The 144179-nt window shown below is 42.8% G+C and overlaps 2 protein-coding genes across 2 annotated transcripts; both read right to left on the bottom strand.

Annotated features, from left to right (window-relative positions):
- Positions 1-32087: 32087 nt before the first annotated feature.
- Positions 32088-39688, bottom strand: LOC134586116 (astacin-like metalloendopeptidase). The gene is made up of 12 exons (XM_063441625.1): positions 39620-39688; positions 39490-39511; positions 39224-39289; positions 35238-35372; positions 35040-35157; positions 34630-34808; positions 34351-34432; positions 34128-34255; positions 33857-33969; positions 33468-33693; positions 32738-32856; positions 32088-32360 (listed from the first exon to the last, which is right to left on the bottom strand). The coding sequence occupies exons 1-12, from the start codon at positions 39686-39688 to the stop codon at positions 32088-32090; spliced, it is 1530 nt and encodes a 509-aa protein (XP_063297695.1).
- A 19046-nt stretch (positions 39689-58734) lies between these two features.
- On the bottom strand, positions 58735-138832 carry LOC134586114 (astacin-like metalloendopeptidase). The gene is made up of 14 exons (XM_063441624.1): positions 138421-138832; positions 131270-131376; positions 131141-131162; positions 130875-130940; positions 124924-125058; positions 124726-124843; positions 124316-124494; positions 124037-124118; positions 123814-123941; positions 123543-123655; positions 123154-123379; positions 122426-122544; positions 121835-122057; positions 58735-58796 (listed from the first exon to the last, which is right to left on the bottom strand). Exons 1-14 carry the CDS (start codon positions 138830-138832, stop codon positions 58735-58737), a joined length of 1992 nt encoding a protein of 663 aa, XP_063297694.1.
- Positions 138833-144179: the final 5347 nt, after the last annotated feature.

The raw sequence follows: 144179 nt of genomic DNA, 5'->3' as shown, positions 1-144179 counted from the left end.
CCAATCGACAGAATTATAGCAGATATCATGACTAATGTAAATAAACAATATCAAGGGTAAGGAGGTCTGCTAATGCAGAATCTCCTACTCTAAAGATATCAAACCAAAGATACACTCCAGTAGTGTCTCGTGGCTTAAACCCTATTCATCTATAAAGTTGATTGGTAACTCCTATTTCCAGAGAGAAAAATAAAAATAAAATAAATATACTCTTAATAAGAATGCTACACCCAAAATGTAGTTGTGGTCAGATTTAAATTGTGGTCAGATTCTCCAATCATTCACTGTACAGGTCTTGGTATTAATGTAATACCTAACACTATAGGCTTTATGGTCTATCTGTGGGAAAACAAATGGACATTAATGTATTCTGTGTAGGGACAAGAGAACAGTATGAAATTTCTAAAATTACTAAAGTCTTTCTACTTCCACATACGTAAACACACCTGCACAGGTAAACCTAGGTCAATTATACAAGAAACTTCAAAAGAAACTGAATTGGAGTGCACAATAACTCTGTGCAGGAAGGAAAAATGAAATAATAAAAGGGCTGCGTCACATACAAAGGAGCGACTAAACAACTAAATAAAATATAAACCAACAATGGTATGTGAGCGCTCCAAATCAAAATATGACCACTAGAAATTATACTCCAAAGCAGCAGCTGTTGAATAAAAAATTTAAATATACACAAAGTATTTATTTATACATATATAAACAATAAAATGAATCAAACATGAATACAATGAAAAAGATTTAATGTTGCCACAAAAATATATGTCCAGGCCAAAGTTCAAAGATACACAGTGTGGGGCCCCCAACACTAATATTGATAGTGTATCAAAAATAAAAATAAAAACCAAAGGACTGTGCACATCAAAATTAAAAATTTAAAAATGTAGAACATCAAAGAATGAATATCAGACCCCAAACACATATATCGTTCCTGGGGGAGGGAGCTCTTAAACCCGCCAAACAACTAGGTAAAGGTAGAGGGTGCCGCTGTGAATAATCTCCCAAAGTTGCAAACCTAGGGAGCAAGTCAGAGCAACTTACCCTATTCACCCGACCTTCGTGTAAGGTAAGAGGAGCACGCCAACTCCCTACCACGAGATAGGATGTGTAGGTCCGAATTCAACAGCTGCCGAAAATCCCTCCCGGACCGTAAATAAAGCCGGGTGGAAAACAGAGGAGACGGAAAACAGATCGTCTACGCGTTTCGTCCCCTTTGGAGAACTTTCTCAAGACAAAGATCTGCTGTCCACAAACTGGGTTTATATACCCTGCATCTAAAGGAGTGGTCATTCAATTAAGAAATAATGATTAAAAGTTAATTGATAGAGGGCGGATCACCTAAGGTGTGCATTTTAAAAAGTAAAATAAACACAAACTGCAATATAAACATCAAAATAATATTAATAATTGTAAATCATAAACAATGCAAAATATGGTATATTGTATTGTATTATATTGTAATGCAAAATATGGTATTAATAATCATCAGCTAATAAGTGATATCACTCTCTCTATTTAATGATAATATTGACAGGTAAAACATGTGGAATCAAGGCTGCATGCAACAAAGCCACTTTTTACATGTGTCTCTTATCTTTTTCATATTTTAAGAATACTTATATGCTATGGTTCTCTATGTTTCTATATGTATACACACATGTATATACATAAATACATACATGTATATATCCTTTCACATCAACCAAAACACATAGGATTTTTGTGTGTGAATAAAGAACTTCATTACTTATACTTTATTGATTAGAACCTCTCAAAAACTTCTAAAGTAATATATAAAACAGATATAAGTGCAGAAAATAAAAATAATATAAAAATTAATAATAATGATCCCAATCACTAAAAATTGCATAAATAAAGAAACACAAGGAAACACATACATCTTGTATATGATCAATATGTAACATATGAAAAAACTTTTTTAGGGAAATTTCATATCGTACAATCATATAAATTGAACAATGTTTGAATTGTCCAAATGAACAGGTTATAATTAAACAGAGCCGAGAGGGATAGGGTCATATGGCTGGAAATATATGAATTAACCCTCATATCCCTTATGATACACTCCCCACTACTAAAACAAAACCATGAATGAATAAAGCCATGAAATAAACAAAGCAAGGGGGGAAAATTTAGGTAATATGCTCCAATTCCTCATTCAACCCATAAGGGTTAAGTGTATTTAGTTGGAAAATCCACCTAGTCTCAGCTACAATAAGGGCTGCTTTTCTATTGAAAGTCTTCTCTGGGATGTGTTCAATACCCATAACTGATATGGGTTACTCTCATGGGCTATCTGGAAATGTCTAGCTACCGGGGATTTCCTATCCTGGTTGATAATCGCTAGTCTGTGTTCTCTAAACCTGGTTTTCAATGAGCTAGAGGTCTGGCCAACATAAAGTAGTCCACATGAACACTTCAGTAAATAGACGACGTATGGGGTGTTACAGGTAATCCTTGAAGCTACTTGGAAGATCTCATTATTCCAGGAGGACAAAAAATCAGAACTTCCATGGCATATGTACTGGCATGTCAAACATCGTGTCGAGCCACATTTGAAGTTCCCTACACCAGAGAGTACCAATGTGTTATGGGATTCTACTAAGGCAAGTTTAGATGGAGCCAACAGATTCTTCAAATTTCTATTTTTCCTGAAGGTTATTCTGGGTGACCCAGCAATACTGAATTTCAACCAAGGATCCAATAATAAAATGGACCAATGTTTGCATAAAATAGAGATAATCTGGTCATATGCCCTATTAAAAGTAGTGGTGAATAAGGGACCTTTATTGAGAGAAACATCCCTGGTGCTGATATTGAATTTGTTCCGGGAATTAGGTCTTCTTTTAGGAGTTGAATTTTCCAAAAGGAATAACACTTCCCTATGTTTGACCGATAACAGAGATGGTGTAACTGAAGACTCTTGATCAATATAGGGATCTATGAGTGAGCTTCTAGGGATGTTTCTAGCCTTTTGGTATGCCTGGTAGATGATGCTCGGATCGTAATCTTTATCCAAGAAGCGTTGACATAGTTCCAAAGACTCTTCCTCAAAGTCCTCTAGAAGAGAACAATTGCGACGTAATCTAATGAACTGGCCAAACGGGATGTTACTGATCCATGTTGGATGATGACCACTCGTTGAATGTAGAAAGCCATTGACGTCCACCGGTTTCTTAAAGGTTTTAGTAAGAACATGTCCAGGTTTCCCCCATAAAACCAAATCCAGGAACTCAATAGTTGTCTTATTTTTATTACTTGTAAAAGATAGTCCCCATTCGTTGTTGTTGAGATATTGGACAAAGTTGTCAGTATCATCAAGATCACCTTTCCAAATAATCAAGATGTATCTGATGAATCTTTTATAAAATATAAGATGTTCTCTCCATACAGGATGGTTTAGTACCTGAGTGGATTCCCAAAGGCCCATAAAGATATTTGCATATGCTGGGGCAAAACTGGCCCCCATTGCTGTACCTTTTATTTGTAGGTAAAATTGCCCATTGAAACAAAAATAATTATGGGTTAAAATAAAAGATATGCTTTCCAGAATTGCTTCCACTTGGCAAGGAGGGAGGAGGGGATCTTCCAAGAGAAAGTGTTGAATGGCTTTCAAGCCCAAATTGTGGTCAATGATTGAATAAAGGGCTGCCATATCCACAGTCAACCAACAATAATTATCCTGCCAAGTAATCTCTTGCATCAATGATAGTACGTGTCCCGTGTCCTTGATATATGAGGGAAGGTTAATCATAATTTTCTGAAGATGAATGTCTACCCATTTCGACAAGGGTGCTGCAAGAGAACCAATCGATGAAATGGTAGGTCTACCGGGTGGGTGAGTAAGGGACTTATGGATCTTCGGGAGGAAGTAAAATATGGGTGTATTGCCTCCACTGGAAAGAAGAAAACCTTTTTCTGATTTGTCAATAACCCCTATATCAAACATCTTGTTCACCCAGGTTTTAAGATCCCTGGTGAATTGAGTTGTGGGATTAAATGTGAGAGTTTTATAATAGTTCACATCTTCCAGGATCCGATGTGCTTCCTTGAGGAATCCTCCCTATCCAGTAGGACAATCCATCCTCCCTTATCCGCCTTTAACGACTGATACCCTCTCACTATCAGGGTAGCCGTTACATCTTTCTACTTCCACATACGTAAACACACCTGCACAGGTAAACCTAGGTCAATTGCCAATTCAGCTAAAATAAACAGTAGTATCTTGGGGAGCTCCATGGTAACTATATAAAGGATCCCCTAGCTGTTAGTCTTTGGAATATTACATATGGACTGTATATATACATATATCAAAGGAAAAGAGGCTGACACCTTCATAACCCTAAGGGTGCAACTCTTACTTCCGTAAACATGCCTTCCATTCTATCCTTTTGCTCCCAGGAGCTGGTGATGTCTCTCCAAACAATGGTCCCTCCTCCACTAACCTACCTTGTGCTAACACCAGAAACCACACAAAGCATATACCCATCCCATGTGAATCTCTCTTCAAGTTCTCCTCTCACCCTGCCCTCTGCAATTCACACTCTGTGCAACATCACTAAATCAACTGCTACCCATGACATACTTATCTTATATACCCTAAACTTACTTGCTTTAACTGAAACATGGCTCTCTCCCTCTGACACTGTTACCCCTTTTTCATTATCCTTTGGTGGTCTTCACTTTGCTTTCAACCCAAGACCTTCTGACAGTAAAAGTGGCAGTGTAGCGTTTCTGCTTTCATTCCACTGATCCTTAAACCATTTACCCACCCCCTTTTTCCTCTCTTTCACCTCATTTAAAATTCCTGCCTGTTCAAACCCTTCTCTGCAAACATTGGTGCTTATTTACCACCCCCTTGGTTCCCCCTTCTCTTCCTTAACCATTTAACACACCCTTGTCTACAGTAGTAGCCTCAAAACGTCTTTCAAATGCTTCATTCGCCTAATACAGTGGGGTAATTCACCCATGCATGTAGCTGGCAATACCCTAGATCTTTTTTTTCAGATACATGAACAGTTTATAATCACAGTAAAACTCATTTTTTTTCTCCCAGGTTACCATCTCTTGTCATTTTGTTCTTAAGAGCCGCATCACTCAACATGCTCAACCTTACCCTCCTAAACTCAGAAGGGGTATCCTCAGCAATCCTCAGCTTATGTTGATCCTCAACTCTCATCCATCCCTACATTTCCCTTTCCCTCTCTGGCTATCTCCTCATATAACAAAAATAGAAAATATGAGAAATCTGAGAATGGACAAAAGCTTAGAGAAACTCAGTAGCTTGCCATTTAGTAAATTCCTGCTCAGGTCTTAAAATATTTTTTTGCCGCTAAAGAGCTTGTTCTTGCTCTCATATTCTCTCACATTGATTACTGTAATACTCTCCTAATTGATCTTCCCAGAAACCATACTGTCTCACCACAGTTTGTAATGAATGCTGCTGCTAGGCTGATTTCCTCTCACACCTTACCCCTCTGTCAATCCTATATTATAGGAGCCAATCAAAATAATATCCCTTACATATCAAGTTGTAAACAATTCTAACTCCTGTTATATTTTTTTCACTAATTCATAGGTATGCCCCTTCTCAGTCTCTCTGCTCTGCAGGTGACCTTCTCCTGTCCATTGCTGCACCCGTATTACTAACTCGTCCTTGCAGGACTTCTCATGGGTGACTCCTTTACTTTGGAACAGCCTGCCTACCCCCATCACACTCTTCAATAGTTTTAAATCACTTAAGAAGTCTCTCAAACCCCATCTCTTCAGAAAAGCTTATGGCCTCCAAAACTAACCTCTATCTCACAAACCTGTCTCTTGCCCTTTCCTAAAGGATGCTACTCTTACATCCAGTTCTGCTACTTTCCTACCTTTTTGGTTGCTATACCCCTTGATGCCCTTCCTATTAAATTTTTTACTCCACCCCCTCTAGAATGTAAGCAGGGTCCTCATCAACCTACTGTTCCTGTAATAATAGTCATGCAATGCAATATAAAATAAAAATAAACCACAAAAACCTGTGCCAATAAAACTGCTTCCTTCCCCCAGGACTAATTAGGTAATGTGTCATTATATATGGAATGTTAAATGAACTGTATTATCAGTTACACCATATAATACAATTTAACAGGTAAAAAGTTAAATGCCACCTTGTACAACATGACTTTATAATTAGTTTAGGTACACCTTTAACAAGGGGATTTAGAGTTCAATAAATGAACAAATTATATGCCAATCACTGTTGATTTTATCAGGGATGCTTAGAGGTTATGAATGTGGAAGCACAGATGTAAAATCTGGTTGGAATAGATCGTCACTGTTAAATCTTCTTAATTTCTTCTTGTCTTCAGTTGATTGATATATATACGTCTTTTGTATACATAGTCTTGGGCCAAATGCTCGCCAAAATAATATATGTCTATATTATTGAAAAGTACTAATACGCAATTTGACTTACGGTTTCTTCAGGTTTATTCTTAGTTATGGATACATAATAAAACAACAAATTATGTTACAGGATAATGGATATTCAACAGCAGATGGTAATTGCTGTACTTCTTTACATCCTTACATCTTTACATCGAGAGAGAGCCAGAGAGAGCCAAGAGACAGAGCCAAGAGAGAGAGCCCAGAGAGAGAGAGAGACCTTGTGTCCCCTCTTACTATATTTATGTGCCCATACTGACATCAGACTATAACTCTAGCCATATAAGGACAAGACCCCAAATCCACATTCCAGAGCTCTTGGACAAAGAAAGCCTTGTGACTGTTACTTATGTCAATCCACACATCCATATATATATAATCAATAGAAACATAAAATATGCTGTGGTGGAATCTCGGTAAAAATAAATTTAGTAGGCCGAGATTACCACGTGGCATGCGTACGTGCATATGCTGACGTATCGGTCGGTTGGTTGCACGTGGCAAAGATACGATCAGTAGTGTACGGAGCATGTGCAAGAATACCGGATGTAGTATTCCCCTCCTCCATTATGCTGGACAAGCCATACAGTCAAGCAAGAAGTTAATTCTTATTTGTTTTGATTGGTTAAGAGAATGTGCGGGTGGAGCTTAATATGGGAGGAGTTATGTGCCTATATATGGAGCCTGCACTATTGTCCGGGGCTCAGAACTTGTTGTATTTTGGTGACATTAGTCCCTCTGAGTCCCGATCGGTGAACCGAATAAAGAATCTCTTCCTTCCTGAAGAAACCTGTGTCCATCTCTCTGTGCTTGGCTTCCGTCAGTTTCTCCGGTATCATTTGGTGCATTGACCGGGAAGCTCATCGTTCAAAGGTAGCTGAGAAGCAGAGGCGTGAGACGGTCTATCTTTGCCCACGTTCTCTACGGCTGCACCCCTGAACTTCTGCGTGGACCTCCCTTCGTCTCGGCGCCACTGGTCTGTTGTCCAGGAGATCATCGCCCTCTACGTAGTAAGTGCTGGGGTCTCCCCGTCGATGAGTGTGAACTCAGGTTCAGGAACGAGGAGGTAAGACGACCGCTGTTTTAGACGGCGGATCCTCTAGAGGTATACCGATTGTGCGGTAGGCCCAAAAGGGGTTAATCTGTGTATGGAATCTGCCCCCTCTGTCGGAGGGAAGGAGCTCAATTGAACGCTCTTTAGTAAGACCGTTTAATTTGGTTTGGAGTCAGGCGGGGTTCTGTGTAAATAGCCCTAGCCTGACACCGGTGTCTTGTCTAGACTAGCGTTCTAGGGTGTACAATTTGTTCGCTAGGTCGGAGGGACCGGGAGACTAAGCGGCGTCTGTGTAAATTCGGTTCGCTAGATCTCAACCTATCTTGGCTAAGTGGGAAGGCGTGTAAATTTGGAACCCACTAGACTTTTGATAGAGTAGATAGACTAAAAGGGTTCTGTTGTAAATTCCGCCCTCTAGTTCGCTATATGTGGTGCTTGGGCAGTGTGGCTAACCAAAACAGATGTAGATAGTTTTAGGTAGTCCATCAAGGTACTGGCCAATAGATTAGTTGGGAATTTTATATGTGATAAAGATTGTTTAGTAACGTGTATATCTTGTTAGATAGCGTGAGCTCTGCCGTCTAGCGAGAATGTTAATAGTGTGTTGCTGTATTATAGTGCACGGTACCATAACCCTGTATATTTACTGACACTGTATATAAGTACTAATAATTGTCGTCTATTGCATGTCTAACACCATAACCACTGATAATTGTATTGTGACATGAAATTGTACTTTGACCTATGCTAACCGTACTGTAACTGCTGTTTGTAAAGACGATGTTACTGGGGTGTGTTATAGACGGGTAATTCATATATAGAGAATTATAGCGTGGGTGACGGTATAGTTTCGCCAAAGGGCATAATATCGATTACTTAGTGACTGGTGTAACAGCTGTGTGTGTACGGGAATTCCCTGAGTGTTTTTATTGTGTTATTGTGTACGTTTCACTTGGTAACTGTACCACGTGGTGCTGTTGCCGAAGGAACGGGTGTGACTGTTGAATAGAGTGTGTGTATAGCATTCGTTGTCAACGTCGCTCCATTGATAAGTATGGGCGCGTCGGAGTCGACGATTTTGGATCCCTTAGGTTGTATGATAAAGAATTTTAAAAAAGGTATTCACAGTATGTGATTTTGGGGTTAAAATGTCTCCTGCACGTTTGATCACTTTGTGCACTAGGGAATGGCCTACCTTGGTTGTCGCATGGCCGCCACGTGGCAGTTTAGATCCAAATCTGGTACAGCGTGTACACGTGGCTGTATCAGGTAGGCCTGAACTTTACGGACAGTTTCCATACATTGATTGTTGGAGGCAGGCCGTAAACGACTCGCCAAGATGGATCCGAATATGCCACAAGGAGCAATGTCGCCTCATGGTGGCCAGGACTCGTTTGTCCACTAGGGCCATGGTTACGCCCATTTTGGATACGCCCCCTGATTCCGAGATCCCTATGCCGCCCCCTTACTTCTCTGCAAGGGGAAGTGATACAAGTACAGGAAGTTCCACACCCCCTCCCCCGTTGTCCCCATCTACTTCCTCCTCCAGCTCAGAATCCACCACACGCTATACTAAACCTCCCCTTCCGGTACCAGCCCCCGTTAAGCCCACCTATCCGATTTGGCGCCACTTCAAGCTTCCGGTCAGGCTTCCTCTAGCCCGGCTCGGAATATTTTATTTACCGGCCTTCCCAACAATAAAGCTTCTACATCCCCACGTCTTATTACCCCCCGACCGGAACCCCTAACCGACGCCCCTCAACGAAGCCCTATACTAAACCGACAACTGACCGGAACCCAAAAACCTAAACATTACCAGATGCCTCTTCGTTTGAATCCCGGGTCAGCTTACCTTAATGATGTAGGTCATGCTGACCCAGTCTTCGTATATGTCCCATTCACGACTACCGATCTCTTGAATTGGAAGACCCACAATTCCTCGTATACTGAAAAGCCACAAGCCATGACCGACCTGTTCACCTCGATAGTCCAGATGCATAATCCAACTTGGGCTGATTGCCAGCAATTATTAATGACATTGTTTAACAACGAGGAGAGGACTAGGATAAACCAAGCGGCCATTAAAGCGCTGGAGGAAGAAGCCCGTACTTTAAACCAAGCAAATCCAGCAGCATGGGCCGCAACTCATTATCCTAATGCTGATCCCGACTGGGATGTTAATGGCGCAGATATGCTTCATCTAAAAGCCTATAGAGACGCTATAATTGCTGGCATGAAAGCCGGAGGGAAGAAAGCCATAAATATGTCGAAGACGGTTGAGGGGATTCAGAAAAGTGATGAAGCGCCCAGTGTCTTTTATGACTGATTATTGGAGGCATACCGTCTGTATACCCCCTTTAATCCGGAAGACACTGAGAATTCCCGAATGGTAAACTCTGCCTTTGTCAGCCAAGCTTACGGAGATATTAAGCGCAAGCTACAGAAGTTAGAAGGGTTCGCAGGAATGTCCATCACCCAACTAATGGAGGTAGCAAATAAGGTGTATATGAATAGGGAATCAGAAAGTAAGAAAGAGGAAGAGCGCAAGATGCGTAAAAAGGCGGATATGCTAGCGGTAGCGATCGCAGGCATAGATAAACGGGGCCCAGATAGAGGCGATAGTAGGTGGAATAGGGAACCCCTGAGTAGGAATCAGTGCGCGTATTGTAGAGAAGAAGGGCATTGGAGAAGCGAGTGTCCAAAAAGAGAGCAGTACGAGAGAGACCCACCCAGGGCAGGTTATGGAAACTTTAGAGGCAGAGCGAGAGGTAGAGGAGGTCCCGGAGGGAGTAATAGTAATAACAGAGGAAGTGTAAGAGAAGACAGATACTATCCCGCAGCGCAAAGGTCCCGCGATAGAGAAGATAGGGACTTTGTAGGATTGGCTGACACGGTTATGGAGAACTATTGATACCGACCGGGCTCCATCCCCCTTGGTCAAGCGGAGCCTATGGTCGATGTGTCAATAGGGGGAAAAAGGAGTGCATTCATGATTGACACTGGTGCTGAACATTCGGTGGTGACTGACCTAGTTGCTCCTCCATCCGGAAGAACTATTACCGTAATAGGAGCAACTGGAAGAAGTGCTGCAAAACCGGTTCTTAAAAGTCGACAATGTGCATTGGGAGGCCACATAGTAAAACATCAATTCCTTTATATGCCTGAATGTCCAGTCCAATTGTTGGGACATGATTTGCTATCAAAATTACAAGCGCAGATAACGTTCCTACCAAATGGAACAACATCCTTAAAGTTTAATGGACCTTCAGGTACTATGACATTATCTGTACCAAAGGAAGAAGAGTGGCGACTTTATACAGCGTTGACTAGTCAAAACCCTAAAAGTGATGAATCCTTATTCAACATACCAGGAGTTTGGGCAGAGAACAACCCACCAGGACTGGCCCGCAATATTCCACCCATTCGAAATGAACTAAAACTTGGGGATTATCCAGTGAGCCTACGGCAATATCATATCCCGCAGAAGGCTAAGAAGAATATTCAATCTTATCTGGATAAGTTCATACGGTATGGTATCCTAAAATTCTGTACTTCCCCCTGGAACACCCCATTGCTGCCTGTTCAAAAGCCCGGTACAGATGAGTATCGCCCTGTGCAGGACTTGAGAGCAGTCAATGATGCGGTAGTCAGTATACATCCAGTTGTGCCCAATCCGTATAACCTGCTTGCTTTAATTCTGGGCGAGGCTACCTATTTTACAGTCTTAGACCTCAAAGATGCCTTCTTTTGCCTCCGAATTGCCGCAGAAAACCAATGTATTTTCGCTTTCCAATGGGAAAATGCTGTAACGGGCTCGAAACGCCAGATGACTTGGACAAGACTGCCCCAAGGGTTTAAAAATTCACCTACCCTATTTGGTTCAGCTCTAAGTCAAGATTTACTGGATTTCAAGTCAATCCCAGGAGAGTGTGTATTATTACAATATGTAGATGACTTGTTGATAGCCGCAGTCACAAGAGAAATATGTCAGCAAGCAACACACGATCTACTACACATTCTCTGGAAGGCAGGATACAAGGTGTCTAGGAAGAAGGCTTAGTTGTGTCTGCCAACTGTCAAATATCTGGGATTCCATATCTCTGAAGGTCAAAGAATAATGGGGCCAGAGAGAAAAGAAGCTGTGTGCCAAATACCAATACCCAAGAATAGAAGACAAGTGCAAGAATTCTTGGGGGCAGCAGGCTTCTGTAGGATATGGATTCCCAGTTACGCGATATTGGCAAAACCTCTGTATGCAGCTATCAAGGGTACAGAACACGACCCCTTCCTATGGACTCAAGAACAGCAAACGGCATTTGAAGATGTGAAGAAGGCTTTGATGAGTGCCCCAGCATTAGGTCTACCTGATCACACACGACCATTCTACCTGTATGTACACGAGCAAAGAAGAATGGCTGTGGGAGTATTGACACAGTACTTGGGATCATGGCAAAGACCTGTTGCCTATATGTCTATACTCACTCAAAGGCAAGTTATTATTTGCTGACTCTTTGGAGTTGGGTTCATACACTGCATGTTGGGGTTAGAAAGCATGACATTGGCCATGGACCCTAGTTAGCCACTTTGAGGCTCGTTTTGAGCACCAGGACCACACAACAGAGCAGTTCTCTCATGCTCTGCATACACTATTTAACTTGTTTGCCGCCTATGAGGAAAAGCACTTTAGCAGCCCCTTTCTTATGACTAGTGATGTACCGAACTGTTCGCTGGCGAATAGTTCCGGACCAACATAGCGTGTTCGCGTTCGCCACGGCAGGCGAACACATGCGCGGTTCGATCCGCCCCCTATTTGTCATCATTGAGTAAACTTTGACCCTGTGCCTCACAGTCAGCAGACACATTCCACCCTTCCAGACCCTCCCACCTCCTGTACAGCATCCATTTTAGATTCATGCTGAAGCTGAATTCTTAGATAGAGGAGGGAAAGTGTAGCTGCTGCTCATTTGATAGGGAAATGTATAGCTAGGCTAGTGTATTCAGTGCCCATTACAGTCCTGAAGGACTCATCTGCTGTAAGGACAGCACCCCAAAAAGCCCATTTTAGGGCTAGAACATCAGTCTGCTTTTTTTTTTCCTGTGTAATCTAATTGCAGTTGCCTGCCTGCCAGCTTCTGTGTCAGGCTCACAGTGGATACTGTGCCCACTTGCCCAGTGACACCACTCATATCTGGTGTCACAATAGCTTGCATTTAAAACCAAAAAACTTTTTTCACTGTTATAGATTGAATAGCAGTTAGTTGTCTTCAAGCGGGTGTCAGGCCTACAGCGTGTACTCTGCCAACCTCTGCCAGTGCACATTGCCACTCATATCTGGTGTCACAATAGCGTGCATTTAAAACCAAAAAACTTTTATCACTGTTATAGATTGAATAGCAGTTAGTTGTCTTCAAGCGGGTGTGTCAGGCCTACAGCGTGTACTATGCCAACCTCTGCCAGTGCACATTGCCCCTAATATCTGGCGTCACAATAGCATGCATGTAAAAGCATAACACTTTTTTCACTGTTATAGATTGAATAGCAGTTAGTTGTCTTCAAGCGGGTGTCAGGCCTACAGCGTGTACTCTGCCAACCTCTGCCAGTGCACATTGCCACTCATATCTGGTGTCACAATAGCGTGCATTTAAAAACAAAAAACGTTTTTCACTGTTATAGATTGAATAGCAGTTAGTTGTCTTCAAGCGGGTGTGTCAGGCCTACAGCGTGTACTCTGCCAACCTCTGCCAGTGCACATTGCCACTCATATCTGGTGTCACAATAGCGTGCATTTAAAAACAAATTATTTTTTTCACTGTAATAGATTGAATAGCAGTTAGTTGTCTTCAAGCGGGTGTGTCAGACCTACAGCATGTACTCTGCCAACCTCTGCCAGTGCACAGTGCCACTCATATCTGATGTAACAATAGCGTGCATTTAAAAACAACAATTTTATTTTCACTGTAATAGATTGAATAGCAGTTAGTTGTCTGCAAGCGTCTGTGTGTCAGGCCAACAGCATGTACTCTGCCAACCTCTGCCAGTGCACAGTGCCACTCTTATCTGGTGTCGCAATAGATTGCATTTAAAAACCAAAAAACGCTTTCACTGTTATAGATTGAATAGCAGTTAGTTGTCTGCAAGCGGGTGTCAGGCCTACAGCATGTACTCTGCCAACCTCTGACAGTGCACATTGCCACTCATATCTGGTGTCACAATAGCGTGCATTTAAAACCCAAAAACTTTTTTCACTGTTATAGATTGAATAGCAGTTAGTTGTCTTCAAGTGGGTGTCAGGCCTACAGCGTGTACTCTGCCAACCTCTGACAGTGCACATTGCCACTCATATCTGGTGTCACAATAGCGTGCATTTAAAACCCAAAAACTTTTTTCACTGTTATAGATTGAATAGCAGTTAGTTGTCTTCAAGTGGATGTCAGGCCTACAGCGTGTACTCTGCCAACCTCTGCCAGTGCACAGTGCCACTCTTTTCTGGTGTCACAATAGCGTGCATTTAAAACCCAAAAACTTTTAACACTGTTATAGATTGAATAGCAGTTAGTTGTCTTCAAGCGGGTGTCACTCATATCTGGTCTCACAGTAGCTTGCACGCATAGTACCACTAATCCAAAAAAAAACTGACAGGCAGAGGCAGGCCACCCCGCAGGGGCCATTGTGGTCGTGGTGCTGTGATTCCCTTTTGCCCTAGAATAATGCCCAGTTTTCAGAGGCCACGTACACTGAACTTGAAAAGTTCTGAGGACATAGTTGACTGGCTAACACAGGACACCCAATCTTCTACAGCTTCTGCTCAGAACCTTGCCGCACCATCCTCCTCCAGCTTAGCTTCGGGCACCTCTCTAGATACCAGTCACCCGCCTGCCGCCACCACCAACACTAGCACCACAGCCGCTTCAATTTATCTGTCAGAGGAGTTACTTACACATCCGTTTGAAGAAATGAGTGATGCACAACCATTATTGCCAGAGGATGTAGATAACAGGGGTATGTCTCAGTCAGGCAGCATTACACACATGGACATACGGTGTGATGATGATGATGTTGTATCCGCTGCTGCTTCCTTTGCTGAGTTGTCAGATACAAGTGAAGCGGTTGATGATGACGATGCGTCCATGGATGTCACGTGGGTGCCTGCTCGGCAAGAAGAAGAACAGGGCGAAAGTTCAGATGGGGAGACAGAGAGGAGGAGGAGACGAGTTGCTAGTGGCACAGTCAGACAGCATGCATCGGCACCCGGGGTCAGCCCGACAGCACGCCAATCAACGCATGCTGTGTCCACCACCAGAATGCCGTCATTGCAGAGCTAAGCAGTGTGGCATTTTTTTTGTGTGTCTGCCTCTGACAACAGCGATGCCATTTGCAACCTGTGCCAAAAGAAACTGAGTCGTGGGAAGTCCAACACCCACCTAGGTACAACTGCTTTGCGTAGGCACATGATCGCACATCACAAATGCCTATGGGATCAACACATGAGTACAAGCAGCACACAAACTCAAAGCCGCCATCCTGCTCCTGGTCCAGCATCTTCAGCCACGTCACCCACTGCTGTCCTCCTTGCCCCCTCTCAACCATCCGCCACTCCGTCTCTCGCCTTAAGCAGTTACCGCTCATCTGCCCACAGTCAGGTGTCTGTCAAGGACATGTTTGAGCGTAAGAAGCCAATGTCAGAAAGTCACCCCATTGCCCAGCGTCTGACAGCTGGCTTGTCTGAACTATTAGCCCGCCAGCTTTTACCATAGCTGGTGGAGTCTAAGGCGTTCAAAAAATTTGTAGCTATTGGGACACCGCAGTGGAAGGTACCCGGACGAAATTTATTTTCACAAAAGGCAATCCCCAACCTGTACTCGATTGTGCAAAAGGAAGTAATGGCATGTCTGGCACACAGTGTTGGGGCAATGGTCCATCTGACCACTGATACCTGGTCTGCAAAGCATGGTCAGGGCAGGTATATCACCTACACTGTGCATTGGGTAAAGCTGCTGACGGCTGCAAAGCATGGTATGCGTGGCTCTGCAGAGGAGTTGGTGACACCGCCACGACATGCAGGCAGGCCTGCTGCCACCTCCTCTACTCCTCCTACTCTATCCTCTTCCATAACCTCCTCGGCTGAGTCCTCTTCTGCTGCTGCATCTTGCTCCCCATCAACGGCACCCCCCCAGCTCCCCAGGTACTATTCCACATCCCGGATACGGCAGTGTCATGCCGTCTTGGGTTTGACTTGCTTGAAAGCTGAGAGTCACACCGGACAAGCACTCCTGTCCGCCCTGAATGCACAGGTGGAAAAGTGTCTGACTCCGCAGCAACTGGATATCGGCAAAGTGGTTTGTGACAACGGAACAAATTTGTTGGCGGCATTGAAGTTGGGAAAGTTGACACATGTGCCGTGCATGGGACATGTGTGTAATCTGATCGTACAACGCTTTGTGCATAAGTACACAGGCTTACAGGACGTCCTGAAGCAGGCCAGGAAGGTGTGTGGCCATTTCAGGCATTTCTTCATGGCCATGGCGCACTTTGCAGATATCCAGTGAAACAACATGCCAGTGAGACACTTGATTTGCGACAGCCCGACACGTTGGAATTCAACACTCCTAATGTTCGACCGCCTGCTCCAACAAGAAAATGCCGTTAATGAATATTTGTATGACCGGGGTGCTAGGACAGCCTCTGGGGAGCTGGGATTTTTTTTGCCACGTTACTGGACGCTCATGCGCAATGCCTGTAGGCTCATGCGTCCTTTTGAGGAGGTGACAAACCTAGTCAGTCGCACCGAAGGCACCATCAGCGACATCATACCATTTGTTTTCTTCCTGGAGCGTGCCCTGCGAAGAGTGCTGGATCAGGCCGTAGATGAGCGTGAAGAGGAAGAGTTGTGGTCACCATAACCACCAGAAACAGCCTTATCAGCATCGCTTGCTGGACCTGCGGCAACGCTGGAAGAGGATTGGGAGGAAGAGGAGTCAGGGGAGGAATGTGGCTTTGAGGAGGAGGAGGAAGACCAACCACAACAGGCATCCCAGGGTGCTCGTTGTCACCTATCTGGTACCTGTGGTGTTGTACGTGGCTGGGGGGAAGAACATACCTTCATTGAGATCACAGAGGAGGAGGAACGGGAAATGAGTAGCTCGGCATCCAACCTTGTGCAAATGGGGTCTTTCATGCTGTCGTGCCTGTTGAGGGACTCGTATAAAAAGGCTGAAGGAGAACGACCTGTACTGGGTATCCACGCTACTAGACCCCCGGTATTAGCAGAAAGTGGCTGAAATATTACCAAATTACAACAAAGGAAAGGAAAGGATGCAGCATTTGCAAAATAAATCAAAAAGTATGCTTTACACAGCGTATAAGGGTGATGTCACAGCACAACGGGAATCTAACAGGGGAAGAGGTGAAAGTAATCCTCCTCCTCCCACGACCACGCTGGCAAGGACAGGACGCTTTAAAGATGTGTTGTTGATGGAGGACATGGGGAGCTTTTTAAGTCCTATGCATCGCCACAGCCCTTCGAGATCCACCCTCAGTGAACGACTCGACCGACAGGTAGCAGACTCCCTCGCCTTAACTGCAGATATCAACACTCTGAGGAGCGATGAACCCCTTGACTACTGGTTGTGCAGGCTTGTCCTGTGGCCTGAGCTATCCCAATTTGCGATAGAACTTCTGGCCTGCCCCGCTTCAAGTGTCCTGTCAGAAAGGACCTTCAGTGCAGCAGGAGGTAATGTCACTGAGAAGAGAAGTCGCATAGGTCAAAAAAGTCTAGATTACCTCACCTTTATTAAGATGAATGAGGGATGGATCCCGAAGGGACTGACAGTGGGCGATACATTCGACTCAAAAAGGCCTGATGAGATGAGATGCCTTGGGCTAAAAATGGTGACCCTATGTAGGAGGAACAGTCCCTATTCTGCTCTGTGTCAGTGTGTATCAGGGTCTCTGAGGACGGGTGTCAATCCATATCTGCCAAGTGACCCTATGTAGGGAGAACAGTCCCTATTCTGCTCTGTGTCAGTGTGTATCAGGGTTTCTGAGGACAGGTGTCAATCCAGATCTGCCAAATTACCCTATGTAGGAGGAACAGTCCCTATTCTGCTCTGTGTCAGTGTGTATTATTATTATTATTTTTTTATTATTTATATAGCGCCAACAAATTCCATAGCGCTGTACAATGGGGAGTATCAGGGTCCCTGAAGACAGGTGTCAATCCATATCTGCCAAGTGACCCTATGTAGGGGGAACAGTCCCTATTCTGCTCTGTGTCAGTGTGTATCAGGGTCTCTGAGGACAGGTGTCAATCCATACCTGCCAAGTGACCATATGTAGGGGGAACAGTCCCTATTCTGCTCTGTGTCAGTTTTTATCAGGGTCTCTGAGGACAGGTGTCAATCCATATCTGCCAAGTTATTCTATGTAGGGGGAACAGTCCCTATTCTGCTCTGTGTCAGTGTGTATCAGGGTCCCTGAGGACAGGTGTCAATCCATATCTGCCAAGTGACCCTATGTAGGGGGAACAGTCCCTATTCTGCTCTGTGTCAGTGTGTATCAGGGATCCTTAGGATAGGTGTCAATCCATATCTGCCAAGTGACCCTATGTAGGGGGAACAGTCCCTATTCTGCTCTGTGTCAGTGTGTATCAGGGTCCCTGAGGTCCGGTGTCAATCCATATCTGCCAAGTGACCCTATGTAGGGGGAACGGTCCCTATTCTGCTCTGTGTCAGTGTGTATCAGGGTCCCTGAGGACAGGTGTCAATCCATATCTGCCAAGTGACCCTATGTAGGGGGAACAGTCCCTATTCTGCTTTGTGTCAGTGTGTATCAGGGATCCTTAGGATAGATGTCAATCCATATCTGCCAAGTGACCCTATGTAGGGGGAACAGTCCCTATTCTGCTCTGTGTCAGTGTGTATCAGGGTCCCTGAGGTCCGGTGTCAATTCATATCTGCCAAGTGACCCTATGTAGGGGGAACGGTCCCTTTTCTGCTCTGTGTCAGTGTGTATCAGGTCCCTGAGGGCAGGTGTCAATCCATATCTGCCAAGTGACCCTATGTAGGGGGAACAGTGCCTATTCTGCTCTGTGTCAGTGTGTATCAGGGTCCCTGAGGACAGGTGTCAATCCATATCTGCCAAGTGACCCTATGTAGGGGGAACAGTCCCTATTCTGCTCTGTGTCAGTGTTTATCAGGGATCCTTAGGATAGGTGTCAATCCATATCTGCCAAGTGACCCTATGTAGGGGGAACAGTCCCTATTCTGCTCTGTGTCAGTGTGTATCGGGGTCCCTGAGGACAGGTGTCAATCCATATCTGCCAAGTGACCCTATGTAGGGGGAACAGTCCCTATTCTGCTCTGTGTCAGTGTGTATCAGGGATCCTTAGGATAGGTGTCAATCCATATCTGCCAAGTGACCCTATGTAGGGGGAACAGTCCCTATTCTGCTCTGTGTCAGTGTGTATCGGGGTCCCTGAGGACAGGTGTCAATCCATATCTGCCAAGTGACCCTATGCAGGGGGAACAGTCCCTATTCTGCTCTGTGTCAGTGTGTATCAGGGTCTCTGAGGACAGGTGTTAATCCATATGTCAAGGTGTCAATATGTCATATGTCAGGTGTCAATCCATATCCATTGTGATTTAGGAATGTTAGGTGATTTATGCCCTTTATCGATTAAAACCAGACTCTGCATCAACTGTGTAATTTTCCATGGTAATTTTGCCATGGATCACCCTCTGGCATGCCACAGTCCAGGTGTTAGTCCCCTTGAAACAACTTTTCCTTCACTATTGTGGCCAGAAAGATTACCTGTGGGTGTTAAAATTCGCCTGCCGATTGAAGTCTATAGCGGTTTGCCCGGTTCGCCGGTTCGAGAACGTTTGCGGAAGTTCACGTTCGCCATTCGCAAACCAAAAATTTTATGTTCGCGACATCACTACTTATGACATAATCTTTATGAAATACTAATTTTGACTGTGCTGGAATTCCCTTGAAATTCCAACCAGTCAAGAGATATACAGATATTCTAAGAGAAAGTAGGGACTACTTTGTCTCTCTATATTTCCTGCACCTGACACTTCTAGACAATGGGCAGAGCTATAATGTCTAGAAGTGAGAGTCCACACAAACATCATCAGTGAAGGTTGCAGGGTATTGACTCTGTCTATGGAGGGTCCAGTGATCTTGCGGCATCCTTCATAGTCCTGAAGGATGTGTTCTTGCGCATGCTGGAGAGTATAGCAGTGATTCCAGCTCCTGGCTCTAAAGCACCTGGAGCTGAAGAGGACCTGAGAAAGGTATGTTCAGTTAAGTAGTACTCACCTTTAACTGCCCCCCCCCCCCCCCCCCCCCCCAGAAGTGATGTTACCATTCTGCAAAGTCCCCAGACAGTGACAATGCCGCTTTAATGTTTGTATTAAATGGCTTTAAGATACCGGGAATCTTGTTACTTTTTTCATGCATTGATGAATGGATCAGGCACAGGGAAAACACTGATGGTAAACCTAAGAAATCCCTATAAAATTGGCACCGATTTACAGTACAACAAAGAAACCTTTTTTTTTTTTGAGCCTTTGTAACAAGGTCTTACTGGTCAGAAGGTGAGGTTCTATACCGGAGGTCTCTGTCCCTTCATTTTGGGACATATGGGAATAACATAATTAGTTTAATTACTCAAATTACAGTTCACTCGGCCTAAAAATAAGTGTTAAAGGACTTCAAAGGAATAAATTAACTCAAAAATAAAAACTTTATTGAAGTAATGTCAAAATGCACATGTGAAAAAAGTGACAGCGTTACTACAAAGACTAGGGGACACAGTAGCTGTCTGCAAACTAACTAAGTAACAAGACTATATAATTCAGTGTGCCAGATTTGTAAAACTCTCGCTTTGTATTGAAAAGGCAAGAAGATATACAAATTACAGGGTGCCTGTAGCATTATTGCCAACAAACTTACAAGGCAACACAAAGTAAGTAAAAAAAATATCATTTTTATATGTTCCACTGTTGCTATTATAGTGGCCTCTGGTGGTAACTTGAGTATTAGACAGATATCCAGCAGGCCTGTGCTTAGTGCTCAATACAGCCTCAAAGCCACCAAGGTCTTATCGTACTTCCCAACTCTCCCATTTTTGGTGGGGCAACTCAAATTTCAGGGTTCTGTCCAGTCATCACACAGTAGATCCCAGAAGGCATGCTTGACACTAGGCTCTCATGCTCTTTCAGTGTGTGGACATGCTACTCTACGTGTTGGCCCACTAATTTAGGGGTGCCACCAATTACTTAATTTGTGTTCTTGATGATGCCCCCTCAGAAGGTCTGCCAATTCATGCTGAGCAAAGTTGTAATTGTAATGTGCATGTGAAAATAACATACTATTTTCCTTAAAAGAAAATTATGCTAAAGTCTGTACAAGAAGATACCACATGGTATACCCAGTATTCAGAGGCATAACTAGAAACCACAGGGACTCGGCGCAAAAATTGCCCTGGGGCCCCCCTCCGTACACACAGACTTACATACACACAGACAGACATACACACACATACATATGGACATACAGACAGACATACATACACAAACACACATACAGAGATTCATACAGACACATACCTTTCCCTTGGGTCCAGTAGCTCAACCTGATGGGAGTTAGAGTTCCCACTCTGACTACCTCCTTTCCTTCCCCCCACGTGGCTCCTGGTGGTTGCTGGGAGGAAGTGACTGGGGCAGTCACTTCCTCCCAGTGGCTGACACAATGTTCTGAATCGGTCAACTGGAAATGCATAACATCGGGTGGCCCTAAATGTCACCTGATGGGCCCTTTCAATGCAGCCCCATGGGTTACACCGTATGGGCCGGGGCCACATTACTCAGCCAGCGGGACCCACAGTCGCAGGGGTCTGCAGGGTGGCCGCCCCCCTGGAGTGACGGATCCAGTCGCAGCAACCGCAGTAGATCCGCCACTGCCTGTAGTGTCTCATTTCACAAATCTAGAATAATTTGAGTGACCTGCTTTGATGTATACTTGGTAACAGACTTTTGGGCAGAGGGGGGATCTCAACTAGTGGATAGGTATCACAACATAATTCTAGTATTTTGAACCTATTATTGAAACTCCTCCACCGTATGACATCATTAATTATCAGTAAGAAAAATGACCTTTAATGGATAAGATGGAGATTGCATTAATTTTACCAGGATGACCCCTAGTGGTCTATATGGGAATAAATATATAAACGGGGATCATAAAGCTCTAAGCGCTATCTAAGAGCTGATTGGAGCCTCTCCTTTTGTGAGTTTATTTTTATCACCATAGAAAGTAGATCTTTAAATATACTGGGTTATGCTATTGTTGTTCTTTTCTATGTTTCTATTTCATATGAGACATCAACAACAGAAACAGAACATATAACGGAGCTTCCTCTACCCCTGGCTGGGTACCTCCGACAATGACCACTGCCTAGCTGGATCAGGGGACAAAACCGCAGCACTTCTGCCCACAGTCGCCGTGGCTTGACTGGGGCCCTGGAACCACTCTTTCCTGGAGCCAAATGGGGAATTCGCTCTAGACACCCTCAGGCACTGTACGACACTCGGTCCTGGGAGCTCTAGTCCTTACAAGGACTTTCCCCATTGAATCCCCTGGGGAAGCAGCCCTGGAAAAAAATCTATGCCAGCCCCATAAGTCATTGTGCTATGTAGGGTGTATATACAGGGAGTGCAGAATTATTAGGCAAATGAGTATTTTGACCACATCATCCTCTTTATGCATGTTGTCTTACTCCAAGCTGTATAGGCTCGAAAGCCTACTACCAATTAAGCATATTAGGTGATGTGCATCTCTGTAATGAGAAGGGGTGTGCTCTAATGACATCAACACCCTATATCAGGTGTGCATAATTATTAGGCAACGTCCTTTCCTTTGGCAAAATGGGTCAAAAGAAGGACTTGTCAGGCTCAGAAAAGTCAAAAATAGTGAGATATCTTGCAGAGGGATGCAGCACTCTTAAAATTGCAAAGCTTCTGAAGCGTGATCATCGAACAATCAAGCGTTTCATTCAAAATAGTCAACAGGGTCGCAAGAAGCGTGTGGAAAAACCAAGGCGCAAAATAACTGCCCATGAACTGAGAAAAGTCAAGCGTGCAGCTGCCAAGATGCCACTTGCCACCAGTTTGGCCATATTTCAGAGCTGCAACATCACTGGAGTGCCCAAAAGCACAAGGTGTGCAATACTCAGAGACATGGCCAAGGTAAGAAAGGCTGAAAGACGACCACGACTGAACAAGACACACAAGCTGAAACGTCAAGACTGGGCCAAGAAATATCTCAAGACTGATTTTTCTAAGGTTTTATGGACTGATGAAATGAGAGTGAGTCTTGATGGGCCAGATGGATGGGCCCGTGGCTGGATTGGTAAAGGGCAGAGAGCTCCAGTCCGACTCAGACGCTAGCAGGGTGGAGGTGGAGTACTGGTTTGGGCTGGTATCATTAACCCCTTAAGGACACATGACGTGCCTGACACGTCATGATTCCCTTTTATTCCAGAAGTTTGGTCCTTTAGGGGTTAAAGATGAGCTTGTGGGGCCTTTTTGGGTTGAGGATGGAGTCAAGCTCAACTCCCAGTCCTACTGCCAGTTTCTGGAAGACACCTTCTTCAAGCAGTGGTACAGGAAGAAGTCTGCATCCTTCAAGAAAAACACGATTTTAATGCAGGACAATGCTCCATCACACGCGTCCAAGTACTCCACAGCGTGGCTGGCAAGAAAGGGTATAAAAGAAGAAAATCTAATGACATGGCCTCCTTGTTCACCTGATCTGAACCCCATTGAGAACCTGTGGTCCATCATCAAATGTGAGATTTACAAGGAGGGAAAACAGTACACCTCTCTGAACAGTGTCTGGGAGGCTGTGGTTGCTTCTGCACGCAATGTTGATGGTGAACAGATCAAAACACTGACAGAATCCATGGATGGCAGGCTTTTGAGTGTCCTTGCAAAGAAAGGTGGCTATATTGGTCACTGATTTGTTTTTGTTATGTTTTTGAATGTCAGAAATGTATATTTGTGAATGTTGAGATGTTATATTGGTTTCACTGGTAAAAATAAATAATTGAAATGGGTATATATTTGTTTTTTGCTAAGTTGCCTAATAATTATGCACAGTAATAGTCACCTGCACACACAGATATCCCCATAAAATAGCTATAACTAAAAACAAACTAAAAACGACTTCCAAAAATATTCAGATTTGATATTACCGTATATACTCGAGTATAAGCCGACCCGAATATAAGCCGAGGCCCCTAATTTTACCCCAAAAAACTGGGAAAACTTATTGACTCGAGTATAAGACTAGGGTGGAAAATGCAGCAGCTACTGGTAAATTTCTAAATAAAATTAGATCCTAAAAAAATTATATTAATTTAATATTTATTTACAGTGTGTGTATATAATGAATGCAGTGTGTGTGTGTATGAATGCAGTGTGTATATGAATGCTGTGTGTGTATGCAGTGTGTATATAATGAATGGAGTGCAGTGCGAGTATATGAGTGCAGTGTGTGTATGAGTGCAGTGTGTGTATAATGAATGCAGTGCAGTGTGTGTGCAGTGTGTATATAATGAATGCAGTGCAGTGTGTGTATATGAGTGCAGTGTGTGAGTGCAGTGTGTATATAATGAATGCAGTGTGTATGTATGAGTGCAGTGTGTGTATGAATGCAGTGTGTATATAATGAATGGAGTGCCGTGTGTGTATATGAGTGCAGTGTGTATATGAGTGCAGTGTGTGTGTATCAGTGCAGTGTGTATGCAGTGTGTATATAATGAATGCAGTGCAGTGTGTGTATATGAGTGCAGTGTGTATATAATGAATGCAGTGCGTGTATGAGTGCAGTGTGAATGCAGTGTGTGTATGAATGCAGTGTGTATGCAGTGTGTGTATATAATGAATGCAGTGCAGTGTGTGTGTATGAGTGCAGTGTGAATGCAGTGTGTGTATGTGTGTATGTATGAGTGTGTGTATGAATGCAGTGTGTGTATATAATGAATGCAGTGCAGTGTGTGTATGAGTGTGTGTGAGTGCAGTGTGTGTGTGTGTGAGTGCAGAGCATTGGTGGGGTGGGCATTTTATTAATTATTATTATTTTATTATTATTGTGATATATATTTTTTTTTTAATGTTATTATTTTTTGTATTATTATTTTTTTATTTTTTATTTTTTATTATTATTTTTTTTATTTTTTTTTTCGTCCCCCCTCCCTGCTTGTTAGCTGGCCAGGGAGGGGGGCTCTCACTCCCTGGTGGTCCAGTGGATGGGCTGTAGGAGGGGGGCTGTCAGGAAGCTGTAACTTACCTTCACCGCAGCTCCTGTCAGCTCCCTTCTCTCTCCTCCGTCCGTGCAGCTCCCAGGTCAGCTCCCTCTGCAACTCTCGCGGCCGCGCGGAGCGTTGCCACGGTAACCCGTGGCAACGCTCTGACCCCGCGGCTCTCGCGAGAGTTGCAGAGGGAGCTGACCTGGGAGCTGCACGGACGGAGGAGAGAGAAGGGAGCTGACAGGAGCTGCGGTGAAGGTAAGTTACAGCTTCCTGACAGCCCCCGGTCCATGTCTGTATTATGGCAATGAAAATTGCCATAATACAGACAACTGACTCGAGTATAAGACGAGTGAGTGTTTTTCAGCACAAAAAATGTGCTGAAAAACTCGTCTTATACTCGAGTATATACGGTAATTAGTTTTTTGGGTTCATTGAGAACATGGTTGTTGTTCAATAATAAAATTAATCCTCAAAAATACAACTTGCCTAATAATTCTGCACTCCCTGTATATATATATATATATATATATATATATATATATATATATATATACACCCTACATAGCACAATGACTTATGGGGCTGGCATAGATTTTTTTCCAGGGCTGCTTCGTATCCCCAGGGGATTCAATGCATGTTTTGATATATATATATATATATATATATATGCAATTGAAATAGTTGGCTGCACTCTCAGATTTCCTTAAAACGTAACTTTTATTGAAATATTTAAGAGAAGATCAACGTTTCAGTCCCTCTTGTGGACCTTCATCAGGATCATGATGAAAGTCCACAAGAGGGACTGAAACGTTGATCTTCTCTTAAATATTTCAATAAAAGTAAAGTTTTAAGGAAATCTGAGAGTGCAGCCAACTGTTTCAATTGCTGGGATACTGGAGCCCTGGTGATGCACCCGGTCACACAACTTTGAAGCCTGAGTGCAAGGTACAACAGCATATATATATACACACAGGGCTGCCATCAGAAATTTTGGGGCCCCTGACACAGCTCAAGGTCTGGGCCCCCAGGTGCCTGCACCCGAGTCCGCCCAAAGTGCTGCTGCTCCCCCCCCCACCCACTGAGTCAGCCCACAGGGATGCAGTGTGTATTGATTCTGGTGTGTGTATAGTGGATGGAGAATGTGTGTAGTGGATGCAGAGTTCGTGTGTTAAGTGGATGCAGTGTGTGTTTAACGGATGCAGTTTGTATGTGGATGCAGATTGTACATTTGTGTAATGTATGAGGTGTATATTATATGCAGAGTGTGTGTTTGTGTAGTCGATGTAGTGTGTGTTTATAGTGAATGCAGAGTGTGTATGTGTGTTTGTGTAGTGGATGTAGTGTTTGTGCATATTAAATTCGATGTGTATAGTGAATGCAGAGTGTGTGTTTGTGTAAGGATGTAGTGTGTGTAAATGTTAGTGTATAGTGTGTGTAAATGTTAGTGTATAGTGTGTGTAAATGTATGGGGCTGCAAAATGTGGGGGGAAAAGCCTACAGTTTTTTTTTTCCATCCATTAATAGTAATTTTTTTTCCCCTTCTCCCTGTATCTCACCTGTGGCCATGGAGGGGGGAGATCACATTGGCTGGAGCCCTGGAGCCAGAGGTCATGAGGCATGGTGCAGCCCCCCACTACCTGTATTCTGCAGGGGGCCCAGCACACTTGAAATATACTGCCCAGCTACTCTGATACGTAATAGGGACTATATTGAATGGATCTATAGAAGGTGAGGAGGCTCCCTATTGAGGTGTATGGTGGTGGTGACATGAAAAGTGCTGCTACACAATTGGAAATATTTTGCTCTCTATTCCAGAACCTGGTTTATATTTAACTATATCAGTGTTGAAACACTGGGAAGAGGTCCTTGGGTGTTTTATTCCTGTAACATTGGACATTTAATATTGGACTTTACCCAGTGAGTAGCTTGAACGGACATTCTTCCTATGTTTGGCAGTATTTGGCTCCAGATTTTTGCGCCTGGACATTATAATCGCCATCTGAGAATACATAGGTAGTCGCGGTAGTATGTTGGAAGGTGTCTTCATAGTAGTGGAGGGCTCCTTTTTCAGTGTTACCACAGTGTAGCAGTCAGATGTCATTGGTATATGAAATAGCAAATAAAAACAAAATCTAGTGCTCTCTGTATAAAAAAGGATAAAAGGAAAACAAGGTATACTCACAAGAGGAGAGCAATGTTAGGTATTGTTCAATCCTAATAGGCGTAGGTGATAAGATATAAAAGAAATGTGTTTGGCCTGCTCACTCATGTTTTCTTTAAAAATGGTGCATATATTACCAATTCTCCAAAGGTATGAAACTTTAAGCACAACTGGACAGATTAGCATGATTTTATAAACTAGAATTTTACTCTGTTTTGATAATGCATGATTGAGTTATAATCTTATGACATATTCAGATTGTCGTTAATCCCAAACTTGAAATTGTGCCAATCATGTTAAAGAAATAAAAATACAAAATATTATTAGGTATTATCTGGTAGTATTGCTCTCTATCATTGTTTAGTCTATTGACTAGAAGAATTGATAGAATAGCTAACCTGATATCAATGCTCATTATTCTATGAATATGCTATAGTTGTATTGCCCCAAAGCACTGAGTTTTCATTTGTGTCCATATTGCTTAACTTCATTGATGTACTGCCACATGATATCAACATATCTATCTATGTTGCTCCTGCTTTGTTCATGGTAGAATTCTAGGGAGTGCATCACCTTAAGTTGGACTACTCCAAAAGCAAAGGTAGCTGGATTTCTCCAGACTTACAACAGTAAAAATAATATTGCATTGATTCAGTGATAAAATGGGCCACAAAGCTTTAGTCTTGAAAAGAAGATTCCTAACTTTACAGAGTTACTACAAAATCATAACTACAGCAGACCACTTTAATGGCTATGATGTCAGGAGTATCCAGACATCAAGCCTCCTCTAAAGGCACAGAAGCTGTATGCTAATACTGCCAGTTATTTATTGGCTGAGTGCATCAGCGTTATCGTAGTACTTTATTATCCAGCTTCTGCCAATGCAGACACTACTGACCATATTTCCATCAATGAGCCTTCTTCTATTAAAAGTTAAGTGGATGCTAGCCATTTGAGCTAACCTGGAGTGATGGGGTGCCTAGTGATGGGGCTTGCCTGCTGAATTGGAACTCCTCAGATCACAGAGCTGGACAACATGCGTCTTAGGGACCTGATTGCACAGGACTGAGATGTAAGTATGTAATTGTCACTGTATGTATGGCTACATGTGTCTGTATATCTGTGTCTCTATGTCTGTGTATGCATGTCTCTGAATGTCTGTGGCTGTAGGTCTCTGAATGTCTGAGTCTGTATGTCTCTGTATGACACATACATGTCTTTTTTTATGACTATGTCGTTTGACTGTATATGTATGTTTCTGTATGTCTCTTTAAGTCTTTGTATGTCTTTGTGTGTCTCTGTATGCCTGTCTATATATGTCTATTCATGTTTGTATGTTTATTTATAAATGTGTCAGTATGTTTCTTTATGACTCTATGGATGTTTATGTATATATCGGTATGCCTATCTGTGTGTCTCTGCATGACTGTTAGTTTGCTTATGACTGTGGCTGCATATTTTTGTGACTTTGTGCCTGAATAACTATGTCTGTGCCTCTTTATGGCTGTATGGCTGTATGTTTGTGTCTTTGTGCATGTATGTATTTTTGCCTGTACATATATGTGGGTATGGCTAGGGAGAAAAGAGACACACAAAGGGACTGAGGGAGTAAGACACAAAACAGGCTGGGGGAGAAAGCCATAAATAGGACCGGAGGAAGAGACAAAATCCTTGCATCGGCCCTGCCAAGATAGATAATACTCAAGGAGTTAAAAGAAAGGCTAATAACTAAATTAACACTGGAAGACTGTGGAAGAATCAAACATTTCCAAGACATCAACTTCAGATGAACTTATGGTCTAGTAAAGAATAACTAAGATTTTGAAAAAGTTCTACAGTTGCAAGAAAAATTATGTGAACCCTTTGGAATGATATGGATTTCTGCACAAATTGGTCATAAAATGTGATCTGATCATCATTTAAGTCACAACAATAGACAATCACAGTCTGCTTAAACTAATAAAACACAAAGAATGAAATGTTGCCATGTTTTTATTGAACACACCATGTAAACATTCACAGTGCAGGTGGAAAAAGTATGTGAACCCTTGGATTTAATAACTGGTTGAACCTCCTTTGGCAGCAATAACTTCAACCAAACATTTCCTGTAGTTGCAGATCAGACGTGCACAACGGTCAGGAGTAATTCTTGACCATTCCTCTTTACAGAACTGTTTCAGTTCAGCAATATTCTTGGGATGTCTGGTGTGAATCGCTTTCTTGAGGTCATGCCACAGCATCTCAATCGGGTTGAGATCAGGACTCTTACTGGGCCACTTCAGAAGGCGTATTTTCTTCTGTTTAAGCCTTTCTGTGTTGATTTACTTCTATGCTTTGGGTCATTGTCCTGTTGCAATACCCATATTCTGTTGAGCTTCAGCTGGTAGACAGATGGCCTTAAGTTCTCCTGCAAAATGTCTTGATAAACTTGGGAATTAATTTTTCCTTCGATGATAACAATACGTCCAGGCCCTGACGCAGCAAAACAGCCCCAAACCATGATGCCCCCACCACCATACTTCACAGTTGGGATGAGGTTTTGATGTTTGTGTGCTGTGCCTCTTTTTTCCACACATAGTGATGTGTGTTTCTTCCAAACAACTCAACTTTGGTTTCATCTGTCCACAGAATATGTTGCCAGTACTGCTGTGGAACATCCAGGTGCTCTTGTGCAAACTGTACACGTGCAGCAATGTTTTGTTTGGACAGCAGTGGCTTCATCTGTGGTATCCTCCCATGAAATCCATTCTTTTTTAGTGTTTTACGTATTATAGATTCGCTAACAGGGATGTTAGCATTTGCCAGTGACTTTTGTAAGTCTAGCTGACACTCTAGGATTATTCTTCACCTCATTGAGCAGTCTGCGCTGTGCTCTTGCAGTCATCTTTACAGGATGGCCACTCCTAGGGAGAGTAGCAGCAGTGCTGAACTTTCTCCATTTATTGACAATATGTCTTACCGTGGACTGATGAACAGCAAGGCTTTTGGAGATACTTTTATAACCCTTTCCAGCTTTATGCAAGTCAACAATTCTTAATCGTATGTCTTCTGAGAGCACTTTTGTGCAAGGCATCATTCACATCAGGCAATGCTTCTTGTGAAAAGCAAACCCAGAACTGGTGTGTGTTTTTTATTGGGCAGGGCAGCTATAACCAACAACTCCAATCTCATCTCATTGATTGGACTCCAGTTGGCTGACATCTCACTCCAATTAGCTCTTGGAGATGTCATTAGTCTAGGGGTTCACATACTTTTTCCACCTGCACTGTGAATGTTTACATGGTGTGTTCTATAAAAACATGGCGACATTTCATTATTTGTGTGTTATTAGTTTAAGCAGACTGTGATTGTCTATTGTTGTGACTTAGATGATTATCAGATCACATTCTATGACCAATTTGTGCAGAAATCCATATCATTCCAAAGGGTTCACATACTTTTTCTTGCAACTGTATAAAACAGATTGTAAACCCAGATCAACACCATGTAAACAAAGGCTAGATTATTATAGATAAATACAATGTGGGTGCTAAATTTACCAAAAATTGCTTCCCACTCTGGTGTAACCCCAAACTCCACCAAAAAGAGAAAATTATGTGTGATAGTGAGTGGAGCAATTTCACCATATATGAGACAAAAAATAGAAGTATATATATACAAACTGTTGTCGGTGTGTGGTATATCTTCCAATAATAGCGATGTATATAAAAGGAAAAAAAGAAAACAGTAGTAGTGCAGATTGTCTACATTAAATATATAAACATATGCATGTTGAAAAGTATTGTTTTGGGAATACTAAGATGGAGTTCCAATAGGAAAAAAGGATCATAAATGTATTATCTGCCACATGCAGAAAAAATTGTACACATATACATAAACTAGAATAAAAGGAAATAAAAGATAGGGTGACAAGCCCCTTACTGGATTTGTTGGTGAGTATGACACATATGTGACAACTCACTATGAGAGCTTAATATGTCAGGGTAGCAGGCTGCTGTGTCCAGTGTTCTCCTTATTCGGCTGCAAAAGATTCTCCACGTGTGTTGCCGTGTACCGGAAAAACGCTTCAGGACTCCATGGTCTGCAAGCTGCAAGCTCCTCCCCCTTCTCTGACGTCAAAGCGTTTCGCCAATCAGCTTCCTCAGCACGAGCACGTCTAATGAGTCTAATCCAAATGTAACAAATCTATCTAATGATACAGATAGAGAGTAGTTTCTTCCAGAAATGCAGAACTCCTCCTTTAGCTAAGGCTATAATCTGCCTATATGAGTATGGTCTGCACTGGTTAAAGCTTCCTTTGCAAGATCACCGTCCAGATCATACTATGTACAAGTGCAATAATAAGTACCCCTACATAGAAGTATGCTGGCTATCATTGATTTTGACATTTATATTGGTTGCCACAATATCTGTATCACTTTTAAAATAAAAGAAAAATGTAAAAGTGACACTGTGAGAAAAATAAGCAAAACAGAAATATACTTTGTATAATGTGTTTGAATTTGTATTTATTGCATGGATAACACTTTAAACATTTACATACAGATACATCATTTTGCATTTATTTGCCTTTTTATTATGAAGATTTTGTCTCTCATCTCTAAATATCTTCTCTCTCCATGTTCTTTATCAGCTGCCGGTCACTGCAAGGCAGAGAAGGAAGTTAGAGTGGCCATGAGGAATTAGAAAGGACATGATGTAGATACACTCTGTGTTTTGCTAGAGTCCTATTATTATACTGTTTGTGTTCCTGCAAGAACTGTGTTATTTATGTGATTGACAACATTGCTGATTCCTGGAAGAATTATGTATGCACACAACACATAAAAGGTCTGTCACGTTATACATGTATCCATGCAGCATGTATTCATAGTAAACACTTTTACTTTTTTAAAGTGTATAGGATAGGAAGTTTAAACGAAAAATTCTTATTAGCAAAAGTGATTTTGGCATTTGGGAGAAAAATAAGAGTAATCTGACTTTAACCAGAAAATATTGCAAAAGGCTAAACACACCTATATCTAAATATCTAGAAATGTCTATTCAAGAGATAAACAAACTGCAAGAAATAATTTAAAGGCTCATTTTAAACATCACTGCTGGGGTGAACGCTGGTGATTGATGCTCCACTTTTGAGTCTTACCAAAGAAATATGATAAAAAGAAACCAAAAGAACTTGTCTGGTTATCGCTGTGAAACCTCAATATCATCACATTTCCAGAAGATGTCAAAGAATCGGGCACATCAGTGTTGCAGTATTTGCCCAGGACTGGGGAAGTTGATCTGGCACCATCAATTATAGTCAGAGAGTCACAGGAACAACCTGAGCAATCTTGCAGGTCAAAATCAATGAATTCCAGAAACACCTAGAAGAAAAGGCTCATCCTATATTAAAGAGCACATTGTAAGGATTGTGTTTGTAGTTCTTTAGAACTCAGCAAGTGCCTTCATTGACATAACAGAAAAGCATAGTATATTTTCTATTATTCATGCACTTTGTTTCTTACTATCGATTAATTTTTTCTCTTAAACTATATATGATTCAAAATTGCATTAACCCCTTAAGACCAAAGACCAAACTTCTGGAATAAAAGGGAATCATGTCATGTCACACATGTCATGTGTCCTTAAGGGGTTAAAGAACACACAATAAAACTTACTTAACATGTTTGCTATGTTTTTGTTTTCCAGAGAACACGTTCTATCTTTTTATAATCTGTATTGATACCCTGGTTGACCTTACTTTAGACTGTGGTGGAGCTATAATGGACCATTCAGCATCTATATTGTTGGGATATGCCTTGCCATAGGATGGAGAGATGATTCTTCCAGAAGGGCTGGTTAAAGTTCCTCCATAAGAAACTGTATGTAAATAAATGTTATTTAATAAAGCACAAGATTCCATTTAACAGTTACAAAGCAATTGTCCCATTTGCACAGGTGCAATCTTTTTACCTGAAAGATTGAATTAACTAAACACACAACAGAAGAATTATGTATTAAGGGAGAACATCAATACACCTAATATTGTGCTGTAGTGACCAAAACACATTAAGTACTTCAAGTATTACATATTCTGCTTCAATATCTTTCTATTAGTAACTGAATTATCCTTTAATTTGTAATGTGTATGTTTTTAGATGGCAAAATAGATGTTTATATGACATAGTTTGTCTTCAAAATCAGGATATGGAAACTGAACCTTCATTCACAAAATGTCCAATAAACTATAACCCATACTATCTGTTTGATTATAAAGGTAATGTTTACAAAACAAGATATATGGTAGTATCGAAAAAAAGGAGGATAAAGCCCTTAGTTGATTTAAACACCTAGTAATGTTAAAAAGCTATCAAACATTTTTAGAAAAGAGTTCCATACATGTTAAATAACATTACAATTTATATATTAATGCAAAAAGAAATTTTCAAGCCATTGTGAGTGCTGCATTTGTGTTAACAGGGGGTATGTACCTGTCTCATAGAAAGCATTAAATCTGCTAAGATATGGTGTCTGATTGCTCATGAATTCTATTAGCATGCTATTCCCAAAAGAGATAAGTGGTGGGATTATTCCAGCTCCACAAGTCTTGTCCAAGATAACACTAGAAGATTTGCTGTTCCCATCATAAACCTTTATATAGCTGTCAGAGCATCCAGCGGAAGCAGGGATATTAATGTCACTGAGCTGAAGATGAACCTGGGTAAAGAAGATCACAATGTGAGGGTTGAGATTAGATCAAAGGAAATGTCAGTACAGAACACGATAAATAGGTTTAAATGTCCAATTAATTATAGAACTGTGTAATAAGAATCCAAAAACAAGAAGAAATTATATTTAATCATGTTAGCTTTATACCAACCAGTTTGAAAGAGTCAGTTTGAATTAACCAGAGGCAACTACGATCTTGTCCGAATGAGACATTGTCAGTTGAGAAAGACCCTGATTGATCCATTAGTTTCACTCGGCAGACATCTAAGGAAACAAAAAGGTTATGTTTTTTAAAATATTGCTGAAAAATTCTGGGCAGTTATAGGACATGCAACTAAAGGATCAGGGAAACCAAAATAATGTATTCGTTAAGAGAACAAATGTGTTGACATTATAAATATTAATATCAGAGAAATTCTTACTGCAGTTATAGAGTTTGTTAAGTTTGATCACATCCAGGTGGCTCATTCCTATACTCTGTCCAAGTGGTAAAGAAGCATTGCCTTTTGCAGCTATGGTAGCGTGACCAGGGGTGTTAGTGAAAGCCGTACTGTAGAGAGAGGCATGAGGTTTTTATACCCAAGAAGAAGGACAATATCATTTTTAGATAAGACAACATTGTGGATGTTCATAAAATGTACTCACTTTTGATAATGCATGACTGATGTATAATCATACGGAAGGTTCATATTGTTGCTGTCCACGATGTTAAAGTTGAACTTGTTTGCTAAAATGAAATATATTTGCAAACAATATAAAGGTTATTATTCATCTTACACGGATAGTGTTGACTAATTGTTTACAGGCTATTAACTAGGTGAATAGATTTATCAGTCAATTTCTCCTCACTACCAAACATTCTATGAACATTATAGTCTGATTTTCCATGGGTTTTGGTTTTGCATATATGGTTTAATTGCTTACCATCACTGATGTACTTCCAAAAGATGTCAACATGGTTATCTCTGTCACTCCTGCTATGTTCATGGAAAAATCCCAGAGAGTGCATAAGTTCATGTTGGATTGTTCCTGAGCCCAGGCAGCCTGACTTGTCCAGACTGACAGTCTGTTTGCCACCTTGCCTTGCTACATTTGACCAGCACCTAAGAAATTATGTAGATAAATGAATTAAAGAACATTAACTATTACATAGGCATTGTTTCAGAGAATACAATTTATAAAAAAGGAATAAGTGAGTTAAATTTCAGACAAGCTAGTTTTATTAAGCAGATGCTGTGAAACCAAATCTGTCAAACCAAACTTGATCCTGTTCAGTGTTTCCAAATTGTCATGTGAATTGAGTTCTGACCAATCTCCCTTATGTGTAAACTCACCCATTTCCAGATTCAAGGCTCAGATAGTCCCATTGTGATGTTCTCTGAACAAACTTCACACAGCTCATGAGTTCAATCTGTTTCATGGACTCAGTAATAAGCAATTTCTGAATGCTTGCTGAAGAGATAAGATGAGATTTTGTTAAAAAACAAAAACATTCAAATATTTTTAGTAAACAAATGTTTGTAATAACTTACAGTATACTGAGGAAATAACATAAGGGACAGGAACCACTCCATCCGGGGATGCCGGCCAGAAGCAACTATAGCAATTCTTCACACCCCGGCCAGTATTAACGACAATGTCTCCATGCACTAGAGGCTTGCTAATATCTGGAATTAAAATGGCAAAATATTTATCAAACAGACTTTGTAAATTAGGAAAGAATGAGGAATAACATGCTAAAGTAATAGCAAGCAACCAAACAAAACATTAACGTCTCTATAGGAGTACACAAGTAATCTGTATTATAAGAGGGAAATATGTAAAAGTATATAATCTTCAGTAAAGGGGATCTGACTGGAGAATCCCTGATTATATAAACTATGTGCTTGATCACATTAAAAAGTGTGTGTGCTTCCTTGTGCTATTAAGATAGGTGTCATATTTGACCCAGTGAATATCATTATCACCAAGTAATTCCGTATTAGTAAATGTAGATGTGAAGAAGAAAAAGAAGAATAAGAAACATAGTGATAATGATCAGAATTAACTATGTTAATATGGCAGAGACAATTCTGAAGGACTCGAGATCTTAAAAATGAATCCCATGTCCTGCTTTCTTGTCAATATAAGACCATACTCTATGAAGCTTTGAAAAACAAGGTGATGTCTAAGGAGGAATATCTTTATATTTGCAAAAAATCTGCAAGAATATTGATCTTGTACTGCCTACCTAAAAAACACAAACAGTTTACTATACTGACTGGCAGACCAATTTTGTTTGGAGTGGAAAATCTAACTCAGAATGGCACTGTGTATGTAGATAAATTTCTGAGGATGTTAACCCCTTAAGGACCAAACTTCTGGAATAAAAGGGAATCATGACGTGTCAGACACGTCATGTGTCCTTAAGGGGTTAAAGACACCAAGGAAACTCTTAACTATCTCTCTTCTATCATGGTTTCCTCAGGTGTTTTTCTTTGCAGTTTAGATGTAGAATTCCTATAATTATCTATACCACACAAAAATGGTATCAAAACACACTAGAAGGGTCCTTGAATCAACGAGTTAAGCTCATTGAGCACACAGTGAATTTTTGTAATTGAACTGTTGTCTTTTACCCTCCCTCATAATTATTTCCTACGTAACAACATGTTCTACCAACAGGTGCAGGGGACTGTAATTGGGATATCATGTGCCCCCTCATATGCCAACCTGCAGTGGAAAAGAACAAAAAATGTTTTGGAGAAGTGCATCCATATAAACAGATTTATCCACACATTGAAAATATATATCAACAATGTGTTGGTTATCTCGACAGGTACTTTGAAAACCTTTGAGTTTGTAAAATTATCAAATATCAAACATCTTATCCTCAAATTTACCAAGAAGGGGGAGAAATTCTATCTTAACTTTTTGCACTTTACAATTTCCATAGATTAATCAAACCATCTACAAATCACCCTGTATAAAAAAGCAACAGCTACAAACAAAGTTCTAAAGTGGAACAGTTATCATCCAACACCTTTCAAAAAAGGTATTCTGGTAGAACAGTACCTATGAGTTCAGAGAAACTCTTCCACTTTAAAGGATTTAAGGAACAATCCTCATTTTTAAGAGCACAGTTAAGGGAATGAGGATACTCTAACAGTTGCCTTAAAGTGGCATACAAAAGGGCCCTTGACATGGATAGGGAGATCATTCTGAAGTACACTAAAACTGATTTTGCTGACTTAATCTGCTGTTTTGTTGATTTTGATACAGGCTTGGAGGAGGCCAAATCAATTCTAAATAGATTTTGGCCCCTACTCACACAAGATATACACCTAAAAGAGATACTAATGACCCAATCATCAATCACAGCAAGGTGAAACAGCAGCCTAAAAAGGTCTACTTGTTCCAAATCATCTTAGGTACATAGGGAAAACAGCTGGTTAAAAAATACATTGGTGGGCACATATCAATGTGGAGGATGTATAGCTTGCAAGCACTCGGGTGGCATTCCTCGGCGCCCAGACAGTTCAGTGGCGGAACTACTGCTCATGGGGCACATCGGCTGGCTCATGTTCTTAGGGCCACCCGATGGGTATTATTTCTTCATTGCTAGACAGGGGTCCTGTGGCTGTCTGGGAGCCATTTCCTCCCAGCTTCTTACTAAGAGCACTGCACAGGCAGAGGCAGCATAAAGAATGAGCGACTCCAAACCCCACCTTAACATCAACAAGCCACCCTCCTGGACACAAAAGGTAAGCTAACAAGAGGATAGCTGCAGATATAAAAAATATCACATATATGTGTTTATGTGCATGTCATATTGCATGTGTGTGTGTCTATGTCAAGGTGTGTGTATGTGTCAGTGTGTATATCTGTTTGGTCATCTGTGTGTCATGGTGTGCATCTGTTTGTGTTTATGTGTTTTTCAGTGCATGTATCTTTGTGTCTGTGTGCATATGCATCTGTTTGTCAGTGTATGCATCTGTTGGTGTATATATATGTCAATGTGTGTGTCAGTGTTTGTGTGTGTCTGTGCATCAGTGTGTCAGAGTGTGCATCAGTGTGTATGTGTGTGTTAATCTCAGTGTGTATCTGTGTGACATGGTGTGTGCATGTGTCAGTGTTTGCGTGTGTCAGGGCTCAGGTTGCTTATATCTGTGTGTGTATATGTCAGTGTTTGCATGTGTCAAAGTGTGTGCATGCATCAGTGTGTGCATGTATCAATGTGTGTATCTATGTGTGTGTGTATGTGTCAGTTTGTATATGATTTTGTGTGTATGTGTCAGCAAATTTATATGCATCTTTGTGTTAATGTATATGTATATCTGTGTAAGTATTTATGTATGTGGTAGTGTTTGTGTGTATCTGAATACATCCAAGCAATCAAACACCAACACCACATGTAAACATACTCCTGCAATCTAACACAAATATTACATATTAAACACACGTATGCATTCATCCTCCAAAATTATATACAAACACACGCCTTCACTCAAACACCAATACTACACACAAATATAATAGAGCAGCAGGAAATGCTAGCAGAATGCTTGGTTGTATAGGGAGAGGTATTAGCAGTAGAAAGAGGGAAGTGCTCATGCCATTGTACAGAACACTGGTGAGACCTCACTTGGAGTACTGTACACAGTACTGGAGACCCTATCTTCAGAAGGATATTGATACCTTAGAGAGAGTTCAAAGAAGGGCTACTAAACTGGTTCATGGATTGCAGGATAAAACTTACCAGGAAAGGTTAAAGGATCTTAACATGTATAGCTTGGAGGAAAGACGAGATAGGGGGGATATGATAGAAACATTTAAATACATAAAGGGAATCAACACAGTAAAGGAGGAGACTATATTTAAAAGAAGAAAAACTACCACAACCAGAGAACATAGTCTAAAATTAGAGGGACAAAGGTTTAAAAATAATACGATACCCAATCGATCCTTACGGCGTCAAGAAGTCCTTATGCATCGATCCTTATGGCGTCAAGAAGTCCTTATGCATAAGGACTTCTTGACGCCATAAGGATCGATGCATAAGGACTTCTTGACGCCGTAAGGATCGATTGGGTATTGTGTCACCATAAGTACACAAAGGCTGTTGAGACTTGAGCCTGTCCTAAAGGGCTCTGCTACATGTGAGTGGGACCATATAGATTATATTTTCTCACTACATTTATTAAAACGTTACTTTTCTGTATTTATATTTGTTGCAGATACACTGTTACGATATACGTCTTCATACATGTGTATGTTAACCCATAGGGGTGAGTTTGTTAAATTGTAAGCGCTCCACATGCACACCAGTGGTGTTTTTTTATTACTAATTTCCTACACTGAGTGTACACTTGATTCTATGTATTAACCTATAGGGTTGAGAGTCCCTATGTTTAGTGGTAGCAGCTATTATTGTTCATTTCATCACTAACTGGAAGCGCCTTACTAACACACATTCTGTATTTATTATAAAAACATACATGGTTAACAGAAACTTGGAGTTTTTTGTCGTAAATCTCACCTTTGTTTGCAGCTTCTATCAGTTCGAAAACTGTTTTAGCTTCTTTACGTAGGTCATTGATGGTTTCTGGAGAAAAGAGTTAAATCCAAAAATTCACTGGTTAGTAACACTGTGATGTTAAATCTCTGACTTTTGAAAAATCCACAGAATATGATAATAATGTTGTCTGTTATCCATAGAAATTCATGAGGGATCACAACATAAGAAACAAAAATGTATCATATTAATAACTATTGTACAGGTCTAGGCAATAATGTAATACTTACCTTCATATGCTTTATTGAAGACCTGTGGGGGGGAAAAAATAACATAAATGTGGTCTGTGTTTGGACAAGATAACAATAGAACATTTCTAAACTAACCAATGCCTCTCTATCTCTGAATACATATTCATACCTGCACAGGTAAAGCCAGGCCAATCGTCCATTCAGCCACAATCAGCAGTAATATCTTGGTCAGCTCCATGGTAACTGTATAAAAGATCCTCCTATGTTCCTTATTGTCTGAATTATTGCAAATGAATAGTATATATACTTATACCAAGGATGAAGAGGCTGACACCATCACAACCCTAAGGGAGCCACTCCTACATCCATAAACATGCATGAAAACTCTTATAACAAGTAAACCTTTAAAGACTATAATTATGTGCTTTCTATAATAAGTAAGTTATGACGATGTCAAATAGATAATGAACTGAAACACCAGAAAAAAATATATATGAAATATTTTAAATTTTAATATATTTAAATATTTTTATATTTTTTTTTTGTTTAAAGTACTAATATAATGATATACAAAACAAAATGAGTGTAGTACAAAATGCAGTAAAACGTAATACAAAACTTAGTGTGTATATTGCATAACGCAAAACAAAGTAAATGTTTTCACTGATGGAAATGCAAAATAAATTAAATATTTTCACAGACGGGTGAGGTTTTAAAAAAGTATTCCAATAACTAAAATATAGCTGAATTAACAACATTAGAGTAGAAAATAGAAATAGATAATACACAAACCTGATAAAGGTTACTTTTTTTGTTTTGTTTTGTTTTTTTGCTTTGGACCCTGGGTCAATAGACTCTTGAAACTTAAAAAGGCATTATCTCTCTCTATATTTATATATCCTTTGAACTTATTATTCAGAAATTGGTACTGGATTGCTCCATACTTGCACTTTTCTAGATAGATCTTTCTGTAATTATAATATGAGTAGCCAGTAATTTTAGGTCTGTGGTCCATGTGGGCATACACCTTGCTTGGGGTCTTGCATAAAAGGCCAGCTGTGGTTTCCATTAAACAGAATGGAAACCACATGAAGTCTTCATGAAGTCTTGGCTCATGTTTGCGGGATTGGAAAACTACATACACTCTGGTGATTGCTTTATCACAATACTCACCTGAGTATAATCACTAGCTCTTCGAAGAGCTGTTCCTGCTACGCTCTCTGAAGTAGGAGAGGTCTACCCACTGGAAGTTGGATCCTGGTCTAGGGTCCAGGGTGGGTGGAGGACGGCGAGACCCCAACTAAGCTGCGGTGATTTGTGGAGTCTACAGTGCTTATGGTGTCTGGTGGAGTGCTTGGAGCCCTCAGTGAGCACTAGGAGAACCGATTGACAGAGGCACCCGGTCGGGGTGCCAGGCGGTCCATCACAGTAATTTTTAGAAGCAATGCCTGACCCTGTCTTATTTTATATATAATTTTATTATTATGCTGTGCTTTAACTTTATTTATAAAAAAAGTTGGTCAGCTTTGTTCCCTTTATAATAAAAATACATTTTCATAAACTCCAGGTTTTTATTTACTTTAGATGTTAGAATGCCCTTCATTGATTTATTTTTCTTGGCTTGTGCGCCCAAGTTAATCAAATGCCATCTAATAACGCCTTTGAGTTTGCACCACTTAACTGCTGGAGAAACTTCATTATCGTTACTCAGCCAGTATAACGCAATAATTTTTGCATTGTATTCCCTATTCTCTTTGGATAGAAGTTGTTTGCCATTTCTTTTCCATTCTGGGGTGGGTCCATCAAATTGTGTCTTAAGTTAAAGCTTGACAACATTATGATTCGACCATGTGGTCGAGATTATTTTAGAGGCTTTTACCTTTCCCAGAGATATAGCATCATTCAGAATCATGTTGATTCTTGAATATGAGTGTTTTTCTAAAGCAGGTGTAATCTTTGTCACTGGGGTGAAAGATTCTCCAACTATCATAGTGAGCTGCTCTTAACAAAGTTTGATGAAATCTCCTTGCCTGATTAAAAACATTTCAAGGAGGTCTTTTATATTGTTTGAATCGAATACACAGTTAAAATCTCCCATCACCAGAACTGAACTTTATTTAAATGTATCCACTTTAGAAAGGAAATATTAAATATATTAAGTGTGGGAGGAATTAGGGGGGTAGACATTGGCTATTGTGTAAATATTACTGTTTATGCTACAGACCAAAGAGCATGGTCCTAGATTGGCAAGATTTAGCTCTAGGTAGACATCTGGCTTCTTCTGAAGAAAAAGACTGGCTGTTGCACAGGTGCTCTGAGAACACAGGTTAGTTGTGAAACCATTCTAAAATGCTTTGAAAAATGACACTGGGAAAGCCCGGCACCATAGCCACTGCATTATGTTATAGTGATAATGGTGCCTGGCCCTACCAGTGTAATTATCTGGAAATGTTAATGTAAGATCAGTGCGTCAATGGAAATATATTGATTTGACCTACTACTAATTCAATAAAATCCTGCATTTGAGCAACAGCAGAATGGGAACTGTGTCACGCCATCATTGATTGGTGTTTTCACAGTGCTTTCTTTCAAATACCTTTTTTTTAAAGTAGAAAAAAGGTGGAAATAAAATTGCATGAAGCATGTCAAATATATATGATTTTCCCTGTGTTGCCCATGACTTATGTTTGCGTGCTAAAACCAGCATAGTCTTGATAAATCAGGTTCAGCATTAAAGGTTTAAGTCTGGAGGCTATGATTCAGACATGCAAGTTAACAATTGCATTTAATTATGCACCATGGATATTTGGAAGTGGGAAAAATCAGCTAACAATAAACCCAGATGAACCAAATGGAAATATGAGTTCGACAAGTTGATGAGCAGTGGCTCCTGAATTTTGGCAAATGTTTTAAGGTCCAAAAATACAATATTAATATATAATATATAAGTGTATATAATATACAATACAACTACAATATTGGTTATATAAATGTATTTAATATTTCTTATGCAGTCCTCATAAATTCTTATATAGTCCTTATTTAGGGTGGTTATATATATAATGATGGATGACAGAAATATTATTTATTATGGGATATACCTATATACATACATACACGTATACATATATATATATATAAAAGCTGACCAATATATATATAACAAAATGTAGAAAGCCCTTGCACTCACGCTTTAGTGAACTGATTGCCGGGTGCTTGAAATCCAGGAAAATTCTAATATATACAGGTAGTGATCAGCACTTTCTGACTTTTGAAGGTTAAAACTTACAGTTTATTAGTCATCCATCAAAAATAAGATCAACGTTTCAGTCCCAGCAGGGACTTTCATCAGGATCAGGCATAGACAATGTAGTAAAACAGTGCATTTATATACAATAAATATAGGTGAAATTAGTGGAAAATGACTTCCCACTGCTGAGAATAGTGGGAGTGGTACCCCTGGCGTCTCCCATTGTCCCGTGCGCATGCGCGGACGAGGCCATGCCCCCACGTGCCGTGATGACGTCACGCGTTGCCGCGGCAATGGAAATCACATGGTGCTGGAATCAGGAAGTAGCATGCATGCTATACCCAGGTGTTATAGCAACCTGGCTATAAATCATGCAAGTCGTAGTAAAAATATAGTGCCCACACTTCCGTAGGGTCTGGGAACCCTGGGAGGAATACATCGACCCCTGAGTAAGCGCCCCACATTCCTGCAGGGAAATAGAGACTACCTTTCATGGGCGGCGCCTGCCTTCTCCCGACATCGGGTCCAACCCACCTTTTCTCACCCCTTCCCTCCCCCCCCCTTTTTTTTCTTTTTTCTTTTTTCTTTTTTCTCTCTCTTTCTTCTCTCTCTCTCTCTCACAACCTCTCATACTGACCGGGGGGAGAACAATACTGCCATATACTCTAGCTTCCTCCTATCATACCACCGGTTTTCTCTTCTGTTCTTTTCTTTACTTGAAGTTCAGTTTGTTAAGAATGTTAAGAAGGTATAAAAGTTCAAAGTGACAGCTCATCACAGTGCAGAGACCACATGAGTTGCCCCAGTAACACAATGTTCACAACGACCTTACAGTAACCGTGAAATAACGTATTGCATACCCCAAACGCTGGCTTTTGCGAAAGCCCTTAAAAAGCTACAATAATTGGGTATCTTTCTTCACCACGACAGCAATAGATGCCTATTCGAAACACTAAAAACAAAAAGGTGACGGGACATGTCATTAACTGCAATATTGACTGCCCAAGTCCACTCCACCATGATTATCTGGGCTTCTGCGTAAGCCGCACTGTTGTGTTAACTATTGAATTGTCTTATTATGCCAATACGGGCTTCTGCGCAAGCCACCCAAATGTCTTATCAATTGCACATTGTTACGTGTCACGACCAAAAATAAAGAATTTTTTAAAAAAATATATATATATAGTGCCTATATCCTCAACCAAAACAGTGCTTCAATCTAGGAAAAGATAGGAAAGGGAAGGAGCTAAATTGGAAATTAAAAATAAGATTAAAATACATGGTACATACAATAAATTTAGATCTCCTGCAATATATATATATATACATTTAATAACATAGGAAGTGGCTAACCTATCTCTATTGCAGGACATCTAAATGTATTGTATCAATTCAAATATAAGTATCTTCTAATCAGAGGTCTTAAAGTGGACCAAATATACTTAATTTAAAGTGCTTGCTAAGTTATTATAAAGTGCTTTATAGATTAATAAAGTGATAGTTGTGTTCCGGAGCATGTGACTCCTACTTATTAAAGTGCTGTCATTATAGAACGTGCTATATTAAAGTGATGTTGCCATCTTGTAAAGTGCTATGATTTCAAATATAAAGTGCTGGAAAAATTAAAGTGCTGGAAAAATTATTCTGTGGGTGTTAAAGTGAAACACGTGCTTCATGATATTAGTACAATATTTACAATAACCATCTACCTATGTACATAAAGACAATGTCATTATTCAACTAATGTACCAAATATAAATATATAAAAACCATTAAAAACATTATTCTTATTGCATAGGGGTTCAACTTTTAGAGAAATGAATGATAGGAGATCATCTCATTAAGTCTTTTGGGTGCAATCAAATTTAACTGGAAAATCCACTGTGTCTCTCTGTTAAGAAGAAGTTTGCCACGGTCTCCCCCTCGCTTGGGTATAGGAATGTGGTCTATTGCAATAAATTTTAAAGAAGAAAGTGGATGTTTCATATTCAAAAAATGTTGTGCCACAGGTTGTTCTGAGCGTCAATCTCGGTATGCCACACGTATAGCCGACCTATGTCCACGTATCCTCTCACATAGTGGGCTTTCGGTTTTACCGATATATGATAACCCACATAGACATGTTAATTTGTACACCTCGAATGGTGTTTTACACGTAATTGTGTGTTGTATTTTAAACACTTTATTGTTGTGCAGATGTTGAAAAGTTCTTGATGGGGTCATGTGGCTACATGTAACACACCCTAAACAACAGACACTACCACGATACTGGATTGCTGCTTCTTGACTGGAGCTTTTAGTCGGGTCTTTATGTACCACTATGTCCTTTAATGTTTTATTCCTTTTGAAACAAATCAATGGGTTTTCTTTGAACACTTTAGGCAAGGTATCATCGCTTGCCAGCATCTTCCAATTTTGTTTGACGATTTTGGCTATTTTAGGTGAAGCGTCATTATTGGCCATTGGGAATACCATTGCTGGTGGCTTTCTAACTTGCATATTGGCATTGGCATTTCTTGCTTCTTGTTGTGCCTTGAGCAACTCCTGACGTCGATAGTCTCTTTCGAGGAATTTTTGAGTCATCTCCTCTATCTGTTCTTCCATCTTGTGTTTATCCGAATTATTGAGTGCAACTCTCAAAAATTGCGCTTTGGGCAGTGATTCTTTCAGCATTCTTGGATGTGCACTTTTATTGTGCAACAATGTATTCCGGTCTGTGTCATTTTTATACAGACAGTGTGTAATGCCTTGTTCTTTGATGGATATTTCCAAATCTAAATATTGAATAGTGGATGCACTGATATTAGATGTAAATCTGATTGGAGTATCTAGTTAATTCAAATGTTGAACCATTTCTTGCGCTTCCAATTCTGTACCTTTCCAAAAAATCAACAAATTGTCGATGTAACGAAAGTATGCCATTATAAAATGGTTGAATTTGGAGAAGATGTAATTTTTCTCATAAATATTCATGTAAGAGTTGGCATACATAGGGGCCATCGCTGCCCCCATGGATGTACCTGCAACCTGTAAAAAACAGTCCTCCTCAAACCTGAAGTAGTTGTTTTTAAGCGTTAATGATAGTAATTCTAGCACATATTCTATTGGTGGTCCTTGATATGTAGTGGCACAGTGGCAGCACAAAGTGTTTGTCTCATGGCCTCAATTCCTTCCTCATGTGGGATTACTGTATAAAGATTTCTCACATCCATCGTTATCAAAATTATGGGATCCCTACCAAAGTCAAATGAATTCATTTTAGTTATGAGTGTCGGTGTATCTCTGATGCAGGTTTGTATTTCAGCTATAGGTGCTTAAAATAGATGATCCAGCCATTTCGCAATCGGTTCTAAAATCCCTCCAATCGCTGGCACTATGAGTCTCCCTTGTGGCTTAATAGGATCTTTGTGTACCTTTCGTATAATGTATATAATTGGAATCCTTGGATTTCTTTTCAATAAAAAATTATATACCTGTAGGTGAGGTGGTTTTAAATAAAACTATTACAATCTCTAAGATTTGAAATCATTGTTTAGTTAATAAGTGAGTGTGCTGGATTCTGCATTTTGTATAATTTGGCCCCAGCAGCACCCTATAATGTATGCATGTTCTATGCATTGAAACAGGTTATAGACCCAGAAGTGATGTTGGAAAATAATGTAGCAGGCTTTGCTTTGACAGAGATGTGTCTAACTATGAGTAATGGCAAGCAAAGTTCTTGGGTCATCTGCAGTTGATGAACCTTAGGAAACCATAATAAATGAACCAGATGATACCGATGATGAAGATGAAGGTAAATGCAAGGATGAGGATACATATGCTGACTTAATTCAGTTCTTACATGATAAAAGTTTGTCTTTATTCATGAGGGAGACAGCTGATGATGGAAGATAGGTGATTTGAATATTAAGAGATTATTACACAGTCAAGGGATGAATGATTTGTTTATACAGTGAGCTAGCGTCCCTTCAGAAAGGTGTACATGAAAATGTGACAGAATATGTTAAATGTGCAGAGAAAACAGTTACAGTGTTAAGAATGGCAGGATAAACCGTAAGATACAGATTTCTGCTTATGATGATTCTGAAAGTTTTGCCTGAATGGTTTAAACCATTTGCCATCCATATTAGAATGCAAGAAATGATAATGGTACGCTTTACCTTAAATGAGATGGAACATTTCCCCAGTACTGGGAAGATTTCAGAAATAATGACCACGCCGTAACAAACATGATTATTGTTACAGGGTGTTTGACTCACCACAAAACCTTGAAGATACCATAAATTTACCTCAGTCACTGTCCTGGCTCAATGCTATGAAAGGGGAAATAGATTCACTAGTAGAAAATTTAGACTCACTTTAACTACTTTACCAGAAGGTAAACTGTCAGTGAGGGTGTTGATGGGTGCAATAAACTACTAACAACAAACAGTACATGACTATGAATCTAGCAGTGCTATATGACTTAATTCTTTATAAAATGGATGTAACAACAGCTTACTTGCACGCCTCAATTGATTGTGAGATATATGTAGAACAACCAAAAATAATTGCATGATTTAAATCAGTCTGGTTAAAATTGGTATAAAGCGCTACATGACATTTTTATATGAAAATAAATTTCAGCAGAATCATGCAGACCACTGCATATACATGAAAAATGATGAAAATAAAAAAGTGATACTGATAATATGGGTAGATGGCCACATCATAGATGCCAGTAGTCAGGGTTCGGCTCTTTTATAAGGCAGCACAGGTGGCCGCCTTTGCGTACACCGGCCTAAGGGGCACAATATCCGGGTGGCAGGAGGGTGACGGTGTGACAGTCACTTCATTTAGTGTGGTGGAGCTCCAGTACAGTGCAGAATCAATCTCTGGTGCATGCTGCATGCTTTTTGGAAGGGTGGATATATAAATCATGTCATATCCCTGTATACCACACAGCACAGCCGGCACCTTTGGTGGTGTTGAGCTGCTAAATAAGAACTCATCAGATCACAGAGCAGGTCAGCATGATTCCCTGGGACTTGATTGCACATGAGTGATATGTAAGTAAGTAATTGTGACTGTATGTATGTCTGGCTGTGTCTGTATGTCTGTGTCTGTGGATCTCTGTATCTCTGTGTCTACATGCCACTGTATGTCTGTATGACTGTGTGTGTATGTTTCTGAAGGCCTTTGTCTGTATGTCTCTTTATGTCAGTGTATTCATGTTTCTAAATGCCTGTGTATCAATATGTCTCTTTATGTATGTGTATGTGTGTCTCTGTGTGACTTTGTCTGTATGTATTCGTATGCCTTTGTCTGTATGAATTTATGTCTGCGTCTGCATGTCTCTGTATGATTGTGTCTGTATGACTGTGACTGTATTTCTCTGTATGACTTTGTATGTCTCTATATGACATAGTCTGTATGTCTCTGTGTATGAGTGTACATCTATGTCTGTATGACAGTGTACCTGTCCAAATGTACAGATAGATTGTATGACTGTGTGCCTGTATTAATCTGTAAGTTTGAGATGCACACAAAGGGCTTGGGATGAAATAAGATATACACAAGGGGGTGTAAAACATACAAAGAGGTGGATAAAACACACTAAAGGGGTAACAAATTCAAAAGAGGGATTACGAGACACACAGGTGAAGATGCGTTTTTTTGGGGGAGAGTGGTGACAAAATGCATCTTTGCAAGTGTAACCAAAAATTCCCTGCCAGTAGTGAAACAATACTCAAGCATTTAAAAGAAAAGCATACAGCTAACTTAAAGATGAAAGATTGTGGAAGAATCAAACCTTTCTTATGGTCCATACTTATGGTCTAGTAAAGATAAGCCAAAAGAGGTACATATCAAATATTTTGGTATGAAGTTCTTTGTGTGACAGAGTAAACCCACATTAACCTCATGTAAACAAAGGCTAGATCATGATGGTCACAAGAATCCTCTGGATGATTAGGTCACAGCTAAACATGTGATGAAATACATAAAACATACCATCCACTATAATTTATTTTAAAAGAAGTGTAATCAAGACCTTAAACTAGAAGCATACATTAATGTATATTGGGCTTCCAGTTAGTGATTGTGACAAACTGCCAATTGCCACTGGGCATTGGAGAGGACTTATCGCTAGCCTCCTGCCCTGCGACTATGGTCCTGGAATGTATTGCCCTTTAAGAATTACATTTGGGAAATATGGATTCTTGAAAGCTGTTCCTGTCCCTTTAAATGCTTTGGAGCAGGGTTACAACTTTTAAACTGGCACTTCAAATGCAGTCAAAGTGCCGAAGTCGTTGAAGTGGTGAAGTTGTCGAAGTGCCCGCCATTTGACAAATGAACACGTGGCGGCGGCCATTTTAACTTATTCGAACACGGTCAGCGGTGTGTGCAGCCAAATCTATGGAACTGTTTGCGGCTACCCAATTGCATGAACACCACTGACCCGTACCTTCTTCGACACCGCGGCTGGAGACTAAGTCCCGTTCGAAGATTCGAACGCTCGTTCGAATGGGACTTAGTCATTTTCTCGGTGCAAAATAGACCGACCGCACAGCCCAAATCCATGGAACTGTTTTGGCCATGAAAATGTGCTTGCGGTCAGATATAAAGGACTTATACCTATCTCGAGAACGGCTGAACGGATTCGAATGATTTTTGTATTTGGAATGTGCTGATTAATAATATGTAACTTTTATTAATATTGGATGTATGGTTTTCGAGTTATGAAAGTTGGGTAAAAATTTGGTTTAAATTGCACGGATAATTGGGTTACTTCTCAGGCTAAGGGGATGGAATCTGTGGGATGTAACCATTGTGTGATTGGGTAATGTATAATAGTATGTGGGCGTCTCCCTTGCATGGGAGAATTGCATAAAAGCAGAGTGTGTGTAATTAAACCAGAGATCTTCCTGACCCTCAATACGTAGCCTTGTCTCGTTATTGGAGGGAACTGCTATATCACACAGGGGATTGCTATGCTCTGCATACTCCCTTGAGCTTTTTTCACTTAGCTCTTGTTCCTGATACGCTCTCCCTGGAGGAGAGGTCTTCCCCACAAGGTCCTGGAGGACAGAAGCTGATTCCAGGGTGGACAGAAGACGGCGCGGCTCCAGTTAAGCGGTTGTGGAGTCTGCGGTGGTTGTGGTGTCCAGTGCGGTGCTTGTGGTCCTCGGCGCAAGCTAGGAAGCGTCCATTAACGGAAGGTGTCCGTTACAGTGATCAATGAAGGTGTCATGGTCCTTGATTAGTGCCCAATCAACAGAATTATAGCAGATATCATGACTAATGTAAATAAACAATATCAATGGTAAGGGGGTCTGCTAATGCAGAATCTCCTACTCTAAAGATATCAAACCAGAGATACACTCCAGTAGTGTCTCGGGGTTTAACCCCTATTCATCTATAAAGTTGATTGGTAACTCTTACTTCCAGAGAGAAAGCTCTGTATGTAGGTGTAAACTGGAGAAAAATAAAAAGAAAATAAATATACTCTTAATAAGAATGCTACACCCAAAATGTAGTTGTGGTCAGATTTAAATTGTGGTCAGATTCTCCAATCATTCACTGTACAGGTCTTGGTATTAATGTAATACCTAACACTATAGGCTTTATGGTCTATCTGTGGGAAAACAAATGGACATTAATGTATTCTGTATAGGGACAAGAGAACAGTATGAAATTTCTAAAATTACTAAAGTCTTTCTACACACTTGAACAGGTAAACCTAGGCCAATTTCCAATTCAGCTAAAATCAACAGTAGTATCTTGGGGAGCTCCATGGTAACTGTATAAAGGATCCCCTAGCTGTTAGTTTTTGGAATATTACATATGGACTGTATATATACATATATCAAAGGAAAATAGGCTGACACCTTCATAACCCTAAGGGTGCAACTCTTACTTCCGTAAACATGCTTTCCATTCTATCCTTCTGCTCCCAGGAGCTGGTGATGTCTCTCCAAACAATGGTCCCTCCTCCACTAACCAGGGCCGGACTGGGGATACAAAGCAGCCCTGGAAAAAAATGTTATGCCAGCCCCATAAGTCACTGCGCAATATATTGTCGCATGTAATATGTAAGGCTATGTCTTACCACCCCAGATGACAGATGATTGAGTAATATATATATATATATATATATATATATATATATATATATTTTTTTATATATATTGCTTTTTCTAATATAAAATATTGGTCCTTTCAGAGTAAAATGTTTAATTATACAGTAAGCATACTCACATGCAGACACTGACATCTCAATGACACACACAAGCTCATTGATACACACCTTCATAGACAAAGAATCTCACTGATATACATCAGCTCACTGACATAAAAACACAAGCTTACTCACTAGCAGGCACACACATGCAAGCAAGCTCGCTCACTCACTAGCAGACGTGCACACACACACACACACACACACAGCTTAATGTCATGGTACTGGTATCTATAGCATGTCTCTACAGGCTTTTCAACGTAAACACTAACTTTTCCGAGAAAAGGCAGTGTTTACATTGCTTCAAAGTGACACCGCTAGTGACAGTCACTCAGACGGTCACTAGAGGTGCTTCCTGTGTCAGTGCACCTACATTCAGGGCCTCCACACTCTGGAGGCGCTGAACGTTCCCCATAGAGATACATTGATTCAATGCATCTCTATGAGGAGATGCTGATTGGTGTAGCGTTTTGCAGCCAATCCTATGGCAAAGCATTGGATTGGCTGAGATCATCAAGCTTGATGATCTTAGCCATAGAGGCAGGGCCAGGCGAGGGGAGACCAGCACGCTGCGTGGGGAAAAAAAAGGTGAGCAAAAACACTATTTTTAAACACACATATACACCATGACAGACACAGAAACACACATATACCATGACACACACACACACACCATCACAGGCCATGACACAGACTGACCCACACACACACCATGACACAGACAGACAGACACACCATGACACACACGCACATATACCATGACACACACACCATGACACAGACAGACACACACACCATGACACAGACAGACGCACACACACACACCATGACACACACACACACACCATGACACACACACATATACCATGATACACACACCATGACGGACAGACAGACACACACCCCATGACGGACAGACAGACACACACCCCATGACGGACAGACAGACACACACCCCATGACGGACAGACAGACACACACCCCATGACAGACAGACAGACACCCACCCCATGACGGACAGACAGACACACTCACCATGACGGACAGACAGACACACTCACCATGACGGACAGACAGACACACTCACCATGACGGACAGACAGACACACACACACCTTGACGGACAGACACACACACCATGACGGACAGACACACACACCATGACGGACAGACACACACACACACACACCATACAGACAGACACCATGACACAGACAGACACACACACACACCATGACGGACAGACAGACACACTCACCATGACGGACAGACAGACACACACACACCTTGACGGACAGACACACACACCATGACGGACAGACACACACACCATGACAGACACACACACACACACACACACCATACAGACAGACACACACCATACAGACAGACACACCATAACACACATTTCTACTACCTGCCAGGGGGTCGTGCAGTGTGCTGGTGGCCGCTGGGGAACTTGTGCTGGAGTCTGGCGGCCGCGGGGGGAGGTCTGCTGGCGGCCGCTGGGGGTCTGGTACTGGCGGCCGCTGGGAGAGGTCTGCTGGCGGCCGCTGGGGGTCTGGTACTGGCGGCCGCTGGGAGAGGTCTGCTGGCGGCCGCTGGGGGTCTGGTACTGGCGGCCGCTGGGAGAGGTCTGCTGGCGGCCTCTGGGGGTCTGGTACTGGCGGCCGCTGGGAGAGGTCTGCTGGCGGCCTCTGGGGGTCTGGTACTGGCGGCCGCTGGGAGAGGTCTGCTGGCGGCCTCTGGGGGTCTGGTACTGGCGCCGCTGGGGGAGCAGGCTGTTCTGTCTCTGCTCCCCCGCCCTCGCGCGCTGCTGCATGAGACCGGCGCCAGAATATGACGTCATATTCTGGCCGCGGTCTCATTAAGCGGCACGCTGGGGCGGGAGAGCAGAGACAGAACAGCCTGCTCCCCCAGCTGCGCCAGTACCAGACCCCCAGAGGCCGCCAGCAGACCTCTCCCAGCGGCCGCCAGTACCAGACCCCCAGAGGCCGCCAGCAGACCCAGGTGTCTGCCCGGCCCCAGGTGCCGACGGCCCACCGGGAAATTTCCCGGTATCCCGGTGGGCCAGTCCGGCCCTGCCACTAACCTACCTTGTGCTAACACCAGAAACCACACGAAGCATATACCCATCTTATGTGACTCTCTCTTCAAGTTCTCCTCTCACCCTGCCCTCTGCAATTCATACTCTGTGCAACATCACTAAATCAACTGCTATCCATGACATACTTATCTCATATCCCCTAAATTGACTTGCTTTAACTGAAACATGGCTCTCTCCCTCTGACACTGTTACCCCTTTTTCATTATCCTTTGGTGGTCTTCAGTTTACTTTCAACCCAAGACCTTCTGACAGTAAAATTGGCAGTGTAGGGTTTCTGCTTTCATTCCACTGATCCTTAAACCATTTACCCACCCCCTTTTTCCTCTCTTTCACCTCATTTAAAATTCCTGCCTGTTCAAACCCTTCTCTGCAAACATTGGTGCTTATTTACCACCCCCTTGGTTCCCCCTTCTCTTCCTTAACCATTTAACACACCCTTGTCTACAGAAGTAGCCTCAAAACGTCTTTCAAATGCTTCCTTCGCCTATTACATTGGGGTAATTCACCCATGCATGTAGCTGGCAATACCCTAGATCTTTTTTTTTTCAGTTACATGAACAGTTTATAATTACTGTAAAACTCAATTTTTTTCTCCCAGGTTACCATCTCTTGTCATTTTGTTCTTAAGAGCATCACTCAACATGCTCAACCTAACCCTCCTAAACTCAGAAGGGGTATCCTCAGCAATCCTCAGCTTATGTTGATCCTCAACTCTCATCCATATAACAAAATAAACATATAACAAAAATAGATAATATGAGAAATCTGAGAATGGACAAAAGCTTAGAGAAACTCGGTAGCTTGCCCTTTTGTAAATTCCTGCTCAGGTCTCAAAATAGTTTTTTGCTGCTAAAGAGCTTGTTCTTGCTCTCATATTCTCTCACATTGATTACTGTAATACTCTCCTAATTGATCTTCCCAGAAACCATACTGTCTCACCACAGTTTGTAATGAATGCTGCTGCTAGGCTGATTTTCCTCTCACATCTTACCCCTCTGTCAATCCTATATTATAGGAGTCAATCAAAATAATATCCCTTAAATATCAAGTTGTAAACAATTCTAACTCCTGTTATATTTTTTTCACTAATTCATAGGTATGCCCCTTCTCAGTCTCTCCGCTCTGCAGGTGACCTTCTCCTGTCCATTGCTGCACCCGTATTATTAACTCGTCCTTGCAGGACTTCTCATGGGTGACTCCTTTACTTTGGAACAGCCTGCCTACCCCATCAGACTCTTCAATAGTTTTAAATCACTTAAGAAGTCTCTCAAACCCCATCTCTTCAGAAAAGCTTATGGCCTCCAAAAGTAACATCTATCTCACAAACCTGTCTCTTGCTCTTTCCTAAAGGATGCTACTCTTACATCCAGTTCTGCTACTTTCCTACCTTTTTGGTTGCTATACCGCTTGATGCCCTTCCTATTACATTTTTTACCCCACCCCCTCTAGAATGTAAGCTTGTTTGAGCAGGGTCCTTATCAACCTACTGTTCCTGTAACAGTTTGTAAATGTCTCATTTATTGTTAAAGTTACCCAATATATTGGGGAATAAGTTGGCGCAATATAATTGCCCCACCAAAAAATAATTATAATAGTCATGCAATGCAATGTAAAATAAAAATAAACCACAAAAAACTGTGCCAATAAAACTGCTTCCTTCCCCTAGGACTAATTAGGTAATGTGTCTTTATATATGGAATGTTAAATGAACTGTATTATCAGTTACACCATATTATAAGATTTAACAGGTAACAAGTTAAATGCCACCTTGTACAACATGACTTTATAATTAGTTTAGGTACACCTATAACAAGGTGATTTAGAGTTCAATAAATGAACAAATTATATGCCAATCATTATTTTTTATTAGGGATGCTTAGAGGATATGAATGTGGAAGCACAGATGTAAAATCTGGTTGGAATACATCGTCACTGTTAAATCTTCTTAATTTCTTCTTGTTTTCAGTTGATTGATATATATACGTCTTTTGTATATATAGTCTTGGCCAAATGCTCACCACAATAATATATGGCTATATTATTGAAAAGTACTAATACGCAATCTGACTTACGGTTTCTTCAGGTTTATTCTTAGTTATGAATACATAATAAAACAACAAATGATGTTACAGGATAATGGACATTCAACAGCTGATGGTAATTGCTGGACTTCTTTACATCCTTACATCTTTACATTGAGAGAGAGCCAGAGAGAGCCAAGAGCCAAGAGACAGAGCCAAGAGAGAGAGCCCAGAGAGAGAGAGACCTTGTGTCCCTCTGTTACTATATATATGTGCCCATACTGACATCAGACTATAACTCTAGCCATATAAGGACAAGACCCCCAAATCCACATTCCAGAGCTCTCGGACAAAGAAAGCCTTGAGACTTATTGATACCATCTGTTACTTATGTCAATCCACACATCCATATATATAATCAATAGAAACATAGAATATGCAATATTCTACATTCCCTCTGTCTATGGTTTGTTTTAAAACCAGAACACAATGTCACTAAGCTGTCCATTCATACATCACTCGTATCACATTCATTGAGCATAGAACAAGATGTAGTCACAACTTTCTATTATATGAGAGTTCTTAGAAGGTCGAGTTTCTATCCCTTATACTGCTTACTTCACTTCAAACTCCCTCTGTTTCAGCTATGTATTGATATCCATATCCATGTTACATCATAACTACTTGTACATATATATATATATAACAATAATAAATGAATAAAATAAAATATTTACAAGTGTTGATCCAATAAACAATGTAAAGCAATCAGAAAGATCGACCTGCTCAGGTACAGTCATGTCTTTGTAGACAACAAAATCAAGATCGTAACTTTCTAGATAATAACTGTGTATCACTATCATATTCCTACAGACACATATAACAAAGTATTTTCATTCTCAATACCGGATATTACTAAACTACTAAACTACTAATACATGTATTGCTTGTATATCCTGTCCAATTATATTTCCATGAATCATATGGTTTTCAGCAACCTTAAAATCTTTAGGTCATTTGTATTCATGAATTACATTCCTATACGATTAATACCACCTAGTGATGATTGTATCAATACTTTACAATCATATTATTTAATTTGTATATTCAGTAGGCTCTCACTACCTGAAAAATATCAACACTACTTATAAGACTCATTCAAAGGTTGTGTTATAAACCATAAAAGTTCTACAACAATTCTACAAATAATGTTCATGGTGTTGACAATACTTATTGTTCTAGAAATTCTCCACCCAGAAATCTTTCTATCATAGATTTGTTTTTGTTTACATAATTATAATTTTCACTAAAATTCCACCTTGTAGTAACAAACTTTTCATTCAACAGAAACATAGTTTACTTTAAAAGAACTTGGAAAGGATAATTTAAATTAATTATCATCACTCTCCTCATTAGACCTTCATTTTGATGACTTATTAATGTAATACATCTTAAAAGTAGGATTGTCCTAATGTTCTTACCAATCCGTATTCCTTAGTACACTTCAACTGACTAAAATAAAATAAAATAAAATAAAATAAACTTGGGGTCATACTGCCCAGAAACTCTTATTCCTAGTCTGCATCTAACAAACTCAGGGTAATCATAAAACAACCAATAACAACGTATTCATTGGATACTGTCATATCCAGAAACCTATTCTCCCTAGTCCATACCTTTATAGACTTAGGTCAGATATAGTTGTGTACTAAATTCAATTCAATTCCTTTTGGATCTCTGAACTCTTATATCCAAGGCATTCTTAATGTATACCATTATTTAATCAATATAAATTATCCTTCCTTAGTTGTCTTCCTTATATTCCTTATATTACCATTGTTAGTTTCACTTCACCTCTATTATAAACAAAATATTAATTCTAGTGAATCTATGCAATACTATTGCACTCAATCTTTGTAGTATTAAGTAACCATGATCCTTATTTTATCAACTTCATATTTTATCTACTTCTGATACTTCTTATTCTATGTATAGGTAATAATGTAATAGTTCTCTTCATAATACTATCCTTTCATAATTTTACTCTATGTGTTACACATTTATAAATACTCTTTTGGTATTAATACTCATAACTGTTCAATAATGTTTCATTGTCTGTTTTCTTCTTTGTTAATATTTAGGAAATGATATGTATTTTAGTGTCAATCTTTTATTTCTTTGTAAGTCTGTTAATCTTCTGTATCAAATTAACTCTGTAGAATCTTCCATCACAGTTTGCAGATCAGATGAAAAGTCTCTTTCCAACAGTCAATGTCCAGCTGTCTGAAGGAATGCTTTCCTGATTTATTGCCACAAGGATCTGTCACGCTTTACCAGATCAGTTATTTCTGTCTAATTCGTTGCTTCATCCACACAGCCGCGCAGTTCTGGGCTTGGATCGGGACGCTTGCCAATCTCTGCCACGTGCTTGCTTCTAGAATTCACGTTGTATCTTGTGCTGCTTTTTGTCTCAGTTGTAGAAAAAAGTCTGGTACAGTCTTTCTGGTTTGAAACCTTTCTTCTTCTTACAAACACAGTTCTTCTGTGACAGTCTAGATTCTTTTTTTCTCTTCAAGTTTGTTTTCCCAGTTCCAAAACAGCTTTGTATCTCGATTGTTCTCTCTCCGTCCTTGAAGTGGGAACAAAACTTGAATAGAAGACTGGCTGATCTTCTTAATTTCTTCTTGTCTTCAGTTGATTGATATATATACGTCTTTTGTATATATAGTCTTGGACCAAATGCTCGCCACAATAATATATGTCTATATTATTGAAAAGTACTAATACGCAATCTGACTTACGGTTTCTTCAGGTTTATTCTTAGTTATGGATACATAATAAAACAACAAATGATGTTACAGAATAATGGACATTCAACAGCATCCTTACATCTTTACATCAAGAGAGAGCCCGAGAGAGCCAAGAGCCAAGAGACAGAGCCAAGAGAGAGAGCCCAGAGAGAGAGAGAGACCTTGTTACTATATATATGTGCCCATACTGACATCAGACTATAACTCTAGCCATATAAGGACAAGACCCCCAAATCCACATTCCAGAGCTCTCGGACAAAGAAAGCCTTGTGACTTATTGATACCATCTGTTGCTTATGTCAATCCACACATCCATATATATAATCAATAGAAACATAGAATATGCAATATTCTAGAACAGATTTTGTAATTTAATAATCATAAAAGTTTAAGTGAAATAAAAGAAACAACCACAACAAAAACCAACAAATGAAAAATACTTGTTCATTTTAAGTATAGTGCAGTTGCACACATCAGATACCATCAAACATTTAAAGGGACTGCCTAAGCACCATATCCACAGAAAATGATCCAAGTCATCTATGACTCTTCAAAGTTCAAACGGAATTTAACTTGTCTGTCATGTATATAGTTAACTAAGTTATGGCTGATATCATAGGTAAATTCTGATTCATTTCAGCCTCCTGTAGGGATTGTGTTGTTAGAATACCTTGCTTCCATCACTCTGTAAATAGTTAAAATTATGTCAAACATTCTTAGGTCTTTCATTTGCCAGCAGTCCTTTCAATCTTTTGGTCTTCTCATTACACTTATGCAACATCAAGTTTGTCCCTCTTTGGCACTATTACTTTGCTAAGAACATCAGCTTAGACTCTCAGCTAATAAAAGATGTCCAAACAAGGACTAAATTTATATTCCTAAGGTGGAATGGGAACTTCTGCTTTGGTGATATCCAGAAGACCTGAGAGGCTGAAGGTGCCTGAGAGACCCAGGCAATTGTCAAAATCAAAAAATTAAAATCAGTTTGACTACATAAATCTTGCCAACTTTGACTAGCTTTCCATGAGTAAAGTTATTCTAACCGATGCCTCAAAAATGCCTATACACATGCCTTACACACAGAACGTGATGCACTACTAATGGATACACACAATTTTAGTAGCTTTAAACAAGTAATTCTTTGTATGAGCACCTATGAAGCTGGCTGGAATATCATGAAGCCAACTTTGAACAAATACTGGCATTTGTTGACCAACAATATACTCTTCTGGCTGAACACAGTTCTCCTGTTTCAGTAGGGCCTTATCCACTTCACTGCTACCTTTTTTCACCTAATGGTTGATATTCTAGCTCACTTGTAATATTACCGGGAACATAGGTCCGGCTGCTTTTACTAGGCCCTACTAGAGAACTTCAGTACAATTGAGGAATTTCCTTTACATTCTAGTATTTGTAGTTCAGGATGCTGGCCTGTTTGAATCTTAGATGTGTCCGTCCGTCTATTCTGAACGAAAGACAAAAAAAAAAAAAATGAATCAGATTGCTTCATCCATTCCCCCTGTTATCATTAACCATTATTGTGTTTTATTACAGGTTCCTTTTTCTCCTTTACTTCTTCTGGATTGAGACATTCATTTGTACAGGTGACGAATCCAACGTTTGTACTTAACTGAGCCACTTGAAAAGTTATTATTTGCTGACTCTTTGGAGTTGGGTTCATACACTGCATGTTGGGGTTAGAAAGCATGACATTGGCCATGGACCCTAGTTAGCCACTTGTGAGGCTCGTTTTGAGCACCAGGACCACACAACAGAGCAGTTCTCTCATGCTCTGCAGACACTATTTAACTTGTTTGCAGCCTATGAGGAAAAGCACTTTAGCAGCCCCTTACTTCTGACTAGTGATGTACCGAACTGTTCGCTGGCGAATAGTTCCTGGCGAACATAGCGTGTTCACGTTCGCCACGGCGGGAGAACACATGCGCGGTTCGATCCGCCCCCTCTTCATCATCATTGAGTAAACTTTGACCCTGTGCCTCACAGTCAGCAGACACATTACAGCCAATCAGCAGAAGACCCTCCCTTCCAGACCCTTCCACCTCCTGTACAGCATCCATTTTAGATTCATTCTGAAGCTGCATTCTTAGATAGAGGAGGGAAAGTTTAGCTGCTGCTCATTTGATAGGGAAATGTATAGCTAGGCTAGTGTATTCAGTGTCCACTACAGTCCTGAAGGACTCATCTGATCTCTGCTGTAAGGACAGCACCCCAAAAAGCCAATTTTAGGGCTAGAACATAAGTCTGCTTTTTTTTCCTGTGTAATCTAATTGCAGTTGCCTGCCTGCCAGCTTCTGTGTCAGGCTCACAGTGGATACTGTGCCCACTTGCCCAGTGCCACCACTCATATCTGGTGTCACAATAGCTTGCATTTAAAAACAAAAAAAAATTCACTGTTATAGATTGAATAGCAGTTAGTTGTCTGCAAGCGTCTGTGTGTCAGGCCAACAGCGTGTACTCTGCCAACCTCTGCCAGTGCACAGTGCCACTCATATCTGGTGTCACAATAGCATGCATTTAAAACCAAAAAACAATTTTTTCACTGTAATAGATTGAATAGCAGTTAGTTGTCTGCAAGCGTCTGTGTGTCAGGCCAACAGCGTGTACTCTGTCAACCTCTGCCAGTGCACATTGCCACTCATATCTGGTGTCACAATAGCGTGCATTTAAAACCAAAACACTTTTTTCACTGTTATAGATTGAATAGCAGTTAGTTGTCTTCAAGCGGGTGTCAGGCCTACAGCGTGTACTCTGCCAACCTCTGCCAGTGCACATTGCCACTCATATCTGGTGTCACAATAGCGTGCATGTAAAACCAAAAAACTTTTTCACTGTTATAGATTGAATAGCAGTTAGTTGTCTTCAAGCGGGTGTCAGGCCTACAGCGTGTACTCTGCCAACCTCTGCCAGTGCACATTGCCACTCATATCTGGTGTCACAATAGCGTGCACTTAAAAACAAAAAAATGTTTTTCACTGTTATAGATTGAATAGCAGTTAGTTGTTTTCAAGCGGGTGTGTCAGGCCTACAGCATGTACTCTGCAAACCTCTGCCAGTGCACAGTGCCACTCATATCTTGTGTCACAATAGCGTGAATTTAAAAACAAAAATGTTATTTTCACTGTAATAGATTGAATAGCAGTTAGTTGTCTGCAAGCGTCTGTGTGTCAGGCCAACAGCGTGTACTCTGCCAACCTCTGCCAGTGCACAGTGCCACTCTTATCTGGTGTCGCAATAGATTGCATTTAAAAAACAAAAAAATGTTTTCACTGTTATAGATTGAATAGCAGTTAGTTGTCTTCAAGCGGGTGTCAGGCCTACAGCGTATACTCTGCCAACCTCTGACAGTGCACATTGCCACTCATATCTGGTGTCACAATAGCGTGCATTTAAAACAAAAAACTTTTTTCACTGTTATAGATTGAATAGCAGTTAGTTGTCTTCAAGCGGGTGTCAGGCCTACAGCGTGTACTCTGCCAACATCTGCCAGTGCACAGTGCCACTCTTATCTGGTGTCGCAATAGATTGCATTTAAAAAAAAAAAACTTTTTTCACTGTTTTAGATTGAATAGCAGTTAGTTGTCTGCAAGCAGGTGTCAGGCCTTCAGCGTGTACTCTGCCAACCTCTGACAGTGCACATTGCCACTTATATCTGGTGTCACAATAGCGTGCATTTAAAACCAAAACACTTTTTTCACTGTTATAGATTGAATAGCAGTTAGTTGTCTTCAAGCGGGTGTCAGGCCTACAGCGTGTACTCTGCCAACCTCTGCCAGTGCACATTGCCACTCATATCTGGTGTCACAATAGCGTGCATTTAAAACCAAAACACTTTTTTCACTGTTATAGATTGAATAGCAGTTAGTTGTCTTCAAGCGGGTGTCAGGCCTACAGCGTGTACTCTGCCAACCTCTGACAGTGCACATTGCCACTTATATCTGGTGTCACAATAGCGTGCATTTAAAACCAAAACACTTTTTTCACTGTTATAGATTGAATAGCAGTTAGTTGTCTTCAAGCGGGTGTGTCAGGCCTACAGCGTGTACTCTGCCAACCTCTGCCACTGCACAGTGCCACTCATATCTGGTCTAACAGTTGCTTGCACGCATAGTACCACTAATCCAAAAAAAATGACAGGCAGAGGCAGGCCACCCCGCAGGGGCCATTGTGCTTGTGGTGCTGTGATTCCCTTTTGCCCTAGGATAATGCCCAGTTTTCAGAGGCCACGTACCCTGAACTTGAAAAGTTCTGAGGACATAGTTGACTGGCTAACACAGGACACCCAATCTTCTACAGCTTCCGCTCGGAACCTTGACGCACCATCCTCCTCCAGCTTAGCTTCGGGTACCTCTCAAGATACCACTCACCCGCCTGCCGCCAACACCAACACTAGCACCACAGCCGCTTCACTTTATCTGTCAGAGGAGTTACTTACACATCCGTTTGAAGAAATGAGTGATGTGCAACCATTATTGCTAGAGGATGTAGATAACAGGGATATGTCTCAGTCAGGCAGCATTACACACATGGACGTACGGTGTGATGATGATGATGTTGTACCCGCTGCTGCTTCCTTTGCTGAGTTGTCAGATACAAGTGAAGCGGTTGATGATGACGATGCGTCCATGGATGTCACGTGGGTGCCCGCTCGGCAAGAAGAAGAACAAGGCGAAAGTTAAGATGGGGAGACAGAGCGGAGGAGGAGACGAGTTAAAAGCAGGGGGAGGTCGTCGCAAGGAGCTAGTGGCACAGTCAGACAGTATGCATCGGCACCCGGGGTCAGCCCAACAGCACGCCAATCAACGCATGCTGTGTCCACCACCAGAATGCCGTCATTGCAGAGCTCAGCAGTGTGGCATTTTTTTTTGTGTGTCTGCCTCTGACAACAGTGATGCCATTTGCAACCTGTGCCAAAAGAAACTGAGTCGTGGGAAGTCCAACACCCACCTAGGTACAACTGCTTTGCGTAGGCACATGATCGCACATCACAAACGCCTATGGGATCAACACATGAGTACAAGCAGCACACAAACTCAAAGCTGCCATCCTCCTCCTGGTCCAGCATCTTCAGCCACGTCAACCACTGCTGTCCTCCTTGCCCCCTCTCAACCATCCGCCACTCCGTCTCTCGCCTTGAGCAGTTCCCGCTCATCTGCCCACAGTCAGGTGTCTGTCAAGGACATGTTTGAGCGTAAGAAGCCAATGTCAGAAAGTCACCCCCTTGTTCAGCGTCTGACAGCTGGCTTGTCTGAACTATTAGCCTGCCAGCTTTTACCATACAAGCTGGTGGAGTCTGAGGCATTCAAAAAATGTGTAGCTATTGGGACACCGCAGTGGAAGGTACCCGGACGAAATTTCTTTTCACAAAAGGCAATCCCCAACCTGTACTCGATTGTGCAAAAGGAAGTAATGGCATTTCTGGCACCCAGTGTTGGGGCAAGGGTCCATCTGACCACTGATACCTGGTCTGCAAAGCATGGTCAGGGCAGGTATATCACCTACACTGCGCATTGGGTAAACCTGCTGACGGCTGCCAAGCATGGAATGTGTGGCTCTGCAGAGGAGTTGCTGACACCGCCACGACTTGCAGGCAGGCCTGCTGCCACCTCCTCTACTCCTCCTACTCCATCCTCTTCCATAACCTCCTCAGCTGAGTCCTCTTCTGCTGCTGCGTCTTGCTCCACATCACGGCACCCCCCCAGCTCCCCAGGTACTGTTCCACATCCCGGATACGGTAGTGTCATGCCATCTTGGGTTTGACTTGCTTGAAAGCAGAGAGTCACAGCGGACAAGCACTCCTGTCCGTCCTGAATGCACAGGTGGAAAACTGGCTGACTCCGCAGCAACTGGAGATCGGCAAAGTGGTTTGTGACAACGGAACAAATATGTTGGCGGCATTGAAGTTGGGCAAGTTGACACATGTGCCGTGCATGGCACATGTGTGTAATCTGATCGTACAATGCTTTGTGCATAAGTACACAGGCTTACAGGACATCCTGAAGCAGGCCAGGAAGGTGTTTGGCCATTTCAGGCATTCCTACACGCCATGGCGCACTTTGCAGATATCCAGCGGTGAAACAACATGCCAGTGAGACGCTTGATTTGCGACAGCCCGACACTTTGGAATTCAACACTCCTAATGTACGACCACCTGCTCCAACAAGAAAAAGCCGTTAATGAATATTTGTATGACCGGGGTGCTAGGACAGCCTCTGGGGAGCTGGGAATTTTTTTGCCACTTTACTGGACACTCATGTGCAATGCCTGTAGGCTCATGCGTCCTTTTGAGGAGGTGACAAACCTAGTCAGTCACACCGAAAGCACCATCAGCGACATCATACCATTTGTTTTCTTCCTGGAGCGTGCCCTGCGAAGAGTGCTGGAACAGGCCGTAGATGAGCATGAAGAGGAAGAGTTGTGGTCACCATCACCACCTGAAACAGCCTTATCAGCATCGCTTGCTGGACCTGCGGTAACGCTGGAAGAGGATTGTGAGGAAGAGGAGTCAGAGGAGGAATGTGGCTTTGAGGAGGAGGAGGAAGACAAACCACAACAGGCATCCCAGGGTGCTCATTGTCACCTATCTGGTACCCGTGGTGTTTTACGTGGCTGGGGGGAAGAACATACCTTCATTGAGATCACTGAGGAGGAGGAACGGGAAATGAGAAGCTCGGCATCCAACCTTGTGCAAATGGGGTCTTTCATGCTGTCGTGCCTGTTGAGGGACCCTCGTATAAAAAGGCTGAAGGAGAACGACCTGTACTGGGTGTCCACACTAATAGACCCCCGGTATAAGCAGAAAGTGGCTGAAATGTTAACAAATTACAACAAGTCGGAAAGGATGCAGCATTTGCAATATAAATTAAAAAATATGCTTTACACAGCGTATAAGGGTGATGTCACAGCACAACGGGAATCTAACAGGGGAAGAGGTGAAAGTAATTCTCCTCCTCCCACGACCACACTGGCAAGGACAGGACGCTTTAAAGATGTGTTGTTGATGGAGGACTTGCAGAGCTTTTTAAGTCCTACGCATCGCCACAGCCCTTCGGGATCCACCCTCAGAGAACGACTCGACCGACAGGTAGCAGACTACCTCGCCTTAACTGCACTCTGAGTAGCAATAAACCCCTTGACTACTGGGTGTGCAGGCTTGACCTGTGGCCTGAGCTATCCCAATTTGCGATAGAACTTCTGGCCTGCCCCGCTTCAAGTGTCCTGTCAGAAAGGACCTTCAGTGCAGCAGGAGGTATTATCACTGAGAAGAGAAGTCGCCTAGGTCAAAAAAGTCTAGATTACCTCAACTTTATTAAGATGAATGAGGGATGGATCCTGAAGGGACTGACAGTGGGCGATACATTCGACTAAAAAAGGCCTGATGAGATGAGCTGCCTTGGGCTAAAAATGGTGACCCTATGTAGGAGGAACAGTCCCTACTCTGCTCTGTGTCAGTGTGTATCAGGGTCCCTGAGGACAGTTGTCAATCCATATCTGCCAAGTGACCCTATGTAGAGAGAACAGTCCCTATTCTGCTCTGTGTCAGTGTGTATCAGTGTCTCTGAGGACAGGTGTCAATCCATATCTGCCAAGTGACCCTATGTAGATGGAACAGTCCCTATTCTGCTCTGTGTCAGTGTGAATCAGGGTCTCTGAGGACAGGTGTCAATCCATATCTGCCAAGTGACCCTATGTAGGGGGAACAGTCCCTATTCTGCTATGTGTCAGTGTGTATCAGGGTCCCTGAGGACAGGTGTCAATCCATATCTGCCAAGTGACCCTATGTAGGGGGAACAGTCCCTATTCTGCTCTGTGTCAGTGTGTATCAGGGTCTCTGAGGACAGGTGTCAATACATATCTGCCAAGTGACCCTATGTAGGGGGAACAGTCCCTATTCTGCTCTGTGTCAGTGTGTATCAGGGATCCTTAGGATAGGTGTCAATCTATATCTGCCAAGTGACCCTATGTAGGGGGATCAGTGCCTATTCTGCTCTGTATCAGTGTGTTTCAGGGTCCATGAGGTCAGGTGTCAATCCATATCTGCCAAGTGACCCTATGTACGGGGAACGGTCCCTATTCTGCTCTGTGACAGTGTGTATCAGGGTCCCTGAGGACAGGTGTCAATCCATATCTGCCAAGTGACCCTATGTAGGGGGAACAGTCCCTATTCTGCTCTGTGTCAGTGTGTATCAGGGATACTTAGGATAGGTGTCAATCCATATCTGCCAAGTGACCCTATGTAGGGGGAACAATCCCTATTCTGCTCTGTGTCAGTGTGTATCAGGGTCCCTGAGGACAGGTGTCAATCCATATCTGTCAAGTGACCCTATGTAGGGGGAACAGTCCCTATTCTGCTCTTTGTCAGTGTGTATCAGGGTCCCTGAGGAGAGGTGTCAATCCATATCTGCCAAGTGACCCTATGTAGGGGGAACAGTCCCTATTCTGCTCTGTGTCAGTGTGTATCAGGGTCTCTGAGGACAGGTGTCAATCCATACGTCAAGGTGTCAATATGTCATATGTCAGGTGTCAATCCATATCCATTGTGATTTAGGAATGTTAGGTGATTTATGCCCTTTATGGATTGAAACCAGACTCTGCATCAACTGTGTAATTTTCCATGGGAGTTTTGCCATGGATCCCCCTCCGGCATGCCACAGTCCCGGTGTTAGTCCCGTTGAAACAACTTTTCCATCACTATTGTGGCCATAAAGAGTCCCTGTAGGTTTTAAAATTCGCCTGCCCATTGAAGTCTATGGCAGTTCGCCGGGTCCACCGGTTCGCGAACGTTTGCGGAAGTTCGCGGTCGCCGTTCGCGAACCGAAAATTTTATGTTCGCGACATCACTACTTATGACATAATCTTTATGAAATACTAATTTTGACTGTGCTGGAATTCCCCTGAAATTCCAACCAGTCAAGAGATATACAGATATTCTAAGAGAAAGTAGGGACTACTTTGTCTCTCTATATTTCCTGCACCTGACACTTCTAGACAATGGGCAGAGCTATAATGTCTAGAAGTGAGAGTCCACACAAACATCATCAGTGAAGGTTGCAGGGTATTGACTCTAGAGTATAGCAGTGATTCCAGCTCCTGGCTCTGAAGCACCTGGAGCTGAAGAGGACCTGAGAAAGGTATGTTCAGTTAACTGCCCCCCCCAGAATTGATGTTACCATTCTGCAAATTTCCCAGACAGTGACAATGCCGCTTTAATGTTTGTATTAAATGGCTTTAAGATACCTTGCTTAATCAGGTAGCATATAAAAATTTACCAGAAGATCTCGGGAATCTTGTTACTTTTTTCATGCATTGATGAATGAATCAGGCACAGGGAAAACACTGATGGTAAACCTAAGAAATCCCTATAAAATTGGCACCGATTTACAATACAACAAAGAAACCATCAGTTTTTTTGAGCCTTTGTAACAAGGTCTTACAGGTCAGAAGGTGAGGTTCTATACCGGAGGTCTCTGTCCCTTAATTTTCCTTTGGGACATATGGGAATAACATAATTAGTTTAATTACTCAAATTACAGTTCACTCGGCCTAAAAATAAGTGTTAAAGGACTTCAAGGGAATAAATTAACTCAAAAATAAAAACTTTATTGAAGTAATGTCAAAATGCACATGTGAAAAAAGTGACAGTGTTACTACAAAGACTAGGGGACACAGTAGCTGTCTGCAAACTAACTAAGTAACAAGACTATATAATTCAGTGTGCCAGATTTGTAAACCTCTCGCTTTGTATTGAAAAGGCAAGAAGATATACAAATTACAGGGTGCCTGTAGCATTATTGAGCTTGGTTGCTTCTTCTAAGTGTTGCTTCTAAGTGTCTGTGGTTGGAGATATTCTGGAGAGTTTTACAGAAGCTTCAACTGTCTAAGAGTTGTGCTAAGGGTTTTCTTTTTTACTGTTACAGGTAAGAGTCATCTGTAGGAAAAGGTTACTGATTGCACAAGGTTTGATTTCCTGTTGGTAATTATAAGGCATTTGATTGGATTAGGTAGCTACTTGCTATTGATTGCTGTGTAAATTAGCTATTGTTTGCTAATAAGCAGAGGCCTACCCAGGTGTTAAACATTCCTAGTGGGAGGTGATTTTAGGAGTATATAAGGGCTGTTGTCATTAGCTTGGCTAATAGAGCTTGGTTGCTTCTTCTAAGTGTTGCTTCTAAGTGTCTGTGGTTGGAGATATTCTGGAGAGTTTTACAGAAGCTTCAACTGTCTAAGAGTTGTGCTAAGGGTTTTCTTTTTTACTGTTACAGGTAAGATTCATCTGTAGGAAAAGGTTACTGAATGCACAAGGTTTGATTTCCTGTTGGTAATTATAAGGCATTTGATTGGATTAGGTAGCTACTTGCTATTGATTGCTGTGTAAATTAGCTATTGTTTTCTAATAAGCAGAGGCCTACCCAGGTGTTAAACATTCTTAGTGGGAGGTGATTTTAGGAGTATATAAGGGCTGTTGTCATTAGCTTGGCTAATGGTTGCTTCTTCTAAGTGTTGCTTCTAAGTGTGTGTGGTTGGAGATATTCTGGAGCGTGTTGCTTCTAAGTGTCCGTGGTTGGAGATATTCTGGAGCGTGTTGCTTCTAAGTGTCTGTGGTTGGAGATATTCTGGAGCGTGTTGCTTCTAAGTGTCTGTGGTTGGAGATATTCTGGAGCGTGTTGCTTCTAAGTGTCTGTGGTTGGAGATATTCTGGAGATAAACTGGAGGTAATCTGAAGTATTCAGGAGGATAAATAAAAAGTTAAGATTCGTTTGATTTAAATTATTCACCTCATTGGAATGGCAGACTTAGTTCAGTGTAATAGTTGCTATGCATTTGTTTCGCGTTCCACTTTTTGGAGGTTTAGTTGTTGTCTAATCTGTAGACAGTTCTCTATCTTGCGGCAGGAGATTGTATTTTTGAAGTCTGAGATTTGTAAATTATCTGGTAAACAAACTCAGGCTGGAACTGCTGCAAAGCCACTGCCACAGAGACATACTAGGAATGGCAGATGGATTACTGTAGGATCTGGTAGACTTAGAGTTGTGGATAAAAGGCATATTGCACAGTCTGTTGTTCTACATAATTCATTTTCTGCACTTTCAGAGTGTAATGGTGTCATGGAGACAGGCACTGAGGCTAGTGGTGTTGTGCAGAGAGGCACTGAGGCTAGTGGTGTTGTGCAGAGAGGCACTGAGGCTAGTGGTGTTGTGCAGAGAGGCACTGAGGCTAGTGGTGTTGTGCAGAGAGGCACTGAGGCTAGTGGTGTTGTGCAGAGAGGCACTGAGGTTAGTGGTGTTGTGCAGAGAGGAACTGAGGCTAGTGGTGTTGTGCAGAGAGGCACTGAGGCTAGTGGTGTTGTGCAGAGAGGCACTGAGGCTAGTGGTGTTGTGCAGAGAGGCACTGAGGCTAGTGGTGTTGTGCAGAGAGGCACTGAGGCTAGTGGTGTTGTGCAGAGAGGCACTGAGGCTAGTGGTGTTGTGGAGAGAGGCACTGAGGCTAGAGGTGTTGTGGAGAGAGGCACTGAGGCTAGAGGTGTTGTGGAGAGAGGCACTGAGGCTAGAGGTGTTGTGGAGAGAGGCACTGAGGCTAGTGCTGTTGTGGAGAGAGGCATTGAGGCCAGTGGTGTTGTGCAGAGAGGCTTGAAGACTATGATGAGGCCTAATAGAAAGCAGTTGTTGTTGGGGAATTCCATCATAAGAGGTGTGGAGATGGACAATGGTGGTCTTGTGAGGTGTCTTCCCGGAGCTACTGCTCACAGAGACAGGAGACGTATCTGTAATATTGTTAAGCAAGCAAAGCAGGAAGGGGAATTGGATGTACTTGTCCATTTAGGGACAAATGACTTGGCTTGCAATGAGGTTTCAGAGGTTAAGGAAGTTTTTAGTGTTTTTGCCAATGATATACGGCAGGTTGCTTCCACACTGTCATTCTCTGAAGTTCTGCCTGTGCATAACACTCAGAATGACAGGCGGATGCGTATTAGGGACTTTAACTTGTGGCTTGGTGAATGGTGTCGGGAGCAAGGATTTGGCTTTATTGCTCATGGTAGCTCTGTTTGGAACGGAAATAAACTGTACAAAAAAGATGGTTTGCATCTTTCTCAAAAGGGAACAAATGTTCTCAGTGAGCAGTTCAGAGGTTTTGCTAAGATGTATTTAAACTAGGAGGGGGGGGGGGCAAAAGGGTGATAAAACATCAATCCAATTGTCCCCCAAAACAAGGACAGAAGGTGCCTGTAGCAAGTGTGTTAAAAAAATTATAAGCTTAGAGTCATGTCTACAAATGCTCGCAGTTTAGGGACTAAGATCCATGAACTTGTGGCAATAATGGCAACTGATAGTGTAGATTTAGTCGCTGTTACTGAGACATGGTATAATGAAAAAAATGACTGGGACATAGCAATACCAGGGTACTCTTTATATAGAAAAGACAGGGAAGGCAAGAAAGGGGGAGGGGTGGCCCTGTATGTGAAGGATAGCATAAAATCTAGCCTAATAAAGGTTAGTGAGACGAACATAGAGTCCATTTGGGTTACGTTAGAATTTGGTAATCACACAGTAGTTCGTGTAGGTGTGATTTATAGGCCCCCAGGACAAATTGAAGAGTTAGATAATCTACTAGTTGAAGAAATAGCTAAAATGACAATGAAGGGGGAAGTTATCACCATGGGTGACTTTAATCTTCCTGATGTAAATTGGAAAACAAAAATAGCTACTTGTGCCAGAAGCACACAAATTCTAAACTCCCTACTGGGATTGTCTCTAAAACAAGTCGTTGAGGAGCCAACTCGTAAAGAGGCCATACTAGATTTAGTGTTAACAAATGGAGATTTGGTATCAGATATTACTGTAGGTGAAAGTTTAGGATCCAGTGATCATCAGTCAGTGTGGTTTAATATAAGAACAGTGAATGAGTCACACCACACAAAAACAAAAGTTTTAGACTTTAGAAAAACAGACTTTTCTAAAATTAGAATATGTGTAAAGGAGTCATTATCAGACTGGAGCAACTTAAATGGAGTCCAAAATAAATGGGATTATTTAAAAGCTGCACTACTGAAGGCAACAGAAAATTGCATTAGGCTTGTCAGTAAAAGCAAAAATTCAAGAAACCACTGTGGTACTCCGCAGATGTGGCCAAAATAGTAAAAAACAAAAAGTTAGCATTTAGTAATTATAAAAAAATCCAGAGTGAGGAAGACAGAATGACCTATAAGATTAGGCAGAAAGAGGCTAAGCAAGTTATAAGAGCTTCCAAATCACACACAGAAGAGAAAATAGCACAGTCAGTAAAAAAGGGGGACAAAACTTTTTTAGATACATAAATGAGAAAAGAAAAGTAAAACAAGGATTAGTTAGATTAAAAACAAAAGAAGGAAGGTATGTAGATGAGGATAAAGGTCTAGCTGACTGCCTCAATGAATATTTTTGTTCAGTATTTACAGCTGAAAATGAAGGAAAGGGACCTCTGTTAAAAAAAAGGATAAATGAGTCATTTATTACACGTGAGTTTACAGAGGAAGAGGTTCTATTTCAACTGTCAAAAGTAAAGACAAATAAGTCAATGGGACCTGATGGAATACACCCAACGCTATTAAAAGAGCTTAGTGGTGTACTAGCAAAACCATTAACAGATTTATTTAACCAATCATTGTTAACAGGAGTAGTCCCAGAAGATTGGAAGTTAGCGAATGTTGTGCCCATTCACAAGAAAGGTAATAAGGAGGAGTCGGGCAACTATAGGCCAGTAAGCCTTACTTCAGTAGTGGGGAAAGTGATGGAAACCATGTTAAAGGATAGGATTGTTGAACATCTAAAAACACATGGATTTCAAGATCAGAGACAACATGGGTTTACTTCAGGGAGATCATGCCAAACTAATCTTATTGATTTTTTTGATTGGGTAACTAAAATTATAGATCAGGGTGGTGCAGTAGACATTGCTTACCTAGATTTCAGTAAGGCTTTTGACACTGTTACACATAGAAGGCTTATCAATAAACTGCAATCTTTGAGTTTGGATTCCAATATTGTTGAATGGGTAAGGCAGTGGCTGAGTGACAGGCAACAGAGGGTTGTAGTCAATGGAGTATATTCGAAGCTTGGGCTTGTCACCAGTGGGGTACCTCAGGGATCTGTACTTGGACCCATTCTCTTTAATATTTTTATTAGTGATATTGCAGAAGGTCTTGATGGTAAGGTGTGTGTTTTTGCGGATGATACTAAGATATGTAACAGGGTTGATGTTCCAGGAGGGATAAGCCAAATGGCAAATGATTTAGGTAAACTAGAAAAATGGTCAGAGTTGTGGCAACTGACATTTAATGTGGATAAGTGCAAGATAATGCATCTTGGACATAAAAACCCAAGGGCAGAGTACAGAATATTTGATAGAGTCCTAACCTCAACATCTGAGGAAAGGGATTTAGGGGTGATTATTTCTGAGGACTTAAAGGTAGGCAGACAATGTAATAGAGCAGCAGGAAATGCTAGCAGAATGCTTGGTTGTATAGGGAGAGGTATTAGCAGTAGAAAGAGGGAAGTGCTCATGCCATTGTACAGAACACTGGTGAGACCTCACTTGGAGTACTGTACACAGTACTGGAGACCATATCTTCAGAAGGATATTGATACCTTAGAGAGAGTTCAAAGAAGGGCTACTAAACTGGTTCATGGATTGCAGGATAAAACTTACCAGGAAAGGTTAAAGGATCTTAACATGTATAGCTTGGTGGAAAGACGAGACAGGGGGGATATGATAGAAACTTTAAATACATAAAGGGAATCAACACAGTAAAAGAGGAGACTATATTTAAAAGAAGAAAAACTACCACAACCAGAGGACATAGTCTAAAATTAGAAGGACAAAGGTTTAAAAATAATATCAGGAAGTATTACTTTAGTGAGAGGGTAGTGGATGCATGGAATAGCCTTCCAGCTGAAGTGGTAGAGGTTAACACAGTAAAGGAGTTTAAGCATGCGTGGGATAGGCATAAGGCTATCCTAACAATAAGATAATGCCAGGGACTAGTGAAAGTATTTAGAAAACTGGGCAGACTAGATGGGCCGAATGGTTCTTATCTGCCGTCACATTCTATGTTTCTATGTTTCTATGTTTCTATTGCCAACAAACTTACAAGGCAACACAAAGTAAGTAAAAAAAATATCCTTTTTATATGTTCCACTGTTGCTATTATAGTGGCCTCTGGTGGTAACTTGAGTATTAGACAGATATCCAGCAGGCCTGTGCTTAGTGCTCAATACAGCCTCAAAGCCACCAAAGTCTTATCGTACTTCCCAACTCTCCCATTTTTAGTGGGGCAACCCAAATTTCAGGGTTCTGTCCAGTCATCACACTGTAGATCCCAGAAGGCATGCTTGACACTAGGCTCTCATGCTCTTTCAGTGTGTGGACATGCTACTTTACGTGTTGGCCCACTAATTTAGGGGTGCCACCAATTACTTAATTTGTGTTCTTGATGATGCCCCCTCAGAAGGTCTGCCAATTCATGCTGAGCAAAGTTGTAATTGTAATGTGCATGTGAAAATAACATACAATTTTCTTTGACAGAAAATTATGCTAAAGTCTGTACAAGAAGATACCACATGGTATACCCAGTATTCAGAGGCATAACTAGAAACCACAGGGACTCGGTGCGTAAATTGCCCTGGGGCCCCACTCCATACACACAGACTTACATACACACAGACAGACATACATACACATACATATGGACACACAGGCAGACATACATACACACACACACATACAGAGATTCATACAGACACATACCTTTCCCTTGGGTCCAGTAGCTCAACCTGATGGGAGTTAGAGTTCCCACTCTGACTACCTCCTTTCCTTCCCCCCACGTGGCTCCTGGTGGTTGCTGGGAGGAAGTGACTGGGGCAGTCACTTCCTCCCAGTGGCTGACACAATGTTCTGAATCGGTCCCCTGGAAATGCATAGCATCGGGTGGCCCTAAATATCACCTGATGGGCCCTTTCAATGCGGCCCCATGGGTTACACCGCATGGGCCAGGGCCACATTACTCAGCCAGCAGGACCCACAGTCGCAGGGGTCTCCAGGGTGGCCGCCCCCCCCCCCGCCCCGGAGTAACAGACCCAGTCGCAGCGACCGCAGTAGATCCACCACTGCCTGTAGTTTCTAATTTCACAAATCTAGAATAATTTGAGTGACCTGCTTTGATGTATATTTGGTAACAGACTTTTGGGCAGAGGGGGGATCTCTACTAGTGGATAGGTATCACAACATAATTCTAGAATTTTGAACCTATTATTGAAACTCCTCCACCGTATGACATCATTAATTATCAGCAAGAAAGATGACCTCTAATGGATAAGATGGAGATTGCATTAATTTTACCAGGATGACCCCTAGTGGTCTATATGGGAATACATATATAAACGGGAATCATAAAGCTCTAAGCGCTATCTAAGAGTTGATTGGAGCCTCTCCTTTTGTGAGTGTATTTTTATCACCATAGAAAGTAGATCTTTAAATATACTGGGTTATGCTATTGTTGTTCTTTTCTATGTTTATATTTCATATGAGACATCAACAACAGAAACAGAACATATAACGGAGCTTCCTCTACCCCTGGCTGGGTACCTCCGACAATGACCACTGCCTAGCTGGAACAGGGAACAAAACTGCAGCACTTCTGCCAACAGTTGCCGTGGCTTAACAGAGCTCCCTGTACCCCTGGCTGGTACCTCTGCCAAGGATTGCTTCCTAGCTGGATCAGGGGACAAAACCGCAGCACTTCTGCCCACAGTCGCCGTGGCTTGACTGGGGCCCTGGAACCACTCTTTCCTGGAGCCAAATGGGGAATTCGCTCTAGACACCCTCAGGCACTGGACGACAGTCAGTCCTGGGAGCTCTAGTCCTTACAAGGACTTTCCCCATTGAATCCCCTGGGGATACGAAGCAGCCCAGGAAAAAAAATCTATGCCAGCCCCATAAGTCATTGTGCTATGTAGGGTGTATATATATTAAATACGTAAAATACGTAATTAAATACGTAATGGATTGTAACTGTGAGCAAAGTTGGCTGTGGTGTGCCGAAACCAACGTACGAGTGGGCCTGTAAATAAAAGAGGGCCCACCAAGGAGAATGTAGTTATAACTGGGTGTAGGTGGGAGGGGACAATCAGCTGAACGGCAGAGGTGAGTAGGGGCTGGGAGTTTAAGTAGGGGACTTACTCCTCCCACAAATTCAGGCCTCCACAAGTTCAGGCCTTTTAACTTGTGCTCGGAATTTAAATACGTAATGGATTTTAACTGTGAGCAAAGTTGGTTGTGGTGTGCCGAAACCAACGTACGAGTGGGCCTGTAAATAAAAGAGGGCAAAAGATAATTTCGAGAAATACACACTTTATTGCATTTTTTACAAGACCAAGTTCCTGAAAGCTTGGCAAAGCTCTTTCTCCGGCTGTGGAATATATGCAGTATATATGGAGGATTTCCACCGCCCCAGTCTCTTGATGATATGGACCGGTGTGTTAGTGCTAGAGGCTGCCGAGGCGGCTCCTATACGGAAGGAGTGCCCGGAGAATGCAGTCGGGTTGTGTCCGAGCTTAGATAATAGAGTTCTGATATGTACCATCAATTTTGCGGTGGTTTACGGGTGCCCTTGTAATATTAAGAGCGGAGAGTCCGGTAGGTGACCGTGGGTGGTCTAGTACTTTTACCGGACACCAGGCATTATCAGTGGGGAAGAGAGGAATTATTGTAGGGTGTAGTGACCGTTTTTTTTTTTTGTAGGGATCGAAAGTAGGTAGTGATCCTCTATTTTAGTGAGGTGTGATATTTTAAGGCTTAGCTTAATATCTCCTTGACAAATCACGGTGAAGTCTCTAGGTCTGAGAAAACCGTAGAAAGTGAGATATATAGCAGATTTGATCACCGTATTTGTGCCGATGTCAAATGGGGCTGTGTCAAGGAGATTGCTAAGTGACCTGAAGATAGGTCCATCTATAGGTAATCTAGTGGTGGTGAGTGGAGGTGAAACCTTTGATATACCTTTCAAAACCTTTTTGATGGGGTATGATGACAGGAAAGGAGTGTTGTTATGAAAATATGTGAGGCTGTGGTGCTGAACCCCCGTGAGATAAAGTTTAATGGTGTTGTGAGATAGTTTAAGGTGTAGGTGGCAAAAAGAGGCAAAAGACACCATGGTTTGAATAGAGAAGTCTCCTTGTAGACCGAACTCTGCAGTGAATTTGTTAAATATTGTAAGTGATAGCCGTGTTGGGTGATAATGCTTGGTGAGTGAGTGCTCTTGCGTGATTCAAGAGTGTGCTTAATCCAGGATTAGTTTGTGGAACTGTGGAGTCCTGGATGGTTGTAGGTGAGCCGTTGGGAGTGCCTGAGAGAATGCCTGAAATTGAGAACGAGAGAGCATCAGCGGCCGTGTTGTGAATACCCGGGATGTGAAAACAAACTAAGTGAAACTGGCCGGATGCTGCCAACCAGGTCAGTTTGCGAATCAGCCTCATGATGGTCAGGGAAGATGATCGCCCTCGGGACGATGATCGCCACGATTTCGCAAGCTGCCGAGTTATCTGAGTAGCATTTTACTGCCTTGCCAGACCAGAGATGACCCCAGGTGTGTGCGGCCACCACAATGGGCTAAATTTAAATAGTGCTGAGGTCTCTCTGAATCCTGGCAAGGCATCCGTCTCAGTGGGCCAATGGCCCCTGAACCAGTGGTTCCCGAAAATGGTTGCAAAACCGGTATTGGCTGCCTCGTCTGTGTGGATGATGGGTGAAGAGGGGGAGAGAGGGGGGATAAACATGGAGATTCCATTCCAGCCTTCAAAAACTTCCCCCACATAGCTAAGTCAGCCTTGGCGTGGGGGTCCAAAGAAACTGTGCTAGAGTCCGGAACTCCGTGCATCAGGCAAAGAAGTCTGGATATAAAAGATCTTCCCTGTGGAATGATGAGCATGGCGAAGTTCAGGGATCCGAGAAGGGACTGAAGCTCCTTCCTAGTGCAAACATCATTCCGCAGGAACAAGTCTATCTCCCCTCTCAAAAGTTCCAGTTTGTCGTGAGGGAGGCTAGCTCTGAGGTTAACCGAGTCCAGTTCTATCCCCAGAAAGGTCAATTTAGTTGTGGGGCCTATAGTTTTGGCTGGGGACAAAGGGACTCCAAGAGTGGCAAATAGTGCAGTAGTGCTTCTGATTGCTGTGGGTGATGGTGACCCTGGCTCTATAATTAAAAAGTCGTCGAGGTAGTGGATAACGGAGTGACACCTGGTGATGTTCAGAAGCAGCCAGCATAGTGACTCTGCGAAAATGTCGAACAGTTTGGGGCTGCTACGAGAACCAAAAGTGAGTCGTGTAGAAAAGTAGTATTTCCCACACCATTTAACACCGTGTAAGTGCCAGAGTGAGGGGTGCATGGGTAGTAATTTAAAAGCGTTTGTAATGTCCGTTTTGCTAAGCCAGGGTCGATTACCAGATGATATGATGGACTGTATGGCGTCGTCGATGGTTACGTACTGAAGTGAAAATGTGTCTGCTGGAATGAGTGCGTTTATGCTTGGAACAAAAGAGGAATGCGGTGCCGATAAATCAATAATTAGACGTTTTTTATTAGAATATTAGTGAATAGCAATACCAATGGGGTTAGTGCGCCAGGAGGAAAAAGGTGACGAGGTGAAGGGGCCTATCATGAAACCGTTGGTGATTTCCGAGGCAATGAGGGTGTCTGTGGAGACTGGGTCTAAACGTGCTGACTGGAGATTAGGGCATTCTAGTGTACCTGGGGGAATGGCTACTATACCCGTGAGAAACCCTTTAGTGAACCCTGTGGTGAGATGATCCACCAGATGCCTACTAGGGTGAGACCTTAGATAAAAAAACAGGTTGTCGATGTTTATGTCGGTTAGTCATTTGTTTGGTGACAACCTGGCTGAAACATATGGAGCAGATGTGCAATAATCTACAGGCGCTGAAACTGCAGGAGCCTGCGTTGAAATTATTGCACACCTGCGCCTTCCCTAGAAAGGAGATGGGCCTACCTAGCTTATCCCGAAGACCACCCGCTGATTTGTTGTAGGGGGTGAAAGTGGAGGGAGGTGTGAAAGTGGAGTGAGAGGAGGGAGTGGAGGTGGTGGGATCTGCTTCGATGGGACATAAGTCCGCCATGTGGGAAGTCGAATTGCATATGGCACAAAACGGGGGCCTGAGTCCAGCGAAGTGGCGACAGAACAGTTCTGTGTCCATCTGACCCCAGTTCATTTTAATATTGAACTGCTTCAGATGGGTCGCCGCCTTTGCTGACACTGACTTGTGGTAGTCATAGAAAGAGGAGCCCCCGTACTTGATGCCTAGATCCACCACCTTGTGCAGATAAAGGTCTAATTCTTCCTGTGGGGATACACCGTGCAAATAACGTTGCGGTATATCCCGAAGGCTATCACAAACTGAGGTATCGACAATTTTTTATTAAGCCTGGGATCCCTTGTCATGAGCACCACAGAAATGTCACCATAGTTGAAAGCCTTGTTCTCAAGTACATCCTGAGAGGCTATGAGCAGAGACACCAGACACACATCCTTCTCGTCTAGGATATCTTTCTTGATAGAGTCAGGGATGGAGTGTGCTGGTGACTCAAATGGTGTAATGGCTGTGCCTGGTGCTGGGGGGGGAGTATTGGAGGGCATGTTGGTATGTAGGGTACGGCCGTGATAGGGACTGGGACTACCGTGGTAGTACCTGGGGAGGAGATGACGCTCTCCACCTTAGATAGCCTGTTATTGAGGGTCTGTAGATTGGCCAAGATCTCTGCCAGGGTATCCTGGGTGGCCGTGTTGTAGCTTGGTGGTTGTCCTTGAGAGCTAGTGCCTGGCCTAGGCTCGGGGGCTTGGTGGGTAAGTTATAGAGTTCAGCCTTTCTGCTGTGGCCAGAAAGGGGATTCCCCTGAGCCTAAGCTCGGCCGTAATTATTGGAATAGTCCATGCTCTCAAGGACGTGGGGGTTGAAAGGGTGAGTGATTTGCCTGGAGACTCGGGTCTGGTTGGCGTGAACGGTATCTCTTCTGTCAGTTCTTCGGTTGGAGTTGGTTCTTGGGACATTCTAAAAAGGAATTATTATGTGAAGATATATTAGTGAGGGAGTAAGGTAAGTTGGAGGGGTGTGGGGGTTGGAGTATATGGAAGAACTGGACTGTAATGCTGGATGCCAAAGCGAAAAACTTAACTGTTGAATGTTTGGGTAGGTGAGGCCCTGCTAATGCCAAGTGGCGGTGAGAGGCTCTACCTATGGTTTGGCTTATGACGTAGTTGCCACAGACGTGGTGGCGGGATGTTGGCCTCTCGGTGACAGTAAAGAGAGATCAAAACGTGTGGTCGTGACAGGTGAGGCCCTGACTAGAGCCCTACAGTAGGGCATGCGAGGCTTCTAACTATGATTATGGCGTGGGGCCTTACCTCCGTGTTGAGGTGGGGTGGGGGTGGAAGACCTCGCTGTGACAGACCCATCCATCTGGACTAAAGACTGTTGGGTCCGTCTGATTTGCCCAGTACTTATGGTCCCTGAGAGATCATGCGGAGGGTTGTGACTTTGTACAAATGACATTTCAAATACAGCGGAAACTAACGAAGCGCCAAAGCTACCAAAGTCCTCGAGGTGGCCGACATCGGACAAAGGACCACGTGGCGGCGGCCATCTTAACTTCGAACCCGCCGACCCGTACTATCGACGATACTTCGACAGTTCAACGAAAGTCGAAGTACCGACCCACTTCGAACGGGACTTAGCCATTTTTAGGCCAGCAAGTGACCGACCGCACAGCCCGAATCCAGGGAACTATTTTGGGCACGAAAAGGTACCTGCGGTCGGTCATAAACGGACTTTCGAGTAACTTTTTATTCACGGAAGGGATTGGTGTGATTTTTGAGAATGTTTATGTTTTAAGTATGCTGAATCTGAATATGTGCCTCTTATGTGAATATGATGGATGGATTTGAAGTTATGAAAGTTGTATAAAAGTATATTTCAAACTGTATGTATAATAGGATTATGTGTCACACCAAGGGGAGGGAATGTGTGGGATGTACCATCGATGCCAGTGGTTATTTTATGCCTCCCCTTGGGTGTGGCCTGTGTGTGTGAAATGCAAATAAAAGGCAGGCTGGCTGATCCAGTCCTCAGTTCATGTTTTACCCTCATAATGGAGCTTGGTCTCGTTATTGGGGGAACCGGGATTATAAGTGACTAAAGACTGTACATGGAGCTCGGAAGGTGGTACCGTAACAACTGGTGGCAAGCGACGGGATGATCCTCAACGCCCAAAGAGACCACTACGACCAGGAATAAATGGAACTACAATACCAAAACCTGAGAAGAGCCACCCTAAAAGACTTATTGGAACAAAGGGGCGGACAGGCCAGTAACCTCAAGAAGAGGGACATTATTGCTTTATTGCTGGAAATGGATGGAGTACCAGCGGCAGAGGGAACCAATGGACCGAGCCCAGACGACAGAACCCCCGAGGAGGCAAGATTTGACCGGGCGGTAAGAATTAGGCTGGCCCATTATGGCCCCAACCCCTCCGCGGAGATCATCACCCAGGTTCAAGCCGCTGTGGAGGCCAGCCTGCTACGCCAAAACGGTGCTGCAGCAGCCCCAGTCACAGCAAACCCGGGGGACAAACAGAAAGTGCCATTTGCGGCCTTCAAAGCCTTCAGTGAGACAGAAGGAGAGATTGACGGGTACCTTGCGGATTTTGAGCGGCAATGTGCCCTGCACAAGGTACCCCCGGAAGACTGGGTTGCTATACTGTCCGGCAAGTTATCCGGCCGGGCCAACGACGCTTTTCGGGCCATTCCGGATGAGGAGATCGGGGATTATGTGACCGTCAGGGAAGCTTTACTTGCCCGGTATGCCGTTACACCCGAGGCATACCGGAGGAGGTTCCGAGACACTGCAAAAACAACTGGGGACTCATACGTTGAATGGGCCTGCAAGGTACATCGCACAGCCGCCCACTGGATGGCAGGGTGCCAGGCGGTGTCAGGAGAAGAGGTGCTGCAGATGTTTTTATTGGAACATTGCTTCGACAAATTGCCAACAGGGGTCAGAGAGTGGGTAAGAGACCGTAAGCCTTCCACTCTACACGAGGCGGCTCGCTTGGCCGATGAGTACACCGACGCTCGCAGACTGGACAATTCCATCACCAAGGCCACCGCCAGAGCGGAATACCAACCAGCCGCTGCCACTTATCAGCCTCCCATGAACAGACCATCCGCACCCCCTCCGTCTGCCCAGTACCAACGTCCACCCCGGTTTAACGCCCGAGAGTACTCTGAACCCCTTCGGTGCTACCTGTGCAATCAGCTAGGGCACAGGCGACAGGAGTGCCCGATGAACCGTGCCAACAGGAACCAGTCCTGGAGGAAACCCACGGGGGCCCCTCCCCGAGCACCTCTTCCAGCAGCCCACTGTGTAGAGGAAGAGGAATGCTGGGGCATCTTACATGAGGCGGACCCTGTTCAGGCTGCCCACCAGGACAATCGACAACACCACCGACAGAGTGTAAAGGTCAACGGAAGGGAAGTCAGTGGGCTACGAGACACTGGTGCAACCCTGACTTTGCTCCAAAAGCACCTAGTGTCCGAAGCTCAACATACCGGGGATACCGTGGCAGTACGAGTAGCCGGGGGTGCAGTATTTCGCCTACCCGTGGCCCGGGTACATTTGGATTGGGGAGTGGGCGCTAGACACGTGAATGTGGGGGTCATTAAGGATTTACCCGCTGATGTTCTCCTTGGCAACGACTTGGCTCCCCTTGTTTCAGCCTTTGCTCCCATGGGCCCCGCTGCAGTAGACGCTGTCACGACCCGTGCCCAGACCCGTGCCACTGAGGCCGGCCCACCTGCTGCTGAGACCCAGGTAAGACTCTCTACCCCGACTTGTACCTTAGACCAGGCCCCGTTAGGCTGGGATACCCCAGAGATGTACGGGAAGGAAACTAGGGAGGACCCGACGTTAGCCAAGTACAGAGCCAGGGCCGACGCTGGGGAAGAAGGAGTAGGTGGGGAACACTACGAGTGGGTGGGGGATAGGCTGTACAGGATCCCGAAACCTTCCCCGAAACCGAATGCCCCTCCGCAGAAACGACAACTAGTAGTACCTGCAAAGTATCGGCAGGAGATTCTGCGGATTGGGCATGACGTGCCGTTGGCAGGTCATCTAGGTTCCCACCGCACAGCTCATAGAATCACCCAAAACTTTTTCTGGCCCAATTTTAACCGAGATGTGCGGATGTATTGTAGCACGTGCGACACTTGTCAACGGGTAGGTAAGCGAGGAGATCATCCAAAAGCTAGGCTACAGCCGATGCCTATCATTGGAGAGCCCTTTTTCCGCATAGCCGTTGACATTGTGGGTCCACTGGCCAGGGCTAGTCCATCCGGTAAGAAATATATTCTTACTGTGGTAGACTACGCCACCCGTTACCCAGAGGCAGTAGCGCTGTCTAATATAGAGGCAGAGACGGTTGCTGATGCCCTGGTTAAAGTCTTTACTAGGGTCGGGTTCCCTCAGGAGATCCTCTCTGATCAGGGAACCCAGTTTACCGCTGTGCTCACCCAGCAGCTGTGGAAGGTGTGCGGCATCAACCCGCTACTTAGTTCACCATATCACCCACAGACTAACTGTCTCTGCGAGCGATTTAATGGCACCCTCAAACAGATGCTGAGGACCTTTACTGACACTTGCAGAGACTGGGAGCGATTCCTGCCTCATCTGCTATTTGCATACAGAGAGGTGCCCCAGGAATCGACTGGGTTCTCCCCCTTTGAGTTACTCTATGGGAGAAGGGTTCGTGGACCCCTAGATCTCATTAGAGGACACTGGGAGGGGGAGACGGAGCAAGAAGGGACCCCCATAGTGCCATATGTTCTGGAACTCCGGGACCGCATGGAGAAACTATCCCTGATGGTAAGGGAAAATCTCCGGGCGGCCCAGGGGAGACAGAAGCGATGGTACGATCGGGGTGCTCGACAGCGGGTCTTCCAGGTTGGGCAGAAGGTTCTAGTGCTCAAACCTGTGAAGGCAAACAAGATGCAAGCATCTTGGCAGGGCCCGTACAAGGTGTTAGCTCAGGTATGTGATACTACCTATCTTATAGCCAGCTGTTCAGATGAAAGGGTACAACGATCCTTTCATGTGAACATGCTCAAGGAGTATCAGGAACGACCCGAGGATGTTGCAGCAGTTTGTGCCCCAGCTACCGACGACCCAGAGAACTTACCTTTACCTGACCTGTTAGAAAGGGGTCCCCAGACCGACCTTACTAGCCTCGTACAGCTAGGTGACCGACTAAGCCCGGCCGAGAAAACCCAGGCAAGACAGCTTCTGTGGGAGAAGCAGGCGACGTTCTCCCAAGAACCCGGGTACACCAACCTAGCTATACACAAGGTCGAGACACCCGGACAGAACCCCCTACGACAACCCCCATACCGTATCCCGGAAGCAGTCCGAGAAGGAATGTGGAAGGAGATACAGGAGATGACCCGGCTGGGGGTTATTGAGCACTCAGATAGTCCGTGGGCGTCGCCCGTAGTCCTAGTACCCAAGAAAGATGGGACCACCCGGTTCTGTGTGGATTACAGGCGGCTCAACGAGCGGACTACCACTGACGCCTACCCGATGCCCCGGATAGACGAGTTATTAGACCGCATTGCCAGGGGGCGCTATCTGACCACCATTGACCTATGTAAAGGGTACTGGCAGATCCCCCTGGCCGAGGATGCTATCCCCAAGTCGGCATTCGTCACCCCGTTTGGCCTATACCAGTTTAGGGTTATGCCATTCGGGATGAAGAATGCTCCGGCTACCTTCCAGCGTATGGTGGATAGGCTCCTAGATGGCTTCCAGGGATTTGCCTGTGCATACCTGGACGACATCGCGGTCTACAGTGAGTCTTGGGAAGACCACCTAGTACACGTAGGGGTAGTGCTGGACAAGATTCGGGCCGCCGGCCTGACTCTGAAACCTGACAAGTGCCATTTAGGCATGGCAGAAGTGCAGTACTTGGGTCACCGGGTGGGTTGTGGGAGCCAGAGACCCGAACCTGCTAAGGTGGAAGCGGTCGCTAACTGGCCCACACCTATCACCAAGACCCAAGTGCTTGCCTTCCTAGGGACCGCGGGGTATTATCGACGTTTTGTCCCCGACTACAGTACGATTGCCAAGCCCCTGACTGATCTGACTAAAAAGAACTTACCTAGGCAGGTCCTGTGGTCTCCAGCTTGTGAAGCCGCGTTTCAAGCCCTGAAGCAGGCTCTTGTGAATGCCCCTTTCCTGGCTGCCCCAGTCCCTAACAAACGTTTTCTTGTCCACACAGACGCTTCCATGTATGGACTGGGGGCTGTGCTGAGCCAGGTCGGGGAGGATGGAGGAGAGCACCCTGTCGCATATCTCAGCAGAAAGTTACTACCTCGAGAAGTGAGTTATGCGGCAGTAGAGAAAGAGTGTTTAGCCCTGATCTGGGCACTGAAGAAACTGAGCCCTTACCTATACGGACAAGAATTTTCCCTCGTAACCGACCACAACCCCCTTGTCTGGCTTAACCGGGTCTCTGGGGACAATGGCAGACTGCTGAGGTGGAGTTTGGCATTGCAGCCTTATAATTTCACTATCAGCTACCGGCCCGGTAAGCAGAATGGGAATGCGGATGGGTTATCCCGGCAAATAGACGTCCCTATTCTCCCTAAGTCTGGTCATCCCCAAGTTGACCCGCCACAGGGTCAAGCCGGGTCTGCCGGAGTGTTCCACAAGGAGGGAGCCATGTGACAGACCCATCCATCTGGACTAAAGACTGTTGGGTCCGTCTGATTTGCCCAGTACTTATGGTCCCTGAGAGATCATGCGGAGGGTTGTGACTTTGTACAAATGACATTTCAAATACAGCGGAAACTAACGAAGCGCCAAAGCTACCAAAGTCCTCGAGGTGGCCGACATCGGACAAAGGACCACGTGGCGGCGGCCATCTTAACTTCGAACCCGCCGACCCGTACTATCGACGATACTTCGACAGTTCAACGAAAGTCGAAGTACCGACCCACTTCGAACAGGACTTAGCCATTTTTAGGCCAGCAAGTGACCGACCGCACAGCCCGAATCCAGGGAACTATTTTGGGCACGAAAAGGTACCTGCGGTCGGTCATAAACGGACTTTCGAGTAACTTTTTATTCACGGAAGGGATTGGTGTGATTTTTGAGAATGTTTATGTTTTAAGTATGCTGAATCTGAATATGTGCCTCTTATGTGAATATGATGGATGGATTTGAAGTTATGAAAGTTGTATAAAAGTATATTTCAAACTGTATGTATAATAGGATTATGTGTCACACCAAGGGGAGGGAATGTGTGGGATGTACCATCGATGCCAGTGGTTATTTTATGCCTCCCCTTGGGTGTGGCCTGTGTGTGTGAAATGCAAATAAAAGGCAGGCTGGCTGATCCAGTCCTCAGTTCATGTTTTACCCTCATAATGGAGCTTGGTCTCGTTATTGGGGGAACCGGGATTATAAGTGACTAAAGACTGTACATGGAGCTCGGAAGGTGGTACCGTAACACTCGCGTGATTGGATTTCCTAATAGGGTGAGCTAAGGCATTAGCCTAGACCCTGTAGCCAGTTCGACTGTATACTAAAGGGTATAGTGCGAGGACTGGAGTGGTATGTGGATACTAACCTTGACTGGTCGCAAATGGTCTCTGGAACCTTTTGGTAGTATTTAATGTAGTGAGTCTTGTCTTGTTGTTGTCTTCGAGGAAGAATCCTGGGGATTTAAGACAGATGTTGATGTATTTTTGCATATCGTGGTGGCGTATGATTTGTATTTTGTTAGGGGCGCAATGTGTGATCCTGCATTGAGGGATCTGGAAGGTTTAGGGTGTGTGAATGGGATGATTTAGATATTTTTGGAGAAGGCTGAATGAGGCCTTGGGTTGGACAATGGACGTATTTGGGAAGGGCGTAAGTACCTGAAGGTATGGCTGAGTACCGGGTCAGGATTTGGTGTTTTTCCAGAGCCTGAAGGCCGTAAGACCGTATGTCTGTGTAGAAGATAATAAAGAGTTAACGTACCGTGGGCATAAGCCTTTGACAAAGTAGTAATACAATTTGAGACCACGTGAGGTCTTTGTATGAACAGTTGTAAGTGGAACTAGAGAACTATACCTTGGTTAGACGTACAGAAATTGTGTTAAACGTAGTAGGTTTTAACAGTGTTGAACCGGTGGAAGCCTAGGTTAATACTGGAGCTAAGGGATAACCGAAGAAAATTTTCATAGTTAACAACAGATGTGATGGTATGTAATAAAACTTAATAGTTTAAATGAATTTTTAGGCCTAGACCTTGATGATTCAAAGTGATAAAAATACCATACCTGTTCCTGTAATAAAAGACCTTGAAATAACAACTTTAGCGCAGAAAAGCGAGAAACCGATGCACTCTGTAAAGCCAAAATATGTGACAGCGTGATTATATGGGAAATGATTAGTACATATGTTGATGTACCGGGTATTATGTTTAGACAAAGTATTTATTTGTATATGTGACGTGTGACAGTATGTATTTATTAGTTAAATATATATATAGAAACCGAATGTTTATAATGGTAGTGGATGTTTTTTAAGGTTAGTAAAATAAATGTAACTGGTTAACATTGATAGAAAATCAAAAGGCTGGTATTTAAACAAGTTAAATATAACCCCAAACTGATGAGTAGGTATCAGTAGCAACCGAACAGGGAATATACATAAAAGTAGGTAGAATTCGTGTAAAATAGGCCTAAGTGCATACTGTAGCCTATTTCAATAAGATCTAACCGAATATATGTTAGAGCATAGTGTTCGTGCTTAAATTATACGAAATATATTGGTCCTGGTTGACCGAACGGAATAAGAGGATACCGGTAATAATATTGTGTATAAACTGTATATGCTAATTCGGTAAATTACCTACGAATATGAAAACGAGGTGAGAAAGTGCCGAGCGTTCGTCTGTTTAGTGCGAACACTGAATTCGTTTAAACGAGCATGTAATAGTACGAGTAGGTTTAGAGGGAGCCTACCCCCACGTTTTTAGGCCCGAACGGCGGGAAATCGCGGAACGCTATTTCCTTCGCCTAACTCACGTGTATGTGCCGGTCTCGTGACCGGAAGCCGGGTACGTCGACCGGAAAACCGATTGGAGGGCCTCGAACGGACGGAGAACTGTTTCAGGACGTCAGACTGCTGGAAACAGGAGAAATTCTGGTGGGAAGCTGGACCAGAAGTGCTGGTTGCTATGGGAACAAGACAATCAGCTGAACGGCAGAGGTGAGTAGGGGCTGGGAGTTTAAGTAGGGGACTTACTCCTCCCACAAATTCAGGCCTCCACAAGTTCAGGCCTTTTAACATATATATATATATATATATATATATATATATGCAATTGAAATAGTTGTCTGCACTCTCAGATTTCCTTAAAACGTAACTTTTATTGAAATATTTAAGAGAAGATCAATGTTTCAGTCCCTCTTGTGGACTTTCATCAGGATCATTATGAAAGTCAACAAGAGGGACTGAAACGTTGATCTTCTCTTAAATATTTCAATAAAAGTTACGTTTTAAGGAAATCTGAGAGTGCAGCCAACTGTTTCAATTGCCAGGATACTGGAGCCCTGGTGATGCACCCGGTCCCACAACTTTGAAGCCTGAGTGCAAGGTACAACAGCATATATATATATACACACAGGGCTGCCATCAGAAATTTTGGGGCCCCTGACACAGCTCAAGGTCTGGGTCCCCCGGTGCCTGCACCCGAGTCCGCCCAAAGTGCTGCTGCTTCCCCCCCCCCCACCCACCCCCAGAGTCAGCCCACAGGGATGCAGTGTGTATTGATTCTGGTGTGTGTATAGTGGATGTAGAATGTGTGTAGTTGATGCAGAGTTCGTGTGTTAAGTGGATGCGGTGTGTGTTTAAAGGATGCAGTGTGTATTTGGATGCAGATTGTACATTTGTGTAATGTATGAGGTATATATTATATGCAAAGTGTGAGTTTGTGTAGTCGATGTAGCGTGTGTTTATTGTGAATGCAGAGTGTGTATGTGTGTTTGTGTAGTGGATGTAGTGTTTGTGCGTATTAAATGCGATGTGTATAGTGAATGCAGAGTGTGTGTTTGTGTAAGGATGTAGTGTGTGTAAATTTTAGTGAATAGTGTGTGTATATGTTTGTGAATAGTGTGTGTAAATATTAGTGAATAGTGTGTGTAAATGTTACTGTATAATGTGTGTAAATATTAGTGAATAGTGTGTGTAAATGTTAGTGTATAGTGTGTGTAAATGTTAGTGAATAGTGTTTGTAAATGTTAGTGTATAGTGTGTGTAAATGTATGGGGCTGCAAAATGTGGGGGGAAAAGCCTACAGTTTTTTTTTCCATCCATTAATAGTAATGTTTGTTTCCCCTCCTCCCTGTATCTCACCTGTGGCCATGGAGGGGGGAGATCACATTGGCTGGAGCCCTGGAGCCAGAGGTCCTGAGGCATGGTGCAGCCCCCCACTACCTGTATTCTGCAGGGGGCCCAGCACACTTGAAATATACTGCCCAGCTACTCTGATACGTAATAGGGGCTATATTGAATGGCTCTATAGAAGGTGAGGAGGCTCCCTATTGAGGTGTATGGTGGTGGTGACATGAAAAGTGCTGCTACACAATTGGAAATATTTTGCTCTCTATTCCAGAACCTGGTTTATATTTAACTATATCAGTGTTGAAACACTGGGAAGAGGTCCTTGGGTGTTTTATTCCTGTAACATTGGACATTTAATATTGGACTTTACCCAGTGAGTAGCTTGAATGGACATTTTTCCTATGTTTGGCTGTATTTGGCTCCAGATTTTTGCGCCTGGACATTATAATCCCCATCTGAGAATACATAGGTAGTCGCGGTAGTATGTTGGAAGGTGTCTTCATAGTAGTGGAGGGCTCCTTTTTCAGTGTTACCACAGTGTAGCAGTCAGATGTCATTGGTATATGAAATAGCAAATAAAAACAAAATTTAGTGCTCTCTGTATAAAAAAGGATAAAAGGAAAAGAAGGTATACTCACAAGAGGAGAGCAATATTAGGTATTGTTCAATCCTAATAGGCGTAGGTGATAAGATATAAAATAAATGTGTTTGGCCTGCTCACTCATGTTTTCTTTAAAAATGGTGTATATATTACCAATTCTCCAAAGGTATGAAACTTTAAGCACAACTGGACAGATTAGCATGATTTTATAAACTAGAATTTTACTCTGTTTTGATAATGCATGACTGAGTTATAATCTTATGACATATTGAGATTGTCGTTAATCCAAATATTGAAATTGTGCCAATCATGTTAAACAAATAAAAATACAAAATATTATTAGGTATTATCTGGTAGTATTGCTCTCTATCACTGTTTAGTCTATTGACTAGAAGAATTGATAGAATAGCTAACCTGATATCAATGCTCATTACTCTATGAATATGCTATAGTTGTATTGCCCCAAAGCACTGAGTTTTCATTTGTGTCCATATTGCTTAACTTCATTGATGTACTGCCACATGATATCAACATATCTATCTATGTTGCTCCTGCTTTGTTCATGGTATAATTCTAGGGAGTGCATCACCTTATGTTGGACTACTCCAAAAGCAAAGGTAGCTGGATTTCTCCAGACTTACAACAGTAAAAATAATATTGCATTGATTCAGTGATAAAATGGGCCACAAAGCTTTAGTCTTGAAAAGAAGATTCCTAACTTTACAGAGTTACTACAAAATCATAACTACAGCAGACCACTGTAATGGCTATGATGCCAGGAGAATCCAGACACAAAGCCTCCTCTAAAGGCACAGAAGCTGTATGCTAATACTGCCAGTTATTTATTGGCTGAGTGCATCAGCGTTATCGTAGTACTTTATTATCCAGCTTCTGCCATTGCAGACACTACTGACCATATTTCCATCAATGAGCCTTCTTCTATTAAAAGTTACGTGGATACTAAGCCATCAGTGTTTGAGCTAACCTGGAGTGATGGGGTGCCTAGTGATGGGGCTTGCCTGCTGAATTGGAACTCCTCAGATCACAGAGCTGGACAGCATGCGTCTTAGGGACCTGATTGCACAGGACTGAGATGTAAGTATGTAATTGTCACTGTATGTATGGCTACATGTCAGTGGCGTACATACCAGGGTCGCAGGGGTCGCGGCTGCGACTGGGCCCGGCCCACCAGGGGGCCCGGCCGCCCCTGCGACCCTGTATGTACTCACTGGGCCAGCCTCTTCTCCTGGGGGGCCCAGGAGCCGGCCACCTCTGGGCCCCCCGAGGCTGGACCTGCTAATACCCAGCGGGCAGTCAGGCTGGCCGGTGCGCGAGGGAGCACTCTCCTCTGAGTGCTTCCTCTTCAGCTCCCTCGCGCACCGCACTGATACCGGAGCCGGAAGATGACGTCATCTCCCGGCGCCGGCATCCCTACGCGGCGCACGAGGGAGCTGAAGAGGAAGCACTCAGGGGAGAGTGCTCCCTCGCGCACCGGCCAGCCTGACTGCCCGCCTAGGAGCCCAGCAGCACCACTGGACCCCAGGAAATCCCCTCAGCACTCCAAAAGGTAAGGAGGCTGAGGGATTAAATTTAAAAAAAAACATTGGTAAGTGTGTGTGAGTGTGTGTGTGTAAGTGTGTGTGAGGGAGTGTGTGAGTGAGTGTTAGTGTATGTGTGTGTGAGTGAGTGAGTGTTAGTGTGTGAGAGTGTGAGTGAGTGTGTTTGAGTGTTAGTGTGTGTGAGTGAGTGTTAGTGTGTGTGAGTGAGTGTTATTGTTAGTGTGTGAGTGTGTGTGAGTGTTAGTGTGTGTGAGTGTTAGTGTGTGTGAGTGTGTGTGTGAGTGTTAGTGTGTGTGTTAGTGTGTCTGCTAGTGAGTGTCAGTGAGTGTGTTACTGTGTGTGCCTGCTAGTGAGTGTCAGTGAGTGTGTTACTGTGTGTGTATGTTACTGTCAGTGAGTGTGTTACTGTGTGTGTCTGTTACTGAGTGTATTTGTGTGTGTGTGTTAGTGAGTCTGTTTGATGTCTGTTAGTGAGTGTGTGTTTGTCAATGAGAGTGTATGTTTTGTAAGTGAGTGTGTATGTATGTCTGCCGCTGAGTGTGTCTCTGTCAGTAAATGTGTGTGTCTGTTAGCTAGTGTGTATGCATTTGTTCGTGTGTGTGTGTGTCTTCAGCACTTACCCTTCTCCAGCGCCGGACTCCCATGGCGCTGGGGATCCCTCCGCCTCTCAGCTCCGAATGCGCATGCACGGCAAGAGCCGTGCACGCATTCAAACCACCCATAGGAAAGCATTACTCAATGCTTTCCTATGGACGTTCACTGTCTTAAAATGGCGGAAGCGCCTCTAGCGGCTGTCAGTGAGACAGCCACTAGAGGCTGGATTAACTCTCAGTGAAACATAACAGTTTCTCTGAAACTGCTATGCTTTCAGCTGCAGGGTTAAAACTAGAGGGACCTGACACCCAGACCACTTCATTGAGCTGATGTGATCTGGGTGTCTGTAGTGGTCCTTTAATTGTGTGTGCATCTGCATGCACTGGCGTACATACCGCAGTCGCAGCCCTGCAACCCCTGCGACAGGTGCCCGCCACCATGTGTTGCTGCCCCGGCCCGCGCAGAGTAAGCGCGAGGGGGGGCCCACGGATCAATTTTCGCACCGGGGCCCCATGGGTCATGTGTACGCCACTGCTACATGTGTCTGTATATCTGTGTCTCTATGTCTGTGTATGCATGTCTCTGAATGTCTGTGGCTGTAGGTCTCTGAATGTCTGAGTCTGTATGTCTCTGTATGACACATACATGTCTTTTTGATGACTATGTCGTTTGACTGTATATGTATGTTTCTGTATGTCTCTTTAAGTCTTTGTATGTCTTTGCATGTCTCTGTATGCCTGTCTATATATGTCTATTCATGTTTGTATGTTTATTTATAAATGTAGAAAAACAATACGAATTAATACTTATCTCAAAGAGATACAATGCGGCAGCCTCCCAGGTCACTACCCAGAAAAGATGACCTTACACAGCAGAAATATGGGATAACAAAGAAGTTTGGGATACGGCTGCAAATCTACAACAAACAAAACACATACATAGTGTGATACAGTATGAAAAAAAAATCGCATAAATGTAATGCACTCACAGGATTTTGTAGAAAATTAAGCCTTAGGGTGCCTCCCCGGATATCAATGGGGGGCCAAATTATCCCTTCTGTAGTTCACCGATGGATACACAATGCAGGACTCCAAAAATGGTGAAAAAGTAGCAGCTTTATTGATAAGGTGGGAAAAATACCACCAAACAATTAATAAAATAAGGTATAAAATAAGATATAAAATATCAAGAGGTCCTACGCGTTTCGTTCACTATATGTGAACTTCCTCAGGGACCATAAAGTAAAAAGGTCAGCACAGAATAATGACAAGCATAAAAAGCAGCCTAATTCCCCATCCCCACAGTCCCACATATATAGGGCTACTCCCTGTGTCCAAATTGGAATACATGGGCGTCTTCTTGTTTCTTCCACTTCATTGGTCCGGTGGGAACTTCTCCTCAGCTGTTCCAAGGTAATTTCCCCATATTCAATCACGAAAAAAACGGCGTTCGGATCCATGAAACCGGAACCGGAAGTGACGTCCATCACAGACTTCCGCGTTCCACCTTGCGTGTCACCACTAAAGGTGATACAGCATCAGGGCAGTGCCCTCTGGTGGTCACCAAAGGAATAGTCCCATAATACAAAGTGCATCCATCTGGAAAAAACAAAGGTATCGGCAGCAACAAAGTATAACCCATAGGTCAAGCTCCCATACCTATAAGAAACTAGCAAAACACCATCTCAATTGAGCCACGACAAGAGAAAAACAAGTGAGCAAATATTAATATTTTAAATTCCTTTAAATATGTTTATTATTTTATTTCTTTATCCATCAATATAAGTGTCTGTTGAAGAAAAACACTTTCACAACAAGTGAAACCCAAAGAGTATACACGTCTATATTTGGTGATATCATATCTCCTTTCCACAAAGGGATATCATCAAACCCATAGACCACATGACCTGTATTTCCATGCCCATCCGAACCATAGACTACTTTATGACCAGAGATCCTGATCTCTCAAGTGACCTTAAAACATTCATTTTTTTCTCTGTTCAGTTTATTTTGGAGCACAATTATTTCTTTTTTAATGGAATTTTTTATTTACAAGCCACAGGGAGCGCCATGGGCACCAGGTTTGCCCCCAGTTATGCCAATACCTACGTTAGAAGATGGGAAGAACTCTTTGTGTGGTCTGGTCATGACTGGGGGGAAAACCTGGTGCTCTGGCGGCGTTACATTGATGATGTGATTATAATTTGGAGGGGGTCTTCTTGCCTTTTTTTGGAGTTTGTCAATTTTTTAAACTCTAATTCTTACAATTTGGTCTTTACACCAATATGGAACAAACAAGAAATCAATTTCTTGGACTTAACTTTATTTAGTGAGGGAACACATATTCGTACAAAATGCTACTTCAAACCAACGGATGGCAACGGCTTTGTACACCAAAGAAGTTGCCACCATAAACCTTGGTTGAAGGGAATAGCCAAGAGCCAGTTTACACGTCTGAGACGAAACTGCTCCCATGACCAAGATTTTTTTGTTCAGTCCCAACACATTAAAAAGAAATTGCTGGAGAACGGTTATGAGAAAAATGCTTTGGAAAAAGAAATTCGGGTTTTGTCTCACACTGAGCGAAATTCACTTTTAGTAGATAAACCAAAACATGATACATCCGTTAATTTATTTAGGTCTGCCTTTTTGACTCAATATAATACTGACCATCACAAGATCAAAAAAAGTTTGGCACACCATTGGTCTATTTTATTAAAGGACCCAATACTTGGTGTCCATTTATCAAACCATCCTCAGATTATTTACAAAAAGAATAAAAATTTAAAAAACATGCTGGCCCCAAGCTATGCTATTAAATTAGATTCTAACAAGGGAGACACAGGATTTTTCAGGGGGTGTAATATATGCAAGGTCTGTCGGACGACCTCTGTAAAGAGATCTACTACATTCTCTAGCCACATAACTGGTGATATGCATAACATCAAGTCGGATATAAGTTGCCACACGGACTTTGTAGTATACTTGCTGCAATGTCCGTGTGGCAAACAGTATATAGGCCGTACCAAACAAGCCCTAAAAATCCGACTTTTGGAACATCTGAACAATATTAAAAAGGGGAGAAAAAACGGGACGCAAGAGTATTCTGAGAACGGACAGCAACTGAAATAGCCTGCCCTTCGGTAGGTCCCCGCTCAGAACTCAAGCTGGTTTTAGCTCATCTTGTGCCATTACAGAGAGAACATATCTGAAGCATATCAGACTGGTCCCACCCATGCGGGTAGTCCAGATCCGAAATGCCAGCAAGTTCTCTCTGCACGAGAGATACAGCAACCCCAGACGATCGTTTCAGCCTTGTTAGGCATCATCAGTGAGGCATAGCTAATATCTCTCTAGGCACCGTGAGCAAGGGGTCCACGTCTGGATTACCCTTTAAACTTATGGAGAGAAAAAACGGGACGCAAGAGTATTCTGAGAACGGACAGCAACTGAAATAGCCTGCCCTTCGGTAGGTCCCCGCTCAGAACTCAAGCTGGTTTTAGCTCATCTTGTGCCATTACAGAGAGAACATATCTGAAGCATATCAGACTGGTCCCACCCATGCGGGTAGTCCAGATCCGAAATGCCAGCAAGTTCTCTCTGCACGAGAGATACAGCAACCCCAGACGATCGTTTCAGCCTTGTTAGGCATCATCAGTGAGGCATAGCTAATATCTCTCTAGGCACCGTGAGCAAGGGGTCCACGTCTGGATTACCCTTTAAACTTATGGAGAGAAAAAACGGGACGCAAGAGTATTCTGAGAACGGACAGCAACTGAAATAGCCTGCCCTTCGGTAGGTCCCCGCTCAGAACTCAAGCTGGTTTTAGCTCATCTTGTGCCATTACAGAGAGAACATATCTGAAGCATATCAGACTGGTCCCACCCATGCGGGTAGTCCAGATCCGAAATGCCAGCAAGTTCTCTCTGCACGAGAGATACAGCAACCCCAGACGATCGTTTCAGCCTTGTTAGGCATCATCAGTGAGGCATAGCTAATATCTCTCTAGGCACCGTGAGCAAGGGGTCCACGTCTGGATTACCCTTTAAACTTATGGAGAGAAAAAACGGGACGCAAGAGTATTCTGAGAACGGACAGCAACTGAAATAGCCTGCCCTTCGGTAGGTCCCCGCTCAGAACTCAAGCTGGTTTTAGCTCATCTTGTGCCATTACAGAGAGAACATATCTGAAGCATATCAGACTGGTCCCACCCATGCGGGTAGTCCAGATCCGAAATGCCAGCAAGTTCTCTCTGCACGAGAGATACAGCAACCCCAGACGATCGTTTCAGCCTTGTTAGGCATCATCAGTGAGGCATAGCTAATATCTCTCTAGGCACCGTGAGCAAGGGGTCCACGTCTGGATTACCCTTTAAACTTATGGAGAGAAAAAACGGGACGCAAGAGTATTCTGAGAACGGACAGCAACTGAAATAGCCTGCCCTTCGGTAGGTCCCCGCTCAGAACTCAAGCTGGTTTTAGCTCATCTTGTGCCATTACAGAGAGAACATATCTGAAGCATATCAGACTGGTCCCACCCATGCGGGTAGTCCAGATCCGAAATGCCAGCAAGTTCTCTCTGCACGAGAGATACAGCAACCCCAGACGATCGTTTCAGCCTTGTTAGGCATCATCAGTGAGGCATAGCTAATATCTCTCTAGGCACCGTGAGCAAGGGGTCCACGTCTGGATTACCCTTTAAACTTATGGAGAGAAAAAACGGGACGCAAGAGTATTCTGAGAACGGACAGCAACTGAAATAGCCTGCCCTTCGGTAGGTCCCCGCTCAGAACTCAAGCTGGTTTTAGCTCATCTTGTGCCATTACAGAGAGAACATATCTGAAGCATATCAGACTGGTCCCACCCATGCGGGTAGTCCAGATCCGAAATGCCAGCAAGTTCTCTCTGCACGAGAGATACAGCAACCCCAGACGATCGTTTCAGCCTTGTTAGGCATCATCAGTGAGGCATAGCTAATATCTCTCTAGGCACCGTGAGCAAGGGGTCCACGTCTGGATTACCCTTTAAACTTATGGAGAGAAAAAACGGGACGCAAGAGTATTCTGAGAACGGACAGCAACTGAAATAGCCTGCCCTTCGGTAGGTCCCCGCTCAGAACTCAAGCTGGTTTTAGCTCATCTTGTGCCATTACAGAGAGAACATATCTGAAGCATATCAGACTGGTCCCACCCATGCGGGTAGTCCAGATCCGAAATGCCAGCAAGTTCTCTCTGCACGAGAGATACAGCAACCCCAGACGATCGTTTCAGCCTTGTTAGGCATCATCAGTGAGGCATAGCTAATATCTCTCTAGGCACCGTGAGCAAGGGGTCCACGTCTGGATTACCCTTTAAACTTATGGAGAGAAAAAACGGGACGCAAGAGTATTCTGAGAACGGACAGCAACTGAAATAGCCTGCCCTTCGGTAGGTCCCCGCTCAGAACTCAAGCTGGTTTTAGCTCATCTTGTGCCATTACAGAGAGAACATATCTGAAGCATATCAGACTGGTCCCACCCATGCGGGTAGTCCAGATCCGAAATGCCAGCAAGTTCTCTCTGCACGAGAGATACAGCAACCCCAGACGATCGTTTCAGCCTTGTTAGGCATCATCAGTGAGGCATAGCTAATATCTCTCTAGGCACCGTGAGCAAGGGGTCCACGTCTGGATTACCCTTTAAACTTATGGAGAGAAAAAACGGGACGCAAGAGTATTCTGAGAACGGACAGCAACTGAAATAGCCTGCCCTTCGGTAGGTCCCCGCTCAGAACTCAAGCTGGTTTTAGCTCATCTTGTGCCATTACAGAGAGAACATATCTGAAGCATATCAGACTGGTCCCACCCATGCGGGTAGTCCAGATCCGAAATGCCAGCAAGTTCTCTCTGCACGAGAGATACAGCAACCCCAGACGATCGTTTCAGCCTTGTTAGGCATCATCAGTGAGGCATAGCTAATATCTCTCTAGGCACCGTGAGCAAGGGGTCCACGTCTGGATTACCCTTTAAACTTATGGAGAGAAAAAACGGGACGCAAGAGTATTCTGAGAACGGACAGCAACTGAAATAGCCTGCCCTTCGGTAGGTCCCCGCTCAGAACTCAAGCTGGTTTTAGCTCATCTTGTGCCATTACAGAGAGAACATATCTGAAGCATATCAGACTGGTCCCACCCATGCGGGTAGTCCAGATCCGAAATGCCAGCAAGTTCTCTCTGCACGAGAGATACAGCAACCCCAGACGATCGTTTCAGCCTTGTTAGGCATCATCAGTGAGGCATAGCTAATATCTCTCTAGGCACCGTGAGCAAGGGGTCCACGTCTGGATTACCCTTTAAACTTATGGAGAGAAAAAACGGGACGCAAGAGTATTCTGAGAACGGACAGCAACTGAAATAGCCTGCCCTTCGGTAGGTCCCCGCTCAGAACTCAAGCTGGTTTTAGCTCATCTTGTGCCATTACAGAGAGAACATATCTGAAGCATATCAGACTGGTCCCACCCATGCGGGTAGTCCAGATCCGAAATGCCAGCAAGTTCTCTCTGCACGAGAGATACAGCAACCCCAGACGATCGTTTCAGCCTTGTTAGGCATCATCAGTGAGGCATAGCTAATATCTCTCTAGGCACCGTGAGCAAGGGGTCCACGTCTGGATTACCCTTTAAACTTATGGAGAGAAAAAACGGGACGCAAGAGTATTCTGAGAACGGACAGCAACTGAAATAGCCTGCCCTTCGGTAGGTCCCCGCTCAGAACTCAAGCTGGTTTTAGCTCATCTTGTGCCATTACAGAGAGAACATATCTGAAGCATATCAGACTGGTCCCACCCATGCGGGTAGTCCAGATCCGAAATGCCAGCAAGTTCTCTCTGCACGAGAGATACAGCAACCCCAGACGATCGTTTCAGCCTTGTTAGGCATCATCAGTGAGGCATAGCTAATATCTCTCTAGGCACCGTGAGCAAGGGGTCCACGTCTGGATTACCCTTTAAACTTATGGAGAGAAAAAACGGGACGCAAGAGTATTCTGAGAACGGACAGCAACTGAAATAGCCTGCCCTTCGGTAGGTCCCCGCTCAGAACTCAAGCTGGTTTTAGCTCATCTTGTGCCATTACAGAGAGAACATATCTGAAGCATATCAGACTGGTCCCACCCATGCGGGTAGTCCAGATCCGAAATGCCAGCAAGTTCTCTCTGCACGAGAGATACAGCAACCCCAGACGATCGTTTCAGCCTTGTTAGGCATCATCAGTGAGGCATAGCTAATATCTCTCTAGGCACCGTGAGCAAGGGGTCCACGTCTGGATTACCCTTTAAACTTATGGAGAGAAAAAACGGGACGCAAGAGTATTCTGAGAACGGACAGCAACTGAAATAGCCTGCCCTTCGGTAGGTCCCCGCTCAGAACTCAAGCTGGTTTTAGCTCATCTTGTGCCATTACAGAGAGAACATATCTGAAGCATATCAGACTGGTCCCACCCATGCGGGTAGTCCAGATCCGAAATGCCAGCAAGTTCTCTCTGCACGAGAGATACAGCAACCCCAGACGATCGTTTCAGCCTTGTTAGGCATCATCAGTGAGGCATAGCTAATATCTCTCTAGGCACCGTGAGCAAGGGGTCCACGTCTGGATTACCCTTTAAACTTATGGAGAGAAAAAACGGGACGCAAGAGTATTCTGAGAACGGACAGCAACTGAAATAGCCTGCCCTTCGGTAGGTCCCCGCTCAGAACTCAAGCTGGTTTTAGCTCATCTTGTGCCATTACAGAGAGAACATATCTGAAGCATATCAGACTGGTCCCACCCATGCGGGTAGTCCAGATCCGAAATGCCAGCAAGTTCTCTCTGCACGAGAGATACAGCAACCCCAGACGATCGTTTCAGCCTTGTTAGGCATCATCAGTGAGGCATAGCTAATATCTCTCTAGGCACCGTGAGCAAGGGGTCCACGTCTGGATTACCCTTTAAACTTATGGAGAGAAAAAACGGGACGCAAGAGTATTCTGAGAACGGACAGCAACTGAAATAGCCTGCCCTTCGGTAGGTCCCCGCTCAGAACTCAAGCTGGTTTTAGCTCATCTTGTGCCATTACAGAGAGAACATATCTGAAGCATATCAGACTGGTCCCACCCATGCGGGTAGTCCAGATCCGAAATGCCAGCAAGTTCTCTCTGCACGAGAGATACAGCAACCCCAGACGATCGTTTCAGCCTTGTTAGGCATCATCAGTGAGGCATAGCTAATATCTCTCTAGGCACCGTGAGCAAGGGGTCCACGTCTGGATTACCCTTTAAACTTATGGAGAGAAAAAACGGGACGCAAGAGTATTCTGAGAACGGACAGCAACTGAAATAGCCTGCCCTTCGGTAGGTCCCCGCTCAGAACTCAAGCTGGTTTTAGCTCATCTTGTGCCATTACAGAGAGAACATATCTGAAGCATATCAGACTGGTCCCACCCATGCGGGTAGTCCAGATCCGAAATGCCAGCAAGTTCTCTCTGCACGAGAGATACAGCAACCCCAGACGATCGTTTCAGCCTTGTTAGGCATCATCAGTGAGGCATAGCTAATATCTCTCTAGGCACCGTGAGCAAGGGGTCCACGTCTGGATTACCCTTTAAACTTATGGAGAGAAAAAACGGGACGCAAGAGTATTCTGAGAACGGACAGCAACTGAAATAGCCTGCCCTTCGGTAGGTCCCCGCTCAGAACTCAAGCTGGTTTTAGCTCATCTTGTGCCATTACAGAGAGAACATATCTGAAGCATATCAGACTGGTCCCACCCATGCGGGTAGTCCAGATCCGAAATGCCAGCAAGTTCTCTCTGCACGAGAGATACAGCAACCCCAGACGATCGTTTCAGCCTTGTTAGGCATCATCAGTGAGGCATAGCTAATATCTCTCTAGGCACCGTGAGCAAGGGGTCCACGTCTGGATTACCCTTTAAACTTATGGAGAGAAAAAACGGGACGCAAGAGTATTCTGAGAACGGACAGCAACTGAAATAGCCTGCCCTTCGGTAGGTCCCCGCTCAGAACTCAAGCTGGTTTTAGCTCATCTTGTGCCATTACAGAGAGAACATATCTGAAGCATATCAGACTGGTCCCACCCATGCGGGTAGTCCAGATCCGAAATGCCAGCAAGTTCTCTCTGCACGAGAGATACAGCAACCCCAGACGATCGTTTCAGCCTTGTTAGGCATCATCAGTGAGGCATAGCTAATATCTCTCTAGGCACCGTGAGCAAGGGGTCCACGTCTGGATTACCCTTTAAACTTATGGAGAGAAAAAACGGGACGCAAGAGTATTCTGAGAACGGACAGCAACTGAAATAGCCTGCCCTTCGGTAGGTCCCCGCTCAGAACTCAAGCTGGTTTTAGCTCATCTTGTGCCATTACAGAGAGAACATATCTGAAGCATATCAGACTGGTCCCACCCATGCGGGTAGTCCAGATCCGAAATGCCAGCAAGTTCTCTCTGCACGAGAGATACAGCAACCCCAGACGATCGTTTCAGCCTTGTTAGGCATCATCAGTGAGGCATAGCTAATATCTCTCTAGGCACCGTGAGCAAGGGGTCCACGTCTGGATTACCCTTTAAACTTATGGAGAGAAAAAACGGGACGCAAGAGTATTCTGAGAACGGACAGCAACTGAAATAGCCTGCCCTTCGGTAGGTCCCCGCTCAGAACTCAAGCTGGTTTTAGCTCATCTTGTGCCATTACAGAGAGAACATATCTGAAGCATATCAGACTGGTCCCACCCATGCGGGTAGTCCAGATCCGAAATGCCAGCAAGTTCTCTCTGCACGAGAGATACAGCAACCCCAGACGATCGTTTCAGCCTTGTTAGGCATCATCAGTGAGGCATAGCTAATATCTCTCTAGGCACCGTGAGCAAGGGGTCCACGTCTGGATTACCCTTTAAACTTATGGAGAGAAAAAACGGGACGCAAGAGTATTCTGAGAACGGACAGCAACTGAAATAGCCTGCCCTTCGGTAGGTCCCCGCTCAGAACTCAAGCTGGTTTTAGCTCATCTTGTGCCATTACAGAGAGAACATATCTGAAGCATATCAGACTGGTCCCACCCATGCGGGTAGTCCAGATCCGAAATGCCAGCAAGTTCTCTCTGCACGAGAGATACAGCAACCCCAGACGATCGTTTCAGCCTTGTTAGGCATCATCAGTGAGGCATAGCTAATATCTCTCTAGGCACCGTGAGCAAGGGGTCCACGTCTGGATTACCCTTTAAACTTATGGAGAGAAAAAACGGGACGCAAGAGTATTCTGAGAACGGACAGCAACTGAAATAGCCTGCCCTTCGGTAGGTCCCCGCTCAGAACTCAAGCTGGTTTTAGCTCATCTTGTGCCATTACAGAGAGAACATATCTGAAGCATATCAGACTGGTCCCACCCATGCGGGTAGTCCAGATCCGAAATGCCAGCAAGTTCTCTCTGCACGAGAGATACAGCAACCCCAGACGATCGTTTCAGCCTTGTTAGGCATCATCAGTGAGGCATAGCTAATATCTCTCTAGGCACCGTGAGCAAGGGGTCCACGTCTGGATTACCCTTTAAACTTATGGAGAGAAAAAACGGGACGCAAGAGTATTCTGAGAACGGACAGCAACTGAAATAGCCTGCCCTTCGGTAGGTCCCCGCTCAGAACTCAAGCTGGTTTTAGCTCATCTTGTGCCATTACAGAGAGAACATATCTGAAGCATATCAGACTGGTCCCACCCATGCGGGTAGTCCAGATCCGAAATGCCAGCAAGTTCTCTCTGCACGAGAGATACAGCAACCCCAGACGATCGTTTCAGCCTTGTTAGGCATCATCAGTGAGGCATAGCTAATATCTCTCTAGGCACCGTGAGCAAGGGGTCCACGTCTGGATTACCCTTTAAACTTATGGAGAGAAAAAACGGGACGCAAGAGTATTCTGAGAACGGACAGCAACTGAAATAGCCTGCCCTTCGGTAGGTCCCCGCTCAGAACTCAAGCTGGTTTTAGCTCATCTTGTGCCATTACAGAGAGAACATATCTGAAGCATATCAGACTGGTCCCACCCATGCGGGTAGTCCAGATCCGAAATGCCAGCAAGTTCTCTCTGCACGAGAGATACAGCAACCCCAGACGATCGTTTCAGCCTTGTTAGGCATCATCAGTGAGGCATAGCTAATATCTCTCTAGGCACCGTGAGCAAGGGGTCCACGTCTGGATTACCCTTTAAACTTATGGAGAGAAAAAACGGGACGCAAGAGTATTCTGAGAACGGACAGCAACTGAAATAGCCTGCCCTTCGGTAGGTCCCCGCTCAGAACTCAAGCTGGTTTTAGCTCATCTTGTGCCATTACAGAGAGAACATATCTGAAGCATATCAGACTGGTCCCACCCATGCGGGTAGTCCAGATCCGAAATGCCAGCAAGTTCTCTCTGCACGAGAGATACAGCAACCCCAGACGATCGTTTCAGCCTTGTTAGGCATCATCAGTGAGGCATAGCTAATATCTCTCTAGGCACCGTGAGCAAGGGGTCCACGTCTGGATTACCCTTTAAACTTATGGAGAGAAAAAACGGGACGCAAGAGTATTCTGAGAACGGACAGCAACTGAAATAGCCTGCCCTTCGGTAGGTCCCCGCTCAGAACTCAAGCTGGTTTTAGCTCATCTTGTGCCATTACAGAGAGAACATATCTGAAGCATATCAGACTGGTCCCACCCATGCGGGTAGTCCAGATCCGAAATGCCAGCAAGTTCTCTCTGCACGAGAGATACAGCAACCCCAGACGATCGTTTCAGCCTTGTTAGGCATCATCAGTGAGGCATAGCTAATATCTCTCTAGGCACCGTGAGCAAGGGGTCCACGTCTGGATTACCCTTTAAACTTATGGAGAGAAAAAACGGGACGCAAGAGTATTCTGAGAACGGACAGCAACTGAAATAGCCTGCCCTTCGGTAGGTCCCCGCTCAGAACTCAAGCTGGTTTTAGCTCATCTTGTGCCATTACAGAGAGAACATATCTGAAGCATATCAGACTGGTCCCACCCATGCGGGTAGTCCAGATCCGAAATGCCAGCAAGTTCTCTCTGCACGAGAGATACAGCAACCCCAGACGATCGTTTCAGCCTTGTTAGGCATCATCAGTGAGGCATAGCTAATATCTCTCTAGGCACCGTGAGCAAGGGGTCCACGTCTGGATTACCCTTTAAACTTATGGAGAGAAAAAACGGGACGCAAGAGTATTCTGAGAACGGACAGCAACTGAAATAGCCTGCCCTTCGGTAGGTCCCCGCTCAGAACTCAAGCTGGTTTTAGCTCATCTTGTGCCATTACAGAGAGAACATATCTGAAGCATATCAGACTGGTCCCACCCATGCGGGTAGTCCAGATCCGAAATGCCAGCAAGTTCTCTCTGCACGAGAGATACAGCAACCCCAGACGATCGTTTCAGCCTTGTTAGGCATCATCAGTGAGGCATAGCTAATATCTCTCTAGGCACCGTGAGCAAGGGGTCCACGTCTGGATTACCCTTTAAACTTATGGAGAGAAAAAACGGGACGCAAGAGTATTCTGAGAACGGACAGCAACTGAAATAGCCTGCCCTTCGGTAGGTCCCCGCTCAGAACTCAAGCTGGTTTTAGCTCATCTTGTGCCATTACAGAGAGAACATATCTGAAGCATATCAGACTGGTCCCACCCATGCGGGTAGTCCAGATCCGAAATGCCAGCAAGTTCTCTCTGCACGAGAGATACAGCAACCCCAGACGATCGTTTCAGCCTTGTTAGGCATCATCAGTGAGGCATAGCTAATATCTCTCTAGGCACCGTGAGCAAGGGGTCCACGTCTGGATTACCCTTTAAACTTATGGAGAGAAAAAACGGGACGCAAGAGTATTCTGAGAACGGACAGCAACTGAAATAGCCTGCCCTTCGGTAGGTCCCCGCTCAGAACTCAAGCTGGTTTTAGCTCATCTTGTGCCATTACAGAGAGAACATATCTGAAGCATATCAGACTGGTCCCACCCATGCGGGTAGTCCAGATCCGAAATGCCAGCAAGTTCTCTCTGCACGAGAGATACAGCAACCCCAGACGATCGTTTCAGCCTTGTTAGGCATCATCAGTGAGGCATAGCTAATATCTCTCTAGGCACCGTGAGCAAGGGGTCCACGTCTGGATTACCCTTTAAACTTATGGAGAGAAAAAACGGGACGCAAGAGTATTCTGAGAACGGACAGCAACTGAAATAGCCTGCCCTTCGGTAGGTCCCCGCTCAGAACTCAAGCTGGTTTTAGCTCATCTTGTGCCATTACAGAGAGAACATATCTGAAGCATATCAGACTGGTCCCACCCATGCGGGTAGTCCAGATCCGAAATGCCAGCAAGTTCTCTCTGCACGAGAGATACAGCAACCCCAGACGATCGTTTCAGCCTTGTTAGGCATCATCAGTGAGGCATAGCTAATATCTCTCTAGGCACCGTGAGCAAGGGGTCCACGTCTGGATTACCCTTTAAACTTATGGAGAGAAAAAACGGGACGCAAGAGTATTCTGAGAACGGACAGCAACTGAAATAGCCTGCCCTTCGGTAGGTCCCCGCTCAGAACTCAAGCTGGTTTTAGCTCATCTTGTGCCATTACAGAGAGAACATATCTGAAGCATATCAGACTGGTCCCACCCATGCGGGTAGTCCAGATCCGAAATGCCAGCAAGTTCTCTCTGCACGAGAGATACAGCAACCCCAGACGATCGTTTCAGCCTTGTTAGGCATCATCAGTGAGGCATAGCTAATATCTCTCTAGGCACCGTGAGCAAGGGGTCCACGTCTGGATTACCCTTTAAACTTATGGAGAGAAAAAACGGGACGCAAGAGTATTCTGAGAACGGACAGCAACTGAAATAGCCTGCCCTTCGGTAGGTCCCCGCTCAGAACTCAAGCTGGTTTTAGCTCATCTTGTGCCATTACAGAGAGAACATATCTGAAGCATATCAGACTGGTCCCACCCATGCGGGTAGTCCAGATCCGAAATGCCAGCAAGTTCTCTCTGCACGAGAGATACAGCAACCCCAGACGATCGTTTCAGCCTTGTTAGGCATCATCAGTGAGGCATAGCTAATATCTCTCTAGGCACCGTGAGCAAGGGGTCCACGTCTGGATTACCCTTTAAACTTATGGAGAGAAAAAACGGGACGCAAGAGTATTCTGAGAACGGACAGCAACTGAAATAGCCTGCCCTTCGGTAGGTCCCCGCTCAGAACTCAAGCTGGTTTTAGCTCATCTTGTGCCATTACAGAGAGAACATATCTGAAGCATATCAGACTGGTCCCACCCATGCGGGTAGTCCAGATCCGAAATGCCAGCAAGTTCTCTCTGCACGAGAGATACAGCAACCCCAGACGATCGTTTCAGCCTTGTTAGGCATCATCAGTGAGGCATAGCTAATATCTCTCTAGGCACCGTGAGCAAGGGGTCCACGTCTGGATTACCCTTTAAACTTATGGAGAGAAAAAACGGGACGCAAGAGTATTCTGAGAACGGACAGCAACTGAAATAGCCTGCCCTTCGGTAGGTCCCCGCTCAGAACTCAAGCTGGTTTTAGCTCATCTTGTGCCATTACAGAGAGAACATATCTGAAGCATATCAGACTGGTCCCACCCATGCGGGTAGTCCAGATCCGAAATGCCAGCAAGTTCTCTCTGCACGAGAGATACAGCAACCCCAGACGATCGTTTCAGCCTTGTTAGGCATCATCAGTGAGGCATAGCTAATATCTCTCTAGGCACCGTGAGCAAGGGGTCCACGTCTGGATTACCCTTTAAACTTATGGAGAGAAAAAACGGGACGCAAGAGTATTCTGAGAACGGACAGCAACTGAAATAGCCTGCCCTTCGGTAGGTCCCCGCTCAGAACTCAAGCTGGTTTTAGCTCATCTTGTGCCATTACAGAGAGAACATATCTGAAGCATATCAGACTGGTCCCACCCATGCGGGTAGTCCAGATCCGAAATGCCAGCAAGTTCTCTCTGCACGAGAGATACAGCAACCCCAGACGATCGTTTCAGCCTTGTTAGGCATCATCAGTGAGGCATAGCTAATATCTCTCTAGGCACCGTGAGCAAGGGGTCCACGTCTGGATTACCCTTTAAACTTATGGAGAGAAAAAACGGGACGCAAGAGTATTCTGAGAACGGACAGCAACTGAAATAGCCTGCCCTTCGGTAGGTCCCCGCTCAGAACTCAAGCTGGTTTTAGCTCATCTTGTGCCATTACAGAGAGAACATATCTGAAGCATATCAGACTGGTCCCACCCATGCGGGTAGTCCAGATCCGAAATGCCAGCAAGTTCTCTCTGCACGAGAGATACAGCAACCCCAGACGATCGTTTCAGCCTTGTTAGGCATCATCAGTGAGGCATAGCTAATATCTCTCTAGGCACCGTGAGCAAGGGGTCCACGTCTGGATTACCCTTTAAACTTATGGAGAGAAAAAACGGGACGCAAGAGTATTCTGAGAACGGACAGCAACTGAAATAGCCTGCCCTTCGGTAGGTCCCCGCTCAGAACTCAAGCTGGTTTTAGCTCATCTTGTGCCATTACAGAGAGAACATATCTGAAGCATATCAGACTGGTCCCACCCATGCGGGTAGTCCAGATCCGAAATGCCAGCAAGTTCTCTCTGCACGAGAGATACAGCAACCCCAGACGATCGTTTCAGCCTTGTTAGGCATCATCAGTGAGGCATAGCTAATATCTCTCTAGGCACCGTGAGCAAGGGGTCCACGTCTGGATTACCCTTTAAACTTATGGAGAGAAAAAACGGGACGCAAGAGTATTCTGAGAACGGACAGCAACTGAAATAGCCTGCCCTTCGGTAGGTCCCCGCTCAGAACTCAAGCTGGTTTTAGCTCATCTTGTGCCATTACAGAGAGAACATATCTGAAGCATATCAGACTGGTCCCACCCATGCGGGTAGTCCAGATCCGAAATGCCAGCAAGTTCTCTCTGCACGAGAGATACAGCAACCCCAGACGATCGTTTCAGCCTTGTTAGGCATCATCAGTGAGGCATAGCTAATATCTCTCTAGGCACCGTGAGCAAGGGGTCCACGTCTGGATTACCCTTTAAACTTATGGAGAGAAAAAACGGGACGCAAGAGTATTCTGAGAACGGACAGCAACTGAAATAGCCTGCCCTTCGGTAGGTCCCCGCTCAGAACTCAAGCTGGTTTTAGCTCATCTTGTGCCATTACAGAGAGAACATATCTGAAGCATATCAGACTGGTCCCACCCATGCGGGTAGTCCAGATCCGAAATGCCAGCAAGTTCTCTCTGCACGAGAGATACAGCAACCCCAGACGATCGTTTCAGCCTTGTTAGGCATCATCAGTGAGGCATAGCTAATATCTCTCTAGGCACCGTGAGCAAGGGGTCCACGTCTGGATTACCCTTTAAACTTATGGAGAGAAAAAACGGGACGCAAGAGTATTCTGAGAACGGACAGCAACTGAAATAGCCTGCCCTTCGGTAGGTCCCCGCTCAGAACTCAAGCTGGTTTTAGCTCATCTTGTGCCATTACAGAGAGAACATATCTGAAGCATATCAGACTGGTCCCACCCATGCGGGTAGTCCAGATCCGAAATGCCAGCAAGTTCTCTCTGCACGAGAGATACAGCAACCCCAGACGATCGTTTCAGCCTTGTTAGGCATCATCAGTGAGGCATAGCTAATATCTCTCTAGGCACCGTGAGCAAGGGGTCCACGTCTGGATTACCCTTTAAACTTATGGAGAGAAAAAACGGGACGCAAGAGTATTCTGAGAACGGACAGCAACTGAAATAGCCTGCCCTTCGGTAGGTCCCCGCTCAGAACTCAAGCTGGTTTTAGCTCATCTTGTGCCATTACAGAGAGAACATATCTGAAGCATATCAGACTGGTCCCACCCATGCGGGTAGTCCAGATCCGAAATGCCAGCAAGTTCTCTCTGCACGAGAGATACAGCAACCCCAGACGATCGTTTCAGCCTTGTTAGGCATCATCAGTGAGGCATAGCTAATATCTCTCTAGGCACCGTGAGCAAGGGGTCCACGTCTGGATTACCCTTTAAACTTATGGAGAGAAAAAACGGGACGCAAGAGTATTCTGAGAACGGACAGCAACTGAAATAGCCTGCCCTTCGGTAGGTCCCCGCTCAGAACTCAAGCTGGTTTTAGCTCATCTTGTGCCATTACAGAGAGAACATATCTGAAGCATATCAGACTGGTCCCACCCATGCGGGTAGTCCAGATCCGAAATGCCAGCAAGTTCTCTCTGCACGAGAGATACAGCAACCCCAGACGATCGTTTCAGCCTTGTTAGGCATCATCAGTGAGGCATAGCTAATATCTCTCTAGGCACCGTGAGCAAGGGGTCCACGTCTGGATTACCCTTTAAACTTATGGAGAGAAAAAACGGGACGCAAGAGTATTCTGAGAACGGACAGCAACTGAAATAGCCTGCCCTTCGGTAGGTCCCCGCTCAGAACTCAAGCTGGTTTTAGCTCATCTTGTGCCATTACAGAGAGAACATATCTGAAGCATATCAGACTGGTCCCACCCATGCGGGTAGTCCAGATCCGAAATGCCAGCAAGTTCTCTCTGCACGAGAGATACAGCAACCCCAGACGATCGTTTCAGCCTTGTTAGGCATCATCAGTGAGGCATAGCTAATATCTCTCTAGGCACCGTGAGCAAGGGGTCCACGTCTGGATTACCCTTTAAACTTATGGAGAGAAAAAACGGGACGCAAGAGTATTCTGAGAACGGACAGCAACTGAAATAGCCTGCCCTTCGGTAGGTCCCCGCTCAGAACTCAAGCTGGTTTTAGCTCATCTTGTGCCATTACAGAGAGAACATATCTGAAGCATATCAGACTGGTCCCACCCATGCGGGTAGTCCAGATCCGAAATGCCAGCAAGTTCTCTCTGCACGAGAGATACAGCAACCCCAGACGATCGTTTCAGCCTTGTTAGGCATCATCAGTGAGGCATAGCTAATATCTCTCTAGGCACCGTGAGCAAGGGGTCCACGTCTGGATTACCCTTTAAACTTATGGAGAGAAAAAACGGGACGCAAGAGTATTCTGAGAACGGACAGCAACTGAAATAGCCTGCCCTTCGGTAGGTCCCCGCTCAGAACTCAAGCTGGTTTTAGCTCATCTTGTGCCATTACAGAGAGAACATATCTGAAGCATATCAGACTGGTCCCACCCATGCGGGTAGTCCAGATCCGAAATGCCAGCAAGTTCTCTCTGCACGAGAGATACAGCAACCCCAGACGATCGTTTCAGCCTTGTTAGGCATCATCAGTGAGGCATAGCTAATATCTCTCTAGGCACCGTGAGCAAGGGGTCCACGTCTGGATTACCCTTTAAACTTATGGAGAGAAAAAACGGGACGCAAGAGTATTCTGAGAACGGACAGCAACTGAAATAGCCTGCCCTTCGGTAGGTCCCCGCTCAGAACTCAAGCTGGTTTTAGCTCATCTTGTGCCATTACAGAGAGAACATATCTGAAGCATATCAGACTGGTCCCACCCATGCGGGTAGTCCAGATCCGAAATGCCAGCAAGTTCTCTCTGCACGAGAGATACAGCAACCCCAGACGATCGTTTCAGCCTTGTTAGGCATCATCAGTGAGGCATAGCTAATATCTCTCTAGGCACCGTGAGCAAGGGGTCCACGTCTGGATTACCCTTTAAACTTATGGAGAGAAAAAACGGGACGCAAGAGTATTCTGAGAACGGACAGCAACTGAAATAGCCTGCCCTTCGGTAGGTCCCCGCTCAGAACTCAAGCTGGTTTTAGCTCATCTTGTGCCATTACAGAGAGAACATATCTGAAGCATATCAGACTGGTCCCACCCATGCGGGTAGTCCAGATCCGAAATGCCAGCAAGTTCTCTCTGCACGAGAGATACAGCAACCCCAGACGATCGTTTCAGCCTTGTTAGGCATCATCAGTGAGGCATAGCTAATATCTCTCTAGGCACCGTGAGCAAGGGGTCCACGTCTGGATTACCCTTTAAACTTATGGAGAGAAAAAACGGGACGCAAGAGTATTCTGAGAACGGACAGCAACTGAAATAGCCTGCCCTTCGGTAGGTCCCCGCTCAGAACTCAAGCTGGTTTTAGCTCATCTTGTGCCATTACAGAGAGAACATATCTGAAGCATATCAGACTGGTCCCACCCATGCGGGTAGTCCAGATCCGAAATGCCAGCAAGTTCTCTCTGCACGAGAGATACAGCAACCCCAGACGATCGTTTCAGCCTTGTTAGGCATCATCAGTGAGGCATAGCTAATATCTCTCTAGGCACCGTGAGCAAGGGGTCCACGTCTGGATTACCCTTTAAACTTATGGAGAGAAAAAACGGGACGCAAGAGTATTCTGAGAACGGACAGCAACTGAAATAGCCTGCCCTTCGGTAGGTCCCCGCTCAGAACTCAAGCTGGTTTTAGCTCATCTTGTGCCATTACAGAGAGAACATATCTGAAGCATATCAGACTGGTCCCACCCATGCGGGTAGTCCAGATCCGAAATGCCAGCAAGTTCTCTCTGCACGAGAGATACAGCAACCCCAGACGATCGTTTCAGCCTTGTTAGGCATCATCAGTGAGGCATAGCTAATATCTCTCTAGGCACCGTGAGCAAGGGGTCCACGTCTGGATTACCCTTTAAACTTATGGAGAGAAAAAACGGGACGCAAGAGTATTCTGAGAACGGACAGCAACTGAAATAGCCTGCCCTTCGGTAGGTCCCCGCTCAGAACTCAAGCTGGTTTTAGCTCATCTTGTGCCATTACAGAGAGAACATATCTGAAGCATATCAGACTGGTCCCACCCATGCGGGTAGTCCAGATCCGAAATGCCAGCAAGTTCTCTCTGCACGAGAGATACAGCAACCCCAGACGATCGTTTCAGCCTTGTTAGGCATCATCAGTGAGGCATAGCTAATATCTCTCTAGGCACCGTGAGCAAGGGGTCCACGTCTGGATTACCCTTTAAACTTATGGAGAGAAAAAACGGGACGCAAGAGTATTCTGAGAACGGACAGCAACTGAAATAGCCTGCCCTTCGGTAGGTCCCCGCTCAGAACTCAAGCTGGTTTTAGCTCATCTTGTGCCATTACAGAGAGAACATATCTGAAGCATATCAGACTGGTCCCACCCATGCGGGTAGTCCAGATCCGAAATGCCAGCAAGTTCTCTCTGCACGAGAGATACAGCAACCCCAGACGATCGTTTCAGCCTTGTTAGGCATCATCAGTGAGGCATAGCTAATATCTCTCTAGGCACCGTGAGCAAGGGGTCCACGTCTGGATTACCCTTTAAACTTATGGAGAGAAAAAACGGGACGCAAGAGTATTCTGAGAACGGACAGCAACTGAAATAGCCTGCCCTTCGGTAGGTCCCCGCTCAGAACTCAAGCTGGTTTTAGCTCATCTTGTGCCATTACAGAGAGAACATATCTGAAGCATATCAGACTGGTCCCACCCATGCGGGTAGTCCAGATCCGAAATGCCAGCAAGTTCTCTCTGCACGAGAGATACAGCAACCCCAGACGATCGTTTCAGCCTTGTTAGGCATCATCAGTGAGGCATAGCTAATATCTCTCTAGGCACCGTGAGCAAGGGGTCCACGTCTGGATTACCCTTTAAACTTATGGAGAGAAAAAACGGGACGCAAGAGTATTCTGAGAACGGACAGCAACTGAAATAGCCTGCCCTTCGGTAGGTCCCCGCTCAGAACTCAAGCTGGTTTTAGCTCATCTTGTGCCATTACAGAGAGAACATATCTGAAGCATATCAGACTGGTCCCACCCATGCGGGTAGTCCAGATCCGAAATGCCAGCAAGTTCTCTCTGCACGAGAGATACAGCAACCCCAGACGATCGTTTCAGCCTTGTTAGGCATCATCAGTGAGGCATAGCTAATATCTCTCTAGGCACCGTGAGCAAGGGGTCCACGTCTGGATTACCCTTTAAACTTATGGAGAGAAAAAACGGGACGCAAGAGTATTCTGAGAACGGACAGCAACTGAAATAGCCTGCCCTTCGGTAGGTCCCCGCTCAGAACTCAAGCTGGTTTTAGCTCATCTTGTGCCATTACAGAGAGAACATATCTGAAGCATATCAGACTGGTCCCACCCATGCGGGTAGTCCAGATCCGAAATGCCAGCAAGTTCTCTCTGCACGAGAGATACAGCAACCCCAGACGATCGTTTCAGCCTTGTTAGGCATCATCAGTGAGGCATAGCTAATATCTCTCTAGGCACCGTGAGCAAGGGGTCCACGTCTGGATTACCCTTTAAACTTATGGAGAGAAAAAACGGGACGCAAGAGTATTCTGAGAACGGACAGCAACTGAAATAGCCTGCCCTTCGGTAGGTCCCCGCTCAGAACTCAAGCTGGTTTTAGCTCATCTTGTGCCATTACAGAGAGAACATATCTGAAGCATATCAGACTGGTCCCACCCATGCGGGTAGTCCAGATCCGAAATGCCAGCAAGTTCTCTCTGCACGAGAGATACAGCAACCCCAGACGATCGTTTCAGCCTTGTTAGGCATCATCAGTGAGGCATAGCTAATATCTCTCTAGGCACCGTGAGCAAGGGGTCCACGTCTGGATTACCCTTTAAACTTATGGAGAGAAAAAACGGGACGCAAGAGTATTCTGAGAACGGACAGCAACTGAAATAGCCTGCCCTTCGGTAGGTCCCCGCTCAGAACTCAAGCTGGTTTTAGCTCATCTTGTGCCATTACAGAGAGAACATATCTGAAGCATATCAGACTGGTCCCACCCATGCGGGTAGTCCAGATCCGAAATGCCAGCAAGTTCTCTCTGCACGAGAGATACAGCAACCCCAGACGATCGTTTCAGCCTTGTTAGGCATCATCAGTGAGGCATAGCTAATATCTCTCTAGGCACCGTGAGCAAGGGGTCCACGTCTGGATTACCCTTTAAACTTATGGAGAGAAAAAACGGGACGCAAGAGTATTCTGAGAACGGACAGCAACTGAAATAGCCTGCCCTTCGGTAGGTCCCCGCTCAGAACTCAAGCTGGTTTTAGCTCATCTTGTGCCATTACAGAGAGAACATATCTGAAGCATATCAGACTGGTCCCACCCATGCGGGTAGTCCAGATCCGAAATGCCAGCAAGTTCTCTCTGCACGAGAGATACAGCAACCCCAGACGATCGTTTCAGCCTTGTTAGGCATCATCAGTGAGGCATAGCTAATATCTCTCTAGGCACCGTGAGCAAGGGGTCCACGTCTGGATTACCCTTTAAACTTATGGAGAGAAAAAACGGGACGCAAGAGTATTCTGAGAACGGACAGCAACTGAAATAGCCTGCCCTTCGGTAGGTCCCCGCTCAGAACTCAAGCTGGTTTTAGCTCATCTTGTGCCATTACAGAGAGAACATATCTGAAGCATATCAGACTGGTCCCACCCATGCGGGTAGTCCAGATCCGAAATGCCAGCAAGTTCTCTCTGCACGAGAGATACAGCAACCCCAGACGATCGTTTCAGCCTTGTTAGGCATCATCAGTGAGGCATAGCTAATATCTCTCTAGGCACCGTGAGCAAGGGGTCCACGTCTGGATTACCCTTTAAACTTATGGAGAGAAAAAACGGGACGCAAGAGTATTCTGAGAACGGACAGCAACTGAAATAGCCTGCCCTTCGGTAGGTCCCCGCTCAGAACTCAAGCTGGTTTTAGCTCATCTTGTGCCATTACAGAGAGAACATATCTGAAGCATATCAGACTGGTCCCACCCATGCGGGTAGTCCAGATCCGAAATGCCAGCAAGTTCTCTCTGCACGAGAGATACAGCAACCCCAGACGATCGTTTCAGCCTTGTTAGGCATCATCAGTGAGGCATAGCTAATATCTCTCTAGGCACCGTGAGCAAGGGGTCCACGTCTGGATTACCCTTTAAGCTTATGGAGAGAAAAAACGGGACGCAAGAGTATTCTGAGAACGGACAGCAACTGAAATAGCCTGCCCTTCGGTAGGTCCCCGCTCAGAACTCAAGCTGGTTTTAGCTCATCTTGTGCCATTACAGAGATAACATATCTGAAGCATATCAGACTGGTCCCACCCATGCGGGTAGTCCAGATCCGAAATGCCAGCAAGTTCTCTCTGCACGAGAGATACAGCAACCCCAGACGATCGTTTCAGCCTTGTTAGGCATCATCAGTGAGGCATAGCTAATATCTCTCTAGGCACCGTGAGCAAGGGGTCCACGTCTGGATTACCCTTTAAACTTATGGAGAGAAAAAACGGGACGCAAGAGTATTCTGAGAACGGACAGCAACTGAAATAGCCTGCCCTTCGGTAGGTCCCCGCTCAGAACTCAAGCTGGTTTTAGCTCATCTTGTGCCATTACAGAGAGAACATATCTGAAGCATATCAGACTGGTCCCACCCATGCGGGTAGTCCAGATCCGAAATGCCAGCAAGTTCTCTCTGCACGAGAGATACAGCAACCCCAGACGATCGTTTCAGCCTTGTTAGGCATCATCAGTGAGGCATAGCTAATATCTCTCTAGGCACCGTGAGCAAGGGGTCCACGTCTGGATTACCCTTTAAACTTATGGAGAGAAAAAACGGGACGCAAGAGTATTCTGAGAACGGACAGCAACTGAAATAGCCTGCCCTTCGGTAGGTCCCCGCTCAGAACTCAAGCTGGTTGTGAGTGTTAGTGTGTGTGAGTGTGTGTGTGAGTGTTAGTGTGTGTGTTAGTGTGTCTGCTAGTGAGTGTCAGTGAGTGTGTTACTGTGTGTGCCTGCTAGTGAGTGTCAGTGAGTGTGTTACTGTGTGTGTATGTTACTGTCAGTGAGTGTGTTACTGTGTGTGTCTGTTACTGAGTGTATTTGTGTGTGTGTGTTAGTGAGTCTGTTTGATGTCTGTTAGTGAGTGTGTGTTTGTCAATGAGAGTGTATGTTTTGTAAGTGAGTGTGTATGTATGTCTGCCGCTGAGTGTGTCTCTGTCAGTAAATGTGTGTGTCTGTTAGCTAGTGTGTATGCATTTGTTCGTGTGTGTGTGTGTCTTCAGCACTTACCCTTCTCCAGCGCCGGACTCCCATGGCGCTGGGGATCCCTCCGCCTCTCAGCTCCGAATGCGCATGCACGGCAAGAGCCGTGCACGCATTCAAACCACCCATAGGAAAGCATTACTCAATGCTTTCCTATGGACGTTCACTGTCTTAAAATGGCGGAAGCGCCTCTAGCGGCTGTCAGTGAGACAGCCACTAGAGGCTGGATTAACTCTCAGTGAAACATAACAGTTTCTCTGAAACTGCTATGCTTTCAGCTGCAGGGTTAAAACTAGAGGGACCTGACACCCAGACCACTTCATTGAGCTGATGTGATCTGGGTGTCTGTAGTGGTCCTTTAATTGTGTGTGCATCTGCATGCACTGGCGTACATACCGCAGTCGCAGCCCTGCAACCCCTGCGACAGGTGCCCGCCACCATGTGTTGCTGCCCCGGCCCGCGCAGAGTAAGCGCGAGGGGGGGCCCACGGATCAATTTTCGCACCGGGGCCCCATGGGTCATGTGTACGCCACTGCTACATGTGTCTGTATATCTGTGTCTCTATGTCTGTGTATGCATGTCTCTGAATGTCTGTGGCTGTAGGTCTCTGAATGTCTGAGTCTGTATGTCTCTGTATGACACATACATGTCTTTTTGATGACTATGTCGTTTGACTGTATATGTATGTTTCTGTATGTCTCTTTAAGTCTTTGTATGTCTTTGCATGTCTCTGTATGCCTGTCTATATATGTCTATTCATGTTTGTATGTTTATTTATAAATGTAGAAAAACAATACGAATTAATACTTATCTCAAAGAGATACAATGCGGCAGCCTCCCAGGTCACTACCCAGAAAAGATGACCTTACAATTCAACAGACACTTATATTGATGGATAAAGAAATAAAATAATAAACATATTTAAAGGAATTTAAAATATTAATATTTGCTCACTTGTTTTTCTCTTGTCATGGCTCAATTGAGATGGTGTTTTGCTAGTTTCTTATAGGTATGGGAGCTTGACCTATGGGTTATACTTTGTTGCTGCCGATACCTTTGTTTTTTCCAGATGGATGCACTTTGTATTATGGGACTATTCCTTTGGCGACCACCAGAGGGCACTGCCCTGATGCTGTATCACCTTTAGTGGTGACACGCAAGGTGGAACGCGGAAGTCTGTGATGGACGTCACTTCCGGTTCCGGTTTCATGGATCCGAACGCCGTTTTTTTCGTGATTGAATATGGGGAAATTACCTTGGAACAGCTGAGGAGAAGTTCCCACCGGACCAATGAAGTGGAAGAAACAAGAAGACGCCCATGTATTCCAATTTGGACACAGGGAGTAGCCCTATATATTTGGGACTGTGGGGATGGGGAATTAGGCTGCTTTTTATGCTTGTCATTATTCTGTGCTGACCTTTTTACTTTATGGTCCCTGAGGAAGTTCACATATAGTGAACGAAACGCGTAGGACCTCTTGATATTTTATATCTTATTTTATACCTTATTTTATTAATTGTTTGGTGGTATTTTTCCCACCTTATCAATAAAGCTGCTACTTTTTCACCATTTTTGGAGTCCTGCATTGTGTATCCATCGGTGAACTACAGAAGGGATAATTTGGCCCCCCATTGATATCCGGGGAGGCACCCTAAGGCTTAATTTTCTACAAAATCCTGTGAGTGCATTACATTTATGCGATTTGTTTTTTTTTATACTGTATCACACTATGTATGTGTTTTGTTTGTTGTAGATTTGCAGCCGTATCCCAAACTTCTTTGTTATCCCTTATTTATAAATGTGTCAGTATGTTTCTTTATGACTCCATGGATGTTTATGTATATATCTGTATGCCTATCTGTGTGTCTCTGCATGACTGTTAGTTTGCTTATGACTGTGGCTGCATATATTTGTGACTTTGTGCCTGAATAACTATGTCTGTGCCTCTTTATGGCTGTATGGCTGTATGTTTGTGTCTTTGTGCATGTATGTATTTTTGCCTGTACATATATGTGGGTATGGCTAGGGAGAAAAGAGACACACAAAGGGACTGAGGGAGTAAGACACAAAACAGGCTGGGGGAGAAAGCCACAAATAGGGCTGGAGGAAGAGACAAAATCCTTGCATCGGCCCTGCCAAGATAGATTATACTCAAGGAGTTAAAAGAAAGGCTAATAACTAAATTAACACTGGAAGACTGTGGAAGAATCAAACATTTCCAAGACATCAACTTCAGATGAACTTATGGTCTAGTAAAGAATAACTAAGATTTTGAAAAAGTTCTACAGTTGCAAGAAAAATTATGTGAACCCTTTGGAATTATATGGATTTCTGCACAAATTGGTCATAAAATGTGATCTGATCATCATTTAAGTCACAACAATAGACAATCACAGTCTGCTTAAACTAATAAAACACAAAGAATGAAATGTTGCCATGTTTTTATTGAACACACCATGTAAACATTCACAGTGCAGGTGGAAAAAGTATGTGAACCCTTGGATTTAATAACTGGTTGAACCTCCTTTGGCAGCAATAACTTCAACCAAATGTTTCCTGTAGTTGCAGATCAGACGTGCACAACGGTCAGGAGTAATTCTTGACCATTCCTCTTTACAGAACTGTTTCAGTTCAGCAATATTCTTGGGATGTCTGGTGTGAATCGCTTTCTTGAGGTCATGCCACAGCATCTCAATCGGGTTGAGGTCAGGACTCTTACTGGGCCACTTCAGAAGGCGTATTTTCTTCTGTTTAAGCCTTTCTGTGTTTATTGACTTCTATGCTTTGGGTCATTGTCCTGTTGCAACACCCATCTTCTGTTGAGCTTCAGCTGGTAGACAGATGGCCTTAAGTTTTCCTGCAAAATGTCTTGATAAACTTGGGAATTCATTTTTCCTTCGATGATAGCAATCCGTCTAGGCCCTGACGCAGCAAAACAGCCCCAAACCATGATGCCCCCACCACCATACTTCACAGTTGGGATGAGGTTTTGATGTTGGTGTGCTGTGCCTCTTTTTTGCCACACATAGTGATGTGTGTTTCTTCCAAACAACTCAACTTTGGTTTCATCTGTTCACAGAATATTTTGCCAGTACTGCTGTGGAACATCCAGGTGCTCTTGTGCAAACTGTAAACGTGCAGCAATGTTTTGTTTGGACAGCAGTGGCTTCATCTGTGGTATCCTCCCATGAAATCCATTCTTGTTTAGTGTTTTACGTATTATAGATTCGCTAACAGGGATGTTAGCATTTGCCAGTGACATTTGTAAGTCTTTAGCTGACACTTCTTCACCTCATTGAGCAGTCTGCGCTGTGCTCTTGCAGTCATCTTTACAGGACGGCCACTCCTAGGGAGAGTAGCAGCAGTGCTGAACTTTCTCCATTTATAGACAATTTGTCTTACCGTGGACTGATGAACAGCAAGGCTTTTGGAGATACTTTTATAACCCTTTCCAGCTTTATGCAAGTCAACATTTCTTAATCGTAGGTCTTCTGAGAGCACTTTTGTGCGAGGCATCATTCACATCAGGCAATGCTTCTTGTGAAAAGCAAACCCAGGATTGGTGTGTGTTTTTTATAGGGCAGGGCAGCTGTAACCAACACCTCCAATCTCATCTCATTGATTGGACTCCAGTTGGCTGACATCTCACTCCAATTAGCTCTTGGAGATGTCATTAGTCTAGGGGTTCACATACTTTTTCCACCTGCACTGTGAATGTTTACATGGTGTGTTCAATAAAATCATCAACATTTCATTCTTTGTGTGTTATTAGTTTAAGCAGACTGTGATTGTCTATTGTTGTGACTTAGATGATGATCAGATCACATTATATGACCAATTTGTGCAGAAATCCATATCATTCCAAAGGGTTCACATACTTTTTCTTGCATCTGTATAAAACAGATTGTAAACCCAGATCAACACCATGTAAACAAAAGCTAGATCATGATGGTTACATGAATCCTCTGGATGCAAAAAAAGTATCAAGATATAATAGGTAGCTTACTATACACAATAATCGGTATTAGGCCAGAATTAAGCTGGGTAATAAGTAAAGGAACACCATGATTATCAAAACCAAAAGAATTGTATTAGATGAGATATTTGAAACATACCGTCAACTGTAACTTATGTTAAAAGAAGTGTAATCAAGACCATTTAACTAGAAAAGTGGGCTTCCAGTTAGTGATCAGTGAAGGTGGCATTGTCCTTGATTACTGCCCAATCAACAGGAAGATAGCCTGCAGCAAAGTTCTAATTGAAACAGTGCTTGCATTATTTGATTGGAATGCATTTTTCTTCAAAACAAAATATGTCTGTTGTGAATAACACATGTGAGAGCAAATGGAGGTGTTGAAATATAATTCCAAGATGTTTTTGTCTGTGGTACATTCCTAGCTTGTTGCAAAATTGGAAGTGCTTCAAACTGGGGTTTTTTTTTGCCTTCTTTTGGATCAACAGCAAAAAACATATGTGAGGAAGGCTGAACTTGATGGACGCAAGTCTCTTTTCAGCTATGTAACTATGTAACTATGTAACATTAAAGGTATTGCTCCACCTTTTCTCGTGTCTAATATATAGTAGTAGAGTGCTATACACCTGTCTGGTGTTATTCTATTGTTATTGTGCTCACTTGCCAGGATACCCCACTCTCAGCATGAGGATTGCAACAGGCAGCCTTGGGACGTGAGCCTGGGGACAGAGGTAGCAGTGGCAGATGGTCAAGTAGTCACTTTAAAATTTTAAGAGGCCCGTGCAAAAATGTTAACAAAGCACTGAAGTGCTTTACGTGGTGAAGCCCTGAATCGGTAGTCTCCTCCGAACAAACCCTAATAAGGGATATTTGAATTAAATTGAAGTCAGAAGAACAATGGCATCCTTTTTCCTTGATTTTGAAACTAAAGTTTGCAATTCAGAAAATTGTGTTTGGAAAAACAAAAAAAAAGTCTCACCATGCGCCAGTATACATGAAGGATTCATGTTCAGGACATTGCTCATGCACAGTGAACCGATCAAGAATTGAATAAAAATAGATATGTCAAACTGCATTATGTTATTTTATATTGGTATATAAAAACAAAATACAAACTCTTTCCCTATTTAGCTCTGTGATATTGTGATTTCACCAATGTTACATATAACACCATTTTATATTGGTTGCAAAAAAAATTAAGAATTCCCCTCTGGATAGGTGGGCTAGAGTGTGTCTTGAGGATATCTTAACAGGGGTTAACCCTTGACTAAACTAAAAAGGAAAAAAAGGGGTAAACCAAAGACTAAGTCCGAGGTCCACATAGTAGAATCCTCAAAATTATATGAATAAAAACATTTATCAGATAACCTAAAAAAAAAAAAAAATTAAAAATAAGCACTCCACATCTAAATAAATGGGGAAAGCGATGGGGTACCGCTAATCGGGGGGAATAGGCAGGTCTATGGAGAGGACTGCATGAAGAGATAATTAGTAAATAAGTAAGTAGGTGTCACCACATATAATTAAATACATTGATGGGTACTATCCAAATCCAACACTCCACCTTAAGAAATAAGTGGTAATAGAATTAGGAGTAAGCCCATTAGTACTTGTAATGGATGATACCTATAATCTATGTAACAATGTGTCCCTTGTAGCTATTAGTGGATACATATAACCGCTACAATAATGTAGCAACACACTAAACTGAGTCTAATCCAAATGTAACAAATCTATCTAATGATACAGATAGAGAGTAGTTTCTTCAAGAAATGCAGAACCCCTCCTTTAGCTAAGGCTATAATCTGCCTATATGAGTATGGTCTGCAATGGTTAAAGCTTCCTTTGCAAGATCACCGGCCAGATCATACTATGTACAAGTGCAATAATAAGTACCCCTACATAGAAGTATGCTGGCTATCATTGATTTTGACATTTATATTGGTTGCCACAATATCTGTATCACTTTTAAAATAAAAGAAAAATGTAAAAGTGACACTGTGAGAAAAATAAGCAAAACAGAAATATACTTTGTATAATGTGTTTGAATTTGTATTTATTGCATGGATAACACTTTAAACATTTACATATAGATACATCATTTTGCATTTATTTGCCTTTTTATTATGAAGATTTTGTCTCTCATCTCTAAATATCTTCTCTCTCCATGTTCTTTATCAGCTGCCGGTCACTGCAAGGCAGAGAAGGAAGTTAGAGTGGCCATGAGGAATTAGAAAGGACATGATGTAGATACACTCTGTGTTTTGCTAGAGTCCCATTATTATACTGTTTGTGTTCCTGCAAGAACTGTGTTATTTATGTGATTGACAACATTGCTGATTCCTGGAAGAATTATGTATGCACACAACACATAAAAGGTCTGTCACGTTACACATGTATCCATGCAGCATGTATTCATAGTAAACACTTTTACTTTTTTAAAGTGTATAGGATAGGAAGTTTAAACGAAAAATTCTTATTAGCAAAAGTGATTTTGGCATTTGGGAGAAAAAAAAAAGAGTAATCTGACTTTAACCAGAAAATATTGCAAAAGGCTAAAAACACCTATATCTAAATATCTAGAAATGTCTATTCAAGAGATAAACAAACTGCAAGAAATAAATTAAAGGCTCATTTTAAACATCACTGCTGGGGTGAACGCTAGTGACTGATGCTTCACTTTTGAGTCTTACCAAAGAAATATGATAAAAAGAAACCAACAGAACTTGTCTGGTTATCGCTGTGAAACCTCAATATCATCACATTTCCAGAAGATGTCAAAGAATCGGGCACATCAGTGTTGCAGTATTTGCCCAGGACTGGGGAAGTTGATCCGGCACCATCAATTATAGTCAGAGAGTCACAGGAACAACCTGAGCAATCTTGCAGGTCAAAATCAATGAATTCCAGAAACACCTAGAAGAAAAGGCTCATCCTATATTAAAGAGCACATTGTAAGGATTGTGTTTGTAGTTCTTTAGAACTCAGCAAGTGCCTTCATTGACATAACAGGAATATTTTCTATTATTCATGCACTTTGTTTCTTACTATTGATTCATTTTTTCTCTTAAACTATATATGATTCAAAATTGCATTAACCCCTTAAGACCAAAGACCACACTTCTGGAATAAAAGGGAATCATGTCATGTCACACATGTCATGTGTCCTTAAGGGGTTATAGAACAAACAATAAAACTTAGCAAACATGTTTGCTATGTTTTTGTTTTCCAGAGAACACGTTCTATCTTTTTATAATCTGTATTGATACCCTGGTTGACCTTACATTAGACTGTGGTGGAGCTATAATGGACCATTCAGCATCTATATTGTTGGGATATGCCTTGCCATAGGATGGAGAGATGATTCTTCCAGAAGGGCTGGTTAAAGTTCCTCCATAAGAAACTGTATGTAAATAAATGTTATTTAATAAAGCACAAGATTCCATTTAACAGTTACAAAGCAATTCTCCAATTTGCACAGGTGCAATCTTTATACCTGAAAGATTGAATTAACTAAACACACAACAGAAGAATTATGTATTAAGGGAGAACATCAATACACCTAATATTGTGCTGTAGTGACCAAAACACATTAAGTACTTCAAGTATTACATATTCTGCTTCAATATCTTTCTATTAGTAACTGAATTATCCTTTAATTTGTAATGTGTATGTTTTTAGATGGCAAAATAGATGTTTATATGACATAGTTTGTCTTCAAAATCAGGATATGGAAACTGAACCTTCATTCACAAAATGTCCAATAATCTATAACCCATACTATCTGTTTGATTATAAAGGTAATGTTTACAAAACAAGATATATGGTAGTATCGAAAAAAAAGTGAGGATAAAGCCCTTAGTTGATTTAAACACCTAGTAATGTTAAAAAGCTAACATTTTTAGAAAAGAGTTCCATACATGTTAAATAACATTACAATTTATATATTAATGCAAAAAGACATTTTCAAGCCATTGTGAGTGCTGCATTTGTGTTAACAGGGGGTATGTACCTGTCTCATAGAAAGCGTTAAATCTGCTAAGATATGGTGTCTGATTGCTCATGAATTCTATTAGCATGCTATTCCCAAAAGAGATAAGTGGTGGGATTATTCCAGCTCCACAAGTCTTGTCCAAGATAACACTAGAAGATTTGCTGTTCCCATCATAAACCTTTATATAGCTGTCAGAGCATCCAGCGGAAGCAGGGATATTAATGTCACTGAGCTGAAGATGAACCTGGGTAAAGAAGATCACAATGTGAGGGTTGAGATTAGATCAAAGGAAATGTCAGTACAGAACACGATAAATAGGTTTAAATGTCCAATTAATTCTAGAACTGTGTAATAAGAATCCAAAAACAAGAAGAAATTATATTTAATCATGTTAGCTTTATACCAACCAGTTTGAAAGAGTCAGTTTGAATTAACCAGAGGCAACTACGATCTTGTCCGAATGAGACATTGTCAGTTGAGAAAGACCCTGATTGATCCATTAGTTTCACTCGGCAGACATCTAAGGAAACAAAAAGGTTATGTTTTTTAAAATATTGCTGAAAAATTCTGGGCAGTTATAGGACATGCAACTAAAGGATCAGGGAAACCAAAATAATGTATTCGTTAAGAGAACAAATGTGTTGACATTATAAATATTAATATCAGAGAAATTCTTACTGCAGTTATAGAGTTTGTTAAGTTTGATCACATCCAGGTGGCTCATTCCTATACTCTGTCCAAGTGGTAAAGAAGCATTGCCTTTTGCAGCTATGGTAGCATGACCAGGGGTGTTAGTGAAAGCCGTACTGTAGAGAGAGGCATGAGGTTTTTATACCCAAGAAGAAGGACAATATCATTTTTAGATAAGACAACATTGTGGATGTTCATAAAATGTACTCACTTTTGATAATGCATGACTGATGTATAATCATACGGAAGGTTCATATTGTTGCTGTCCTCGATGTTAAAGTTGAACTTGTTTGCTAAAATGAAATATATTTGCAAACAATATAAAGGTTATTATTCATCTTACACGGATAGTGTTGACTAATTGTTTACAGGCTATTAACTAGGTGAATAGATTTATCAGTCAATTTCTCCTCACTACCAAACATTCTATGAACATTATAGTCTGATTTTCCATGGGTTTTGGTTTTGCATATATGGTTTAATTGCTTACCATCACTGATGTACTTCCAAAAGATGTCAACATGGTTATCTCTGTCACTCCTGCTATGTTCATGGAAAAATCCCAGAGAGTGCATAAGTTCATGTTGGATTGTTCCTGAGCCCAGGCAGCCTGACTTGTCCAGACTGACAGTCTGTTTGCCACCTTGCCTTGCTACATTTGACCAGCACCTAAGAAATTATGTAGATAAATGAATTAAAGAACATTAACTATTACATAGGCATTGTTTCAGAGAATACAATTTATAAAAAAGGAATAAGTGAGTTAAATTTCAGACAAGCTAGTTTTATTAAGCAGATGCTGTGAAACCAAATCTGTCAAACCAAACTTGATCCTGTTCAGTGTTTCCAAATTGTCATGTGAATTGAGTTCTGACCAATCTCCCGTATGTGTAAACTCACCCATTTCCAGATTCAAGGCTCAGATAGTCCCATTGTGATGTTCTCTGAACAAACTTCACACAGCTCATGAGTTCAATCTGTTTCATGGACTCAGTAATAAGCAATTTCTGAATGCTTGCTGAAGAGATAAGATGAGATTTTGTTAAAAAACAAAAACATTCAAATATGTTTAGTAAACAAATGTTTGTAATAACTTACAGTATACTGAGGAAATAACATAAGGGACAGGAACCACTCCATCCGGGGATGCCGGCCAGAAGCAACTATAGCAATTCTTCACACCCCGGCCAGTATTAGCGACAATGTCTCCATGCACTAGAGGCTTGCTAATATCTGGAATTAAAATGGCAAAATATTTATGAAACAGACTTTGTAAATTAGGAAAGAATGAGGAATAACATGCTAAAGTAATAGCAAGCAACCAAACAAAACATTAACTTCTCTATAGGAGTACACAAGTAATCTGTATTATAAGAGGGCAATATGAAAAAGGGTAAAGGGGATCTGACTGGAGAATCCCTGATTATATAAACTCAATATGCTTGATCACATTAAAAAGTGTGTGTGCTTCCTTGTGCTATTAAGATAGGTGTCATATATGACCCAGTGAATATTATTATCACTAATTAATTCCGTATTAGTAAATGTAGATGTGAAAAAGAAGAATAAGAAACATAGTGATAATGATCAGAATTAACTATGTTAATATGGCAGAGACAATTCTGAAGGACCGAGATCTTAAAAATGAATCCCATGTCCTGCTTTCTTGTCAATATAAGACCATACTCTATGAAACTTTGAAAAACAAGGTGATCTCTAAGGAGGAATATCTTTTTATTTGCAAAAAATCTGCAAGAATATCGATCTTGTACTGCCTACCTAAAAAACACAAACAGTTTACTATACTGACTGGCAGACCAATTTTGTTTGGAGTGGAAAATCTAACAGAGAATGGTACTGTGTATGTAGATAAATTTCTGAGGATGTTAAAGACACCAAGGAAACTCTTAACTATCTCTCTTCTATCATGGTTTCCTCAGGTGTTTTTCTTTGCAGTTTAGATGTAGAATTCCTATATTCATCTATACCACACAAAAATGGTATCAAAACACACTAGAAGGGTCCTTGAATCAACGAGTTAAGCTCATTGAGCACACAGTGATTTTTTGTAATTGAACTGTTGTCTTTTACCCTCCCTCATAATTATTTCCTACGTAACAACATGTTCTACCAACAGGTGCAGGGGACTGTAATTGGGATATCATGTGCCCCCTCATATCCCAACCTGCAGTGGAAAAGAACAAAAAATGTTTCGGAGAAGTACATCCATATCAACAGATTTATCCACACATTGAAAATATATATCAACAATGTGTTGGTTATCTCAACATGTACTTTGAAAACCTTTGAGTTTGTAAAATTATCAAATATCAAACATCTTATCCTCAAATTTACCAAGAAGGGGGAGAAATTCTATATTTTTGCACTTTACAATTTCCATAGATGAATCAAACCATCTACAAATCATCCTGTATAAAAAAGTAACAACTACAAACAAAGTTCTAAAGTGGAACAGTTATCATCCAACACCTTTCAAAAAAGGTATTCTGGTAGAACAGTACCTATGAGTTCAGAGAAACTCTTCCACTTTATAGGATTTAAGGAACAATCCTCAGTTTTAAGAGCACAGTTAAGGGAATGAGGATACTCTAACAGTTGCCTTAAAGTGGCATAAAAAGGGCCCTTGACATGGGTAGGGAGATCATTCTGAAGAACACTAAAACTGATTTTGCTGACTTAATCTGCTGTTTTGTTGATTTTGATACAGGCTTGGAGGAGGCCAAATCAATTCTAAATAGATTTTGGCCCCTACTCACACAAGATGTACACCTAAAAGAGATACTAATGACCCAATCATCAATCACAGCAAGGAGAAACAGTAGCCTAAAAAGGTCTACTTGTTCCAAATCATCTTAGGTACATAGGGAAAACAGCTGGTTAAAAAATACATTGGTGGGCACATATCAATGTGGAGGATGTATAGCTTGCAAGCACTCGGGTGGCATTCCTCGGGGCCCAGACAGTTCAGTGGCGGAACTACTGCTCATGGGGCATATCGGCTTGCCCATGTTGTTAGGGCCACCCGATGGGTATTATTCATTGCTAGACAGGGGCCCTGTGGCTGTCTGGGAGCCATTTCCTCCCAGCTTCTTACTAAGAGCACTGCACAGGCAGAGGCAGCATGAAGAATGAGCGACACCAAACCCCACCTTAACATCAACAAGCCAGCCTCCTGGACACAAAAGGTAAGCTAACAAGAGGATAGCTGCAGATATAAAAAATATCACATATATGTGTTTATGTGCATGTCATATTGCATGTGTGTGTGTCTGTGTCAAGGTGTGTGTATGTGTCAGTGTGTATATCTGTTTGGTCATCTGTGTGTCATGGTGTGCATCTGTTTGTGTTTATGTGTTTCTCAGTGCGTTTATCTTTGTGTCTGTGTGCATATGCATCTGTTTGTCAGTTTATGCATCTGTTGGTGTATATATATGTCAATGTGTGTGTCAGTGTTTGTGTGTGTGTCTGTGCATCAGTGTGTCAGAGTGTGCATCGGTGTGTATGTGTGTGTTACTCTCAGTGTGTATCTGTGTGACATGGTGTGTGCATGTGTCAGTGTTTGCGTGTGTCAGGGCTCAGATTGCTTATATCTGTGTGTGTATATGTCAGTGTTTGCATGTGTCAAAGTGTGTGCATGTATCAGTGTGTGTATGTATCTATGTGTGTATATATATGTGTGTGTATGTGTCAGTTTGTATATGATTTTGTGTGTATGTGTCAGCAAATTTATATGCATCTTTGTGTTAATGTATATGTATATCTGTGTAAGTATTTATGTATGTGGTAGTGTTTGTGTGTATCTGAATACATCCAAGCAATCAAACACCAACACCACATGTAAACATACTCCTGCAATCTAACACAAATATTACATATTAAACACACATATGCATTCATCCTCCAAAATTATATACAAACACACGCCTTCACTCAAACACCAATACTACACACAAATGTACATCTGCATTTAAAAGCCAACATTACATCCAAACACCACTGTATTAAAACACTAAAATTATATACAAGCACACCCCATCACTCAACACCAACACTACACACAAAAGCACACCTGCATTCAAATGCAAACACTACACCCAAATATACCACAGCATCAATGGCAACAGGACATACAAATACACCCCTATATGCACAAACACTGCTCACAAATACAACCCTGTCAGGATGGTCAAATGGTAGATTACCATTTGGCATAACATCTTTGCAGTTCGACCTTTTGGCCACTCTTGTACTAGAGGAGGGCCCAAAAAACCTTCTTGAACCAGGGCCCTCTCGACATTAGTTATGCCACTGCCCAGACTTCTTGGAGAGACTTGAGTCCAGGAGAAATATGGCTGTACAGTGCCTGGGCCCCACAGTTCCAATGTGCACATTTATATAGTGATTATACTAGGCTGAGCTGACTCCATATTTTTAAGTACCCTAACTGCAACATTGTATATGTATATATACTCCCCCTCTTGTATGGGGGAGTCTTAGATTACAATTATTAGGCAGAATTAGTAAATTTTCATTCATTCCATATATGTGGATATTATCTCTATCTAGTTTAGTTGCTAACTTGGTTCCCTGTGTTATTAGGCTTTACCCAGGATTTACCATATTGAAGTGCATGTGAGGCAAAATTTCTATAAGGGCATTGATATATATCCACTAGGGCATGGAATATATGCCTTTTATAGATCACTTAGTGTATACTGAAACCTGTTATGTATATAGTTTAGTCGAATGGCCCTTGTCCAAATGCATCAATAAAGGATACTCCTAATACAAGCAAAAACTGGTGTGGAGAGGTTTATTATTTTTTCTCTTTTTTACTTCTACATTTATCTATAACACTCAACCTATTAGCACAAGGGCTTTTTAATATGATGAGGCATACTGAGTTTACATTCTCCTGTCAGATCCCCTTTACTGTGGATTATATTCTTTTTCATAGACATTTCGGGTTAGGCCCTGTGCTATTGGAGAAGTCCTTGTTTAAGCGACCTCTCTCTCTTTTTTCCCCTATCCTTTTGCATGTGGGCAATATTCCCACAGGTTTATGAATGCACACAGTACACAGATCATTAGACAGTGAAATATGTTTCACCTGTAATATTTTATCACACCTTCCATTGTTCTTGCCCCTTACATACTATATATGTAGATATTTAGGACTTGTGTCTTTTCTTTTCCATTTGTCTGTATTTTCCACCATTAACAGAAATCCTGCACCATTTATTATGATATCTAAAGGTGCTGGTAAGTAATCAAGAGAGAACGTTTAAAGGCAATCTCTCCATCAAGGCCTGCCAATGTCAGGAATAAAATAGATCATTTTCATAAAACAGTCTTTAGTCAATAAAGTGGAGCTGTCACTTCTGTGGAATTTACACCATTGATTAACACATTAAATTTCCCATAAATTGTTAACCATGGTTTTCATAAGATGTTATATTTGTTATTACATTTGTATTAACCCCTTAAGGACCAAACTTCTGGAATACAAGGGAATCATGACATGTCACACATGTCATGTGTCCTTAAGGGGTTAAAGATTTAGAAAATTACATCATAATCCAGTTCAGATAAGGCAAAGTCAGGGTAAACTTTGCATTATAAGATAGAAATATAAACACGGTTTCATTTCTCATATTTTCTGTATGTTTTCTCTATGTTTATTGACAGTTGCAATGTCTAACTGTGAGATCAGATGTAATCACCCAGTTGCAGCTTAAAGAAAGTTTGATTTTTCTAAGTGAACTAGCTAACTAAACTTTATTTGATATCCAGATTACCAAAATTATACATCATGAACAATTAATGTTTCTTTCCATGATTCTAAGTATAAATGATATATTTCTAATTGTATTACAATGCATTTTTATATCTATTTATTTTGTACATTCCAGTAAAGTTAAATTAGTTTATGTAAAATAAAACAGGTGTATTTTATAAAAGCTAAATGTAATTATTAATTAATATTAACAATACATATATACATATGTTTTAGTTTTTTTCTTTTTATTTAGATGAGATCAATCATTCACGAATTCCACTAGACATAGAATCCATGCATCTCATTAACAATATTATGCCTTAATATATATGTGGTGCAATTGCCTTTAACATATTCACATGACTTACAAGATAATCTTTACATAAAAACATACATAGAATTAAGTGTACACTCAGTGTAGGAAATTAGTAATAAAAAAACACCACTGGTGTGCATGTGGAGCGCTTACAATTTAACAAACTCACCCCTATGGGTTAACATACACATGTATGAAGATATATATCGTAACAGTGTATCTGCAACAAATATAAATACAGAAAATGGTGCAAGTAACGTTTTAATAAATGTAGTGAGAAAATATAATCTATATGGTCCCACTCACATGTAGCAGAGCCCTATAGGACAGGCTCAAGTCTCAACAGCCTGCGTGTACTTATGGTGACATGATACCCAATCGATCCTTACAGCGTCAAGAAGTCCTTATGCATAAGGACTTCTTGATGCCGTAAGGATCGATGCATAAGGACTTCTTGACGCCGTAAGGATCGATTGGGTATTGTGTCATCATAAGTACACCCAGGCTGTTGAGACTTGAGCCTATCCTATAGGGCTCTGCTACATGTGAGTGGGACCATATAGATTATATTTTCTCACTACATTTATTAAAACGTTACTTGCCCCATTTTCTGTATTTATATTTGTTGCAGATACACTGTTACGATATACGTCTTCATACATGTGTATGTTAACCCATAGGGGTGAGTTTGTTAAATTGTAAGCGCTCCACATGCACACCAGTGGTGTTTTTTTATTACTAATTTCCTACACTGAGTGTACACTTGATTCTATGTATTAACCTATAGGGTTGAGAGTCCCTATGTTTAGTGGTAGCAGCTATTATTGTTCATTTCATCACTAACTGGAAGCGCCTTAATAACACACATTCTGTATTTCTTATAAAAACATACATGGTGAACAGAAACTTGGAGTTTTTTGTCGTAAATCTCACCTTTGTTTGCAGCTTCTATCAGTTCGAAAACTGTTTTAGCTTCTTTATGTAGGTCATTGATGGTTTCTGGAGAAAAGAGTTAAATCCAAAAATTCACTGGTTAGTAACACTGTGATGTTAAATCTCTGACTTTTGAAAAATCCACAGAATATGATAATAATGTTGTCTGTTATCCATAGAAATTCATGAGGGATCACAACATAAGAAACAAAAATATATCATATTAATAACTATTGTACAGGTCTAGGCAATAATGTAATACTTACCTTCATATGCTTTATTGAAGACCTGTGGGGGAAAAAAATAACATAAATGTGGTCTGTGTTTGGACAAGATAACAATAGAACATTTCTAAACTAACCAATGCCTCTCTATCTCTGAATACATATTCATACCTGCACAGGTAAAGCCAGGCCAATCGTCCATTCAGCCACAATCAGTAGTAATATCTTGGTCAGCTCCATGGTAACTGTATAAAAGATCCTCCTATGTTCCTTATTGTCTGAATTATTGCAAATGAATAGTACATATACTTATACCAAAGATGAAGAGGCTGACACCATCACAACCCTAAGGGAGCCACTCCTACATCCATAAACATGCATGAAAACTCTTATAACAAGTAAACCTTTAAAGACTATAATTATGTGCTTTCTATAATAAGTAAGTTATGACGATGTCAAATAGATAATAAACTGAAAAAAATATATCTGAAATATTTTAAATATATATTTTTTTGTTTAAAGTACTAATATAATGATATACAAAACAAAATGAAGTGTAGTACAAAATGCAGTAAACCGTAATACAAAACTTAGTGTGTATATTGCATAACGCAAAACAAAGTAAATGTTTTCACTGATGGAAATGCAAAATAAATTAAATATTTTCACAGACGGGTGAGGTTTTAAAAAAGTATTCCAATAACTAAAATATAGCTGAATTAACAACATTAGAGTAGAAAATAGAAATAGATAATACACAAACCTGATAAAGGTTACTTTTTTTTTTTTTTTTTTTTTTTGCTTTGGACCCTGGGTCAATAGACTCTTGAAACTTAAAAAGGCATTATCTCTCTCTATATTTATATATCCTTTGAACTTATTATTCAGAAATTGGTATTGGATTGTTCCATACTTGCACTTTTATAAATCTAGATAGATCTTTCTGTAATTATAATATGAGTAGCCAGTAATTTTAGGTCCGTGGTCCATGTGGGCATACACCTTACTTGGGGACTTGCATAAAAGGCCAGCTGTGGTTTCCATTAAACAGAATGGAAACCACATGAAGTCTTCATGAAGTCTTGGCTCATGTTTGCGGGATTGGAAAACTACATACACTCTGGTGATTGCTTTATCACAATACTCACCTGAGTATAATCCCTAGCTCTTCGAAGAGCTGTTCCTGCTACGCTCTCTGAAGTAGGAGAGGTCTACCCACTGGAAGTTGGTTCCTATTCTAGGGTCCAGGGTGGGTGGAGGACGGCGAGACCCCAACCAAACTGCGGTGGTTTGTGGAGTCTACAGTGCTTATGGTGTCTGGTGGAGTGCTTGGAGCCCTCAGTGAGCACTATGAGAACCGATTGACAGAGGCACCTGGTCGGGGTGCCAGGCGGTCCATCACAGTAATTTTTAGAAGCAATGCCTGGCCCTGTCTTATTTTATATACAATTGTATTATTTTGCTGTGCTTTAACTTTATTTTAAAAAAGTTGGTCAGCTTTGTTCCCTTTATAATAAAAATAAATTTTCATAAACTCCAGGTTTTTATTTACTTTAGATTTTAGAATGCCATTCATTGATTTATTTTTCTTGGCTTGTGCGCCCAAGTTAATCAAATGCCCTCTAATAACGCTTTTGAGTTTGCACCACTTAACTGCTGGAGAATAGTGTTGTCGCGAACCCGAAATTTTCGGTTCGCGAACGGCGAACGCAAACTTCTGCAAATGTTCGCGAACCGGCAAACCGCGCGAACCGCCATTGACTTCAATGGGCAGGCGAATTTTAAAACCAACAGGGACTCTTTCTGGCCACAAGAGTGATGGAAGAGTTGTTTCAAGGGGACTAACACCTGGACTGTGGCATGCCGGAGGGGGATCCATGGCAAAACTCCCATGGAAAATTACACAGTTGATGCAGTTGAGTCTGGTTTTAATCCATAAAGGGCAGATATCACCTAACATTCCTAAATCACAATGGATATGGATTGACACCTGACATATGACATATTGACACCTGTCCTCAGAGACCCTGATACACACTGACACAGAGCAGAATAGGGACTGTTCCCCTTACATAGGGTCACTTGGCAGGTATGGATTGACACCTGTCCTCAAAGCCCCTGATACACACTGACACAGAGCAGAATAGAGACTGTTCACTGTCCACAGAGTCCATGATACACACTGACACAGAGCAGAATAGAGACTGTTCCCCGTCCACAGAGACCATGATACACACTGACACAGAGCAGAATAGAGACTGTTCCCCGTCCACAGAGACCATGATACACACTGACACAGAGCAGAATAGGGACTGTTCCCCCTACATAGGGTCACTTGGCAGGTATGGATTGACACCTGTCCTCAAAGCCCCTGATACACACTGACACAGAGCAGAATAGAGACTGTTCCCCGTCCTCAGAGACCATGATACACACTGACACAGAGCAGAATAGAGACTGTTACCCCTACATAGGGTCACTTGGCAGATATGGCGTGGTCATGGGAGGAGGAGGATTACTTTCACCTCTTCCCCTGTTAGATTCCCGTTGTGCTGTGACATCACCCTTATACGCTGTGTAAAGCATACTATTTAATTTGATCAGCATGGCCACTTGAGTTTTTATAGTTTTCACGCTGCTTGTAGTTTATATATGGTTCACAAAAATCAAACAAACGACAAAGTAAACATGTAAGGATTCAGAATATTCTTTCAAACCCTTACACATTGTGTGTACGTATTTTTTGTCTTAAGTTTGTGGCTTTAAAGAGGTTCACGTTGTTTCTATGATGTGCATAACATGTTCTTGTAAATGTTTGTTAAATTTTTCCTGGAATTTTAATTTTTCAATCTGAATAAAGATAGTCAAATTCCTGATACACACTGACACAGAGCAGAATAGGGACTGTTCCCCCTAAATAGGGTCACTTGGCAGATATGGATTTACACCTATCCTAATGATCCCTGATACACACTGACACAGAGCAGAATAGAGACTGTTCCCCCTACATAGGGTCACTTGGCAGATATGGATTGACACCTGTCCTCAAAACCCCCGATACACACTGACACAGAGCAGAATAGGGACTGTTCCCTCTACATAGGGTCACTTGGCAGATATGGATTGACACCTGTCCTCAAAACCCCTGATACACACTGACACAGAGCAGAATAGGGAATGTTCCTCCTACATAGGGTCACTTGGCAGATATGGATTGACACCTGTCCTCAAAACCCCTGATACACACTAACACAGAGCAGAATAGAGACTGTTCCCTGTCCACAGAGACCATGATACACACTGACACAGAGCAGAATAGAGACTGTTCCCCGTCCACAGAGACCATGATACACACTGACACAGAGCAGAATAGAGACTGTTCCCCGTCCACAGAGACCATGATACACACTGACACAGAGCAGAATAGGGACTGTTCCCCCTACATAGGGTCACTTGGCAGGTATGGATTGGCACCTGTCCTCAAAGCCCCTGATACACACTGACACAGAGCAGAATAGAGACTGTTCCCTGTCCACAGAGTCCATGATACACACTGACACATAGCAGAATAGAGACTGTTCCCCGTCCACAGAGACCATGATACACACTGACACAGAGCAGAATAGAGACTGTTCCCGTCCACAGAGACCATGATACACACTGACACAGAGCAGAATAGGGACTGTTACCCCTACATAGGGTCACTTGGCAGGTATGGATTGACACCTGTCCTCAAAGCCCATGATACACACTGGGGGGAGCTACTGTCCTCCCCAACCCCTGCGCGGTTGGTGGGGGCCATAAATCACAATGGGGGGACCTACTGTCCTCCCCCCCTCGGCCCCCACCCCTGCGCGGTGGGTGGGGGCCATAAATCACAATGGAGGGGCCTACTTTGCTCCCCCCCGGCCCCCATCCCTGCACGGTGGGTGGGGGGCATAAATCACAATGGGACGGACCTACTGATAGGAGTGGAGTATTGTTCATATCAGTTTAATACCTTCCGCGTCTCCTATCAGTGGACGTGTATATGGCAGCCATTTTTGGAACCGCACACCTGGGACCCGAGCAAGGTCACCTCGTTCAAGCTGCTCTGGTTCCTTGATGAGCCAGCTGCCCATGAGTTAACATGTCCCGTGGAGAAGCACTCTGTCCTGTAAAGCCTCACCACAAAAAAATTAAATAAATAACAGCACTCGGAGTGGTGAGTTTAGTAAATGTTCATATCAGTTTAATACCTTCCGCGTCTCCTATCAGTGGACATGTATATGGCAGCCATTTTAGGAACCGCACACCTGGGACCCGAGCAAGGTCACCTCTTTCAACAGGCGACATGATTTGGCCCTGTAAAACTATCCTGGATATTCTCTACAATTTCTATGGATATGGCATTGATTTATGTAACAGGGAGATGGAAGAAGATGCTTGGTCGGTCCTCTTACTTGAAATTTGGGGCACTGCGCGGGCAAGCTAATGTGCCACCAGATAGGAGTGGTGAGCTTATTATTGTTCATATCAGTTTAATACCTTCCGCGTCTCCTATCAGAGGACATGTATATGGCAGCCATTTTAGGAACCGCACACCTGGGACCCGAGCAAGGTCACCTCTTTCAACAGGCGACATGATTTGGCCCTGTAAAACTATCCTGGATATTCTCTACAATTTCGATGGATATGGCATTGATTTATGTAACAGGGAGATGGAAGAAGATGCATGGTCGGTCCTCTTACTTGAAATTTGGGGCACTGCGCGGGCAAGCTAATGTGCCACCAGATAGGAGTGGTGAGTTTAGTATTGTTCATATCAGTTTAATACCTTCCGCGTCTCCTATCAGTGGACGTGTAAATGGCAGAGATTTTTAATTGTTGAATCACCTCCCCTTTTTAGGCCAAGGTGGGAAGATGCTGGTTTTTGAAGCCACAGTGCTGCACCAGTGGGCCTAAAAATTAGGCATGTACACATGCCTGAAAAATTTGGTATTGTTGCAGCCGCTGCTGTAGCAGCGGCCAGAAAAATTGATGTTTGTTTCACAGGCAGAAAGTGCCCTAAAACATGGCGGCTTGAACCCTAGTTGGTGGTGGATAAGTCACGCAAGTCAAACGTCATTCATTCAGAATGGGAACTGTGTCACGCCATCATTGATTGGTGTTTTCCCAGTGCTTTCTTTCAAATACCTTTTTTTTTTTTAAGTAGAAAAAAGGTGGAAATAAAATTGCATGAAGCATGTCAAATATATATGATTTTCCCTGTGTTGTCCATGACTTATGTTTGCGTGTGAAAACCAGCATAGTCTTGATAAATCAGGTTCAGCATTAAAGGTTTCAGTCTGGAGGCTATGATTCAGACATACAAGTTAACAATTGCATTTAATTATGCACCATGGATATTTGGAAGTGCGAAAAATCAGCTAACAATAAACGCAGATGAACCAAATGGAAATATGAGTTCGACAAGTTGATGAGCAGTGGCTCCTGAATTTTGGCAACAAATGTTTTAAGGTCCAAAAATACAATATTAATATATAATATATAAGTGTATATAATATACAATGCAACTACAATATTGGTTATATAAATGTATTTAATATGTCTTATACAGTCCTCATAAATTCTTATATAGTCCTTATTTAGGGTGGTTATATATATAATGATGGATGACAGAAATATTATTTATAATGGGATATACCTATATACATACATACACACATATATATATATAAAAGCTGACCAATATATATATAACAAAATGTAGAAAGCCCTTGCACTCACGCTTTAGTGAACTGATTGCATGGTGCTTGAAATCCAGGAAAATTCAAATATATACAGGTAGTGATCAGCACTTTCTGACTTTTGAAGGTTAAAACTTACAGTTTATTAGTCATCCATTAAAAATAAGATCAACGTTTCAGTCCCAGCAGGGACTTTCATCAGGATCAGGCATAGACAATGTAGTAAAACAGTGCATTTATATACAATAAATATAGGTGAAATTAGTGGGAAATGACTTAGAATGAGAATAGTGGGAGTGGTACTCCTGGCGTCTCCCATTGTCCCGTGCGCGTGCGCGGACAAGGCCATGCCCCCACGTGCCGTGATGATGTCACGCATTGCCGCGGCAATGGAAATCACATGGTGCTGGAATACGGAAGTAGCATGCATGTAAAACAAGTGTATACCCAGTTGTTATAGTAACCTGGCTATAAATCATGCAAGTCATAGTAAAGATATAGTGCCTATATCCTCAACCAAAACAGTGCTTCAATCTAGGAAAAGATAGGAAAGGGAAGGAGCTAAATTGGAAATTAAAAATAAGATTAAAATAAATGGTACATATATATATATATATATATATATATATATATATATATATACGTTTAATAACATAGGAAGTGGCTAACCTATCTCTATTGCAGGAGATCTAAATTTATTGTATCAAGTCAAATAAGTATCTTCTAATCAGAGGTCTTAAAGTGGACCAAATATACTTAATGTAAAGTGCTTGCTAAGTTATTATAAAGTGCTTTATAGATTAATAAAGTGATAGTTGTGTTCTGGAGCATGTGACTCCTACTTATTAAAGTGCTATCATTATAGAACATGCTATATAAAAGTGATGTTGCCATCTTGTAAAGTGCTATGATTTCAAATATAAAGTGCTGGAAAAATTAAAGTGCTGGAAAAATTAAAGTGTTGGAAAAATGATTCTGTGGGTGTTAAAGGGAAACACGTGCTTCATGATATTAGTACAATATTTACAATAACCATCTACCTATGTTCATAAAGACAATGTCAGTATTCAACTAATGTACCAAATATAAATATATAAAAACCATTAAAAACATTATTCATATTGCATAGGGGTTCAACTTTTAGAGAAATGAATGATAGGAGATCATCTCATTAAGTCTTTTGGGTGCAATCGTATTTAACTGGAAAATCCACTGTGTCTCTCTATTAAGAAGAAGTTTGCCACTGTCTCCCTCTCGCCTGGGTATAGGAATGTGGTCTATTGCAATACATTTTAAAGAAGAAAGTGGATGTTTCATATTCAAAAAATGTTGTGCCACAGGTTGTTCTGAACGCCCATCTCGGTATGCCACACGTATAGCCGAACCTATGTCCACGTATCCTCTCACATAGTGGGGTTTCGGTTTTACCGATATATGATAACCCACATGGACATGTTAATTTGTACACCACGAATGGTGTTTTACACCTAACTGTGTGTTGTATTTTAAACACTTTATTGTTGTGCGGATGTTGAAAAGTTCTTGATGGGGTCATGTGGCTACATGTAACACACCCTAAACAACAGACACTACCACGATGCTGGATGGCTGCTTCTTGACTGTAGCTTTTAGTCGGGTCTGTATGTACCACTATGTCCTTTAATGTTTTATTCCTTTTGAAACAAATCAATGGGTTTTCTTTGAACACTTTAGGCAAGGTATCATCTCTTGCCAGCATCTTCCAATTTTGTTTGATGATTTTGGCTATTTTAGGTGAAGCGTCATTATAGGTCATTGGGAATACTATTGCTGGTGGCTTTCTAACTTGCATATTGGCATTGGCATTTCTTGCTTCTTGTTGTGCCTTGAGCAACTCCTGATGTCGATAGCCTCTTTCGAGGAATTTTTGAGTCATCTCCTCTATCTGTTCTTCCATCTTGTGTTTATCTGAATTATTGCGTGCAACTCTCAAAAATTGCGCTTTGGGCAGTGATTCTTTCAGCATTCTTGGATGTGCACTTTTATTGTGCAACAATGTATTCCGGTCTGTGTCTTTTTTATACAGACAGTGTGTAATGCCTTGTTCTTTGATGGATATTTCCAAATCTAAGTATTGAATAGTGGATGCACTGATATTAGATGTAAATCTGATTGGAGTATCTAGTTAATTCAAATGTTGAACCATTTCTTGCGCTTCCAATTCTGTACCTTTCCAAAAAATAAACAAATCGTCGATGTAACAAAAGTATGCCATTATAAGATGGTTGAATTTGGAGAAGATGTAATTTTTCTCATAAATATTCATGTAAGAGTTGGCATACATTGGGGCTATCGCTGCCCCCATGGATGTACCTGCAACCTGTAAAAACCAGTCCTCCTCAAACCTGAAGTAGTTGTTTTTAAGCGTTAATGATAGTAATTCTAGCAGATATTCTATTGGTGGTCCTTGATATGTAGTGGCACAGTGGCAGCACAAAGTGTTTGTCTCATGGCCTCAATTCCTTCCTCATGTGGGATTACTGTATAAAGATTTCTCACATCCATCGTTATCAAAATGATGGGATCCCTACCGAAGTCAAGTGAATTCATTTTAGTTATGAGTGTTGGTGTATCACTGATGCAGGTTTGTATTTCAGCTATAGGTGCTTAAAATAGATGATCCAGCCATTTCGCAATCGGTTCTAAAATCCCACCAATCGCTGGCACTATGGGTCTTCCTTGTGGCTTAATAGGATATTTGTGTACCTTTGGTATACTGTATATAATTGGAATCCTTGGATTTCTTTTCAATAAAAAAATATATAGCTGTAGGTGAGGTGTTTTTAAATAAAACTATTACAATCTCTAAGATTTGAAATCATTGTTTAGTGAATAAGCGAGTGCGCTGGATTCTGTATTTTGTATAATTTGGCCCCAGCAGCACCCTATAATGTATGCATGTTCAGGTGAGTGCAGCCCTCTTGGTTTCTTTTATTTATATATCTATATATAAAAACGTTTTGTTTAAATAACCAATTGCTGTTATTAGTCAATTACTATTGGAAACTACTTAAGTGAGACAGGAGCAATGAAACAGCAGGGAACCCCTAACACGTGTATGGTGTTGTTTCTCCATGATTGTGTACTTTTGCCCTGTTACCCTACCCTTGGGATGCAGATTGAAACAGGTTATAGGCCCAGAAGTGATGTTGGAAATTAATGTAGCAGGCTTTGCTTTGACAGAGATGTGTCGAACTATGAGTAATGGCAAACAAAGTTCTTGGGACATCTGCAGTTGATGAACCTTAGGAAACCATAATAAATGAACCAGATGATACCGATGATGAAGATGAAGGTAAATGCAAGGACAGTGGTGTATCCTGGTTTTGTGCTGCCCTAGGCAGGACAAAACTCAGGCGCCCCCCCCCCCGCGCCACCCCCACCCAACCTTTCCCCCCGCCCCGCATTCTAAATACACACACACACACTCACTAACAGAAACACACACACACTAACAGACACACACTCACTCACTAGCAGACACAAACTAGCAGACACACACACTCACTGACATACACACACACTCACAGGCAAACACACTAACAGACACACACAGTCACACACTAACAGACACACACACACTAACAGACACACACACACACACACACACTAACAGACACAAACACTGACACACACACACACTGACACACACACACACACTAACAGACACACACTAACAGACACACACACTAACAGACACAGAAACACACTAACAGACACACACACTAACAGACACAGACACACACACTAACAGACACAGACACACACTCACCCACCCACATTAACACATTTTTTTTAAATTTATTTTTAACACATTTTTTTAAATTTATTTTTAACACATTTTTTTTATTTTTTTGAACACATTTTTTTAAATTTATTATTAACACATTTTTTTTATTTTTTTAACACTTTTTTTTAATTTATTTGTAACACATTTTTTAAAAATTTATTTTTAACACATTTTTTTTATTTTTTTTTAACACGTTTTTTTTTTAATTTATTTGTAACACATTTTTTTTAAATTTATTTTTAACACATTTTTTTTTTAATTAAACACCCCCCCCCCCGCCTCCTTACCTTTGGACGATCGGGCGTGCGGTCGGGCGGCTGGCCGGCGAGGGAGCACTTCCCCTAGCTGTCTGCTCAGCTCCCTCGCGCGCCTCAGAGTGAGGCTGGGAGCCAGAATATGACGTCATATTCCGGCTCCGCCTCCCAGCCTCACTCTGCGGCTGGCGAGGGAGCTGAGCAGACAGCTCAGGGGAAGTGCTCCCTCGCCGGCCGGCCGGCCGGCCGCCCGCCAGGCAGTGCCGCACGATCGCCCAGCAGCCCGCCGGCATGTCTGTTAGCCGCAAGGCTAACAAGACATTTGCCTTGGGCATTTGGGGGCGGCTTTTTTTTCCCGCCCCCTGGAAAATGCCGCCCAAGGCAAGTGCCTTGTTTGCCTCGCGGCTAATACGCCCCTGTGCAAGGATGAGGATACATATGCTGACTTAATTCAGTTCTTACATGATAAAAATTTGTCTTTAATCATGAGGGAGACAGCTAATGATGGAAGATATGTGATTTGAATATTAAGAGATTATTACACAGTCAAGGGATGAATGATTTGTTTATACAGTGAGCTAGCGTCCCTTCAGAAAGGTGTACATGAAAATGTGACAGAATATGTTAAATGTGCAGAGAAAACAGTTACAGTGTTAAGAATGGCAGGATAAACCGTAAGATACAGATTTCTGCTTATGATGATTCTGAAAGTTTTGCCTGAATGGTTTAAACCATTTGCCATCCATATTAGAATGCAAGAAATGATAATGGTGCGCTTTACCCTAAATGAGATGGAACATTTCCCCAGTACTGGGAAGATTTCAGAAATAATGACCATGCCGTAACAAACATGATTATTGTTACAGGGTGTTTGACTCACCAAAAAACCTTGAATATACCATAACTTTACCTCAGTCACTGTCCTGGCTCAATGCTATGAAAGGGGAAATAGATTCACTAATAGAAAATTTAGACTCACTTTAACTACTTTACCAGAAGGTAAACTGTCAGTTAGGGTGTTGATGGGTGCAATAAACTACTAACAACAAACAGTACATGACTATGAATCTAGCAGTGCTATATGACTTAATTCTTTATAAAATGGATGTAACAACAGCTTACTTGCACGCCTCAATTGATTGTGAGATATATGTAGAACAACCAAAAATAATTGCATGATTTAAATCAGTCTGGTTAAAATTGGTATAAAGCGCTACACGACATTTTTATATGAAAATCAATTTCAGCAAAATCATTCAGACCACTGCATATACATGAAAATTGATGAAAATAAAAAAGTGATACTGATAATATGGGTAGATGGCCACATCATAGATGCCAGTAGTCAGGGCTCGGCGCTTTTATAAGGCAGCGCAGGTGGCCGCCTTTGCGTATACCGGCCTAAGGGGCACAATATCCGGGTGGCAGGAGGGTGACGGTGTGACAGTCACTTCATTTAGCATGGTGGAGCTCCAGTACAGTGCAGAATCCAACTCTGGTGCATGCTGCATGCTTTTTTGGAAGGGTGGATATATAAATCATGTCATATCCCTGTATACCACACAGCACAGCTGGCACCTTTGGTGGTGTTGAGCTGCTAAATAAGAACTCGTCAGATCACAGAGCAGGTCAGCATGCTTCCCTGGGACTTGATTGCACATGAGTGATATGTAAGTAAGTAATTGTGACTGTATGTATGTCTGGCTGTGTCTGTATGTCTGTGTCTGTGGATCTCTGTATCTCTGTGTCTACATCCCACTGTATGTCTGTATGACTGTGTGTGTATGTTTCTGAATGCCTTTGTCTGTATGTCTCTTTATGTCAGTGTATTCATGTTTCTAAATGCCTGTGTATCAATATGTCTCTTTATGTTTGTGTATGTATGTCTCTGTGTGACTTTGTCTGTATGTATTGGTATGCCTTTGTCTGTATGAATTTATGTCTGCGTCTGCATGTCTCTGTATGATTGTGTCTGTATGACTGTATGTCTGTGACTGTATTTCTCTGTATGACTTTGTATGCCTCTATATGACATAGTCTGTATGTCTCTGTGTACGAGTGTACATCTATGTCTGTATGACAGTGTACCTGTACAAATGTACAGATAGATTGTATGACTGTGTGCCTGTATGAATCTGTAAGTTTGAGATACACACAAAGGGCTTGGGATGAAATAAGATATACAAAAGGGGGTGTAAAACATACAAAGAGGTGGATAAAACACACTAAAGGGGTAACAAATTCAAAAGACGGAATACGAGACACACAGGTGAAGATGCGTTTTTTGGGGGGAGAGTGGTGACAAAATGCATCTTTGCAAGTGTAACCAAAAATTCCCTGCCAGTAGTGAAACAATACTCAAGCATTTAAAAGAAAAGCATACAGCTAAATCAAAGATGAAAGATTGTGGAAGAATCAAACCTTTCTTATGGTTGATACTTATGGTCTAGTAAAGATAAGCCAAAAGAGGTACATCAAATATTTTGGTATGAAGTTCTTTGTGTGACAGAGTAAACCCACATTAACCTCATGTAAACAAAGGCTAGATCATGATGGTCACAAGAATCCTCTGGATGATTAGGTCACAGCTAAATATGTGATGAAATACATAAAACATACCATCCACTATAATTTATTTTAAAAGAAGTGTAATCAAGACCTTAAACTAGAAGCATACATTAATGTATATTGGGCTTCCAGTTAGTGATTGTGACAAACTGCCATTTGCCACTGGGCATTGGAGAGGACTTATCGCTAGCCTCCTGCCCTGCGACTATGGTCCTGGAATGTATTGCCCTTTAAGAATTACATTTGGGCAATATGGATTCTTGAATGCTGTTCCTGGCCCTTTAAATGCTTTGGAGCAGGGTTACAACTTTTAAACTGGCACTTCAAATGCAGTCGAAGTGCCTAAGTCGTCAAAGTGCCGAAGTTGTAAAAGTGGCCGCCATTTGACAAGCGAACACGTGGCGGCGGCCATTTTAACTTATTCGAACGCGGTCAGCGGTGTGTGCAGCCAAATCTATGGAACTGTTTGCGGCTACCCAATTGCACGAACACCGCTGACCCGTACCTTCTTCGACACCGTGGCTGGAGACTAATTCCCGTTCGAAGATTCGAACGCTCATTCGATTGGGACTTAGTCATTTTCTCGGTGCAAAATAGACCGACTACACAGCCCAAATCCATGGAACTGTTTTGGGCATGAAAATGTGCTTGCAGGCGGTCATAAAGGACTTATACCTATCTCCCGAAAGGCTGAACGGATT

This window comes from Pelobates fuscus, chromosome 2 (assembly GCF_036172605.1).
Source record: "Pelobates fuscus isolate aPelFus1 chromosome 2, aPelFus1.pri, whole genome shotgun sequence".
Lineage (NCBI taxonomy): Eukaryota > Metazoa > Chordata > Amphibia > Anura > Pelobatidae > Pelobates > Pelobates fuscus.
The sequence above is the reverse complement of the archived record's forward strand: the minus strand, read 5'-3'. Positions and strand labels throughout refer to the sequence as shown.

Coding starts and splice junctions, on each gene's coding strand:
- LOC134586116 (XM_063441625.1), bottom strand. CDS start 39,688: ATGGAGCTGACCAAGATATTACTGCTGATTGTGGCTGAATGGACGATT. Junction 35,158..35,237: donor TGTTATTTCCTCAGTATACT/GTAAGTTATTAC, acceptor TTATCTCTTCAG/CAAGCATTCAGAAATTGCTT. Junction 32,857..33,467: donor TAATGCTTTCTATGAGACAG/GTACATACCCCC, acceptor ATTTACATACAG/TTTCTTATGGAGGAACTTTA.
- LOC134586114 (XM_063441624.1), bottom strand. CDS start 138,832: ATGCTGAAAGAATCACTGCCCAAAGCGCAATTTTTGAGAGTTGCACGC. Junction 124,844..124,923: donor TGTTATTTCCTCAGTATACT/GTAAGTTATTAC, acceptor TTATCTCTTCAG/CAAGCATTCAGAAATTGCTT. Junction 58,797..121,834: donor CTTTTTATCATATTTCTTTG/GTAAGACTCAAA, acceptor TGGGTCTCTCAG/GCACCTTCAGCCTCTCAGGT.